This window comes from Delphinus delphis, chromosome 11, assembly GCF_949987515.2.
Source record: "Delphinus delphis chromosome 11, mDelDel1.2, whole genome shotgun sequence".
NCBI classification, from domain to species: Eukaryota; Metazoa; Chordata; class Mammalia; order Artiodactyla; family Delphinidae; genus Delphinus; species Delphinus delphis.
In genome coordinates this window covers 41,978,664-42,100,559 of record NC_082693.1, presented here as the reverse complement: position 1 = coordinate 42,100,559, position 121,896 = coordinate 41,978,664, and the positions used below count along the sequence as shown (strand labels likewise).

The 121,896-nt window shown below is 50.1% G+C and overlaps 5 protein-coding genes and 1 pseudogene across 19 annotated transcripts; 1 reads left to right on the top strand and 5 right to left on the bottom strand.

Moving 5' to 3' along the window:
• Positions 1-641: 641 nt before the first annotated feature.
• On the bottom strand, positions 642-11,585 carry SOAT2 (sterol O-acyltransferase 2). Of its 2 annotated transcripts, none has more exons than XM_060024842.1 (15): positions 11,373-11,585; positions 10,877-10,932; positions 10,230-10,366; positions 9,819-9,878; positions 9,363-9,470; positions 6,670-6,946; positions 6,198-6,267; positions 5,540-5,624; positions 4,990-5,035; positions 4,649-4,778; positions 4,118-4,215; positions 2,689-2,787; positions 2,031-2,166; positions 1,338-1,483; positions 642-1,129 (listed from the first exon to the last, which is right to left on the bottom strand). In XM_060024842.1, exons 1-15 carry the CDS (start codon positions 11,491-11,493, stop codon positions 1,079-1,081), a joined length of 1,620 nt encoding a protein of 539 aa, XP_059880825.1. In that variant the 5' UTR covers positions 11,494-11,585; the 3' UTR covers positions 642-1,078. The 2 variants fall into 2 exon arrangements, with proteins under 2 accessions (XP_059880825.1, XP_059880826.1); XM_060024843.1 differs by having other exon boundaries at positions 643-1,129; positions 11,385-11,585.
• Positions 11,586-12,767: 1,182 nt separating this feature from the next.
• Positions 12,768-16,589, bottom strand: IGFBP6 (insulin like growth factor binding protein 6). The gene is made up of 4 exons (XM_060026240.1): positions 16,192-16,589; positions 13,944-14,083; positions 13,668-13,787; positions 12,768-13,081 (listed from the first exon to the last, which is right to left on the bottom strand). Exons 1-4 carry the CDS (start codon positions 16,517-16,519, stop codon positions 12,959-12,961), a joined length of 711 nt encoding a protein of 236 aa, XP_059882223.1. The 5' UTR covers positions 16,520-16,589; the 3' UTR covers positions 12,768-12,958.
• Positions 16,590-24,116: 7,527 nt separating this feature from the next.
• On the top strand, positions 24,117-39,166 carry SPRYD3 (SPRY domain containing 3). The gene is made up of 11 exons (XM_060024841.1): positions 24,117-24,211; positions 25,697-25,843; positions 26,853-26,928; positions 27,390-27,514; positions 27,818-27,953; positions 28,845-29,030; positions 35,720-35,869; positions 36,300-36,357; positions 36,973-37,092; positions 37,178-37,350; positions 37,669-39,166. The coding sequence occupies exons 1-11, from the start codon at positions 24,189-24,191 to the stop codon at positions 37,801-37,803; spliced, it is 1,329 nt and encodes a 442-aa protein (XP_059880824.1). The 5' UTR covers positions 24,117-24,188; the 3' UTR covers positions 37,804-39,166.
• A 91-nt stretch (positions 39,167-39,257) lies between these two features.
• On the bottom strand, positions 39,258-55,677 carry TNS2 (tensin 2). Of its 11 annotated transcripts, none has more exons than XM_060024830.1 (31): positions 53,657-53,693; positions 52,659-52,832; positions 51,460-51,540; positions 50,891-50,999; positions 50,353-50,390; positions 49,422-49,460; positions 49,096-49,134; positions 48,893-48,942; positions 48,473-48,662; positions 48,145-48,195; positions 47,730-47,852; positions 47,578-47,642; positions 46,668-46,751; positions 45,999-46,111; positions 45,844-45,904; positions 45,505-45,580; positions 45,119-45,248; positions 44,961-45,026; positions 44,766-44,879; positions 43,343-44,554; positions 43,051-43,201; positions 42,339-42,928; positions 42,134-42,223; positions 41,694-41,819; positions 41,396-41,488; positions 41,192-41,269; positions 40,946-41,023; positions 40,368-40,536; positions 40,209-40,277; positions 40,073-40,102; positions 39,258-39,897 (listed from the first exon to the last, which is right to left on the bottom strand). In XM_060024830.1, exons 1-31 carry the CDS (start codon positions 53,660-53,662, stop codon positions 39,759-39,761), a joined length of 4,434 nt encoding a protein of 1,477 aa, XP_059880813.1. In that variant the 5' UTR covers positions 53,663-53,693; the 3' UTR covers positions 39,258-39,758. The 11 variants fall into 11 exon arrangements, 10 of the variants coding, with proteins under 10 accessions (XP_059880813.1, XP_059880814.1, XP_059880815.1 ...); XM_060024831.1 differs by having other exon boundaries at positions 48,473-48,644; positions 53,657-53,692; XM_060024838.1 differs by having other exon boundaries at positions 39,788-39,897; positions 40,362-40,408; positions 53,657-53,696.
• A 6,175-nt stretch (positions 55,678-61,852) lies between these two features.
• On the bottom strand, positions 61,853-86,917 carry EIF4B (eukaryotic translation initiation factor 4B). 4 transcript variants are annotated; one of them, XM_060024826.1, is made up of 15 exons: positions 86,846-86,917; positions 78,608-78,745; positions 77,148-77,356; positions 75,015-75,131; positions 73,118-73,172; positions 72,300-72,434; positions 69,602-69,739; positions 69,326-69,499; positions 66,105-66,333; positions 64,819-64,925; positions 63,785-63,998; positions 63,197-63,252; positions 62,515-62,623; positions 62,174-62,243; positions 61,853-62,040 (listed from the first exon to the last, which is right to left on the bottom strand). In XM_060024826.1, exons 1-15 carry the CDS (start codon positions 86,856-86,858, stop codon positions 61,960-61,962), a joined length of 1,845 nt encoding a protein of 614 aa, XP_059880809.1. In that variant the 5' UTR covers positions 86,859-86,917; the 3' UTR covers positions 61,853-61,959. The 4 variants fall into 4 exon arrangements, with proteins under 4 accessions (XP_059880809.1, XP_059880810.1, XP_059880811.1 ...); XM_060024827.1 differs by having other exon boundaries at positions 62,515-62,620; XM_060024828.1 differs by having other exon boundaries at positions 64,834-64,925.
• Positions 86,918-96,450: 9,533 nt separating this feature from the next.
• On the bottom strand, positions 96,451-97,217 carry LOC132434551 (proteasome subunit alpha type-3 pseudogene; annotated as a pseudogene).
• Between the last annotated feature and the right edge of the window lie 24,679 nt (positions 97,218-121,896).

Sequence of the window (121,896 nt, the reverse complement as noted above, 5' to 3'; positions counted from 1 at the left end):
CTAAATGTCCATTTTATAGCTGTGGAAGCTGAGGCTCACGAAGTTAAAAGATTTGGCTAAGGTCTGTACAGGAGGTTCCTCTCCTGTGTCCTCTGAAGGAAAGGAGGCCCAGCCATATGCCCTCTCGGGATGTGCCGGAGGTTGCCAGGAGCAGAGGATTCAAGGGTTGGGGAAATGTGATCTGAAGGAGTAGAGGTGGAAGAGGGGATGAGGCTGAGTTTTGGGGAGATGGGGTGGCATAGAATAGGTAAGGGAGAATGTCACCTAAGAGCCTCAGCCCCTCCCATCACAAAGTCTTGCCTCTGCAGACTTGGCCTGTCTTCAGTCATGCCTGTCAAAAGTGGGTCTTCACATAGAGAACAGACTTGTGGTTGCCAAGGGGGAGTGGGGGTGGGGGAGGGATGGACTGGGAGTTTGGGGTTAGTAGATGCAAACTATTACGTATAGAATGGATAAACAACAAGGTGCTACTGTATAGCACAGGGAACTATATTCACTGTCCTGGGATAAACCATAATGGAAAAGAATATAAATAAGAATGCATATATATGTATAATGAAATCACTTTGCTGTACAGCAGAAATTAACACAACACTGTAAATCAACTATACTTCAATTAAGAATTTTTTTTAAGTGGGTCTTCAACAAATGATGAATGAATGAATAAACGAATGAATAAAAAGCGATACAAAGAGTTTATTATTGTATTGTAAAGAGCACAAAGAAAGAAACAAACACCTCTCAGACCTTGACGGCCCGAGTTGCTTTAAGTCACCCCACCTTCACCGAATCTGTAAGACCCTTCGTGTCTCCCCCAGTCTGAACAGCCATGGAGTGAGAGGGGGCCTTTTGCCCAACCCACGGGGCTGGGGGCTCAAGAGCTACCACCATTCTGAGTCTGTGCTCACCTGTCCACAGGTCCACAGATCTCAGTCCTTGGAGTTCTCTGGTGGGGTCAGGCATGGCAGGCCCCCTTGACTCAGAGCTAGGTCTGGGAATTCAGAGAGGAGCCCGGGTCCCAGGCTTTGCAGGCAGAGAACTTGGCGGTGTCATCTGGGCAGTGAGTGTGCCCTGACTTCTATGTATGGCAGGACCAAGATCGAGGTGTCACCAGCCCCCAGAAGGTTGTCTGTGCCAGAGAAAGGTGAGTTGTGAATAAGGTCCCTCCCAGTGCCCACCCTGTGCATCTAAAACATGGGAGCCCATCCTTCACCCCCAAACCGGGCCCTGGCCCCTGACCGTGGCTGTGGAACTGGGCAACAAGAGGGGGCTGGCTCTTGGGAAGTGGAGGCAGGTCCTCCTGGGTGGGGAGCTGAGCGAGGGTCATGGTCCCTTACCTGGGGCAGGGGGCAGTGGCGCCGTGCATACCACTCCTGGCAGTACAGGCTGACCTGGATGCCCTGGCCCAGAAACAGCATGGTCCACATGAGCACGTTCCACGCTGGGCCCGTGTGCCGGTCATGCATCATGAAGTTCAGTGGCCCTGACGCAGGAGGAAATGTTGTCACCTCAGCTCCAGATACCTGTATCTAATCTTCCTGGCTGCCTTCCTATCTCAGGGCACGGGGAAGAGTTGGAACAGGAAGGCACCATTGAGGAAGATCTTGAACCCAGCTCCAAAAGCTCACGGAGGTCTCAAGTGGCTCATGTAAAACGAGGATTCCTCAGTCTACACTTCAGTATCCTGGATCTCTTACTAAACCTCCCAACCTCCCACCAGTTTTCTCCCCTTTGTCTCCCTGTACGTGTGCCCTGCTCAGATGCTCCTCTCCAGCCAGAGGTCTTTTCCCACATCCCCCAGGATATCCCTTCGCTGCCTCCCTCCCTGCTCCCAAGTCCGTCCGTCCTGCCCCCCCTCCACCAACTCTCACACACAACTCTGATGCCTTCCCCCAGAAGGCACACACATTTCCCCCTTCTGTCTTGGGTACGTGGCCTCTCCCATCAGTCTGGAATCTCCAGGAGCGGGACTCCAGGTCCCTTCCCTCTGGCTGTCTCCCTCTCCAGGGGCATAAAGAGGCCAAGCTCACCTCCAATGAAAAGGAAGAGCAACAGCATGACAGGGTAGAAGAATCCCAGGACGAAGCAGAAGATGTACTCGTGGACCACTGCAGAGACCAGGAACACGCCCAGCATGGCTGCCCCTCGGGCCCGGCCACCAAGGAGCTGGCAGGAGCCGGGGGTAGGAGGGTGGAGTGAGTCTCCCTAAGCCCCCTCCACAAAGAGCCCCCTCCTTAAGGAAGCCAGAGGTCGTGTAGTACAGTGGAAAGAATATGGGATTTGCGATCAGAAGGGCTGACATGTCCTATTTAAGAGCATTTTATTAGTCCATCAGGCCTTAGATGCAACTTTCAAAAGGGGCTATAATAACACTTCTCAGGGTTACAGGGCAGATTATGTAGTATGTGAAAATTCTTGGTAACTGAAAATTGCTATATGCATGTTCCTTAGAAGGCTAAGGAGGGGAGAAATGCCCTGTGGAGGAGGTGTAGTTGAGGACAAGGAAGGAAGGAAGTTAGATCATAAGAAGGAATTTCTGCCCATTGGGTTGGGTAGAATGGGGGCAGGTGAAAGTCAAAGGGGCCCTTAGGTCTGGAAAAGATGAATGGTGCAGAGAAAGGGAAGGAGAGGATATCCCAGAGAGGTTCCATTAACTTTGGGAGCTGACGGGGTGTGCAGAGCCCATACCCACAGCCCATCCTGATATACATAGCTGTACAGCCAGTCATGGACCACCACGTTCCAAGTGCGGTAGTAGTTGGAGAAGGAGGTCGAGTTCCACCAGTCCTGGGGGGGTGTTCAGGGGGGGAGAGGAGGTGAGCATCAGGGCCCTGTCTCTGCCCAGGCCCCAGCTTCTCTCCCCTGCTTCCTGCCCCCTGTCCCAGTGTTCTCCACAAGGGCTGGCTCCCAGCAGGAGAGAGACAGCAAGCAACCTCCCAACTCCCTCTTCAGCATCTGGGGTCCTTGCCCTGCCTCCTACTCTCCCTTTCAGGAGAAGAAGATTCCAAATTAGCATCCCCATAAGAGCAGTTAGCCCTGGCTGGTCAGGGGGTAGAGGGGTGACAATGCAACCGTAACCAGAGGAGCACATTTCTCACTGTGGAAGATTGACAGCACAGCTGATGTTGAAATTGTGCCCCACAGGGTTAAGAGAAACTGGTGACTAATGGAAATTCTTGAGCTCGTCTTACAGAACAGCAGGTAAGGGAACAGCTTGTTAAAAAACCCTTCTGCTGTAACCTGCCTTCACTGACTAAGCCTTAAATTTTTTTTTTTTGACCCCTTAACTGCCCCGTATAGATAACACCTCTGATGTATGGGTCACTATAGTAACAGGGGGCATAAGTTTTCCAGGAACTTGGAGTTGGCTCTTGTCTAGTTCAAGCGGGCTAAGACTGGTTGGGACCACTGACCCTAAAACTGGGCTTGCACAGGTGTCGGATGAATGACCTTTTGACATCAGAGGGCCAAAAACTCCACCCTCAGATCATGCTAATTGCCTCCATTTTTTTTTCTTCTTTTTTTTTTTTCTTTTGCGGTACACGGGCCTCTCACTGCTGTGGCCTCTCCCGTTGCAGAGCACAGGCTCCGGACGCGCAGGCTCAGCGGCCATGGCTCACAGACCCAGCCGCTCCATGGCATGTGAGATCTTCCCGGACCGGGGCACGAACCCGTGTCCCCTACATCGGCAGGCGGACCCCCAACCACTGCGCCACCAGGGAAGCCCTGCCTCCATTTTTTAACATGCATCCCATGAAGAAGCATGTAACTCAGATACACCTGTGCAGAACACCGATTACCTCACCTTTTCCCTACCTCCAATCACTTTTCCCCACACCTAAGATCATCTTGCTTCTTTATCCCATAAATATCTCAAGCCCCTGGCCTTTGGGGAGGCGAATCTGAGGTTGTTCTCCCTTCTCCTCACTTGGCTGCCTTGTGAATAAACCCTCTGTCCGCTGTAAATCTTGGCGTCTCAGTGTTTGGCTTACTGCGAATTGGTCAAATGAACCTGGTTCGGTAACTAGGTGACAGCCAACATAGCCACCATCCTCCCCACATCCTTCCCTAGCCCTCCCTGCATCCAGCTCCCAAGTAGCCCAGGTCCAGGCCCCACCCGATAGAACATTCTGTCTCCAAATCGTAGCATCTCTGCGAAGGCGTTGAGCCAGCAGTGAAGGAATGCAAAGAAGATGAGCAGCAGCATGAAAATGCCTGGTAAGTAGAGACAAGGGGCTGCAAGTCAGCCTGGCCCCCCAATCCCCCACGAAGCTCCAGGGGTTCCCCCAGGAAGCCCTCGCCCAGCAACCAGGGCCCCAACTCCCACCAATCATTTGTTAATCATTCACTAATTCATGCACTCATTCATTCATTCCATTTGCTCATGAAGCCCATGCCAGATGTTGGGGATACAGAGATGAATGTCCAAACCTCTGCCTGTTGGGAGTTCATAGAGTGGTTGAAAGGTAGGGAGTAGGTGGCAATCTGAAGTGAGACCCTGACGATGAGCAACCACAGGAGGGGGCAGATAAGGGAGAGTCAGAGGGAAGAGGTGTTGAAACTAAGAGTGAGCGAGCGGAGGGAGGGGCTCCCTGCTAAGTCTTCCCCAGGGTGCAGCCTTCTGCAGCCCTGCCTCTGGTGGGCATACCTGGCAAGGTGGCGTGCATGATGGAGAGCACCAGGGCACGGGTGCTGAAGGGCTCCCTGCTCATGTTGGCAAAGACAGGAACACAGAGGCGGCCCAGGATGAAACAGGCGTAGAGCACGCAGCCCAGGGCCTGGGGAGGGGGTGAAGGACGCATAACTTTGAAAGGAATCACTGGTCGCTGCCCCTCCTTCTGAAATCAGACTGTGGCCCAGCAACTGCATTCTCTTTCCTTAGCGCCACCCTCTGACCTCTTCCCCAGGCCTCCCTTACTTCACTCCCAGAAATGTCCCCTCAGCCACCATGAGTCACAGGTAGTCCACCCTTTGACCCCGTCTTCTGACCTGGGCAAAGTTCTTGGCCACATAATTCCACCTGACGTTGGGTGTCCTGCAGCAGCAATGGGGATAATATGTTTCTCATCCTTTTATCTTGTTCCTGCCTGGGCCGGGGCCCAGCACCTGGGCCCTCTCTCCGCAGCCCCCTCAATTGCTCAGGCCTGGGAGGATTACCTGGAGAGGTGGGGGTCTAGAACACTTTGGACCTTCTATAACAGAGACGACAAGTGGATTTTTAGCTTGAGTGTCTACTAAGGTGACCAACCATCTGGAGTTTGCCCCAGACTGAGAGGTTTCCCAGGATGTAAGAATTTCAGTGCTAAAACTGGGGCAGTCCTGGGCGAACCAGGACAGTTAGTCACCCTTGTGTCACCATGAGCTGGGGCAAGGAGAAGGAGTAATATACCTGCTCCTTACTTCCCATTTTTATTATGGGGTGCTGCCTGAGAAAGTGGCCAGTGTCTGGGATGAGGCGAAAGACCTCAGGGAGAGGAGAGTAGAAGGGCTAGATCCCTGACGGGCCTGGGCATTTGGGGGAGGGGGTGCAGGGTCTTACCTGGGGTAAGTCTCCCTGTAGATGAGTGTGGGGCAGAAGAGGAAATAGAGGTAGCTGGAGAAACTGGGGGCCCGGATCCCCTCACCTGGGGAGGAGTAAGAGGGGTCCGTCAGTGAAGAGGGAAGGGAGAGAGGACACAGCTGGGTGGGATGCTGGGGAAGGGCAGTGGGACTGGTGAATAGAGCTGGACAGGACAGAGGTGAGGGCGGTGAGGAGCTGGATATTGGATCTGGAGGTGGAGTGGGGGAGGTGAAACTGGGCAGGAGCTGAACCTGCTCTTTAACGCCCTCCTTTTGCTTCCATTCCAGGCACCCCCATTTTCTGGCACAGGACCTGCTGTGGCCAGAGCTTCATGTGGCACCCACAAGTTGCACCACCCACTTCTCTCTCCTTCTGTTCTGACTACCTAATGGAAGGCGCTCACACCCTGGGTCTTAATAAGAATGAGCCGGGAGTCGTGGGCAGCAGGGGAGGGGTATCAGAGGTGGGACCTAAGAGAATGACTAAGGCCCACAGAGCCCACCTGGGGGCCGGAGCTGTGAACCGCGGGCCAGATGGCCTTAGGAGGTTGGAGCTTTTATGAGGATCCTGCAACTGCTGGCTTCATGCAACCAGCCAAGAGGACTGAGTTCACAGCAGCGCCTGCTGAAGGCCTCACCTCCTCTGGCCCGAAGTGTCCCAGGCACAGTCTCTCTCAGGAAGGAGTAGCTTTTCATCAGGAGCCTGACCTGAGATGGAATGGGAAAGAGGTTAAGGTGCTGTGGGACTTTGAGCAGATCACTTAACCTCTCTGTGTCTCTTTTACGGGAGAGGGGCAGGCAGATTGTAAACTTTGTACGGTCAAAGCCCATACTTTATCTTTTTGTTGGACTGTCTTATAGCCTAACACAGACGGCTGCTGGGATGAATCGAGGGTAAAGGGGTACCGGAAAGGGCAGAGACTCCAGCTGGCCAACCCAATCGATTATATTTGCATAGCAGTGTCCGTTCGTTCGTTTACATTTCCTGGTTGGCTCAGATCCCTCGCAAAGGACTCCGCCCCTGGTAACTAGCTCCACCCCCACCAATACAGTATCCAATGCCCTCCTTCCCAGGGGCCCCGCCCACCACTGGTCCCGCCCATCACCTACCTGCTCAAAGACTAGGACACAGCTGGAGGCTGGCGGGAGCTGATACTCCACTGCTACATGGATTGGAAGGATGCTGAGCACTGCTGTGTGGCTGGCCAGCAGCATGCAGCCCAGGCCCAACCCCAGCGTCCAGGCCGCTCTGGACTGGGGCCTCGCCCACAGCCGCAGAGCCTGGTAGGGCAGCAGCAGAGTGGACAGGAACATGGGGACCCACGTTACCAGCGCCAAGGGCAGCTGTCCGAAGCTGAAGATCAGTAGGTCAAACTCCAGCATCAGCCTGGGAGTGGGGAAGGAGAGACAAAGTAGACAGGTGTGAGGCCCATCCTGTCCGCTTCCTCTGCAGTCAGAGCTCTTGGAAGATAAACTGAGGCATCTTGCCAAGGTTGTGAGCTCCCCATCTCTGAAATTGTTCAAGATGGCACCTCTGTCGCCCAGGACTTCTAGCAACAGGGCATTGCCCGAGGAGACTCAATCATGGGATGGCTTTGCTTCCAAATAACCTATAGAGCCCTCTGTGGCATTGCAGAAGGATCCCATGCCACCGGTGTTAGGGTATGAGGTGCCTAGAGTTTAACTTTGATTTTTGTTAGTTTTGTACTTTTGGAGTGTCTGGAGCTGTAGACTTGAATTAATAGAAAGCAGGTTGTTGAGTGTTTTGTTTGCTTAGTAAGAGTATACGGCGTGGGGACTTCCCTGGTGGCACAGTGCTTAAGAATCTGCCTGCTAGTGCAGAGGACATGGGTTCGATCCCTGGTCTGGGAGGATCCCACATGCCGCGTGCGCCCGTGCGCCACAACGACTGAGCCTGCGCTCTAGAGCCTGCGAGCCACAACAAGAGAAGCCACCGCAATGAGAAGCACACGTATCGCAACGAAGAGTAGTCTCCCCTTGCCTCAACGAGAGAAAGCCCGTGCACAGCAACGAAGACCCAATGCAGCCAAAAATAAGTAAATAAAATAAATAAATTTATTTTTTTTTTTAAAAAAAAGGGGCTTCCCTGGTGGCGCAGTGGTTGAGAGTCCGCCTGCCGATGCAGGGGACACGGGTTCGTGCCCCAGTCTGGGAAGATCCCACATGCCGCGGAGCGGCTGGGCCCGTGAGCCATGGCCGCTGAGCCTGCGCGTCCGGAGCCTGTGCTCCGCAACGGGAGAGGCCACAACAGTGAGAGGCCCGCGTACCGCAAAAAAAAAAAAAAAAAAAGAATATACGGTTTGGGACTTCCCTGGTGGTCCAGTGGTTACGAATCCACCTACCAATGCAGGGGATGTGGGTTTGATCCCTGGTCAGGGAACTAAGATCCCACGTGCTGCAGGGCAACTAGAGAGCCCGTGTGCCACAACTAAGATCAAATGCAGCCTAATTAATTAAAATTTTTTAAATTAATTAATTATAATAATTATTATAATTTATTATAAATTTATTAATAATTTATTATTAGCTAAATAAATAGCTAATTTATTATTAGCTAAATAAATTAATTAATTTAAAAAAAGAGTATACTGTTTGGGGAATTCCCTGGTGGTCCATTGGTTAGGACTCGGTGCTTTCACTGCCGTGGCCCGGGTTCAATCCCTAGGGTCGGGGAACTAAGATCTGCAAGCCTCGCTGTGCAGCCAAAAAAGAGTGTATGGTTTGTAATGGTGAAAAATTAGAAAATTAGAAGCGACCCAAACGTCCATTAGTAAAGAACTAAATGAACAAAAGCTGGCACTTCCAGACTCTGCAGTCATTAAAATCAATGGACCAACATGGAAAGATCTCTAATATGGGTCATTAGGGAGTGAAAAGGAAACAATAGGTACAGTAAGTATCTTATTAATGTAAACCTCCATAAAATACATTCCCTTGGTTCTTATATACATCTGGAAGTGGATGCATCGAAATGCTCTGGAGGGAAGCTCTCAAAACCATTAAAAATGTTACCCCTGGGGAGCGGTCTGGGATGGAGGGGGGTGATGGAGAAGGAGCCATCTTACATATATTTGAAACCTTTCCTGAGATTTGATCCTTAATTATAAGGATGAACAACAAGTTTGCCAAAAGGAAGTGCTTTTGCTGAACCTGCAGCTGCTTGGTCCTCTTCCCTTTACTGCTTCCTAAGCCATATGTAGGGTGAGGTGGGGTCATGCAAGTCCAGACCCCCAGGGGTCTACAGCTCCCTGAGGCTCATCCCCAGAGTGGGGAGGTGCTTTTTGGGGGAAGCAACCCACCAAGGCACTTGTGTGCACAAGATCTTGTCCTCCCCACAAGATTGGGAATGCCTCACAGAGAGGGCTGGGGTCGGCCCCTCATCTCTCTGCCCCCCAGGGCTTGTACTTAGGAGGGGCTCACTGGAGGTTACTTGAGCCAAACACCACTGCCTTGGAAAGGACTGTGTGAGAGCGGTGGGGCGGGAACCATGCTTGTGTGTGTACATACGTGCATGTCTGCCTCAGGACAAGGGTCCAATTGAGAAGAATTTGAGTGGGGGAGTAGTGTTCCCAGAGGGCTAACTCTGGAAAAACAGGCCAAAGGCTATCCAAGGCTGTGCTAAGAGGACTTTTTGGGTGGGAAGGTGGTTGGAAAGCAATGCTGATGTGTGTCTAATAATCCAATGGGCCTGTGCTCTCTCAGGCCGGTGGCAAGTGGAACACTGGGAACCCGGGTGGTCTGATCTTATCTGTGGGCCTATCCCGAGTGGGAGGGGTGCCTACCTGCCCTCATCAATGAAGTCGATGGCCAGGGTGCTGATGATGAAGACACACAGGCCGGCGACAAACATGTGGTAGATGGTGCGGAAATGCTGCACCTCCATCAGCTCGCTGGAAGGACAGGGGCCCGAATGTCAGTGGGAGAGTCCTCAAGGTCATGCAGACTAGCTCAGGCACCGTACACAAGTGGGGATGGGACTTAGCGATTGGGAACTTGCAGCTATGGGCTGCAATATGGCTAGGACTTCTGTCCAAAGCTCTTTCCAGCCCAGACAATTCTCATCCTGGTGGCCTTTCTTCCACAATCACACCCAAGGCAAATAGAGAAACAGAACCTTAGAAAACATCTCCAAGTCCTCCCCCAAACCACCTAGAGCCTGAGGGTGACAAATGAGGTGCCCTGGTTCCCCAGACAAAGCTCTTTCTTTTCTTCTCATCCCGTCCTCACCCCCGACTTACTCAAGCAGGGACTTGCGGTTGATGAAAACTTTCCGTTTCCCCAGGGATGGCTCCCGGGTCCTGAATTGAGACAGTTGTTCTGGGCCAGGACCCAAAGGAAGAAGGCAGTAGGCAGAGGGTAGGGCCTTGCGGGACGTCAATATTTGGGAGCCGAGGGCAGTAGTAGGGGAAGGTCAGGGTTAGGGCCAGCGGGCAGGACCGGGTGGAAGGTCAGGGAGGGCCAGGGCAGACCAAAGCCCAGCAGTGGAGGTCAGGAAGGCAGAGGCAATAAGGGGAGAAGAGGGAAGACTGAAGTTGGAGTTACATCAGTGCTGGCAAAGGGCACATGGGATAGCATCTGTGGCTCATAATCCTTACGACGGAGGGGGCTGTGCAGCCCCTCCCCAGCCCCCTGGCTGCTCAGACTCTTACTTGCACAAGGAACCTGGAGGGATGGAGGGCACTGGTCTGTCTTGTGGCGGGTAGGCTTGAATAGCCTCGCACATGGCCTGATCCAGCAGCTCCGTCAGCTGACCTTGTGCTTGCTCCAGCAACTGCGTCTTCACAGCCTACAGGACAAAGCAGGGCAGGGCCCGCGGTCCCTCCATCCAGTCAGCCATCCTCCCACTCACCAAGCATTGACTGAGCCTCCCTCCATGCCAGGCACATTGCTAAGTGCTAGGGATGGAAAGATGAACAAGCATGGCTCCTGCCCAGACATTTCCACCCCCAGTTTAACTCCTTCTGGTTTCCCAGGGCAGCAGTGAGGATCCAGGAAAGATACTTTCAGACTCTGGGTCTGAACCTCAACCACCTTGTCATCTCTGATCCTACTCTCTTCTCCCTGACCCCAGCCTTCCCTCTCCTGACCTCTAGCCCCACTAACAGAAGACTGTTCACTGGCTGACCTTTGGCACCTGTCCCGATGACCTGTGTTTCAAACCCCTCCATCTTAACTCGTAGCTCTGACCTGAGGGGTTTGAACCCGAGAACAAACCTGTCTTTATCATTAAGCCAGTCCTCCCCCCTCCATCCCTCTACTCCAGGACCTGTCCGTTTTGACCTGTGACCTCCCTCACCTGCATATGTCGGGTCCATTGTAGCAAATCTGGGCCGCTATGTGTCTCATTGTTTCCTAGGATAAGGGGTCAAAGGGGAGGAGTGAGGGTTCTGCTGCCTAGTGCAGACCCAGAGGCATCCTCTGACCAGGAAGTGCTTTCTGTGTGCTCAGCAGCCTCCCCACCCCCAACTAGTCAATATCTAGTATCATGGTGGCGGGGGGAGCAATCAGAAGGGGAAGTTATTTTAGCAGGGAGTGAGGAGGTCACTGGCAAGCGGGGAGCCTGATGACATTCCTGGAAACAGGGTACCCAGGGAACGGGAAGCTACTCTAATCACCATCGGGGGTAAAAGAGTCAGAAAGATAAGGCAAGGTACTGAATAGCTCTTTTCTCCTCCCTTCCCCAGCTGGCTAGTTAGGGAGCAGAGGCTGGGATCTGCCTTCACTGGCCTCCCAGGACAGCAGGAAGGATTGAAGGTAGACAGCAGGAACCCCCTCTCGACAGTGCACCCCACCTGCAACCCCACCTGGGCATTCTGCATTCCCAAAGTGGGGCTTCCCTTCTCTGGAGGGCCGGTCTTCCTTCTCTCCTCCTAGCCCTTCTCTCCTCCGCAGTTGGGCCGCCCTTGGCTCCATGATGTGTGTCTTGACTGGGCAGCGGCAGCTGGTAAGTGTTCCCTTCCTTCCTTCAGGCTTGCCTGGCAGAGCTCTTATCTCACTTAGCTCCTCTGACAGCTCCAAAGACTAAAGTCCTTTCAGGAGGAGGGGTTATAGGTTATCCGATCCATGATCCCCTTCCGGAAGGCAGTACCATCTCAGCTAGAGGCTCTGCTCTACCGGCTGTCACAGGGATGGACACAAGCCCTGAACAAATAGCCCAACCACCACCCAGATGCCCAGCTCCCTCCCACAGGAATGGGAGCTCTGCACCCATACATGTCATGGGGAGGGGGACTTTGCCCCTCTGAGGCTTATCACCTGGTATGGCTGCTTCCCAATCCCTTTCTCAGTAGGCTGAAGGTTGGGAAGGAGTCAGAAACATCTTCAGGTATGAGGCACTCAGCTCCCATAGACCATGATAAGGTACGTGAAAGAACCTTGTCAACAAAGATTTCTGTGCATGTGATTAGTATTCTGTGAGGTTGGTACCTGTGACGACTGCGGTACTGTCGCCCCTCCAGGGAAGGCTAGGGGCTGGGGGCCCTGAACACCACCTCTTCCCTACAACTGCTTGGGTTAGCAGGTAGGCAGAAAGGAGGCAAAACAATCACTTAATCAGCACCTGAGGAATGCCAGGCATTGTCACATATGGAAGAACCAGATTTAAATCCTCCCTCAGTCATTTACTGGCTGTGGAATTTCAGGCAGATGACCCTAATAGTTTAAGCTACAGTTTCCTCCTCTGAAAAACAGGGCTAAAAGCCCCTACCTCATAAGGTTATCGTAAGCATAAAATGAGGTAAGCATAAAATGAGGCAGTCCATAAAATGGTCCAGGGCGTAGCCCATGGCAAGAGTCCAATAAATAATAATTTCCTGAAGAAGTAACAGAAGGGTAAGTGCCTTGATAGTTCCTCTTTGTTGGGTTCCTGGTGGGGATTAACTATTAATCTTTCCTCTCCCTTTGTGTCCAAAGATCAGTGTTAGAAACAAGGTCACAACCTCAGACCAAGGCCGCGGCCTCAGTGTCTCCCTGCCCCCACCTGCTGCCTTCCACTCCCTGGTGGGCAGTTGGGTGAGGTTTGAGGCCATGAAACATCTACCAGTGGCTGTCTCTGTCATTCCCAGTGTGGCAGGAAGGACAGATGGTAGTCCACAGGAGAAGAGAGCTGCTATAAGAGGCTGGACGGGGTAGAGAGAAGGGCCAGGGACTCCACAATGTGAGAGGTGAACACAGAGACATAGGCCAGAGACCCCCAACACAGCTTTATTAACACCCCCAGCCAACACCAACAATCTTTCCATGTGTGAGGTTGACAATGGGGCAGGGCCTGCAGGTGGAGTGTGGGGCTCTGGGCCCCTGAGTTACTCAGCACTCAACAAATAACCCAAGATGATAGCCCCACGCTCCTGCCAGTGGCCATGCAGCCTCCCACCCAGCCTTAGCCACTGCTCCCGGTGGGGCATGGGGAGCTTCCATCGCCGTCTGGGGACCCAGGCAGGGGCTGGCCCATGCGATCCACACACCAGCAGGGACCTCGGCGCTGCCCCTGGGAGGAGCGGCACTGGGGAGAGAGGCACAAGAATCAGAGGTGTGGCCCAGGAGAGATGGGAGGGGCCCCGTGGGTTGGGGGACAGGCTGTCAACTCCTGAGTCTGAGTCTGTGGAAACATCTGAGTGTTCTCGGGACAGCGAAGCCCGCTGGGTTCCCTTGCATGGCTTCTCTTCTCCACCCACCAAACTGTGCCTGTTCTTCTAGGCCAGAACAGTGGTTCTCAAAGTGTGGTTTCCAAACCAACAGCATCAGCATCACTAGAGGCCGCATTGGAAATGCAAATTTTCAGGCTCTGTGGGCGGGGCTCAGCCACCTGTGTTCACACCTGGGTGATTCTGATTGCTCCTCACGCTTGTGAACCTCTGAGTTAGGCATTGCTTAGATAGTCTAACCTCTGAGTTAGGCATTGTTTAGATAGTCTAACTCCTCTCCCATAGCTGTGGTTGGTTATTCTCTATGTTTGTGTGGGCCCTAAAGTTGGGAGAGCCCTAAGGGCAGGGCAAGTGTCTTATTTATGCAACTGTGTAAGCCCCCCTACCCAATTGCTAGTAGGACCCTTGTACTGATAGACCAAGGGAGGAGAGGAATGGCCTCACCTGCCGCTTCCGGTAGAAGCCCCGATGGTCACAATTAGGCACGTAGAGGGTGTGAGCCCCGCGGTAGATCTCGGTCTGGAGTTGCTGCAGCACTGAGTCCAGATGTCTGCGGCAGGGGCCCTGGAGGAAGGGATAGCTCTGCTGCAGAGCCTGCTGGCCCCACCAGCCAGGCTCCCAGGATTGGGATGGAAGACTCGGCCAAGCCCAAGGGAGCAGTCTCAGATGGGAATCTCCAGGACTCTCCACCCCTCCCGTTCCCTGCAGCCCCAAACGCACCATCTCAGTGTCTTGGACGCCCCCAGGATTGGGCCGGGCGGGAGTGGTAGAGGTCCCCGCATTCCTCTGTTGGTCTCTGCGGTTCATGTCCTGCTGGCGAGTTGTCCCTCCTTGGGGCTTACTCTCCTTAGGATTCTCCCCTACAGCCACAATGGGGAATGGGGAAGAAGAGGCTGGAAATCAACCAGATGTCAAAGGCCAGAGCCGAGCGTAAACGAGCGGGGCTTTCAGAGTAGTGAGGGGGTTTACAGTTTGGCTCCACTGTTACCTTCTCCTGGCCTCAGTTTCTTTCTCTGACAGATGGTAATATTACCTTTCATGATAATATCCCCAGACTAGTATTTTTTTAAATTATTTATTTATTTATTTTGGCTGCACCAGGTCTTAGTTTCTTCATGCGGGATCTTTAGTTGCATCATGTGGGCTTCTTAGTTGTGGCATGCGGACTCTCAGTTGTGGCATGAATGCGGGATCTAGTTCCCAGACCAGGGATCGAAGCCAGGCCCCCCGCGTTGGGAGCATGGAGTCTTACCCACTGGACCACCAGGGAAGTCCCCTGCAGACTAAGGCTTTAAGGCTTATAAAGGAGAAGCACTTTGGAAAGCAAAAATCAATACGTTCATTGATCGAGGAGCCTGGGGCTTTGGGTGAAAAGACCGGGCTGTTCCACCAGAGGCCAGCAGGGGGTGCACCAAGCCAGGGAGATGGGGCAGAAGAGCAATGGCCGTGAGAGGGGGTCAGCAGGGACCCAAGTGGAATGTGTGTCCCCGCTGTGACCCTGCTGTGACTCAGCCCACCCCTCCCAGGGCTGAGACATGGTTACTTTGGGGGCACTGCAGTGGGGGCCTCTCCCTTCTGGTCCCCTGAGACTCAGCCCAGCTCAACCCCAGTGGTCCCAGGAGCATGTGTGATTCAGCCCTTAACCAGGAGGTAGAAGGCGGGCAGGCTGCAAAGGTGCAGGAATGAGCGGCTTCCAACCTGCAGGCAGCTCCTGGCTCTGGAGAAAGTTTCACACGTTGTACTGGGGGGTTTGGGGAAGGCTCAGGATGGGAAGGGAAAGTCAGGGTGTCAGGGCAAAGAAAAGACAGGGAGGGGAGCGGGCACTGTTTGGAATTTGCCCCAGCTGTAAAATGAGATATGATGAGCCCTGAAGTTGCTCCCATCTGCCTGCTACTCAAAAGCCAAGAACCATTTCCTCTGCAATCCTGAGTCCGATCCCTCTTCCTCCACACTCCTCAGACCTTGCCCCTCATTCCCCCTATTCAGCATCCTACCGCGACCATGCTGCCAGCTGCCTCCTCTGACCCAATCAGACCACCTCTTTCCAGGAAGATCCCTAGCAGCCTGGACTCAGGCATTTAGGACTGAAAGAAACTCCAAGTTGATTTCCCATCCTTCCCTGTGGAAAAAACTGGGAGCTCAGATGCCCCTGGGGTGGGGGCCGTTTGTATTTCCTCCTCTTCCCATCTCCCTGCTGCCCCCCATCTTTCAGGTTCTGACTCACTTCTGTCCCACCCACCCAATGACTCAGCCTTCTATTCTCCTCTCTGGATTAGGGTGGGGTGGGGTGGGGTGGCTGGAGGGTTCTGAGAAGCTTTAAATCATAACCCTGATTTGGCAGACTCCTTCTTTTCCCACCTCTATCCCCCCCCCCCCCCCCCCGCTCCGGGTGGGGCGTGGGGAGGGCCAGCGCCAACCATCGGACCCTAGTCTAGTGTGAAACTGCTCTGGATCTGAGCCATCTTCTATTCTCCACCCCATGTTCGGGTGCTTTGGACACCCTGATATTAAGAGGAGATATTTCTCAGTGTGTGTAGGATTTGGGAGTCTGGAGTTCTCTTCCCTCTTTCTCCAAGTGGAAGCTGGTAACAATGCCTGGGTCCTTTCTCCAGCTTGGGGGTCTAGAGCTGAAGGAGCTGGGCCTCTGTGGCATACAGCACGTCCCTAAACCCTTCCATTCCTCCCTTTCCCCTCAAGGGAAACCCCTTTTTGACGGGGCTAAAAAGGGTTGCGGGCTCAGACATCTCCCTGCTTCATCCCTAGGGCCCCCAGCCGTACCTCAGACTCCTAGAAGCTCCCCGCACTGGCCCCTTCAGCCCCTAAAATGTACCTCCCACCAGGGTTGGGGAGGAGGAAGCGTCAATCTCAGGACCCTCATAGCAGGGCTGCCCGTGCGCATCCCTCCCGGACCCTGCCGGCAGAGTTGCGGGCCTCACGTGGGCGGGGCAGGGGCGGGGCGCGGACTCACCCGAGGGCGCGCGCGCCCGGCCGCAGCGGCCCCGGCCCAGCAGCAGCGCCCGCAAAGGCGCCTCGTCTTTCTCCGGCGGCTGGCACTGCAGTCCTGGGGCGCAGTTTGGAGTGTAGACCCCACACTGCTGCCCCTCCCTCCTGAGACAGCCCCCAGCTTCCGCACAGCCCTCCGCCGGCGGCCCCCCATCCTCCTCCTCCACGCAGCCCCCTGGACAACCCGCCTGCACCCCCTGCCCGCAGCCTGGGCACCTTGCCAAGGCGCCTCCTGGGCGGGCAGCGAGCAGCAGAGTTAGCAGCAGTGGCGGCAACAGCCTGTGGGGGGTCATGGTCAAGATTTTTGCCCCGTCCACTCCTCCCAGAGCAGTCGTAGCGCAGCTGCTGCCCGTCGCCGCCCCTCTGCCTTAAGTAGCCGCCGGCAGGGGCCGGGCCCTTTAAGAGCCAGGTGAAGGGGGGGTGCGGTGGAGAAGGCAGGGGCATTCCCTAAACTGGGTGGGACTGGAGAGCCCCCCCCCCCCCTCCACCTGGGTCCTCCCCACTCTTCTCTACCTCCTCCCTTCCCGGTTTCTGTTTACTTCCCAAATTACTCTGATTTTTCTTGCTTTGTTCCCGGGAATCTCGCCCGGATTTTGGGAGCTGGACAGCTGGCTGGAGGCCCTGGAGGGTGGGAAGGGGTGGAAGCAGGAGGGGTAGAAGCGGCAGTAGGGGTGAAGGGGAAACCTGAAATCCAGTTCGGGTACATGTGTGGCGGATGAAGGAGACGGAGGGACTCCGATGGGGAGTGAGAAGATGGCGGACTTAAGTGGACGCAGAAGGGATGGTGTGGGGGTCATGAGAGGAATGCGGGCGAAAAGAGAGAAAAGGCGGAGACGACGGAGAGTGGGGTCTTGGGAGAACTGACCGCTGATGGAAGAGAGTAAACCAGGGGCGAGGAGAGGAAGAGCAAAGCTGAGGCAGGAGCAAGAGAAGGTCTCCCTGAGATATGACAGGGGAAGGCGGGTACTGGGGGCCAGACTTGGGTAAGATGATAGAAGGGGTTGGGGGAAGCAAGGGGTGAGGTGGGGGGAGGCGGAAGCACACCTTGAATGAACTGTCAGAAATCCTAGCATTGTGTTGGGGCCATGGGAGTCTGGAGGGATTGCAGGGGGCGGAGCGTGCCCGCAGAACTAGCTGAACACCTGGGAGGTAGGGACGGGGGACTGGCCAGCTGAAATTATAGTGGCGGGGCGGGGGGGGGGGGGGGGGGAGAGGTGGGGGGGAGAGGCGGGGGGGGAGGATTAGAGGAACCCATACTCTGGGTGCTCTTAGGGACAGTGGCCAGAGAGCAGATCCCCAACCCACGCTGTCCTTCATCCAGGTCAGCCCACCCCTCCATTCCTCTCCTTTCCCAGAATCTGTCCTCCACTCCACACCCACCCAGTACCACCCTTTGGGTTTTCTGGATTATTCAGGCTGTGCTCTACCCAGGGGGATTGAATGGTGACTGGTCTGAGTGTTTCAGTCTGCCTGCTCCCCGAGCTTTCACACGCTGGTCTGTCTACCCCACCTCCCCACCCCTGGCCGCCCTTCTCCAGGCAGTGCCCCGCCCATCTGAGACTCCTAGCTGAGCCTTCCTTCCTAGAGGGAGGAAGAAGGACCGTTTCCTTCTGCAACCCACACCCACCCAGCTCTGGGTTACGCAACACCGGCCATCTCATTCTTTCCTAAAACAACGGCTCTGGGCAGTGACTAAGTTTAAATTCTGGTCCTCCAAGCAAGAATGTAAGCAAGGCCTTCCTGAACTTTTAGGTAAATACAAAATAAAAAGAACTTTACTCCCAGCCCGCCCCCTAGGGCTACCCTGGGACCCTAGAACCAGCATTTGGGGAGCAGCGTCTTCCAGTAGCCCTGAGACTGTGACGCAGATTGGGCAGGCGGGGGTGGGGGGGTGGGGGGGTGGCTGCTGGGGCAGTGGGAGGAGCAGCTCTCCTCTCTCTGGAGGCTCTGGGACCTCCTCCTCCAAGCTCTGACCCCAGGGTAGCGAGCTCCATCCTGTCCCTCCGTCCTTATCACGATTTATTTTGCCCTGCACATGGTTCTAGCTAGGGCTTTTCTCCTCAGCTCCATCTTGCTGCTTCTGAATAAGATGGAAAGGTCTGTGGAAAGTTGAGATGGGGAAGAGTTGGCCATACTCCCTGCAGGATCCCAGTGTGGCTTTTTAAAGAAGTTTGTATTCTTTGGTAGGTTATATTGCAGAGAAGCCCAATACTCTGCTAGCCTCTCACATCTACCGCTGCCTTCCCGAATTCCCCCTTCCCCCTCCCACATCACCACCGCCACCCTTACAGATTTCCCCTGTTTACTGCTACCCCCTGCCCAGCTTGGTCCCTCCATGCAGTCTAAGTACAGCCACGGCACAGCCCAGTCCCACCCGCCACCCCAGCACTGCTCTTGCCTCGACCCCACGCCTCCAGTATGGATGTCCAGAGCGGCGAGCTGTGCTGTCAGTGCTGGGGTCTAACCAGGCTCTTTCTCGCAGACTGAGACTCTTGAACTCTGCTTTCCCTCCCTTTGGGATGCCCTTCACCTCAGCACCCAGAGCAGAGGTAGGAAGCGCATGGTGCGTGCTCAGGATGGAGTGTGGGCCAAGGTGCACACACTCTGGGACTCTGTCTGGCCTCTGTGGAGAGAAGAGTTTGAGGAAAGCTTCTGTCAGGGCTGTGAAAAGGCTAAACAGCTGGGGCTGTTACTTAGGCTTTTTATTTTTATTTATTTTTTATTTATTTATTTTTGTTGTTGTTTTTTTGCAGTACGCGGGCCTCTCACTGCTGTGGCCTCTCCTGTTGCGGAGCACAGGCTCCGGACGCACAGGCTCAGCGGCCATGGCTCACGGGCCCAGCCGCTCCGCGGCATGTGGGATCTCCCCGGTTCGGATCTTCACGAACCCGCGTCCTCTGCATCAGCAGACGGACTCTCAACCACTGCGCCACCAGGGAAGCCCTTTAGGCTTTTTATAAATAAACTTTGACAGGACTTCCTTCTCCTCTTGCAGGTTACACTCTGTCGTGCTGCTCCCTTATGCTCGGCATCTCTCACACCTAGCCCATCCCTCCAAATCCACAGCACCCCCAGGTGCTGACTTCCTTTTGACAACCAGGGGTAAAGGAGGGGGCCTGCCTGGATCCTTTTGAGCTTTGAGTCTGAGGAAAGACAAGTAGTGGCACAGTCCACAGACAGAAAGCACCAGAGAGGAGGCTTAATGACCACATCATGACATGGCCTAAGTCTGGTGTGGGTCTCATGGGAACTGTTGCGATAACCTCCGCTGGTCTCCAGCCTCTGGTTTCTGCCATCTGTCCCACACACAGCCTCCCAGTTGGTCTTGCTCCTGTGACTCTCTCCTCCTCAAAGACCTTTGGCGGTACTCCATGCCCCCCTCCCCGCAAGGACCCATGCTCTCATATGCCAATCATGACCCTGTGGACGGTTGGCCCGGGAAGCACACTGTGGTTCAGCCATCTGGTGGGATCACCTTCCCCGAAACCTCCTGGCAGTTTCTCATCTCTGAGTCTGAACTGAGATTAGGGGAAGGGAAGGTGTGGTGCCCAGAGGTAATTTCTTCCCCTGAACTCCAAATTTTTAGCTCATAAGGATGAAATTCTCCCCACCATTCCTCTCACCACAACCAAATTCTCCCACCTCATCCCCACCTGCTCAGCCAGCTGTCTGCCTTTCTTTTAATTCATCCACATTGTTGTGTTGCTATCTTAAATTTTTGCTTATCTTTTCTTGTGTCTTATTTTTTCAGTTAGCTTATGAGTGTTGGAGTTTTTTTTAATTAATTAATTAATTAATTCATGGCTGCGTTGGGTCTTCGTTGCTGTGCACGGGCTTTCTCTCTAGTTGCGGCGAGCGGGGGCTACTCTTTGTTGCGATGTAAGGGCTTCTCATTGTGGTGGCTTCTCTTGTTGCAGAGCACCGGCCCTAGGCGCATGGGCTCTAGAGCTCAGGCTCAGTAGTTGTGGCGCACGGGCTTAGCTGTTCCACGGCATGTGGAATCTTCCCGGACCAGGGATCGAACCCATGTCCCTTGCACTGGCAGGCGGCTTCTTAACCACTGCGCCACCAGGGAAGTCTCAGATTCTGAGTGTTTTGAGAACAGGAGCCCCACATCTTCTTCACCTCTGGACACCCCAGCTCTCAGTTCATATAAGGAGTTCGGAATTGATACAGGTAAAAGTTGTTGTTTTGGGTGGGAGCAAAGGCAGTCCTGGGGGAGGGCCTTGAGAGGTGAAGCGGGCGCACTGTAACTCTTCTGGAGGCTCCTCTACTTCTGAGCTAGCCCAGGCCACCCACCCCAGGGGGTCTTGTGGCTCTCCAACTCCTTTAACCCCTCCTCTCTCTTTTCCTATTTCTCCCCCTTGTTCTCCAAGTAAAGGCCAAAGAGACTGAGAGGCCGGAGTGTGGTCAGAGTTCAATAAGAAAGGGAAACCTGGCCCCAGGATAAACCAAAGAGGGTTTCCCGGAGAATAGGGCTTTATTTTTTTTAATTTATTTTTATTTATTTATTTATATTTTTGGCTGCGTTGGGTCTTTGTTGCTTAGTGCGGGCTTTCTCTAGTTGCGGCGCGCAGGGGCTACTCTTCGTTGTGGTGCAAGGGCTTCTCACTGCGGTGGCTTCTCTTGTTGCGGAGCATGGGCTCTAGGCATGCGGGCTTCACTAGTTGTGGCGCATGGGCTCAGTAGTTGTGGCACACGGGCTTAGTTGCTCTGCAGCATGTGGGACCTTCCAGGACCAGGGCACGTGGGATCTTCCCAGACCAGGGATGGAACCCGTGTCCCCGCATTGACAGGTAGATTCTTAACCACTGGGCCACCAGGGAAGTCCTGAGAATAGGGCTTTAAAGTAGTTTAGGGGACTTCCCTGGCAGTCCTGTGGTTAGGACCTGGTGCTATCGTCGCTGAGGGCCCCGGGTTCAATCCCTGGTCGGGGAACTAGGATCCCACATGCCTCATGGCAAGGCCAAAAAAAAAAAAAAGAGTTTAGGAGAAGAGGGAGGAGGGCATCTCAGATAGGAAAGCACCTCTTTGTGTAACAGAGATGAGGGGAAAGAGGCATGCGTGTGAATGTGTGTGCATGATTTGTTCTGTCTAGATTCCCAGTGTCCCAATGATATCAGAGAAAGGAGAACTGGGAAGGGAGCAGAGCAGTTTTCTAGACTGGGCTGGAGTCAGCCAGATGGTTGGGAATTGGGAATCATTAGTGGAGAAGAAATAATAACTGGGAGTCTGAGTTTTGCTTTTTTTGGTAATTACATGAATAAAAATATATTCAGTAGATTGATAGAGCATTTATTTATGTGGATGTAACTACATTATATGGACATAAATAGGGAGGAATTGTGCTCCCAAGGAGCTTAGAATTAATATCTGTCCATCCAACACACACTTAATAAACACCTAAAAAACCAATCGGGATGGGAGGGTATTCCAGGATAGAATGCAGACTGTAACAGGTGAATCTAAATGTATTATATATGTATGACAAAAACACACTGAGGGGATGAGAAAAAAAAAACGTGCTGACTTAAGTAATTTGGAAAACAGTGTTATGACTGGAAACTGTAAGGCTAAAGATAAATGTAATGGCATACTCTACACTCTACATAAACACTGTACTCTAGTTGATAAATTTGTTTCTCATGGGTTAAAATTTTTGCAACTGCTTAATATGTACTGGGGTTGAGCAAATAAGTAATGGATATTGGGTTTCTCACTGTCAGAGAGAAGTAGGGAGGAAGGCTAGAATGAACCCTGTGGTACTGGATTAGAGTAAGAGACTTCAGTGCAATCCTCATGGATTGGAAGACTCCATATTGTTAAAACATCAGTTCTCCCAAAATTGATCAACAGATTCAACGTAATCCCAATTAAAATCCCAGAAGCCTTTTTTGTAGAAATTGTCAAGCTGATTGTCTCATATAGAAAAGCAAAGGATCTGGAATAACTCAAACCAACTTTTAAAAAGTACAAAATTGAAGGACTTATACTACCTGATTTCAAGGCTCATTATAAAGGTATAGTAATCAAAACATAAAGATAGAAAAACAGATCAGTGGAACAGAGTAGAGAGCCTAGAAATAGACCCACAAAAATACAGTAAATTAATTTTTTTCCTTTTCTTTAAACACTTTTTTTTTCTTTTTTACTTGTTCAATAGATGTTTGACAAAGGTGCAAAGGAATTCAGTAGAGAAAGGATATTCTTTTTAACAAATGCTGCTGGAGAAACTGGACGTCCATATGCAAAAAAAAAAAGAAAAAAATTAACTCAAAATTAATCACAGATCTGGATAAAGCTGGTAATGCATAACCTCAATCTAATAATGAGTAAATATCAGCTAAAATGAAACTGAGGGATATTAAACAAGATAATTGGCATCTACTCTTCAGGAAAGACTGAATAACTGTCCCAGATTAAGGAGCCTAAGGAAACATGACAAGTAAATGTCAGTCACAGATCTGGGGTTCTAATCCAGATTTCCTAATGTCTGGTCTACACCTATTTCTGACACCTTATCTCCATTATGCCAAGTGGCCACTGTTTATAGTATGGGAGAGGATGGCTTCCATTTCATTCAACATTTGTACAGCACCTATTTATGATAAGAATAGGATAGCTCTCAGGGGTCTGAAGGAGCTCACAGTCCAGCAGAGACAGATCTACAAACAGAAGTTACTTTAATAATAAAAGTAAGACTGTAATAAGTGCTACAAATGAGGTGCAAACGACATGGTATAAGAATACAGAGGAGGACTTCCCTGGTGGCGCAGTGGTTAAGAATCCGCCTGTCAATGCTAGGGGACACGGGTTCGAGCCCTGGTCCAGGAAGATCCCACGTGCCGCGGAGCAACTAAGCCCGTGAGCCACAACTACTGAGCCTGCGCTCTAGAGCCTGCAAGCCACAACTACTGAGCCCACGTGCCACAACTACCGAAACCTGCATGCCTAGAGCCCGTGCTCCGCAACAAAGAAAAGCCACCGCAGTGAGAAGCCAGCGCACCGCAACAAAAGAGTAGCCCCCGCTCGCCACAACTAGAGAAAGCCCACGCACAGCAACAAAGACCCAATGCGGCCAAAACTAAACAAATAAATTTGTTAAAAAAAAAAAAAGAATACAGAGGAGGGAAAACCTTCCTATCTGGAATAGAGAAATTCGGTGATGGGAGGAACCGGGGAAGTCCTCCCCAGAACGGCAATAATCACCCTTTAGTAGGTGCTCAATAAATGTCAGTATCTTTCTTCCCTTCACATTATGGCCCCAGCCTAACTTTCCTTAAGTTACACCAACCCCTCTGTTCCTGAACAGCGTGCCGTTTCATGCCACTGCTTTTTGCATCCGAAGTTCTCTCCTCCAGGAAGGGAATGCCCTGCCTAGAATGAAGGAAAGGTAACATGAAATGGAGCTCGGGAGAATACAAAGTATATGTTAACAGGCGCACGAACTGTGGAGGCCAGCCTCAGGCTCTGCATCTACAAAAAGGATTTAATAAGACTCATTTCATAAGGTTGTTGAACGGATTAAAAGGACATTCCTTCAAAGCTCTTAGCCTCACGACTAACACTGAACGAGCGCTGAGGCAACAGTCGCAGTATTCGTGGGTGCGCAGCGACCTTCCCCGCCCACCCCGCCCGGAGGGAGCCGCCCCTTGACCGGCCAGTCAGCGCCCAGGGCGCCCAGTGTGGCGTCCACGCTGCCACGTCGCCGCCTCCCACCCTCTCCACACCCGTATTTAGTAGCCCCTTACCCGGCACTAGGTACCGGGTTCACCGGGCCGCGCCCGACCCGGCCTGCGTCCTTCGATTGGCTTCTGCAGGTGCCTGTTGTCCTCAGCCGCTGCAGATTGGCCGGGGTGGGTGGAAAGGGGCGGGTCTCGGGGACCGTTGGAAGGGCGGGGACCCGGATGTGTGTGGTGGCGGCGGCCGAAGAGCTAGTGAGCGGAGCTCAGAGGCCTATGGATGAGGAGGACGCGGCGGCCCCGGTAGGCGGGGATCGGGGGCGGGGTCCCCGAGGCCTCGGGTCGGTCTCCACGGAGCCTGAGGCGGGAGGCTGGGGTCCTGGGAGGAGGCTTCGGAGTCAGGGGCGGGGTCTTGCGCTCTGGTCACTGGTCTTCCTCCCTGGGGACCCTCCTTGGCCCAGTGCAGGGCCTGGGGAGGCTGGGCGTAGTCACACTGACGGGCTAGGGCCCCTTTCCCCCGGGTCTCGTCTGAGTGATCGGGCTGTGCCCGGGGTGGAGGCGGGGCCCGGTGCGGCCGCGTATCGGCGGCGCCAAGGCTGTGGGGTTCTAGGCAAGCAGATGCCCCTAGGTTGGGCGCCAACATCGACCTGGGGTCGAGCCCCCTGGCCGAGTGCCAAGGAGGCCAATTCTAGGGCTGCCCCACAGCTGCCTACCCTTTTGGTCACGCGGTGGCTTGTAGCTACTGCAGGAGCGTGTAATATGCGCATTGGGATTGAATTCAGCCTAGCCGAGGCTTCCTAAGCCCCTGCTGTGTGCAAGGCACAGTCAGGCCTGGGTGGAACCCTTGTCCAAGGGTTTGGGGGATGGGAAGAGAAAGTACCTCCCCTTTTTGTCGCTTTGGGAAAAATTCGTCCATTCATTCATTCATTCATTCATATGTTAGCACTGTTAGTGGTTTAAATACCTGGGTCATCCTACTCCACTCCATCTTCACTGCTACCATCTTTGGGGATGCCATCTCTCATTGGAACAGCTGCAGCAGCCTCCTAATTAATTGTTTGCCACTTCTGTTCTTGCCTCTTATGGGATCAGTTTAGTCTCCAACCAACCGCCTGAATGAGCTTTACGATCTGATAAACCTTAAAATCATATAATTTTCTTGCATAAAACCCTCCAGAGCTTTCCCATCACACTTGAAATAAAATTCACACTCCTTAACATGGTCTGTAGGGCGTTGATCTGGCCCCTACCTTCCTTCCATCCTCTTCTGGTACATTCTCCCTCCCTCCCATTCCCTACACACTAGCCACCTGGCCTTTCTATTTTCCTACCATGCCAACTGCCTTGCCCCTCGGGACCTGTGTCCTGGCTGTCCCTTCTGCCTGGGATGCTCTTTCTTGGGCTTGTTACGTGCCTGTCACCTTTTCATCTCATAGAGTTCACCCCATTATTCTTTATCAGAGCACTCTGCTTTTTCCTCCACTGTCTAACGTTGTCGTGTCTGTTTATTGCTGTCATGCCTCCCCCAATAGAATGGAAGTGCTATGAGAACAGACATCCCATCCATCTTGTTCACAGCTGTATCCCTAGCACCTAGGACAGTAGGAGCACATAGTGGGAGCTCAGTAAATGTTTGCTGAATGAAAGGATGAGGGTGGGGACTGTTGAGGTCAATCTGAGCAACTGGCTTCAAGTCCAGTGTCCTCTCCGCATTCTGGGTGGAACAGGCTGAGGTACTTTGCTCAGCGCCTTGCTTCTTCCTCCTCAATCTCCTTTTCCCCCTGGCAGGTTTGTTCTCATGAACAAGATGGATGACCTCAACCTGCACTACCGGTTTCTGAATTGGCGCCGGCGGATCCGGGAGATTCGAGAGGTCCGGGCTTTCCGATATCAGGAGAGATTCAAGCACATTCTTGTAGATGGAGACACTCTGAGGTGAGTTTCGGGGAGTGCGTCCACATTTTCCTTTCTGTGCCAGATCTTAGAGACGAAAAGGGGCTTTTGCAAAGGCAGAGGACTGTCTGCATTGCACAGCGAGGGGTATGCTGTAAACCCTGGCGGCCTTTCCGAATGGAGTAGCATATGCTTCTTCACCCCGCACCCCCCTCTGCCTGTGTCTGTGGGTACCTCTGTCCTGGTCTGCGTTGGAAGCAGTCATGTCAGAGATGGAGGCTGCTGGGGTCTCCGGAATTGCCCAGCTGCCTTGTTGAAAGGACTCCAGTGAGTCGGTGCGATGCCGGGCTCTCCTGCCTGCATCTCTGTAGTTGGGATCGGTGAAGAATGGCCATTTCAAAGGCAGTGGATTTCCTGTTTTGTGAAGGACAGTCCTGTAGTGCATCCTGCTTACTGCCTTCCAACCCTTTGGTTTGTGTGTTTGTGTTTGTTGTCGCTCTATTTTCTGCCTTGAACCCTTCCCTTGACTCCATCCGAGTCTAATTCTCTCACAAAGTTGTCACTGGAAGCGGGGGAGGAAGTAGTGCTATCTAGCCTGGAGACAAGAAAGCTGAGGAGTGGGGACTGAGTAACTGTCTTCCAATCTGCAAAGGGCTTTGGTCCCGAGGATAGAGACCAGCCGTTCTCCAGCTCCACCGAGGACAGAGCCAGAGGAAAAGGGCCGAAGCTGCAGCATGAGGGACTGAGGTTAGACAGGGTTGTGAGACCCCTAATAGGCAACTGAGGGAGGCTCCGCCTTCTCTTCCCCACCGGCAGTGAAGAAGCCAGGCTTGCATTGGTCTGGTGTGGGCTGGGCCCTGGCTGGAGGTGGCGGGTGGGGTGGGTGACCTCAAGTATCTTGTTATGGTGTTTGTGCAGATGTCCTGAAGTATGGCCTGATGGATTCTCTTCTGTGCTGGCCCTCACAGGGTGGGGGTTGGGGATGCTGAGGCCCTCCCCCCAACCCCTGGACTAGGCTGCTAATGGAACTTCCCCTTCATTCCTCCTTCAGTTACCATGGAAACTCTGGTGAAGTTGGCTGCTACGTGGCTTCTCGACCCCTGACAAAGGACAGCAATTATTTTGAGGTGATCAAGGCAGGGGGTGGGCAGAGCAGGGGGTGAGATGTTTAAGCTCCAAGGCGCTCTTTTACTGGGTTCTTGACTGGTCCTTTACATTTTCCATCAGGATTATCCTGTTGGCTGGGAAAAGGGCCCAGGATAGCATGGTGCCTAATCTGAGAGACACCCTAAAGTCCTTTCACCCTGTCCCTTCTGCTCTCCTGCGCTTCACCTAGGTAGACTTTGACCCATGTCCTTTCCCACCCTCTAACCCAGGCCCAGCATCTACTCCATCTCCCATCTTTTTCCATAGCTTGGAAATTGTTTTCTAAGTAATTGTGGTAACGTGGGCCCCCACTTTCCCCAGTTCTCCCTCTGAGTGCCCTGACTTTTTCTCTGATTCCCCTGTCTTTTGCTCTTTGAGCCTCAGCCCCCTTTGATGTCTAACTCCCCTCCTTGCTAACTGTGCCCTGCTCTCCTCCCTCCAGGTGTCTATTGTGGACAGCGGGGTCCGGGGTACCATTGCTGTGGGACTGGTCCCTCAGTACTACAGCTTGGATCACCAGCCTGGCTGGTTGCCTGACTCTGTAGCCTACCATGCTGATGATGGCAAGTGAGTTGCCTTTTGTGGAACCCGACCCCTTTCCTACGGATTTGGGAATCTTGGATATAATGGACTACCTCAGGGTGGCTTTGGCTATTCCTTCACTGGTCTTGGGGTATTTTCATAGACCTTTCTGATAGGGACAGGAAGGTGGCCTGTTGGCTACCCTTGGAGGTTTGCAGACTTAAAGGGGAGGGTGGAGCTCCCCCGAGAACATAGGTCGATGCCGTTGCGGAGTGATGGAAGCAGGAGCACTGGGGAGAGGTTGGGAAGCCGGGTTCGGGTCCTGTGTCTGTGCTGCTCTGTCCACAGGCTGTACAATGGCCGGGCCAAGGGCCGCCAGTTTGGGTCAAAGTGCAACTCCGGGGACCGGATTGGCTGTGGCATTGAGCCAGTGTCCTTTGATGTGCAGACTGCCCAGATCTTCTTCACCAAAAATGGGAAGCGGGTAAGTGGGACATCCTGAGTGGGATTTAAACGGCTTGAAGCTGTCCAGGGATTTGTGTGAGTAATAAGAAAGAGTCTGCTAGTTGGGGCTTGCTCAGGGCCCCACGGGCTTTTTTCCCATCTTCTTCAGTTCAGCCTCAGATTCTCCTGGGGTCTCCTGCATGTAGGAGAAGATGCTCCCCACACCCAGGGGAAGCTGGGACATTCCCCAGGTGATGGACGCAGAGGGGCAGGTTTGTGCAGCGGAGGAGGGGCAGAAACTGTGGGGGACAGAACTGGTGATATGGGGGAAGGTTTTGAGCAGAAAAAAAGATGGGGAGGTTATGACCTGGCTGCATAAGCTGGAGGTCCTCTTGGGATTTTTGACTTGAATGCTTTTGGGGATATGTCCTTTCTGTGTTTCGTGTTCCTTATTTCACTTCTCCTTTCCTTCCCTCTTCAGAGAGAGACTAGTGATGGTGAAGGGATGGGATAAGAGCAAATAGGAGAGACCCCAGCTCTCTTTCTTCTTCTCCCCAGCCCCATCTCCCACCTTGAGAAATTGCCTTCTCAGGCCTCCGCCGGCCAGCCTAGTGGTCTTCCTTCCTTAAGCACCTATGCTCAGCACTTTCCTGCTCCAGTCCACACTCACACGTACCTAAAGTGTTTGCGGGGGGCGGGGGGGGGGTGACAAGAGACTTGTGTTTGCCTTTTAGCTCCGTGGGTACCTTGCTCAGCTAGGAGTACTCAGCAGCTTTTTATGCTTCTCTGTACCTCTGTTTTGCTACCTGTCAGCGTGTGTGATGATGACTGGTTGCATCATCTCAGAAGTCCCCTTGTGAGAATTAGATGAGCTGTGGAAAGGTGAGCCAGGCGGCAGCTCCCTCCCTTCCTTCCCCTCCCTCCGCTGCAGGTGGGCTCCACCATCATGCCCATGTCCCCCGATGGGCTGTTCCCAGCAGTGGGCATGCACTCCCTGGGTGAGGAGGTGCGGTTGCACCTGAACGCTGAGCTGGGCCGCGAGGACGACAGTGTCATGATGGTGGACAGTTACGAGGACGAGTGGGGCCGGCTGCACGACGTCAGAGTCTGCGGAACTGTAAGTAAGGGGAAGGGTAGGGCTGGGCAGAGTCCCGGGGTCCACAGAAGCATGTCAGGATTGCTTAGAATAGGGAGTGAAGACATGGTCTTTTTAAAAATTACTTTATTTATTTATTTATTTTTGCCTGTATTGGGTCTTCGTTGTGGCGTGCGGGCTTTCTCTAGTTGCGGCGAGCGGGGGCTACTCTTCATTGCGGTGCACAGGCTTCTTATTGCGGTGGCCTCTCTTGTTGCGGAGCACGGGCTCTAGGTGCGAGGGCTTCAGTAGTTGCGGCACACGGGCTCAGTAGTTGTGGCTCGTGAGCTCTAGAGTGTAGGCTCAGTAGTTGCAGCGCACGGGCTTAGTTGCTCCGTGGCATGTGGTATCTTCCCGGGCCAGGGCTCGAACCCATGTCCCCTGCATTGGCAGGCGGATTCTCAACCACTGCGCCACCAGGGAAGTCCCAAGACAGGGTCTTTTGTAGCGTTTTGGAAAGTGGGAATTTTGTCAGGAGAGCCTGGCGTCCTGACATGATTCTTGAGTCCAGATCTGTGTTCTCCTTAGCGGTGGTCCTCTTTCCTGCCTTCCCTTTGTTTGAGAGCTCAGCCTAGTTGCTTAACCCTAGGAACGAGCAGTAGCCAGTAGCTCTCCTTTGCCTTCTTTGGTTCCTTCAGGCCCCCCACCCCCCACCCCATGCACGCTGCTGCCCTGCACGCCTGCCTTTGAGAGGCTGGGCTGACTTGGAGGCCGGATGCCTGGAACACCCTTTTGGCTTGATCCCAGCCCAGCTAGCACAGTTTTCCATTCTCTGCATTGTGGAGCAGGTGTGGTCACAAATCCCACTCATGCTGGGGAAGGTTCTTTGAGTTCTTTTTCGAGTAAGCATCAATGACAGTCTCTTCTGCCTTCCTACATTTTATAGAGGATGAGAAGAGAGGCAGATAATGATTCAGTGAGAGTCCTTGATCCTCCAAAGCTGGCCTTTTTATACACCTCACCATACCTGCTTTAGTCCCCTGCCTAGATTTTAAACTTTCTTGGGAAGTGTATGGACCTTGAGAGAGGGAAATTCTTCATATCTACCCTCTGTGCCTCTTGCTGGTTTGGGAGTGAATGGATGCTGACTTAGGGGTCTGGCCCTGACCTCTAGTGGGCTGCTCGGGCCTTCCACTTCGAATTGTCCCTCTGCGGCCCTCTCGCTCCTTCCCTCCTTCCCCGCTCAACCTTTTCCTCCACCCTCTGGCATTCTCACCCCAACCCAGGCTGTTTTCAACTCAGCCTTTGATAGCAAAACAGAAGCGGCGGGGTGGGGGTGGGGGGAGTGGGTGGATTATGAGTAAGGCTCTCCACTCTGGAGTTCAAGGTGAGTCAAACACAAGGAAAATGGCAGAAAGTGTGGCCTCCTGCAGCTTCGGGCACTCTGCACCCCCTTCTGGCACTAGGGTCCAGGGGGCCTCAGATGCCCACTCCCTGACCTTCATGCCTCCTTTCCTTTCCCCTTCCACCATCATTTTGGCATCTGCAGAGTTGAGCTTGGGGCTGAGCCAGGGCGAGGCTCCAGCTCTCATCCTTGACCTCTCCTCAAGAGTTGTTTCCTGGCACCCTTTCCCTGCCTGGACTTGTCCCCACTCTGCTCCCTGCTCCTCCCAGGCAGTCTTTTCTAACTGATGCGGAATCCTGTAGACATTTATAAATAGCCTTCCTTCCTCCCTGCCCTTCCCCCAGTGCCCTCAGGCCACACATTTAAGGATTTTTTTCTTTCTTGACTTAAGCTGTTCAGTGTAGCTCTTCTGTCAAACCCGCACCCCAGCTGGGGACAGCTGCCAGGGTAGGCACACTGCTCCCTGCGCACTTGCTTCTCTGGGCCAGCCGTGGGCATGAGCCTCCTGAGGGACGCAGGCTTCTCTTCTAGTCTTGCCAACTACCTCATCTTTCAAATGAGGGTGACTTACCCAGTTTCTGCCAGCCCCTCGGCCCCCCATCCACTCTTGCCTCCTGACCTTCTTGCCTCATCCTTTTTGTCCCTCTGACCATCCACTGTATTTCCGATCCAGCAGTCAGAGTGGTGTCAGCCTGGAGGAGCCTGGGAGAGGTCATTAGGCTGTGCCTGTGCCTCCTATTTCTAAAGATGTCCAGCACAGCTGCTTCTCCTCTCTGCCCTTCCTGTTTTTACGTCCCCCTCTGTGGGGAGCCCTTCCCTGAGACCTCAGACCTCTGCTGTTGTTGCAGCCTGTCTCCTGCCCCAGGTGATGTTCCCAGGAGGACACCCCATAGAACCATAAAGGTCTGGAGGAGGCTTTGATGCCATCCTGTCCAGGTTTCTCAGTGCAGAGACTGTGGGCATCTGAGGTGAGACAGTTCCTTGATGTGCAAGCCATTTAGCATCCCTGGTTCCCAGACCCAGGATGCTGGTAGCTCCGACCCCACCCCCACCCCCTGCGCCCCAGTTGTCGTGACTGCCCGACATTCCCATATATCCTCTTGTACTTCTGAGAAAGCAGTCCCAGAGAAAAGTGAAGAGACTTGATCAAATGTCAAACAGCGAATTAGCAGCAGAACTAAGCCCAGATATTCATTCCTTGACCCCTACCCCAGCTTCTTCCACTGTCTGATATATGCTGCTGCCTTCTGCCCGGGCCCACTCTTCTGTAGCCAATCTCTCCTACTCGCTTCTCATAAGGTGAATCCAGAGTTCCTGGGCTTAAACTCCCATGTCCCTGGGGATTTCTCCCATCTAGTGGCTTAGCCAGGGGCCTCCCAGGTGAGTTTACTTGGCTAGCTTGGAATTCTTTTACTCCTATAGCCCTTTCTCCCAGTTTTGTAGTCTCAATTATCCTCTTTTCTCCCTTCTCACTGGTTCTTCCCATACAGAAGAGTGAATTCAACTCCTGACCCTTTTTTTCCCTCCAGCAATTCATTATGAAAAGTTTCAAACATACAGGAAAGTTGAAAAAATAGCACAGTGAACACCCACTGTATCCCCACTATCTAGATTCGAGAGTTGTTAATATTTAGTTGTGTTTGTTTGATCTGAGGATCTGTATATAGACAGACCGGCTCTTTCCAGAGGGAAGTCGTTCCCTGCTTCCTGTGGCCTCACTTTCCCCTCCTAAAGAGCGCCCCCTTCCCTGAGCTCGGGGATGCTGAAGAATTGCTGTTGCATTTGCTCAGGCATGGGGTGCTACCCCTCATTCCTGTCCCCAGGCCTTGCACAGTGAGGTAATGTGTCAAGGGGGGGGCAGTAGGTAGGGCTGGGGGATTAGACTCGTTCTGTCTTTGTTTCTCATTTCTGTTCATAGCTCCTCTAACAACTCCTTAGTGACGGGGCAACAGCCTTGGTACACAAAGTGGGGTGAATGAGGCCCCACCCTCTCAGGGGTCCTCCCCGGGCCCAACCCAGGAGGAGACCGTGTTGGGGCCTGAGCTGGCCGGTGGGGAGCATGTTCTTGGTTCGTGTTTCAGTTGCTTCTAGGCCCTCCGGGCACTGAGTCCTCCCTTGCTGCTGTCAAGAGGGATTAGGGTCTCTGCTAGCAAGAGGAGGAGGGCGGGTCGCAGCAGGAGAGGAGGCTGAGAAGGGCTACTGGTATGAGGGAGGGGGCGGGGTGCAGGAGGCTCTCTGCACTCTGGTCTGCAGCTCCGCTCTGTGGAGTTGACCTGTTTGGCCTCTCAAGGCTTCCGTTGTGTGTGGAGGGAGGTGGGGTGGGGAGGGGGTCTTGGGAGCCTTAAGGAAAGAGTTCCCCACCCCCACCAAAGATGTAAAGGAGCATGCCTGTTGATTGGGGGTATTGTTTGAGGAGAAATACTGGGAGGAAGACAGTTGGCCCCTTGGGATGGAGTCATCTGAGGAGTGTCCTGGGAGCCCAAGGGAGCATTCTAGTTGGGGGTAAGGGCTGAGGTGAGAGAACCTTTCCTTCTCTGTGACTGGCAGTTCCAGTCTGTTGTAGACTGTTAATGTTTAGGGAGCATGGGAACTTTGGGATATTCCAGTATCACTCCCATTTCCTGAGTCAGGGAAAGGCTGACGTGTGCATTTATCACCTACCGGGGGTCAGGCTCCAGGCTAAGCCCTTGACACTCACTTCACTTCATCGTACCCATATTTGGAGATGCGGGTAGTGGTACCCCTATTTTACTGATGAAGTATCTGAGGCTTAAAGAAGTGAGAGTCACTTGCTTGAGTTTAGTGACTAGTAAGTAATAGGAGCTAGGATTTGAACCCAGGTCTGTTTGATTCTCTTTCAAACTAAGAAGTATCTTGGGAATTTCCTGGTGGTCCAGTGGTTAGATCTCCATGCTTCCACTGCAGGGGGCACGGGTTCGATCCCCAGTCGGGAACTCAGATCCCGCAAGCCCTGTGGCATGGCCAAAAAAATGTAGAAACTAAGAGGCACCTGAGGCACAGATTGAGGGACCAGCATCAAGATTCTAGCAACTCAGACTCTAGGTGCTAAACCTCTCATCTTCTCTAGGTTTCTACCAGCCCTAGTCTAAGGAGGGGAGGAGTGCACTCAAGCAAGGATCTATCAGGGAGGCCAGACTCTCCCCTACCTGCTCCTCTGAGTGCTCTGAGAAGGCTCCCAGGGCTTGGGAGGACTTTGCCCAGGGGCAGGAGAGTGGATGCAGAGGAACAGATGAATCCAGGGGCTTACACCCTAAGGGGTGGGTGGTTCCTCTCTTGAAGAGGTGGCTTGTGCATGGCCCTAGTCTTCCAGGCATTCAGCAGCCTGTCTGAGCTGCTCTGCGGGCTGGGGAGTGGGCTTTAGAGTCCCACGTTAGTGTGTTTCATCCTCCTGGCCTTTTAGCTTAAGGAACCATCCCCACCCTATCCACAGACAAACCGGCAGCCTGCCCTCCTCTGGGCTGAGGCAGAGGGAATGGTTGGGCGGGTTTTTCCCAAGGATCAGGATCTGGGTCTGCTGTCTCTTGGCTCTGGAAGTGGAGAACACTGTGTTTCCTATGCAGAGGCCAGTTGGATGGAGTGGGTCAAGGGCAGCTGTGGGATCCCCCACCCAGTTCTGCAATGCAGGGTGGAGAGGTTGGGCTGGGGGCTGCTCGGATTGGGTGGAGTCTATGTTAGTTAATGTGCATCATACCACATCCCTCCGGGCCCTGTGGGGAGAGATGCAGAGGAGGAACCCAGGCCACGCCGAGAACATACAGAGGACCAGAAATAGAATGTAAACAGTGTGGGCCTTCATAATACCCAGTAAATCAGAAGACCACCTGCAGGGGACCCCTTTCTGATGGAAGAAAGCAGTGTGAGACAATGGAGACTTGGGCTAGGAGAATGAATATCACAGAGCCAGTGTAGCCCGAAACATGTATGGTCCTGGCTGCAGGAAGGAGAGAAGAAAGTTTAGGTGGCCTCCTGTACACCTCTGGCCTTTCTCCTGGTGCCCCCTGTCCCCCGCCTCCAGTTCTCTGGGGAGGAGGGGAGAATGGGCTTGAGGTGACAGGGCTTCGGGGATCCAGGGCTGAGAAGGGGGCCGAGTCCCTCTCTTGCCTCCCTGAAGGGGTTGCTGAGGATGCAGCGCCTGCCTCTGCTGAAGACACATGGAGGCTTCGGCACTGGTGCAGGCGAGTGTGATGCCTTTCCTGTTCAGGCAGGAGTTCTTTGTGGGGTGAGAGGCCAGTGTCCCGAGGCTTGCCAGGGATAAGTGGAGGAGATCCTCAGGGAGTGAATTTTCTTCAGGGCCGGAGGGGTGGGAGGGTAGAAGAAAGTCTTGAGGGGCAGTTTGGTTAATTAAAAAGGGATTAAGGAATCCCAGGTGATGCTGAGGGTGGGGGAAAGAGGGGATGGGGTTGAGTCACAGCCCTACTATCACCATGACAACTGATAAATAAATCCTCCCAGATCGGGGGTTGCCGCCCCATCATGCCCAGGCAGGATCACTGTGGGGCCGAAGAGCCCCAAGAGCCCATCAGTCAACTCCCCTCCACACCCCTGCTCCAGCTTGAAAGAGCCGTGAGGGGCTGGGGGCAGGAACGCCTGCCTTTCTAGCTTCTCTCTGCCTGCTCCCCTCCCTCGCATTAAATGAAGGAGAAGAGCTGGTTGTCCTCGGTTCCCTGGCTCCCCTCGACCCCGCTACAAACAGCTCTGTTCAAAGCCAAGTAAAACAAAGACCTTGAGAAATTATATCAGTCCCATCCCAGGCAGAACTGGCTTCTGGGCTCGTCTCCCCTCCCCCAGACGTCTGGAGTTGGCCCCTAACCTCTGCATCCTCCCTATCCGCCCGAGGCACCCTGAGAAAGCCATCAGGCTTCCTCTCAGCCTAGCCTTTGCTTCTCCTCTTCTCTGTGTTCAGAGCCCCCGGGTGGCCCTTTCCTGGAAGGGTGATTGAGGGAAGTGATGGCAGAGTGTACAGACCCCTGTGTGGTCCTGGCACTCGGCCATCTGGATCGCTGTGCTGCTCTCGCCGGGTCCCCACAGCAAGGAGAGGGTTTTTGGCTCGGTAGGCAGGTGGGCGCAGCCTTTAGCAGGGGCTCAGCCCTCTTGCTTGTGCTGCCACCTCCACGCCCCTGCCCCCATCCCTGTTCTCCCATGCCTGCCTGGAACCCTGAGGCCCACTTTGTGCCTCCAGGATCCCTTCCCTTTCGGCCAGGGCTTTCTGTGAGACCCAGGAAAACTGGTCCCCAGATGGCCCTGGAACCAGGTTTCCAGGGGTGGGGTGCTAGCCTGCCCCCCACCCCTGGTTCTTCCCCCATAGCTACTGGAGTACCTGGGCAAGGGCAAGAGCATCGTGGACGTGGGGCTGGCCCAGGCCCGGCACCCGCTGAGCACCCGTAGCCACTACTTCGAAGTGGAGATCGTGGACCCTGGAGAGAAATGCTACATCGCCTTGGGGCTGGCCCGGAAGGTGGGCGCCAGTGCTGGCTTTTGGCCTGTGGAGCTGCTCAGCTCTGGGGCTGTTGGGCCGGGGCCCGGAGCTCTTGGGGAGATCAAGGGGCTGGGCTGCAGAGGGAGGTCTAACCCGAGACAGAACAGGCCGTATGTGCCTGCTGTGTGAGGGCACAGACCCCAAGTCACCTCGGAGCTGAGAGAGGGTCGTGAGCGCACCACACGCACCAAGGCCTGGATGTGGGGTGGGGGGCAGCCTGCAGCCCTGGCTGGGAAAGCCAAGCACCTTCCCACCTTCCCCTGCGACCTCCAGTGCCTGAAGGGGTGAGGTTGCCGGGGTGGGAGCAGCCATCTGGGTCGTAGCTTGTTTCAGAAGTGGTTCGTAAGCCACTCTCGCATCCTCTTTCCTGTGCGAGGTACCACAGCTTTCTTTTCTTGTCTTGGTGTAGGATTATCCCAAGAACAGGCACCCTGGCTGGAGCAGAGGGTCTGTGGCTTACCATGCAGGTGCGTGAGGGGCTGCCCTGGGGAAGCTGGGGGTGGGGTGGGGTATAGGGGCACAGGGACATCCATTTCCCTGACCCCACACTAGGGGCCTCGCCTTCAGCATCTGGCCCGAGAGACTTTCCCCTGCCGCTCTCTGCTCTTCCCCTCCCAAGCTGCTAGCGCTTTGTCTTCATCTGTGTTTTTCCTCCCAGCCCAAAAAGCCAGGGGAGCAGAACAGGGGTGGGGGATCTGGGCCCAAACTGGACATTCCAGGCCTCTGAGTTGGCTCCCTCTGCACTCTTCCTGCAGATTCTGCATTTTCTTTTTTTTTTGATCGGCTTGATTTCCTTTAGGGCTTCCTTTAGAAAGGAGGGGCTGTGAGTTCCTGGTCCCGCCTCTCCCTCCCCTCCCGAGGGCCCCCGCTCTCTGACCAGCTCCCAAGGGAGTTTCTCCCTTAGCCCCTTGAGGGGACAGATGTGTGTCTCTCTTTAATCTGGTGCCCTCATTCTCTCTCCTCCCTTCCTCAGGGCCAGCGAGGGAGGGAGGGACACTTCAGCTTTAAGCAGGGGCCGCTCTAGGGGCTGTAGGGTGTCGGCCCCTCCCTCAGGTGTGTGTCCTCTCCCCTCCCTCCGACAGATGACGGGAAGATCTTCCATGGCAGTGGTGTGGGGGACCCCTTTGGGCCACGCTGTTACAAAGGGGACATCATGGGCTGTGGAATCATGTTCCCCCGGGACTACATCTTGGACAGTGAGGGTGAGTGGGGTGACCATGGCCAACCAGGCTGGTCGGGCAGAAGGTGGGGGCAGTACTACAGGAGCTCAGGTTTCCTGGCCCCCAGGTGACAGTGATGACAGCTGTGACACAGTGATCCTGTCCCCGACCGCCCGAGCTGTCCGGAATGTCCGGAACGTCATGTACCTGCACCAGGAAGGGGAAGAAGAAGAGGAGGAAGAGGAAGAGGAAGATGATGGGGAAGAGATAGAACAGGAGCACGAGGGCAAGAAGGTGGTGGTGAGTGGGGTGTGTCTGGGGTTGGACTAGGGGTCTTGGGCCTCCGTGAGGTCTGGTGTTAGTACAAAAAGCAGAGCCCAGGGAGGGGAGAGGGGAAGCCCTGGCTGCTGTGGGCGTGGGGCTGCTGAGTGGGGAGACTGGCTGGGAGGCCGGTTTCCGGCCTCGGGACGCCCTCTCGTGGTCACCTCCTGCATCGTCCTCTGTCTCTCGCCAACGGTGGTGCGAGCTGGGAGTGACGCGGCTCAGGCCTGCGTAGCTCCAGCATCCTCAGAGGAGAGGCTAGAGCCTGCCTATCCCACTTTTCTCTTCCACCCCCAGGTTTTCTTCACTCGGAATGGCAAGATCATTGGGAAGAAGGATGCTGTCGTACCTTCTGGGGGCTTCTTCCCCACAATTGGGATGCTGAGCTGTGGGGAGAAAGTCAAAGTGGATCTGCACCCCTTGAGTGGCTAGGCCTTCTCCCCTGGACCTGCCCCTTCTCCCTCTCCTCGCCCTTTGCAGAGCCAGGTACCCCGTTCCTGACGCCCCGAGGATTTGCTTACCCAGCAGGCCCCAGGGGGTGTGTTGTCCCTCTGCCCTACCGGATCAGGCCCCTGCCAGGCTCCTCTGTGCCCATGTTTCTGACCTGGTGCTGCCCCTGTTGTTAGTCCCTGGGCGAGAGTTCCTGGCTGGACAGGAACCAGCCCAAAGGATGGTGTTGCTTCATGGGTGGGGCCCACTGGCTTTGGCCGTGGGCTCCCGCGTGCCCCTCCCACCCTGGCCCGTGTGAGGGGAGAGGAGTGAGCGCCCGTCTCAGCTGCTGTTGGGCATGAGGCTTGGCAAGGGTGGAGCAGGACACCCCGTCCTCTGTTTACCGCAGGGCTCCTCTTCTCATCCTCTTTCCTGTTTCCTGTCCTCGTCGTGTGAAGCACTTGCCGCTGTCATCCCCCCGGGCTGGGCTGGGGGGGCGCTCTCTTGGGCTCTCTGTCTCCTTCCACTGACTGGTGTCCCGAGAAGACTACTCGAGGGTCTCCGTTCTTTCCCCTGCGAGCCAGCTTCCTCCCTCACTGCCTGCTCAGGCACCACAGTCCCCCCGAGAATGCGAGTCTCTGGCTTCCCCCAGCTGTACACACGTAGATGGTGTCCATGACGTGTTTGATGGGGTGAGAGAGGGGCTATCAAATCGGGGGACTGGGGCCTTTGCTCCTGTCTCCCCCTTGCCCTCCTTGGCTCACCTCTGGCACCCGTCTCTCGTTCCTGGGGAGGCAGGCGGAGACTCCAGAGCCTGTCTCTCCCACGTGGTGGGGGCGGGACCCCAGAGCCCTAGCGAGAGCCCGAGGGCACGGGGCCCACGCTCCCCTGCCCTGCCTTGCCCCCGCCCCTGCTTGCTGCCTGTGCCAGTTGCCTGTTTCGCTTCAGTGTTTGATTCTAGCGCTTAACGTGTCCTCCGCACCAAGCCCTCCGGTCTCCTAGCTGCTTGACCCCTGTCCCCTCCTCAGTGACTTCTGGGAGGGAGAGGCCTTGGTTTGGGCAGAGTGGGCAGGGCTTGGAGAAAAGGGGTGAGGTGTTGTGCTGCTGGGGCCTCCCCTTCGGCCCTCCCTTCAGGCCCTGCACTATGATGTATGAAATGTATGTACAGACCAGAGATGTTTATACAGCCAATAAAGATGGAGTTTCCATATTTATCAGTACGGCCGGGACAGGGGAATCCTTTCCAGTACAGGGGACCAGGGACAGGGCTGGAGGAGGGGGCGGCCCAGGGCACTTGCTCACCAGGCACGTGTGGACCAGTATGGGGCCAGGGAGGGGGATCGTGTGTGTCCCATGGGCCTGGCTTGGGCCTGGGATGCCCCAAGAAGCACAGGTGTGCCCCTGGGAGACCTGAGGCTTTGACCTTCCTGGAAACAAGGCATGACTCCAACTCCGACTAAACGTTATAGAAACTCTTTATTATTAGACAAAAATAGACTCTTTTTTAGCCCCCTTTTCATGTGATCCCACTCTGATCTCTCTGCTCAGAGGGGAGGCAGAGGAGGGAGTGCCTTGCTCCCCACACTCTCCCCTCTCCCTGCCATGCTGGGACCTGCAGCTGGGTGGAGCTAGCAGGGCCTGTCTCCGCCAGCGCTGATGTTCTCGCGCAGGCAGGGCCATCCCCATCTCCTCCAGGCTCCACTGCTGATGCCTTCTCACCCTTCACACACCCATCTCTGCCATCTGCTCACATGCAAGGTCATCTCATGGGCCCGTCCACTTTGCTTAGCAGGCTGGGGGCGGGGAAGGAGAGCAGTGTCCCAGGCCGGTGTCCGCTCCCCGTTCCTAGGGGAGGGGCTGGATCCCGGGTCTCCTGGGTCCAGGCCAGGGGAAGTGAGGGCTGTGGGGTGCTGAGAGGGGCGCAGTGTCGATGTGGGCTCGGAGCTTGTGGCCTTCCTTCATTTTCTCTGGCCCAGTAGAACTTTGGTGATGAAGGTGACAATGGCGCCTGCAGGCTGATCTGGGTCAAGCTCTGCAAAGAGGTGACACACATTCTCCCAGGGGCTTCCCGGCTTCTTGGCCACGAAACCAAAGATCCTGGGGGTACAAAGGCAGGATGGGGAGGGCTTAGCATCCCTTCCACAGGGACTGCCACGCCAGGGTTGGGGAGGAAGGAGGTGCCTCGATGCCACGCCAGTGCCACGCCAGTGCCACGCCAGTGCCATGCCATGCCATGCCAGGGAGGGGCGACTGCACTCCCAGGGAGGCTTACTTGGAGGTGGTCCCGTCCGGGTTGGTCCATCTGCAGAAGGAGAAGAACTGTGAAGGGATGCACCCGGGGAATAGCTACCAACGGAAGAGCTGAGCTGGGGACTGTGGGGCGAAAGGGCTGGGAGGGAGAGGGTCACCTCCGGTCCTGAGGGTCAGTGCTGGCGAAGGTGATGCTGTTCACTGGATAATGGCGGCGAAAGAAGAGCCTGTGAGGAGGAGGGTGGGGAAAGTCACCCGGAAATCGGGGCCCCAGGGCCTGCACCCCCCCCCCGGGGGGGCTTGGCACGCACACTCACTTCCTCTGGTTGTCCGTCAGCGTGATGCCCTGGGCTGAGACCTTGAAGTGGACAATGGCTGGCGTGGGGCGGGGGCTGCAGCTCAGAGCTGCGGAGCTGGCCCGCGCCACCGCTTGGGGGCCTGTCAGCGACTCCGTCTCCACTGAGGTCAGGTAGAGCACACTGCAGGCTGGGGGGGCGGGGGGTTGGAGGGAGCAGCGGCTCTGCCTGCCCCCAGGTCTATCTCCCCTCGATCCCCCCACCCCACCGGCTCTCGCACTTTCCCCAGCCAGTGCGCTCGGGATGCATGTCACACAGGCAACCTGTTAAAAAGGCCGATTCTGTGCCTCCCCCAGATCCACAGTCAGAGGTGCTGGAAAGAGGCCTGAGAACCTGCGTCCTAACAAGCCCCCTCCCCACAGAGCCTAGAGCAAGGACTCCCTCTCCCACTGTGCCTACAGATGCAGGGCTCCCCCGCCCTCAGGGGTTAGACGCATCCGCCAGGGCCCACCCACCCACCTCAAGGCCTTTCAGTGCCCCATGTATCAGCAACGGCCCCCTTGGTGCCCAGGGGGAGGAAAGGAGGGAGAGGCCCGTACCGGCGCCCTGGCGCAGGAGGTCTGCCGCTGTGCTCATGTTGGCGGGCGCTGGGGCCTCTGGGGCCTCCTCCAGAGGATCTGCGGGAAACGGGGGCCAGTGGGGAGTGGCAGTGCTGGGAGATGGAGAGCAACCCCTGCCGTCCCCGAGGGAAGGCAGGCAGGCAGGCGGGAAGCCAGGGCCTAGGGATTCTGCCTTTGCCTGCAGTGGGTGGGGAGAGGTGGGAGGACAGGTGACCGGACACCCACCTTTGCTGGGAATATGCAGGCAGCAGGGCAGGGACAGCGGGGAGATGGAGTGCTGGGAGACCAGGGCCGACAGGCTGCCTGCAGGGGAGAGGCGAGTGGGGTCTCGAGGCACCCGGAGATACCCGCGGTCTACCTCCTCCCTCCTGACGCCTCTTGGCCTCCCTGGACCAGCCCAGTGCAGCCTTCCCAGCCCCTGCTTCTCACCAAAGTAGGGCTCGCTGGGGCACCCCTTGATCTTCACCCCTTTGGGCCCAGTCTCAATGAGAAAATGGCGGACCAGCTGTTCCAAGGGGTCCCCTGAGCGGAGGGGAGGGGAGGGGAGAGGAAGGCTTCGTCAGATTCCAGGTTCTGCTTCTCGCCTGCTGGAATTCTTTCCCGAGCAGGAGAGGACACTTGCTCCCTCTCCCCACTAAGAAGCGACATGGCCCACCCTGCCTTGTCTGGCCTCTGGTACCTCCCCACACCCCACTCCCCGTTTCCCTCACGGTTGACCATTCTGTACCTTTCCAGGGCTGGGCGCTAGGTGGGGGCGTAGCCACCTTGAGAGCCAGCCCATAGGCTCCTTGGAATGAATGACTGTCCCTGATCAAGAAGGCCCCAGGGTCCTTGTCCTTCAGCAGGGCAATGGCTGCAGGAGGTTGGGAGAAGTCTTCTCAGCGGCCGACTGAGCCCCAAGGAGCCCCTCCGCTCTGCTGCCCAAGTTCCCCAGGCCTCTGGCCCTAACAGCTGCGGCGACAGCACCCGGGACGCCGCTGGGGAGTCAGCGCACAGAGCGCTGACAGTGTTAGACCTCCTTGAGCCCGAAGCCCAGAATCACCAGCTAGAGAAAGGCTCGGCCCAGAGGAGGCCCGCTGAGACGGGGAAGAGGCACCGACTGGAGGGATGGGCTCCAAAGCCGAGCCAGAGCCCTGGACGGGGGGTGGGCGCAGGCTGGCTTCTCACCTTGGTCACGGGACAGGTGTGGCTTATACCAGAACTTGGACGTGTCCTGGACAAACTTGACGTTGCTCTGGCTCTCTTGCATAGGGGGCTCTAGGACAGGGACGGACTGAGCTTGGCCTCAGGGCTCCCCAGTCCCCATGCCATGCCCCTCCCTGGGAAAAAGGGTTCTCCCGAGGTGGCCCCAGCCACCTGAAGGCCTTTATACCTGGGGGTTGGGGGGCATTATCCGGGAGCAGAGGTGCAAAGGTGACATGGTGACTCGTGCCTCTGGCTGGTGGCGATGCCTGCTCTGGGCCCCAGGGTCCCGGCTGTTGCCCAGGCCCCAGCAGGTGGCGCTTCTCGGGAAGTGGGGGCTGGGTAGGGCCACTGATGTCATAAGATGCAGCCAGAGGGAAGGCAGGTACAGGTGAGCTCCGTGGCAGCTCTGGGCTAGCCACAAGCCAGGGCATCTGAGTAGGCACAGGGGTGAGGGGGGACCCGTCTGGGCTGTCCGGGGAGTCTCGAAGTCCCTGCCAGGGGGCGTGGCGGAGGCCGGGCAGGGTGGTGGGTACAGGGCCCCTTGGACTGGTGCTGTCCGAACGGCCCCCTGGGCTCCTCTCCTGAGGCCAGTCGTTGGGTGAGCTGGGCGGGGAGGCTGGGGAGAAGGGACCAGGGGCCGGAGGCTCAGGCCCACTTCTTGCTGGCAGCTCTGGAGCTCTTTCAGCCCCTCCCTGGGAAGCAGGTGGCAAGGCCTCTCCGGGACTCAGTCTCTGAGTGGGCGCCAAGGTGGGGGACCTAGTGTCCTGCCGTCGGGCGCTGCGGGGTGGGAGGGCAGGTGGTTAGTAGAGCCGCAGAACCCCGTGAGAGCTGCCCCCACCCCAGGCTTCAGGGTCTGCCCGGACCAAGAGGTGCCTGAGCTGCCCAGCCCCTCTGGGTACCTCTCCTTGCCCTGGACTGGGCTGCTGGTGTGCAGGGGCGTGGAGGGACCGGACAGCTCAGAAGAGGCACTGCACTGGGCATCTCGGGGAGACCGAGGCAGGGTGCTGTGCCCGCTGGGGCTCTCCCTCCAGGACACCGGCTCCGGCGACTCTGCAGGGAAGGTGAGAGGAGGGGCTGTGAGCCAGGAAGAGCCCCTTCTGTCTGGCTTAGCTCTTTCTCACTCTGTGCCTTCCCCCACCATCTTCCAGAGCCCTCCTCTGCCCTGGGCACTCCCCATCCCAGTGCCCTCACCTGCAGATGCCAAGGGTCCTGCTGGGGCCAGGTGCCCCGGCGGCGGATACCTGTCCCCTCCCTCCTCTGCAGGGATCTCGTAGCTGAGGTTCCTGGATTGGGGGTAGGGTGGGCTGCCGGGGGAAATGGAGCCAGCCCGGGGGGAGTGGGCACCAGAGCTGGGATACCTTCTGCCCTCGCCTGGAGACCCGCAGCTGTGAGGCGCCCGGCCATACGCTGGGCAGTAACTGGGAACCGCTCCTCCATAGCCGTATGTCACCAGGGCAGGGTACCCTGGATGCCCATACCTGCCTTCGGGGCACATGGCGTAGGAGCAGCCCTCATGCCCTTCCTCGCCTGCCTTGGGCGGCTTCAGGCAGCTGTAGCCGGGCACTGGGGCATGGTGGTGCCCACAGGAAGGCACCAGCAGGGGCAGCGGGTGCCCAGGCCGCACCGGGTGCAGGAGGGCCTTGCCAGCCTCATCCGCCCACCCCTCTCCAGCCTCCCTCTCCAGGCGCAGCCCATAGAGGGCTGCCGTGGGCAGCGCTAGCTTCTCCTCACAGGCGGGGCATGAGCACAGGGCAGGCAGCCCAGGGTCCTCCAGGATCACCACCTCCCGGTAGCCTGGGGCGCGGTAGCCAAAGTCCCCGTTGGCCGGTTTCCCCAGCTCAGGCGGGTAGGGGTACGGCCCCTCGGACAGCGATCGGCAGAGGCGCCTCTTCTCCACGGAGGCCTCAGCATAGCCCTGTGGGGGCCCCTCGTAGGCCCCGTAGGCCAGCCGCCTCCTCTCCAGGGTCCCCTCTGGCCGGTAGTAGCCCCCATTGGGGACCCCGCAGGGTTCCCGGTAGCCCTGGCGGCAGGAGCAGTGGCGGCTGAGGCCAGGCCTGTGTCCCGAATACATTCCAAGGCGGGGGCCTCCGCCCGCCGGGGGCTGCTCTTCATCATCGAGGATGGCCGTCTCACGCCCAGCTCCCCGGCCCCCGGCGGCCACGCCACAGCCCCCCAGGAGGCGCTCCAGCTCCCGCCGCTCAGCAGCTGTCGGGGGTGGCCGGCCAGGGGACTCGGCGGCGGGCTCGGCGGTCAGCGTGGACGAATGGCCAGAATCGCTGCTGACAGAGAGCAGCGGGGGCGGGGGCGGCTCCGGAGAGGGCGCCGGCGGGGTCTGGCGGGGGGCCCGCTGCACCTGGGCGTAAGGACTGCCATCCAGGGGCCCCCGGGTATGGGTGACGGAGTCTGGGTGGGGAGAGGTCCGGGAGGGAGGGCAAGCAGGCAAAAGGGGGTGAGAGAGAGAGAGAGAGAGAGAGAGAGAGAGAGAGAGTGTGTTAACAGGGGACAGCGCAGGAGACTCCAGCTCAGGGGGTGTCTCCTGGGAGGGGTGTCTGCCTGGGGAGGGAAGAGTGTGCCCCCCAAAACTCCACCTCCTGCCGCCCCGCGCCCCACACACCATCCACACTGTCCTCGTGGTGCAGGTTGAAGTTCTCGTAAGAGTCCCAGCGCACGGCAGGCTCTGCCGTGTTGTAGTCAACAGAGACCGAGGGCTCGTTCCGTGGGGTGCTGCCTACGGAAGGGCACCCGGGGGTGAGGCGCAGGGAGGGACGACTCCCCTCCGCCCCCAGCCGGGGCCAGGCCTGGCTCTCACCTTTGATCTTCTCTGGGCTGGAGGAGAAGACGAACTCCACCGAGGCTTGGAAGGGGAACCTCTCGTCTGCGGGGAGTGGGCAGTGAGGAACCAGGCGCACGCCCGCCCGCCCGCCCTCACCTGGGCTCCAGCCCCCAAGCCACTTGTCTCCAACTCACCGGCCCAGGCCTCGTCCAGCTGGTCCTTGGGGAAGGTGAGCCGTGGTCCATGGATGGTACACGTGTGGAACTGGACTCGGAACACGAGGGTCCGGTCAGTCCCCCGGCTACCCCTGTGATAGCACGTCACCTGGGTGAGGGGAGGGAGACCGGCGTTCAGGCCCTCGTGTCCACTCACGTCTCCTCAGTGCTTCCACCCTGGGGACTATCTGGCCACGGCTCTGCCTTGCCTGAACCCCAGGGTGACCTCCCCATCAGGAGGATGCCCTCTTTGCCCTCCCATCGGCCTCGAATTGATGGCTCACCAGAGACTGTGCAGCTGGCGGCTCATACCACCGCCCCTCACCCCACCCCCAGGACTCTCCCTGTCGCTAAGGCCCCCTCACCATGACATCGCCTTTGAGGAGGAGAGCCGGCTCCAGGCTGATGCAAAGCTGCTGGGGACCAGGGCCTGCAACATGACTGGGGAAGAGAGAGGGCAGAGGTGAATCAGGGGCACTCGGGTACACGGGTGGCTGTGAAGAGCCAGGAGGCAGTTGGGAGACTGGAGACTGAACACTGCCTTAGTGAGAGCCCCGTAAGCATCAGCCTCCCCACCTATAAAACGGATTCTGTGATGCTATTAGTTTGTGGGTGCAGTGGCTGGAGGCCCAGCTATCTGGGGAGGCTGGAGAAACAGGGACCCAGGGAGCAGGGAAGCAGGGGCCCGGGAACAGAGCCCTCACTAGATTCCAGACGTGTAGACAAGCTGCATGGACTGGTAGATCTTGAGGAAGGGCTGGAAACCTGGAGGGGCAGGAAGGAGAAGGCACGTGAGGGGTGCTGAGTGGAGGGGGTGGGCGACAGCCCGCTCCCCGGAGTACATTCCAAGCAGACTCACCCGTGCCAGGTTCAAAGGCTGGCAGCATGGGCACGAGCACATAGTGCAGGAAGAGAGGGCTGCTGTTCATTCTGATGGAGCCGGACAGCAGACCACTGAAGTAGCTGATATACCTGGTGGGGGGATGTCAAGGAGGACGTAAGCCCCTTCCTCTGGAGATCCCCTGGTGTCATCTCAACCACGAACGCTGCCCCAGCCACCTTCTCCTCGGCGCTTCCCTCCCATCTTCCAGCTCAACAGAGATTTATTCCTTGCATCTAACCTCCATCCTTCTTGCTGTCTCTGAGGTTTTGTTCTTGCTGTTCCCTCTGTCTAGAATGCTCTTCCCCCAGATCTCTGCCTCACGTTATATAGTGGTGGGCCCTGACTGTCCTGTGAGTCTCCGTTCACCACGAGACTCAGCTTTATTTTTGTATAGATAGCACCTGTCATCATCCAAAACGACCTTGTCTCCTTATTCACAGGTTTATTGCCGTCTACCCCACTAGCATGTAAATAAGCCCCGTGAGAGCAGGGACCCTGTGCTTGTTCTGCGTTCTCAGCATTTGGCACAATCCCAAGCACACAGGAGGCGCTCCATGTAGGTGTGCGGCATGAATGCGAGAACCTCGGCCTTCGTAGCCACGGAGGGAACTGCTCCTCTGGCCCGTCCCCACCTAGGCTGCTCACCGGCGCTGGGAGGGCTGCAGCTCCGAGGCCACCTTGTCCTCACAGAACTTCCGCATGGTAAGGGTAGCCAGCGCCTGGTCCGCCCTGGGGAGAGTGGGACCAGTGTGGGGTCTTAGGGGCTGGTCTCCAACCTGGTCTCCCATCCCTAAGCCCCAGGGGAGGGAAGAGAGGTGCGATTTCCCCCAAGTCTAGAGGAGGCCCAGAGTGGTGGTGAAGAGAACTAGAAACCCCAGTCACTTTACTAGTTGTTGGACCTCGGGCAATTGTTCCCTGAGTTTTAGTTTCTTCCTCTGTAAAATGGGACAATATGACCATGTTATGGGTTGAATCGTGTCCCCGCAAAAGATATGTACCTCAGAATGTGACCTTATTTGGAAATAGGGTCGTTGCAGATGTAATTAGTTATGATGTTATACTGGAGTAGGATGAGCCCTTAATCCAATATGATTGGTGTCCTTAGAAGAAGAGAAGAAGAGACACAGACACACAGACACACAGGAAGAAGACCATGTGACAACAAAGGCAGAGATCGGAGTGGTGCATCTGCAAGCCAGGGAACACCAAGGACTGTTGGCAGCACCAGGAGCTAGGAAGAGGCCAGGAAGGTCTCTACCCAGAGTCTCAGTGGGAGTGTGGCCCTGCTGACACCTCAGATTTTAGACTTATAGCCCCCAGAACTGAGACAACAGGTTTCTGTTGTTTTAAGCCACTTAGTTTGTGGCACTGTGTTACAGCAGCCCTAGGAAAACTGTGGTGAAGTACAAGTGAGAAGAAGGAGGTGGAAAGGTCAAGTTTATAGTAAATGGCTCTTCTGAACACTGAGGTGGGCTTCAGAGGAGATGGGCTCGTCAAGGGCCAGCTGGAGGAAGGGTCACTGGGGAAGGGGGCGCTCGGGGCTGGGGAGCCTTACCCTGCAGAGATCTTGCTGTAGTGCATGTAGGCAGAGACGATGACCCCGAGCTTGCCCTTGCTCCCCTAAGGACAAAGAGACAGGGATGCAGGGCTTGCTGGGGCTCCTGGCTGAGGGCACCCCAGCCCTGCGAACTCGCGCTCCCAGCTCACCTTGCAGTACAGTACGACCACATGCTGCGGGTCAGCACTGAGCCACGTCTCCATGGCTTTGCAGATGGAGCACAGCTTGTCCAGCGGGGGCGCGTGCAGCTCAGGCCAGCCAAAGTCCTGGACCTGAGGGGTGCAGGAGTGGGACTGGGGCTGGTGGCCACCAAAGAAGAGGTGGGTGGGGGTGGAAGAGGGACAGGCTGTAGGGGCCTGGAGACAAGGTCAGGGGCCTGTTGGCTGTGTCCATGGCAGCTTCAACATTTCCTTCACCTGGACAATGGGTTGATACCTGATGCACCATGCTTTGGGGTGTCCCAAGTGGCGTGTCATATGGGAAAGTGCTTCAGAGTGAAGTAGATAGCAATTGCTACTATTAATACCGAGGAGGCAGGGGGTGATGGCTTTAATCCCTTCCTACCTTGGGGTTTAGGCGGGTCAGGTCATGTCTTTTCTCTGAAAGGTTGAAGAGCTGCAAGTAAAGTGGGGTCATTAGGCGAAGTGACCCCAGGCAGCGAGGCGCGATGATGCTTGGAGGTGGTATCACCCGCTGTGACCCTAAGGAAGGGTCTTTCTCCAAAATGAGGGGGTCGCTAAGGCCCAACCTAGCTCGTACAGCCCAGTCGGCGGTCCAGGTTTGCGCCCGGGCCCCGCCCACTCGGGGCTCCGCCTCCGCGGCGTGACGTCAGGGAGGGGCCTGGACCTCCCAGCCCTCTCGTTGGCTGACTGAGGCAGGTCCCGCCCCTCACCAGGTACTTGTCGCGGTGCTTGGATTGCAGCACGTGAGCCAGCTCGCGCAGGTGTCCCCGGTGTCGCTGTTCGTCGGGCCGCGCGGGGAAGGCGGCGGCCAGGATCCGCTCCGTCACGTAGGTGAGGTCCAAGTCCCAGCGGCGCTCCATGAGAGGATCCAGACTGAAGCTCCTGGGGAGGAGGCGAAGCCTGTGTTAGGAACAGGGCGGAGAGTGGGGGTGGGGCGGGCACCGGAGGCTGGTGTGGAGGAAGGGTGTTTGGCTGACTACAGGTGAGGTCTCCTGGGTCCTGAGAGTGGGTGGGACCAGCTGGGGGGCGGCGCTGGCCTGGAGAGCTTTGTTGGGGGGCCCTGCCCTGGGCTGAGGTGTGAGGCCAGCGGAAGGGGCTCCTATGGGACCACACCCCGCGCCCTCACTTACCTGGGCAGAGTGCTGCGTTGCTTTGAGTAGTTCAGAGACTTGGTGGATCCCTGGTGGATGAGATGAGACTTTGCACACGTCTTTTGTGCCCCTCACTCTAGGCTCCCCACTCCAGAGTTCCATGAACTTTTGCCTCAGAAGAAACCTAGGTCCTTAGTCCCAGAGCTACCTGCTTCCGCCCCCCTCCTCCAGCATCACCTTACCAGGTGCTCTATGCGCCTCACAGGGGCCGTGTTTCTCCGCTAGAGGGAGATGGGGGAGGAAAAGGGAGTGGTTAGGGAAGGGGCGAGGACCAGCCGGCGTCCCTGTGAGGAATGTACTGGGGGGGGGCGGAGTCCTAGCCCCCAGCAGGCCCAAGAGGACGATAGCAGAGGGCTCAAATTTTTTCCCACTGCCTCAGGATTGACCACTATCCACATTAGTCCATTCAAGGTAACCTCCTGGGGGCCCTCTCTGTGGCCACCAGACCTCTGGACACCGCCGCAGCCAGGTTCCTTGCCTCGGTCACCCCATCCCAGAGCATACTTACCAGCTCCGTGGGAGGCAAGGCCTGACAGGACGAAGTCACCTGGAAGGAGACGGGAGTGAGGAGCTGAGCTGCTGGTGAAGTGGGCTTTCCCAGGCTTAAGGATGGGGCCACCCCTCAGCTTCAGCGAGAAGTTGGAGGGGCTGTCAGCAGATGGGCGCAGGCTGCAACTGAGGTTCTTCTATTTAAGGGAGCCTCCCCTCTGGCCTCTCGGTCCCCCACCCCTGGGCCCCCCACTTGTTACTCTTGGCTTCCAGTCCCCTGCCCACACAGACCCCCATTCATCCAGCTGCAGGGCAGGAGTTATATATAGAGCCATGCAGGCAGGCCATGGCTAGGGATGGACACTGGCCTCTTTCACTGGGAGACCCCGCCCCTGGGCACACAGCTCCCCAAAGCCAGCTCCAAGGCCCTAGGACCCCTCACACTGCAGGAGGAGGACCAGGGCACCTCCCCAGAGATGCAGCTGTCTCAGGTTCCCAGTGGACAGTGGGTGCTATCTACACCTTGCACCTTCTGCCCAGCCTTTCCAGGGCCCAGGACAAGACCCACTCAGGCATCCTGAGGACCCTTCCCCAGAAGGAAGGCACAGCCCATCCGGCTGCCAGTCTCCGAAATCCTGCTCTGACACCCACCCACCCCACCCTTCCTCCTCCTCGCTCTCCTCCTCTTCCCCACCCCCCATCCACTCGCCAGCTGCAGCCTGGGCACCGCACCAAGACAAACGCTGCGCTGTCGCTGTCTGCGCTGCCTGGGCCAGCCCTCCAGGGGGTGGAGTAGGATGGTTCTTAAAGGGCCCAGTACAGTACCCTCTCCCACCCAGCAGGGGTTCCCCAATGATGAGAAGGGTGGAGGGTTGATGCCAGTGTGGTCGGAGAAGCCTGTTTCAGAGGAGGAAGGGACCCCAGTCCCCCTCCCCACAGCAGGTACCCACCTTTGCTTCACATTTTCTGTGTGTCGCAACCTTGCAGACTAGAGGGGATGGAGGGGAGGAGAGGGGTTAGCAGGGGCCCACTGGGGCAGTGGAAGGGGTGGCCCTCTCCCATCTCCCCAGGCCCTGGAACTAGACCTTGGGACTTCCAGGACTCCGGCTGTACTGAGCTGGCTGGAGTGGGGGAGCAGGGGCAGAGTTCAAGGGAAGCGCATGGCAGTGGTGCCCTACTGCCCAGGCCAGGGAGGGAGGGAGCCAGGGGTAACGTTCTAGGGTGGGTGCGGGTGAAGAGGAAGCAAGGGAGGAAAGCCTCCAGTCTCAGGTGACGTGGGAAGGTGATTTAGAGTACTGGGTCTCCTGGGGTGCTGGGGGAGCAAGGGCTGTTTGGAGGGGACGCAGTTCCTCTTGGCTCCCACGTGGCCCAGCCCAGGGGCAGCACGCGCAGTACGGGTTCTGTTCTGCGGTCTGCCTGCTGGGGTTGTGCAACCCAGTGGTGCTGGGTGATGCTCGCAGAGTCACAGCATAGGGCAGGGCGCCTCACCTCGGCATGAGACGCCTGTCCCATCGATGGTCACCTTACACACTGCACAGACCGGTGGTTTCTTCCGGAAAACCTTCTCCCGGAAGCTATGTGGCTCAGCTTTCCTAGGCTAGGTGGAGGGACAGACAGACAGAGGTGTCAGTTCCCACGGGCCCATCTCCAGGACCAGGCCGGGGCCCGAGCACTGCACAGTTTCTCTCTTCCATCCCAATAAAGCCCCCAAACTCGTAGAATGCACTTGGCCACAGCTGTTTCCGGGCAGTTGTAGGGCTTGTCCTAGACAGTGCATAGAACCTGGCCCCTTGCGTCACCCTAGCTGGGTCAGCTCCTCCCCAAGGGATCACTTAGGCCCCTCACGTGGCCCTGGTGTGTGATACCCTTGCGGTCACTGCCACCCAAGCCCTAGAGCTTCCGTCCTGGTGTGGGGGGATGGTGCTCCTTGACTCTGCTATGAAGACAACCTGTTTCTCCTCCCATCTTGCCCTCCCCAGCTGGAGGCTTCGGTAGAGTGAGCAGGGAGGGGCTCAGACATGAATGTACGGTGTCAGTCACACAGCACCCAGACTGACCCGGCAGGAGGGCCTCAGCCAGGCCTGCTCCCCTGGTCCCGATGTCCCAGTCCTCCAGGCGGCTGACACGCCCTCCTCCCCCTAGTGTCAGAACAACATGTTTACTCATTGTGCACCCAGGCGGCAGGCAGCAGTTGTGTAAGGAGGGGGCGGTAACGCTCAGAGGGAGAGGCAGATGGAGGCATGACTTGGAAATATTTCGCTGCCTTACTGCTCCGGGATATAGTAAGTGCCCGGGATGTAGTAAGTGCCCCGTCACTTGAGGAGGTTCAAGTGGGATTCCAGCGTTGGAGGGGGAGAGGGTGGAGCAGATGCTCCTGGGCCCCTCCCCACCCAGAGTGCAGTGAGCGGGGAGGCTGGGATGCCCCCTATGGCCCAGGCCTACCTTGTCCCATCCCTCCCATCTTCTGGGGACCATTTGCTTCCTTGCCTCTTCTCTCTTCTACCTATTTTTCTCCTTCTCTGGCGTTCAAGTTCCTGCCTCCCTCCCCCATTGTATTGTCTCATGTTGCCCTGAGATGCTTCTTTGGGGGTGAGGCTGAGAAAATGGGAAAGGCAGTGAAGGGGCCTCCAGGCCCCTCAGCCTGGGGATGCAGGCAGCACCTCTGGTCTCTTGGCTGTCCCTGAAGCTTCTGGATTAAACCCAACTTGAACTCTTCTGGGCTGGACCAACTCTGCCAGACCCACTAGGAAACCTGGGTGCATTTGGGCATTAATGGCGCACACAGGTGATAGCGGTGGAAAGCCAGTCAACTCCCCCGCTTGTCTAAAGCACTCCTGAGACCTGGCCGCCTCCCTCCCTCCCTTCCTTCCTTCTCCACCCCCATCCCATCTCCCTCAAACTTCTCAGCTTAGGGACGTCCTCTCTGGGGTTCCAGAATAGTACCCAGGAAGGTCCTACGATGATGTATACCTTCCTGGGTGCAGGGCTGGCCTGGGCTAGGGCAGGGAATGTGTCAGGGGAGCTGAAAGGGACACCAGGTTTTGCTCTAACCCTAACGTCTGCTGCTCACGCCACAGCCAGACTGGCCACTCCAGAGCGATAGCGTAACGAGGCGATGCGAGGGGATGCGGGATAAGGGGAGAAGGCTGAGGAAGCCGAAACTAGGAAGGGGGTCTGGCCTGAGTCCTGGCCCCCTCCCCCACTGCCCACACCTCCGCCCCTGCCCCTCCTCTGTCCAGCCAATGGGCCCTCCTACCCTGTTGGTGGCCCGGCTGCTGTCCCTCCTCCCCAGGGCTCTGAGCAGCCTCTCCACTGGGCCGCTGGACTTCATGGTGTCCGGCTGCCTGGGGTGCCGGCCGTGGGGCCCGAACAATGCTGGGGCCTGGCCCGGGGCTTCCTGGAAGCGGCCTGGCGGAGGCAGCCACTTCCCCTGGGTGGAGAGTAGGCTGTCTGGCTGGTGTGAGGAGAAGCCCAGCCCTGGAAGTGGAGGGGAGTGCAGGCGGGAAGGGGGCAGGTCGCTGCTCCAGGAAGTGGGGGCGGGTGGGGGGGGGTAGGAAGTGGGGGAGGCCAGGAGATCAGATTCCCAGGATCTACCCTGCTGGGAGTGTCAGCCCAGGATCTTTTGCCCCCAGCCCACCCTGCTCTGGAGCTGCCCCATGCCCAGGGATCTGCCCTATCCAGGGATCTGTGGGATCCTGAGATCCAGCCCCCAGTGGGGCGGGGCAGGGGCGGGGTGGGAATTTAGGTCTCAGGGCAGGGCTCAAGGGCCAGCGGGGAACACCGCGTCCCAGCCAGGCCAGCCTCCCGGCCTGAACTCTCAGGCTCTCTGGGGACTCTGGTGGGGGGAGTGGGAGCTGGGAATTGCCACCCCAGCCAGCTCAGGACTGAAGTGCATCCTGAGGGTTAGGGAGAATGGGACTGAGGGCCAGCTTCCTGCCTCAGTTTTACCAGTTGTGAAGAAATAGGAAAAGGAGAACGTGCACTGGCCCCCTGCCCCCACCATCTACACTGGAAGGTCAAATTCCAGCCAGAGTCCGCTCTGCGCACAGGAGCGAGCCATTCTCCTGCCCCAGCCCGAGGCATTTGGGGCCCTTCTCCTGAGAGCTCCCCAGCTGCTCTGCTCCTGACACAGTACCCTACTCACCTATTCTCTGGCTTGTTTCTCTCAGGTCTCTAGCTCTTTTGAGCCTTGCCACCCCAAGCTCTAGGTCTGGGCCCCCCCCGCCCCCCCCCCCTCCCGAGCCTGAACGCTACCTTCATGGCTCTCCCAGCTCCGCTCTCCTTCCTCAGCAGCTGTCCCAGGGCCCGAGAACCGGACAGGAGGCCCCCCTCCCAACACATACTCCACGCCCCTCTGCGGGCCTCCTGCCTCCCTCCTGGGAATGCGGCCAGCTTCCTGTCCCGGAAGTTAAGGGAAGGAGGTGGATTGGGGCCTTGGAAAGGATGGGGGGGGAGTAATCTTCCGAAAGTATAAGGGGTTAATAGCCTGGGGGTCCTCAGCCCCAAGCCTTGGACAGCAGCTCCCCAGAGCAGTCCAGTGGAACAGTCCAGTGGCTTGAAAGAATGTGCAAACGTGCGTGTCCCGCCCCCATTTGCAGCGTATTACTGAATGTCCCAGGGCTCTGGAAGCTCCCCCAGCTCTGGCTTCTCCCACCAGGTCCTCCTTAACCTTCCCTCTCCCTCCCTCGAGCCCATCTGGGTTGGTCTAACCCTGCCGCTGCTGCCGGGATGAGCCCAATCAGGACACTTCCTTGGGCTGCCTGGACTGGGTTTACCCTGAGGCTTCTCCCTTGAAGCTCTAATTCTCCTTCCAGGTCAGGAAGTCTGCCCCCAGGGTACCTTAGCCAGAGGGAGGCCTAGCCTGTAACTGGAGAGGGGCACTGGCTCTGCAACACACTCCCACCCCACCAGCCCTGGCTGGGTCCCAGGACATTCCAGGCCCCTGGCCAGTGTGGGCAACCAGGCCTGGCCTGGTGCAGTCCCCAGCCCTGCTGGGATCAGGAGAGGTGCTGTGGTAGTGGTGGGATGGCCCTTCTCCCCTCCTATTACCGTTACCCTGGCCAGGACCCCTCCAGCAGGCTTCTCTCTACTCCTGCTGCCTCCCGAGGCTGAAAGTCCCCTCACCTGGCAACAGGTCCCCAGACCTTCTCTGACCCTCACTCCTGTCCTCGTGGGTGGCTCACTAGCCCCCATGTTGGGTGGCCAGGGAAGCATGGCTTTGAGTCCCTCCCCACCCTGTGGAGCACCTCTGAAGTGAGATGGGATGGGAGAGCGCTGAGCCTTCAGGCAGTGCTGAGAGGAAAAGCAGCTCGCTGGGGCAGGCCTGGGAAGGCCAGGCCAGACCCCTGGGACCCTCACCCTCCTCCCGCCTGGAACTTTCCAGAGCCCGTCAGTCTGTCCCCCAGCCTGGCCTCCTCTTACTTCCCAAGCCCTGGGTTTGTTTGGAGAACCCCCTCCACCCAACACTCCCCCTTCCTGGAAATAGCTGTGGTTGGATGAGCGGCTGGGAGCCCAGCCGCGAGGAGGGGTGAGGCCCAGGGAAGGAGACAAGGAGGGAAGGCAGAGTGTGCGAGTGTGCCCAGGGTGACCTGGAGAATTGACGGTGGAAGCCGAATCTGCCTCGGTTTCCCCAGATGTGAAGTAAAATAGCAAAACCCTGACTCGCACTCTCCCCGGCCAGTTCCCGCCCAGGTCCCGGGCCTGCAGGGGCGGCGCGAGCGCGTGCGTGGCGGGACGGAGCGGCGGCGTGTGCGCCCGGGACGGGCGAAGGCGAGACGGCCGGGCCGGGGAGTGACCGCGGGCCGGCCCCGCCCCCTGGTCACCTTTCCGGCCTCCGGGCCCCGCCCGCTGCCGTCCCCGGCCCCGCGGCTCCCGACCCCCGGCCCAGCGCGCCCGCCCCGCTCCCCGCGCCCCCTCGCCCCACCCGGTGGCCCCGCGCCCCCTGGCGACCGCCCCCGGCACTGCCCGCCGGGCCGTGACGCACAGGCCGCCGCCCTCCTGCCCGGCGCAGCGCGGCCACTCACCTGCGGGGGGCGCCCGGCGGGGCGGGGGCGCGGCGGGGCGGGGCAGCAGCAGGGGGAGCCCCCGGGCCAGCCCATCTCGTCCGGGCCCGCGCCGAGCGGACGCGGAGGAGACGGGGCGGGCGCGCTGCGCTCGCCCCTGCCGCTCCCTGCGCCGCCCTCTCCTCCCTCCCGCGGGCTCCTCTCCCTCCCTCTCTCCCTCCTTCCCGGGCTCCAATCCCCACGTGCCGCCCGCTCCCCGCCCCTCGTCCTTCTCCTTCTTCCTTTTCTCCTCCCCACCTTCTCTGGCGAACCCACGCGCCCAGGAGCTGGGAAGGAGGCATGCGGGGACTGGCAGAGACCCTTGGAGATCGGAAGAGACAGAAATGCGGGGAGAGATTTTGGGAGAGGTGGACGCGGAGAACACAGGCACAGGAAAATCTCAAAGAGTCCGGAAGAGACTGACCCAGAGGGACACAGGCAGAAAAACTTACGAGCCAAACAGACGCAGAAGAAAAGGTGGACACAGGTCCAGAAGGCACTAGAAACAAGGGTGCAGAGGACTGCCTCGGCCTCTCTCAGTTCGGCCCCTCCACGGGAATGCGTTTGGGAGTGGGCCTGACCCCGAAATCAGGGGCCACCTGCGGCCTAGCCTAGTGGGGCTAGCGCCACCTACCCACCGGGGCTTCAAACGAAGGCATCTGGTATCACTTATGTCCCAAGTCGCTGGACGCACTCCTCTGGTCCTCTGCCACGGGAGACTTCTCGAATGCCACCTAGTCTGCCCCAAAGGACTCACAGCTGAGGACCTTCAGGTCAAGTCCAACCTCCCAACCCCACGCCTAAGCTGCTCCAGTCGGCCCAAACATCGCCCTGCTTTGGACCTGGACTGTCATTCCTGTTCCCTAGGATAATTCTATTAAAGTCTTCCTCTCATTTAACTCAAGTTCCAGGCTTTCCAGTGGACATGGAAATTTATTCTGTGGTCTAATCTCATTCACTTCTTTTGCAGTGTCTGGATCTGGTACTGGATAGGAACTTCCTGGAGCTGAGTTAATGGGCTGTGGGGCTGGTTTGAGTTGTGCCACCCTGGAGGGGAAGGTAGAGGGAAAGGATGTCTTTCTAGAAGCTCAATCAATCTATTCCCATTCCCAGGTTCCCCAGTGTTCTTTAGCAGTGAGCACTTCCTGACACTTTCTCCCTCACCCTCCCCACTGGATTTTCCATGATGAAAACTGGTGGGGGAGGGGGGCAGGCGGATTCTGAGGAGCCGGTGCCCAGACCTCAATGCCCAATACCTGCTCAAGGCAGCCAGTATCGCCCGCGCTAAGGCCTTCTATCCCTCCCTGTCTCCTCTCTCAGCTGGGTCTTTTCTGTGCTCATCTAGCCTTTGGCAAAGGCTGAGAAGTCTGGTTCTGATTACGAGAGAGTGGGGCACCTGATGCTAATCTGGCGGCAGGGAAGAGGCTGGGAAGCTGCGGATGGTGACAATGCAGGTCCCCCAGAGACTGGCATTTGGGAGGGGTAGGTGTGGCTGGGACCGGGGAGCCTTGATCTTACTGCTCTTGACTGAGTTGGTGTCCAATAGGCAGAGATTAGAGCGGCAGGAGTCACTGGGATCTGGAGGAAGGGCTGGGGGCCAACGGAGCGGGGGAGGGAAGAGGTAGGGAGGCACTGGGAGAAGGTGAGAGGCCAGAGTCTGGAGAAGGCCAGAGGAGAGAGGAGAACCACGGGGATCAGAGGCTACTGGCGAAGGGGCAGGGCTGAAGGTCGTTCTGTGTATTTTGGTAAGATTTGATTATGTAATCGAGATAGCCAAGATAGGAAAATTCACTCCGTTCTTTGGAGCCTAAGTCTACCTCTTTTAAAATCTTGCTCTTTCCAGAGTTCATTAGGGTCTTTGGCTGGGCCCTGGGATGCACGCCAAAGGGTAGGTTTTAGAGGTACCAAAGGAGAGACTGGGACCCAGAGAAAACGTACTTGACTGGATCCCAGAATGATGGGAGGGCCAGAGCCTCACACTCATGCTGGTATTGCTGCCCCTAAGAGGAAATTTTTTTTTTCAAACCCGGCCCCTCAGCAGTGAAAGCCCCGACTCCTAACCACTGGACCGCCAGGGAATTCTCGCTAAGAGGCACTTCTGAGGTTCCAAGGAATTGGGGGAGGGTCGTAAGATGGGTAGCGGAACTTCCAGCCCAGACTTGATTCCTGCTCTCAATGTGGGGACGGCGGAAGGGGGCTGAAGGGGGGAAGCTGATGAGGAAGGTTGAGAGTGAGAAAATATAGAAGGTGGCTTGGAGGGGGTGAAATTATAATGGGTGGCACGTGGCACATAGGGCCAGCCAGGCATCCTGACTACCAGCTCAGAGCAGAGGGGACTTTAGAAAGGAAGGGGAAAGGGAGGAGAAAAGCAGGATCATGTTAGTGAAGGTGAAACAAGTTGAGCAACACCCTCTGACCCTTCATGCAGGGTTTCTTACCTTAACTATGCAGGGGGCAGCCCATCCTGGCACGGAAGGCTGAACCCCCTCTTCCCTGGTCTGGGGTGATCCCATGCCTGTGACTGAGTGTGCTCAGATCCTGGGGGTGGGGGACTATAGGAGAGCATTGAGGGAGTAGGCTGGTCTGGCTGGAAGAGGTCAGGGGAACTTCAGGGGAGGGTTTGGGCTCTGGGAACCAGGAAGAGTGGGGGAAGGGGAAGAGCTGTCTCCAGAGGCAAGATCTCCTAGCTGAGGACAGAGGATATATTGTCCAGCTGGGAGGTTGCTGCAGCTGGGCGGGGAGCTGCACAGCTCGCCTCTTCCAAACTCTTTCTTTCTGCTGAGGCTGGGGGGTGAGGGAAGGCACGTCTTCCCTCCACACTTGTGGCCCTGGGGGCTACAAATTGTTGCTGAGAAACAAGGTTTTATTTGAGAAATAATGCTTCCCAGGAGCAGATGTGTATGTAGCTCTCCCACTTCCTGAGAAACCAGATGCTGTGAGCTCACTTAGCGCTCGAGGTGACGCCCTCAGCACTAACTGGGACCCTGCCTTGGGATCCAGAGCCTAGTGTTTGACTCTGTTTAGAAGAAACTAGGCCGTGTGGATTGGAATACACGAGGGGCCCGACCAGACTGAAGTTGATGCCAAACCTGCAGCCTCTGATGGCTCAAGATTTACGTAGGTTGACAGGGCTGACCCATCCTGGGACCCGTTTCCCCGGCTGGGCTTCTGAAAGAGTCCACACATTCTTATGACTGAGGATGGGGGCCATACCGGTGCCTACCTTTCCCTTGAACTTGAGTACCCTGTTGGGCCATAGTACAGGGAGTTTTCCCCCCTGCCTTTTCTGTGCACAACCAACATGAACCTCTTTCCGGTCAGCCTTTCCTAGCTTCACCCTTTTTTCCATCATCATTTACCAAGACCTCAGTATTACACAGTGAGGGGAGTGGCTTGAAATGAAGGCTTTGGAGGATGTGACTGAGGCTGCTGCCTGCGGTGGAGCTGCAGTATGCAAGCGCTGCCTTGTAGGCTGTAGGTACAGGTAGCCTGGGCCGGAGCTTTTCCTCCCTACCCACAGGGATCACAGCACACCAAGCCACTTATTGCTCGACTTCAGAAGTCAACGCACCAGCAATAAACTACAAGAGCAGCTGCTGCTGCAGTTGGCCCAGGAAAGCCACCTGTGTCACTGTGCTTCCATCTCCTTACACCTCCCGCCCCACACTTCCTCTTGGCTCCAAGTCCCCAAAACTGTCGACTGAGGTTTCCGTGGCTTTCTCTGCTCCCACCCCCTTGTGACCTTAAGGATTCTCTGCCACTGTTCTAACCTCTTTCCTGCCTTGCAACAATGAACAGTCTGTCCCTAGCTGTTTGGAAAATTCCCGCTGCCTGTGCATTAAAAGTGGCCTCAGTTGTAACCCACACCACGCTGTCAACCGTAACTCCACTCTGCCTGTGTGGTATAGCCTAGGACAGCAGACATATCACCTCTCCAGACTGAACGGTGGAGGTTTATGGAGACACCCCCTCAAGGACATGAGGACTTATCCCTAGAGTTCCCGCTTAATCTTATGACGAAAATAAACGGTACAGGAAATGGAACACAGATACTCTCAAGTATTAAAGGTAAACACCAGGTAAAAACAGAGGGGAGGGCTTCCCTGGTGGCGCAGTGGTTGAGAGTCCGCCTGCCGATGCAGGGGACACGGGTTCGTGCCCTGGTCCGGGAAGATCCCACATGCCGCGGAGCAGCTGAGCCCATGAGCCATGGCCGGTAAGCTTGCGCGTCCAGAGCCTGTGCTCCGCAAATTCCCAGTTCTGGGGCCTCAATCAACAGATTCCTCTTGTACTCCCACCCTCCACCTGCATAAAATGGTATCCAATACTGAGAGGGAAGTTCAGAAAGGGGTGTGTGTGTGTGTCTGTAGAGCAGAGTATCAATAGGGAGTGGAATAGTGTGTGTGTGTGTGTGTGTGTGTGTGTGTGTGTGTGTAGAGCAGACTATCAATAGGGAATGGAATAAAAAACACAGCATGAGGCATGCACGCCAAGACACTTAAGCATTAAAGTGAACTTTAAAGATCAGATTTATTTGGAGAAAACAAAAAACCCCACAACCTAAAGGATGGGATTTTACATCTCAAGACATCTCCCAGGTATTAAGTCTACAGATTACAAATCATTTTCATAGAAGATATTTTTGTACAAATTTTACATGTATTGAGGAGCGGGTCATAAATCCCTGTTTGTTTTAACAGGGTGGCAGGGTAGAGGAATGGGGGAAAAAACAGCTTTTTTGGACACATCTATTTGGAAGCAGACATGAAGAGGGCAAACCCTACTTTTTCATCATCTATAGCAAATGGTTAAAAAAAAATACCCTCTCAACCTTGGGTATCTCTAAAAGCCACTTCCTAGCTACTACCCACTCCAAGCCAATTATTTAAAGTTACTTCACTTGGTATGTCTTTTATGTCCACTGGGTAAATGATTCATTATGCTCACTGCTGCAGCACTCATAAACCAGCACCCCTGCACGGCTGTAAAGGGTCTAACCTAGGACTGATGCGAGAAGAGACCAAGGTGTCTTTCCTCTGCAGGTACCAATATTGCCTGTAAGGACACCATCTGTTGAGCTGACAGTACCAAGGTGCACATAAAAGCAGGCAAGTAAAGCTACTGTGTTGCAAGAGAAGCCAGGACCTTGTGAAATTGTTCTTCTCCATTATCATTTATTCTCTCAAGGGGATGCTAAAAAAACAGAACCAAAAAAAAAACACACATTGGTCTAGGCCACATTATAAATCCAAACATTGGTGTGGGATTTCACTTGGAGAAGGAAACTTTTGTTTTTTAAAAAGCCCCTCAAACCCCAATCAAGGTTGTAAGAAAGGCTCCCAATTTAACCACCCTCGCTCACCACCTAAGACTGGTAATTCTTTTCTGAGGTGTAAAAGGGGTCAAAGCAGCAGGAGCACGAATGGCTGGAGGGAAGGAGTGTCAAAACATGAAGGAGGCAAGATTTGCTTGAGAAAAAGCAGTGATGATTCCTCATTGGACAGCTCCCAGGGGCTCTAGAGAATGCTTAGGAGGTCAAGTATGTGACTTAAGCAGAAGCTGCCTGTAGGAAGGTTAACAGGAAAGATGAACATAAGATGATGACAAGAGTCTAAATTTTTAAAGCTCCAAGATTTCAACAGAATGTGGATATATTTGAACTTTCAGAAGGGACAGGGTTTAAGAAAGGGTGAAACCAGGACACATAAAAGACCTGGGAATTCCCACAACCCCTAAGTGCTTCCTGCTCCAGGAGGTAAACGATTATGTGTTTACTGGAGGTCATACCATTTTCCCTGTTACTGGTGCAAAATAATTCATCAAATCCCCAAGCTTCTTTTCAAATCACGATTTCCCCATTTACTTTGGTCACCAAACAGTCCTATTCTTCAGTGGCCTGTAGACTCACTCCCACCTACCCCCCTGGGGGGCACAAATGAAGGAACTCCCCCTTAGGCTGGCCCCAGTAACTCAGAATTAAATAAGAGGTGGGGCTGGCAGCCTCCTGGAGACTAAAACAACATCAGAGACTAAACCTACCTTGCCAAGAATGGAGAGTTTATTCAGATACTGTTTGCTAATTCATGTATGCCACAACGGGATAAGAATTAAAGGTAGAAACCTCACACTCTTCCTTATACCTGCCTACTGCCCAACTAGATTCCAGACACTGCATCACTATCACTGCCATCTTGCTAAACGGAGGCCCCTAGGCACTAATCACACAGGCAACTGCACGTGTCATAAAAATGCACCACAACTTTAAACTTACAGCATTAAAAGCTGTACGCCTCTCTCTGGCTACATTGGTGAGTCTCCAGTTAGTTCAATATTTTAAAGGCTGCAGCAGCATGCAAAAGAATTTCATTTTGTTTCTTTTTTTTTTAAAAAAAAAAAGTTAAGAAAGGTATCCAGGAGATGGTGAGTTTTATTTTATCTTGTCTGGATAGAGGTTTGATTTGCTGTCGAATGTTCCCGGGTGGTGAGAGACTAGGAGAAAGCACAGAATGCAGAGGTCTATTCGGTGTAATCTTCTCCCTCATTTTCATCTTCACCATCAACGGCAAGAGCAGCATACTTGCTTGCAGAACTGAACTTCTGTAATAGACACGATCGATAAGAACAAGCAGCAATGCCTATTTCCAACCACTCTGTTTGCAGCCCCAAATGTACAGGATTTCAATGGCAAAAGTAAGCTACAAGAAGTTGAGGGCAAGTCTTTGACACTCACAGAGGCTGGATCTTCAGCTTTCTTTGGCTCAGGTGCAGATCTGGAGTCTTGATCCTTTTTGCCATCTTTCCTGCAGAGACATGAACAACTTTAGGAGAGGACTCTCCCGATACTCACAAGCAGTTCTGACGTACTGAATAGGCACCTCCAATCAACAGTTCTGGCTATCTAGACACTTTGTAATCTAGATTCTCAGAATTGTAACTGACTATATTGGTTGACTTCAATGGGTTCACAGTGGGAGATCTGGCAAGGCTTGGAGAACCAAGAACTTTCTCATACAAAGACACAGGTATCTAGCATCATATCAAAGATTACAAATGAGGAGGGAACACACATACCTATCTGACTCCTTCCAGAGGTCTTTGTTCCCTCCATCTCCTGGACCACGGCTGGAATTTCCACTTTGGCCTTTTGGGGCACTCACCCCATCTACTTTATTTTCATCTGCTTGAGTGGAGACACAAAAATAAATGGAAGTCAGTAAAATAGACACTCTTCCTCTCCCAGGTTTCCCTTAAGCTGAAGAGAAGTGTGCCCATATGTACTGAGGGAAATGAAAACTACCCCCAATCCAGATTTCCTTCCTAAGCCCTTCTTCCCTTCTATTATCAGACACAGACACACACACACACCGCAAACAAGATCCACTAAAAAATTCCACCGTGGGGTTATGCCATCATAAAAAGCAAAGTGGAAATAAGGACTATGATGCTGTGTAGTGACCTTGGCCTTGCAGATGGCAACATTTCTAATCTGGACTGAGCATGTCAATTTCCTTCCGATTCTTTTTTTTTCCCTTTCAAAGAAATGTTCTACCGGGAAAGGGCAGGGCTCTATGTTTTCTCCAAAGAGGCCGCTCCTGCCCTCTACTGGAAAGAAAAGGCAGACAATCAAAGAACCTTTAACACAAAAAAATGGGTGCAAAATACAATGATATTCAGTATTTTGTGACTCCTCTATGGGGACTTTTTTATCTAGGCCTCTATCTGGGCGAATAACCTATTCCCCTCTTGGCCTTACCTTTCCTTACTGGTCCTTCCTCAGATGGTTGAGCTGGAACTACTTTCCCTCCACCACTAGAAGGAAAACATGTAATCACATCCATCAGCTATCTTAGGGAAGGAACAGATGAGAAACTTCTACTTCAAGTGAAGTTTTACAGAGAACCAAAAATACATACTTAATGCTGTGAAACATTAAAATACGGGAAAGCAACAATGAAAGCAATTATGTGAACTTGACCAAATGTCATGTCCTTTAGAATTATTATAGTCATGCTAGGTTAATCTTATCCCTCTACTTTACAAATGAGAATCCTAAAACTTAGGGAAGTGATGTGACCCCCAAGGCTGTACTGCCAGAATGTGGCATTGGCGGGTTCCGATTTATAGTGAGTGCAGATTGAGTCACCAAAGTGATGTTAACCAGCTATCAAAACTCCAGAAAACTGAACCACCGGCACACCACAGAATTTGAACTATGACAGCAAAGATGGCAGAACTTATCAGATGCCATAAGGCCAGTACCCCACAGGGCACCTTCCACCATGATAGCACAGCACTGAAGAGTCTATAGCCAACCAACTGCTATGTTTCCAAGCTGACTCACCTTGTAGGGGACTGCTGCTCTGTGTCTGAGCTCTGAGATCGAGCAGGAGGGTTACAACTTCGCTTCACCCAAGCATTCTCCTTTGGTGGAGGGGCTGGCATTACCTTTAGAGGCTGTTCAGGTTTGGGAGGCTTAGAAGTTGGAGACTGACAGTCTTCCTCTTTATTGGGTGTTTCATTTTCTAGAGACTTCTCACTCTCTCTCCTTCGTGCATCTGTGAAGTCAGAATGGGAAGGTCAAAGCATCAGGAGAAAAGGGCTTATTGGACAACAATCTATTAAGACCTCAAGAGTGGCAAACGGTCCACATCCGAGTTTACTGCTTTTCATCGTTATTCTTTTTTTTTTTTTTTTTTTTTGCGGTACGCGGGCCTCTCACTGTTGTGGCCTCTCCCGTTGCGGAGCACAGGCTCTGGATGCGCAGGCTCAGCGGCCATGGCTCACGGGCCTAGCTGCTCCGCGGCATGTGGGATCTTCCCGGACCGGGGCACAAACCCGTGTCTCCTGCATCGGCAGGCGGACTCTCAACCACTGCGCCACCAGGGAAGCCCCTCCATCATTATTCTTAAATACAGACCTGCTGAATTTGATTCCCAATAGATACAATTATCCCCAAACTGGTTTCCAAATGTCCTCTGGCAAAAATGTTTTACTGATGCAAGAGAAATAGGAAAAATAATGACACTCCAAGGATAGCTATCTGACCTCTCCTAGGAATGAGAATTCTTTATTTTAGGATTATCATCTTTCTGTATTCTCCATGTTAGAACGTTGGTACTTGAAGAAGGATACACATATGTGTGTGAAGGGGACCTACAATGAAATTGTAAACTCGAGGGACCACTGATCAACTTCCACATAGAGGCTCAATGCACAAGTGCACATACACCCATAACGGAAGTCTCTTCTGGTGCACATTTCTCAGACTTTTCAAAGCAGATGTGAAAGTCAGATCAATCTATGCTAATACTCCAAAATCTCTGCATAATTTGGTTATGGATAGGTTATGGAAAAGGGCAATAATAAGATACCCACCCTGGTCTGACTTACTTCTGCCAGATGTGGATGAGGTCCCCGTTTGTGATGACTCACTTCCTGTCCTCGATCGTTCCTGAGTTTCTTCACTTCGCCAGCTTGGGTGTCTGTATAAAAGAGATTTGACAAAATACATCATGTCCAGCTCAGTGAAGGCCACCTTGGACCCATGCCGACCCCTCAGGAACTATCGCTTATTAATATTTTATCGTGCTGGCTTTATTTACGTGTGGGTGCATGCACCTGTCTCTTTTGCGCAAACCGTTTGAAAGCAGCAGACATTAGCATTCTTTGGTTCTAAATACAGGTATCCCCTGCTTTTCCAAAGTTTCCTTTACGCCACTTCACTTTTACAGAAAGATCCATATATGCTGCTGGTAACCGAAAGAAATCCAAAGAGGATTTCTGCTTTTACATAACCTACATAATCTACGACTCTGCCCTCCCTTAGTGGTAACACAATTCCGCAAATTGCTCAAAACCAGGCCTAGCTTTTCAGCGTATTATAGGAGGTGTCTACCCTATTGGATGTCATGCCATCTTTTTAATAATAAACACTCCTTTACACTATCCTGAAATAACAGATAATATAACCAACATACACACAAATAAAAATAACTGGAAAATAATTTACAGCCTACACTTAGTATCAGTGAAAACATTTTGTCTACTCCATCCCTAATAACTTGAAAAGAGGTAAATCCATTCACCTCACTATGGTGGAGTTTTACTCTACACAATAAAGCAGGGTTTGGCAAATTTTTTCTTAAAGGGCCAGATAAACTTTATTTATAAAAACAGGTACAGGCCACAATTTGCAGACTCTTGTATTAAAGTACCACCAGGGCCCAGGAGGCCTTTCGAAAATCATGAGGGATAAACAACAACTCTTCATCGGGTAAAGAAACTTTCCCACACGCTGCAGACCACCTAGCAGCCCCACCCCACACACACTAATGCTAGTAAGTGACAACCAGTAACACCCACAGGAATTTTCCAAGTGCCCCGTGGGGATGTAAGCCCCCCATTAAGAATCACTGGATTGGGGACTCCCCTGGTGGTCCAGTGGCTAAGACTCTGCACTCCCAATGCAGGGGGCCCAGGTTCCATCCCTGGTCAGGGAATTCGATCCCATATGCCACGAATAAGAATTTGTGTGCTGCAACTAAGACCCGGCACAGTCAAATAAATAAAATAAATAAATGTTAAAATAAAGACTCAGGATTAAAAAAAAAAAGAATCACTGGATTCATGGATGTGAAATCCGTAATACAAGACAACCTCACCTCTCCCGAGGCCGTCGTTCTAGTTTTGGCTCATCCAGCTGACGCTGCAGTTTCTCCTGTTCCTTCTGTAGCCGCTCTTCTACTTCTCGTTCTCTAGCAGCTGTGTCAACAGGCTTTGCCCCTCCAAAGATAGAGGCTGCTCGACTGGACTGGGATGTGCTAGCAGAGGAATCATCTTCCTTAGGAGTACTCCGAGGCTTTAGGTTCAGTTTGGGTCTTTGGGGGGGACCTAAGTTAAATGAAAGTCTAAGTAATAGTTTTTGAAAATCATCAGAAGCCGATGGCTGAAAGCCAGATTTCCAGACATACCTCTTAACGAAATGCTTTTTGGGATTCAGATTAGTGAGTGGCCTAGCCAATCCAGCAAAGGTAAAAAGGGAGATCATTTAAAAATGGGTGGCCCAAAGAGCCAAGTCCAATTAATCTTTCCACTACCACATCCATGATGCAGTACCAGACTGAGGGAAAGACTAAAAATAGTAAAAATTTCAACGGTAAATTAAGCATTTATCATGATTACTATTATCTGGGGGAAATTTTTTGACTATAAGATATTGGATGAAAAGTATCTTGTTAAAAAATGTGGTCTGGAAGATGGATTGCTTCAGTAGGTTAAGACAAACTTGTAACAGTATGATGCGGAGGCTCTAGTTCTTATATTCTTATCTCTGGGTAGAATATAAATTTGATGGTGATTCATAGGGCAAAGCATGCAACACCGAACATTAGAATATAAACTGTAAGGGAGTCTGACTTCTTCCTGGATCCAAGTTGTCAGAATATTTCAAGATAAACCTGAGTGCTTCAAGGATATTGTATTTCTCAAAATCAGTGTTTATTCTAAGTATTTCAGACACAAAATACATAAAAGATATAAAGAAAGCCTGTGTACATCAACCACCTGACACCACAAAAACCACTGAAGCCTCCCGATAACATGCTTAGTGCTGCGCTGTCTTCTCATAACTAGTATGCTGAATTTGGTATCTATCGTTCTTATGCGTCTTTGGTCTTTTACTACATATCTATGCAACTGCAAACAAAGAGGGTATTGTTTAACAAGATTTAAATTTTCTACAAGGGTTTTAAGTTGGTAGTTTATATAACTTCCGAGATACATTTTTCATCTGTATAACCCTGCGAAGAGCCCATTACCTATGTGAATAAGGTACAACTGGGGTCAGAAAGAGGCACTCATTGTAGTCACACAGCTAACACCTGGTGGACCGAAGAATGAAATCCACGTTATTGAAGCAACTCCACTGCTCCTCCCACTATGGTACACAATATCTCCTTCTTCCTTTGGTAATTTCGTTTACCTACTCAACAAATAACTAGAACACCTATATTTCAGATACCATGCTAACGTCCGGAATATGATGGTTGGGCAATTTTTGTGGAAGGGATGGAGACAACACTGAAGAGGTACAGCAGTGAAGGCCCTTGTACGTCAGAGGTACAAAGGGATATCTTTCAGGCCATGAAGAGACAAGATACAGTTTTAGAAGGAGGAGAATAACCTAATTAGATATCGTTTCAGAAAGACTACTTGGGCCAACGTGAAAATGGAGTGAGGCAGGGAAATGTTAGTAACGTGGGCATAGCAATGAAGTCTGAACAGAGGTAGTGGCAGTGACCCTGAGGACAAGGGGGGCAGATCTTAGAAGGAGTTGGGGGTTTGATCATCGGGGGGAAGGGGGGCTGGAAATCAGGTGTACAGCCATTGGGGGAGGCAAGAAATGGCATGAGAGGCAAAGGTCAGTAGTCAATGAAGACTACATCTGAGCCTCGACTTTTCTCACAAGTAAAGGGAAGACGATAACTGTACATCTACCACATAGAATACTTAAATAATACCTGTATGAGCACTCAGCTCATTGTTGGTGCAGCATAAACGCTCAATAAATGTTAGCTATTATTTCCAGGTTTCTTGCATGGAAATAGAGGAAACAGATATCATCAATGCTTTTAAGAATAAATTTTAGGGACTTCCCTGGTGGCACAGTGGTTAAGAATCCACCTGCCAATGAAGAGGACACGGGTTTGAGCCCTGGTCCAGGAAGATCCCACATGCCACAGAGCAACTAAGCCCGTGTGCCACAACTACTGAGCCTGTGCACCGCAACTACTGAAGCCTGTGCTCCTAGAGCCCGTGCTCCGCAACAAGAGAAGCCACAATGAGACGCCCGCGCACCGCAATGAAGAATAGCCCCCGCTTGCCACAACTGGAGAAATCCCGTGTGCAGCAACCAAGACCCAACACAGCCAAAAATAAATTAAAAAAAAAAAAAAAGCCACTGCAATGAGACACCCACGCACCGCAAGGAAGAGTAACCCCCGCTCGACGCAACTAGAGAAAGCCCGTGCACAGCAACGAACACCCGTTGCAACCAATACATACATACATACATACATACATACATAAAATGACATCACTCAAGTCAGAACAACAAATGGTGGCCATTTATAATAATTTTTGAGAGGTCAGAGTTGTAACACACTGTATGTTTTATATAAATGATACAATATCAGGGGCATAATTTTAGAATAGGTACACTGACATCTCACCATTAATTAATGAGTATCAACTACTTGGTATCAATGGCATTGAAATAAGCAACACCTGGTTTTTAACCCACAGTGCCAACCAATTACTGGCTATGAGACCATGTTTGAGTCTCATTCCTTCACTTGAAAAATGGGGCTAAAACAGCCTATTTTAAGTGAGATCATACTATAAGAATGTCTGGCAAATGTTTTTTCCTTTGTTTATACAATATAAATTTTTTTTTTTTTTTTTTGGTACGCGGGCCTCTCACTGCTGTGGCCTCTCCCGTTGCAGAGCACAGGCTCTGGACGCACAGGCTCAACGGCCATGGCTCACGGGCCTAGCCGCTCCGTGGCATGTGGGATCCTCCCAGATCGGGGCACGAACCCGTGTCCCCTGCATCGGCAGGCAGACTCTCAACCACTGAGCCACCAGGGAAGCCCCAATTAAATTTTAACTGAAAAAATCTATATGCTAAAACAGGTTAGAACTAGACTTTATTTCCATTATGTCCATTTTTATCTGATGCTCTTTCCATTATGTTCCAATGCAACCTTTACTATGTGTAGGTTCTATCTGTGCCCACTTAAGGGATCTGAAACATAACTGAAAAATTCCCAACCAGTTCCTCTAGCGGTAATGCCCCATTAAGTAAGCAAAAGCAAATGATTACCTCTATCATCTCGCCTATAATCATCCCGAGAGTAATCGTCTCTGGAGCTCCATGACCGGTCATCTCGTCTTTCGTATCTGTCTTCATAGCGGTCCCCGCCTCCTCTGTAGTCATCATCCCTACGGTACCCACTACCAAATGCTCTTCTGCCACTGCCTATCCTGGAATCGTAGCCTGTAAACATATCCCAAATTGTGATCATCACACTGGAAGGGAGAAGGCAAGAAAGGAGTTCTTAAAAGAAAGCAATTTAACTTAATTGTGTTTTACAACGACCTCTATCATAGTCTCTGCTGCCTCGGTCATCATAGCGATCTCGGCCCCCGTATCGATCCATGTCCCGGCGTGGGCCATCACGGTAACTGTCCCGATACCCATCACGATATCGGTCTGAATCGTAACGATCTCGATACTCTAGAGAGCAAAGAGACAGGTATCGTCATTCCTTTTTCTTTGACACATACTGATAAGAACAAACATAGCCCATTAGGTCAGTTTGTTTTCATGATTTCATATTCACTGCTGTGTCTGTTTTTATTTAAAAAAAAAAATCGCATTATATCCAAGGTAGAAGAATTTGTATTGAATTAAAGTTTCCTTGGTATTTATTTTAAAAAGTTCTCCACTAATTCAATAAATGTTGCTGGGCTAACAATTTAGGAGGGAGTTAGGGGAGAGAAAAATCTCTATACAGTAGTACTGCCTTATGTGTGGTTTCACTTTTTGACATTTCAGTTACCTGTGGTCAACCAGTCCAAAAATTTTAAATGAAAAATTCCAGAAATACACAATTCGTTAAGTTTTAAATTGCGTGCTGTTCTGAGTAGCATGATGAAATCTCGTGCCGTCTCCCTCCAACCTGCCCGGGATGTGAATCATCCCTTTGTCCAGCATATCCACGCTGTACAGTATAGGACAGTAAGATATTTTGAGAGAGAGAGATCAGATTCATGTAACTTTTATTACAGTATACTGTTATGTATAGGAAAAAACATAGCATAAAACATAGGGTTCAGTAATATCTGAGGTTTCAGGCATCCAGGAGGGTTCTTGGAATGTATCCCCACAGATGAGGGGGTGCGGGGACTACTCTGTATCCCATAATGAACTTCCAGGATTAAAGATGTGAATACTAAAAATGTAAGCACAAAGCACCAGAAAAAAATATAGTTGGAATCTTTCATGCCTGATACCAAAGAACCAAAGACTACTTAAAAAGTTTAGCATGGAGGGAATTTCCTGGTGGTCCAGTGGTTAGGACTTCGTGCTTCCACTGCAGGGGGCCTGGGTTCCATCCCTGATAGGGGAAGTAAGATGCCGCAAGCCACGTGGCCCGGCAAACAAAAAGTTTAGCACAGAAAAACAATACACATACCACAAATCTGAGAGGCAAACAAAATAAGAAAAATATATGTAACATATGACAACTGGTTAATTACCTGTTACTGCTTAAGTAACAGAAACTAAAACGGGACATTGTTTTCTACTGCCCAAATGGAAAGGTTAAAATAAATGATACATCTTGTAGTGGCAAAGTTTAGCACAATAAGTCAATTCCTACTCTGCTGAGTTAAAAATAGTTCAAAGGCCTTGAAAGTTGTTTCGGAACTATATACTAAAAGATTTAAAAAACATGTATACCCTCTGGGCCAGCAATTTAACCTCTAGGAATTTAACCTGAGCAAGTAACTGGACACTTTATACAGATATACATATAAGAAGGTTCTTTGGATTGTTGTTTATAATATTAAAATCGTTGCATGCTATTTAGCTTCAGGTGACATGTCAGAAACCCAGATTTTTATATGGAAAAAAAAAACCCTCAATGTCTAAACATGAACCAATTAAAAAACAAAACAAAAAAAACTTAAAAGACATTTTGAGTTTAATTGTGAGTAGCCCTAAGAAGTATCTTAGTTTTATGACAGCTTCCTTTTAAAACAATGGTTTCATTTTGCAAAGGACATCACTTTGTCTACGTGAACATTCATCCGCAGGTAGTTTAAATTTTAAAAATTAAGGGACTTCCCTGGTGGTCCAGAGGTTAAGACTCCGCGCTTCCAGTGCAGGGGCAAGGGTTTGATCCCCGGACCAGGGCAGGGGGGATGCAGACGGACAGGGGGACGACACTAAGACTCCACAAGAGGCTTGGCGCGGCCAAACAAAACAGGTCTTGAATTTTATCCTTGTCATCACATGTATGTTATGCTATCAAATATTCTATTATATAGACAAACCACTACTTAGTCATTTCTTTTTTTTTTTTTTTTGCGTTACGCCGGCCTCTCACTGTTGTGGCCTCTCCCGTTGCGGAGAACAGGATCCGGAAGCGCAGGCTCAGCGGCCGTGGCTTATGGGCCCAGCCGCTCCGCGGTACGTGGGATCTTCCCGGACCAGGGTACAAACCCGTGTTCCCTGCATCGGCAGGCGGACTCTCAACCACTGCGCCACCAGGGAAGCCCACTTAGTCATTTCTTTACTCAACAGAAGGTCCTTTCCATTAAAAAAAGAAATGACAGTGTTGAGTCTTTCTTCATGTATTTCAATAAAGTTGTAGCATTTTCTCCACAAACGTTTTACAAAAGCTTTTATTGGATTTAGGTGGTGTGTGTAAAAGTTTATCCCAGCTCCTACCCCATGACATTCTCTACTCCCCTTCTCTAAATTACATTTTATTTGCATATTGTTTCTCTCGCTTGGTTTAAATAATGTCCAACAAAGACAGTATTTTTGTCTGTTTTGTTCACTGCTGTATCCTGAGCTTACAAAAGTATCTGGCACGTGGTAGACATTTAGTATTTTTGAAGGTAATGAATTTTCTGCTATTTTAAAAGGCATCTTAAATTTTTTTTCTGCATCTACTGCTACCCTCCTCTTTATCTGCTATGGTGATCATCTACATTAACACATTTGTCCTATTACAAAACAACCCCCCAGAATACACAAGAAACTAACTAGATAAAAATGAACTTACTGTCTCCAAAGCTATCATCACCTCTTCTAGGTGGGTAGTCATCAAAGCTGTCTGTAGCAGGACGGGCCCTCCAGTCTGTATCTGTTTTGTCAGAATCCCGATTTCTATCGCGGCCAAAAGAACGATCATCCCTGTCTACAGATATATAAAATGAAAAAACACAGGTTAGCTCACAAAAACTTTTGCCAGCTATTTCTCATATGCACAGAGGCCCCCTCCTGCCCCCACATACTGCACTTCTTGCTTACCCCACAGCGTCATCACGAAGTCGCCCCAGGCCCCGTAAGTGTACTCTCCAACTCAACCAAGTGACTCCCTTCCTCACATTTATTCCTACTGGTTTAATGCTTACCTGTCTCATCTTCTGGATAGGCATCTTAAAATTTTTTAAAGATAGGCCAGGAACCCCCTGAAATATACATGAATCAGGCTCCTCTTGTGTCCAGTGTGCTGCTAAGTACGTAATCTATTTAGTATATATTTAACGTTCATCTAGGTCAATCAGGGTTTCTCAGTCTCAACACTACCAACATTTTGGGCTGGACAATTCTTTGTTGGGGCGGCTGTCACACGCATTATAGTATAGTCCCTGGATGCTATTAGACGTTAGGAGCCCTCCCCACAGTTGTGACAACCCAAATGTCTCCCAAAATTGACAAATATGCCCTGTGAAGCAAAACCATCCTCAGTCAAGAACTACTGCTCAAGGTTAAGGTGGCCCCCACTATCTGCCTCTACTACAAGTTTCTGGGGAAGGGCACCTCTGCTTTGTCTTCCCAGGACCGTGACAAAACAAAACATTCAATCATCTTTCCTACCTTTATCCTGTGCTTGATCAGCAACGTCCACTCGAATTCTCCTGTTACCTAGAGACTGAGAGCATAGGACCATATTAACCAACCTTTTGCCCCATTATGCACAAATCCCATGAGTGACCTTGAACGTCTGGGCATAGCAGAAGCACTGGGGGAAGGAAGATAAAGGAAGAACACTGTAATCTAGCCAACACTACAATTTGTTGGCTAAAGAATCCTTTATAAAGACTTGAATATAAAATAACCCCTTAGAATTAACATTTAAGTTGGGCTTAAATGAATGTCAGGTCAATTGTCTTACTATTTTTATAAAGTCAAACCTCACAGAATAGATTTAACTTTTTAACTATCACAGGCAATTTGTCACATGTAATAAATTAAAAACATTTCTAGACAACTAGCTAAATAAAAGGTATTATTTGGGTCCAGGGCAATTATGCATTCAAACATTTGTAGAGTCTCTACTATGCACCAGCAAAGTTGCATAAAGCATGGTCTGTTTATCATCTCAAGTTCTTTCACTCAGTATTACCTTACGATAAATCAGTTCCTCCAGGATACCCTCTGATTTCCCTTTCCCACATCACTATTTATATACTTTGAACCCAATTATTTCTACTGATGATATTTTTCTCTTTTCATAGTAGAATCTACAGTTGAAGAAGGATAACAATGAAATTTAGTTAAGAACACCTGGAATTATATTAAATACCACTATGATGATATCTCTAAATACAAACTAACTCCCAAGTCTGGACCATGACAACACTATTTAACAGTCAATTCAGCAAACTTCAGATAATAACAATTGTATGGTATTCTTTTTCTTATTCAGACTGAGAGGTAAAAGTTAGTAATGTTACTAAAACCTAAAATGACCTGAGAAGAAAAACTTTCAAACAACTTTTGCTTTTCATATATTTAACTAAATACATGAATTTTATTCCTATTTGACATCTGCTTCAGATTATCATGGTGGTACTCAAGTTATGAGATAGGAAAAATATTTTAAGAGGAGTTGCTTTCAATCACGTCCAATGGCAGACATGGACCATAGAATTATGGCACAAATGGCATTGGAAATCACCTTCTCAACGAACAATGAGATGTTTCTGGAATTAAAAGAGAAAAAAACCAGCCTTTTTTTCTTTCGATATATAATCAGTTTGATTTCTAAAGTCACTCACTAGAGATAAAAAAGCAGTTCTTGGATTAGAAACTTCCATCACTAACAAGTAACTAAATGTTTCAATATCCTGCTCTGGCTAGCCTAGGAATCCCTACCTGGCACCAATCACTTAAATAACTGTATTTCAATTAGATTTAATCTCCATCCCCCCTCATGTATTAACAACAGCTAAATCTCCTCTCCCCACAGAACCTCTAGTGTCTGGATTAAAAAATATCTCTGGGCAATGTTACAAAGCAGGACTGAATGTTCACTGTCATTCTCCTGTAACAGATTCCCAGAAGAGCCCTCTTAAAAATAAAAAATTACTTCCCTGAAAATGAGGTAACGTCTTTAAATACTAAAATAACATGATTTTTCTATTTGCCTTGATCCGGTCATATTATTTTGAAAAAGCAAAGCCACAGAGCTGAGGCAAAGCTGTGCGTAAACTAACGTGAGATTTTATTAAGGACTTCGTGGTGGATTTCTTCACAATTTCCCACCTAAACACATTCCTGAATTACTAGGCCCTGCTGAACTTGCAGAAGGGAGGTGTGACGTGCTAGATGTTGAATGTTAACCGGTATATTGATAAATAATCCAGGCTTTTCTTTGTAGGTACTATGGGAACCTTCGAAACAGCTATTGACCTGGCCTAAAAACTATCAGTTTGATAAACACAAGAGCTGTTAGCTCCCAGCCCTCACCTCCCACCCTTAGTTTATTTACCTCTTCATTGAGGCTCAGGGCAGTGAACAAGGAATCCAGGTCCTCAAACTCAGCATAACCAAAACCTTTCAACCTCTCAGGATTGCTGGGTTCACGTGGTAAACGCACTGCACTGATCTAAGGAGGAAAGAAACAAAAAATATTTCCTAATTCAATGCTCTTGTTCATTTATCATCATCTTCTTTTTTTTTTTTTTACCATTGTGTATGCAGTGGATTTCTCGGAAGAATACCCAAGAACCTGGCTGTCTCCAGGAGGAAAACCGGTACAGAGGGATACAAGAGAGACTTCATCGTATACCCTGTTAAACCTTTTCAATTTGAACAATATGAATTTAACCTTTAAAAAACTAAGGAGTTCAGTGTATTCCTTGTACCCCTGACTTCTGCTTCATTCTACATTTCTAGTTTTTAGTTGTTTTTCAATTAAGAGGAACTGCCTGTGTTCCACAATTAGTTTATTTCCAATTTTTGTCTCTCAGAAATTTGACTCAGTTTTTGCCAAAAAATTTTCTGGGCAGTATATTTTTTGGCAAGCTGACTTACCTGAGAAACATTACTTACTGTCTTCATTATTAATAGCTTGGCTGAATCAAACACTGGATTGTAAACCCTCACCATACTTACCCCTTCTGCCGAATTCTGAGATGGTAAACCACTGAATTGTACTTTTCACTTTTTATGTCTGTTTTCTTACTCTTTTTACTTATTTCTTCATTTCTCCAATATTTTGCATATATTCAAGCTATCTTTTGCATCACTGATTTGATACTTTATTCTGGGCTCCTGAGATATAGATTTTGTCACAGTCGCTTTTAAATTCTAGTTTAACTCAACTTATGAGGAGAGCAGGAAAAGGAACAAAATAAAAAGGGAATAAAATAAAAGGAAGTAGCTACAGACCAATTCTAGAGCATAAAGGTGAAAAGCCTGAACAGGCCAGAGATTATTCAACACTCTACAGAAGAAAGAGGCTACTAGAGAGGAATCCAAAACAGGCCATGCTTCTAGATGTACTACATAATTAAACAGAGAGTAAAATTTGTAAGTTGTTAGCAAAAATAATCACACAAGAAAAGCCAGCTACAGAAGTTGATGGCCCATTGCAGAGAACAGGATCTAGTAAAGAAGTCAACCAACATAGCAAAAGCGAAGGAGGGTTGACATATATACACTAATATGTATAAAACATAACTAATAAGAACGTGCTATATTCATTAAAAAAAAGCGAACGAGGGAGGGACTTCCCTGGTGGTCCAGTGGTTAAGAATCCATCTTCCAATTTAGGGGACGTGGGTTTGATTCCTGGTTGGGAAACTAAGATCCCAGGTACCGCGGGGCAACTAAGCCTGCGAGCCGCAACTAGACAGCCCAAGCACTCTGGGGCCCACAACTAGAGAAGCCCACATGCCGCAATGAAGACCCAACGCAGCCAAAACAAAAAAGTGAAAGGGGAGCAGTTTCTTAGAAGAAACCTAGTTTTTAATGTCTTCTCTTCAGCAAAGACTCTGGAGAAAAACCGAATAGAATTGGAAATTATTACTCATTCTTCCATTTTTGAAATCCTAAGTATTTTTTCATCAAAGTTTAGAAAAAGGATTCTTAGCACCTCACACTCACTTTTTCGTCTTTCTGGAAACTTCTAGGTCAGTGTTTTCAAACATCCTGCCTTAAGCTTTTTAAGCAAGCCTGTGAATCCCATTATATGTGAACAGACTCTGTTAATAAAAACTACACATCTGCTCGGTTAAACGTATTCATATAAAAAATTAAAATGTAATTTTGATATAAGCCTGAATGTCAAGAACAGAACAGCTGAGTTCAGAGAAACTTCCTTCCACTTTCCAACGTTTAACTGGGTATGTCACCTTTAAATTTCATAGAGAAGGGATATATATTTTTGAGAGATTCTCTCTATATCAATAAGGTATTAAATTTGCTGATAAGACTGTCCAACTGGTTTTGGATGAGAACATTCTCAGCCAAAGGGCCTAAACAACATTAAATTACATACCTGTTTCTTCCAAGTATAGACATAACCTCAGATCCTTTCTCAACACAGAAATTCAGAGACATTCACTACCCATACAGTACCCTCCATATCTAGTTAATTGCCTAAAACCTTTACACTTACATTTAATCCTCTAAAGAATTCCTTAATGGAGTCTTCTGTCACATCATAGGGCAGGTTCCCTAGAAAAGCAGTGTAGGGTGGTGATTTGGGAAGACGGCTCCGGTCGATATTGGGTTCCCGAGCAGCCCGTGGAGCAGTGGGCAGGATGGAACGGTCAATTGGAGGTGCCCTATACACGTCATCATCATTACTATGCCAAGTGGTTGAAACTAGGATAGAAAAGTAGACATAAGAAATTAGAAGAAACTTCCCTTACTGCCACTGTAGAATAAGAGGACATATGCTAAGCGCCAAGTATTAAATAAGCTATATCAGGAAATAAACAGATAAAAAGGGTAGGGGGGTTCAGCAATAAGGACCCTTTACACACAAAATGCTTCTGAAATGTCAGAATCAGATAGCAATGCAAAGACTCAGTACTATTTACTGCCTCTTTGTTTCTAAGTATTTCAAGGCCTTTCAAGGCCCAGGCTTTTGTTAACAGAATCATAACTTATTCCTTATGCAGCAGAGAAATGAGAGAATATCAATCACTATTTATGGAATGTTACCGTGTGCCAGGTACTTCATATTCATTATATCCCAACTCACCTTTGTAATAATCATGTGAGTTTGTTTCCCATTTTACAGAAAAGGAAACTAAGATTTCAGGAAGGTTTTGTAACTTGCCCAAGGTCACACAGATGGTAGTGTAGTAGGATGGTAATCTTAGTGGAGCTAGGAGATACTGTCCCTACTGCACTGCCCATGAATTTGTACTTCAGGTATCAACACTTATGGAAAACATGATCTAGATGAAATTTCTTGTTAGAAAAACAGGTCACAAAAGTATTCTTCTGTTTGCAATTAAAGCTTTTAGAGAAAAATGATGGGTGATCAGACTTACGTCATACCCAACGATCTTATAGCTCCTACCTGTTCCTGGCTATTCCTTGAAGGCACAAATTCAAATGATACCCCAATGACTCTTCTGCATTTTCCCACCATAATTCCTATTCCTATTCCTTTTCCTCAGACCAGTTCTGTTTACCCAGGGACGCCCTGACTTCATACTAATAGCTCTTAGAACAAATTATTCCTTGACTCTTGAGTATAAAGACCGTATAGGTTAATACTACATATTACTTTATGAGGACATCACAGAATTTCAGACCTAAAATGAAATAATCTAGTCCTTACTTTACAAATGAAGAAAATAAGGCTTAAAAGGATAGTACGCTGAGAAAGCCATGTTACTACAATAGCCAGAATTAGCACTAAGCTCTCTTGAATCACCACTTTAGCCCCTATCACAAACTCTTAGAGCCTAAACCTAAGATTCTACAAAATACATAAACATAGGTTCTACAAAATTAGTTAAATTCCTTCCAAATTACACGTGAGAACAATTATTGTGGAACAGATTTTGTCTAGAAGGTAATGAAAATTCCAAACACGACGGAAAACAAAAGAAAAGTTACCATCTCCTTCTAGGTCATCTGTTTCATCAGCCCAGCTGACTGGTTTGGGGACATAGGTGCTTCCTCCACCAGTCCCTCCATCCTCAGCCAGGAAGTCTGTTAGGGAGATAGTCTTCCCCTTCTTATTCTTCTTTTTTGCTATTTTAAAAGGGCCAGAGAAAGATTATTCATCAATACTTGGGTATTTACAGAGTTGTACAATGCACTATTGTTAAATGTATTTATAAAGAAAGCAACAATAAATGCCCATCAAAGGTTCAGATTGTGGTACATTTCTGTGAAAGAATTCCATGCAGATATAAAGGAGAAAGCACAATGTACTGGCACAGAAAGTCCGAGATGTGAAAAATAAAAAGTTACAGAATACATATTATGTAAGTCCCCCTTTCTTTTAAAAAATTTATTTATTTATTTATTTATTTTTGGCTGCGTTGGGTCTTCGTTGCTGCGCGCAGGCTTTCTCTAGTTGCAGCGAGCAGGGGCTACTCTTTGTTGCAGTGCGCGGGCTTCTCATTGCAGTGGCTTCTCTTGTTGTGGAGCACAGGCCCTAGGTGTGCAGGCTTCAGTAGTTGTGGCATGAGGGTTCAGGAGTTGGGGCGCACAGGCTCTAGAGCACAGGCTCAGTAGTTGTGGTGCATGGACTTAGTTGCTCTGTGGCGTGTGGGATGTTCCTGGACCAGGGCTCGAACCCGTGTCCCCTGCATTGGCAGGTGGATTCTTAACCACCGCACCACCAGGGAAGCCCCTATGTAAGTCCCTGTTGTTTAAATATACATTATGCATACGGATGCAAAGGGGTCTAGAAGGGTTTTCAAACTTACTCTGGGAGTAAAACTGAGGTGGGGGCAGCAACCTTTTATTTCCTACTATATTCACTTGTGTAGCATTTGAGATTTTTGTAGGTTACTACATTTATTGCTCCTGGGACACAAAGAAATAAAACAAAATCCCTATACCTAATAATATATTCTGTATGACACTTTGGAGAATTGTTTGATACTCGTAAAATAACCACATGAGGAAGGAATCATTACTATCAATTTACAGAGAAGGAAACCAAGTCTCACAGAGGTTAAATGACCATCCTAAAGTTACAGTGATATTAGATGGCAGAGCTAGAATTAAACCTAAGGTTTTGGATACCAAGTCTAGGGCTCTTCCCATGGGAGCCCCAGCTCCTAAGAAGCTTGTTATTAGTTCTATGGCAGGTTATCACAACCAGGGCAAATGTACTCACTGTCATTTGAAAGTGTTCAAATTGTAAGACTCATATACACAGCTTGATTTCTCTGCCCTCTAGGAAAAAAAAAATCTCCTTCCCTACCTTAATACCACATATGAAGATGAGATATTATACTAAAGGGAAAACATAGGAAATCCCTAAGAACCAACAATTTAAATGTTTCCCATGGTTATGAAATCTTTAGGAATCTCTAAACGGCTCCACTTAGTGGCCTGACCTTGGCTCTTTAACTCTCCAGCCCTCAGAACTTCTGAGATGGCACCCACCAGCAGCTAACGCAGAAGAGTTGAAAGGACTAACTGAAGTTCTAAAACTGGCCCCCGAGAACAGCTGCGACATAATTAAGACAAAAAACAAGCAGCTCTGCTGTTAACAAAGATCATTTTCATGGCTTTTATAATGATGAGTTCCTCCTCCATGTTCCAATTCTCAACAAATTTTCCATCCAAGAGGATGAAGAATCTGTAACTCGATGCACATTTGCTTAACTGAATGAAGATTGTTCTCTCACCTGGTACCTGCCTTTCCTTTAAAATATACCATTTTCAGGAACTAAAGACCTGCTTGCTACGAATGTTATGAACATTCTGGACACAATATGAATTAAATTCATATATAAAACAAAGGGAAAAGGTATACCTCAATCAAACTCTTATTATTCTTATGTTGGACTTGACCTCATTTTGCACACTGAGATTATGGTCTCAATGTGCAAACCAGACAAACTTGGCTGTAATTATACAGAGAAAAGATGGTCTTGAACGTGAAGTTTCCATGTCTCTCTCAAGTGACTTAACACTAACGCTGCTCCAAAACTGTAATTTATGATCACCAGGTTATATTTTGGATCTATTATATGCTTTGAAAGAAAGCAGCTATGCAAAGTTTAAGTCCTATAGCACTGATATTGCTCCTAGCTCATATGCAAAGGCCTAGGGGAAATTTTAATTTGAATAAGACATAAAGCATACCTCTGTGGTAGAATGCTTATAATGTATAGGCTTATTTTAGTTGTCCAATTTAAAAATAAGTGTCTGGGACTAGTATGATGCTAGCTAGAGATCTTTAGCTTCATGGGGCTTAACGTAGTATCATGATCTGTCTGGTCACTGAGAAAATAAAAATAGAATTGGTGGTCAGTCATACAATGCGGTCAAGTCCAACATAAGAATAGTAAGAGTTTGACTGAGGGATCCCTTTTCCCTTTGTTTTATATATGAATCTAATACCAAAACAGCACAGTCTGGAATTAACCCGCCCTTTGGTCTGATTCTGGCTTACATCAATTTTCTAAATCAGAGTTTCTCAACTTTTACCCCTTGACTCTTGACAAACAAGTCTCACACTCTCCTTTAATGTTATTTGAAATTTCAAAATAATAAATATCATGACAAAGAAAAATATTAAAGCACTGTTTTAGAATGTCTTTTCAAATCATACATCTCGCTCTCCCCTGATTCTGTGACTGGCCCCTCCAAAAACTTCTGGCTGAGAATCACTGTGGGATGATGGACAGTCTTCAATTAAAGACAGGCTAAAATTCTTCCACAAGATCCCTAACTTCCGTTTCTTTAAATCTAGCAGCAGCATTGACTCAATCACAATATAAGCAGATTTAAAGGAACAAGCCTTTAAAAAGTAAAATGAATAAACCTAAATGTTTGTTCCACTGTATTTTATTTCAGTAACCGAGAAACAATGTTATCTAAATCCTCCTTGTGCTTTGCTCCTTCAATATCTAGGTCCATTCCATGTTTAGGATTTCAACAATGTTCTCTTCTTTATAAGTAAAGCATCATTTAATGCTCTAGGGGTATCAATCCCTTGATACAATGAATGAACTGGTCCAACTCTTAGTTTTCTTTAAATCTTATGTGAATTGGTTAAAGTTAAACCAACCACCTGGTAAACAAAACACATTCCAATTACTTAAGACCAAATCCACATGGACTAAGAGGAAAAAAAATAATATGTCCCAGAAATTTTCTTAAATCCTCTAACTGCCTGTCTCATTTCAATTGTAATTTATTCACTAAGTACTAGGTTCTTGTGAAGGTCTTTATATACTCATCTAGGTTAAAGAAAAGATCTTACAATTACAGTCTTCTTAATTAAAAAAACAAGCTTTGTTATGACATATAAAAATAAATACTACAACTGATCAGCTTAACTCTTTGTTTCTCAATTTCTGCATCACTGACATTTGAGGTTGGGTAATTCTGTGTTGGGGGGCGATGGGGTGTCCCGTCCATTGTATGATATTTAACAGCATCTCCAGTCTCGACTTAGATGTCAGTAGCAACCCCTCCACCCCACTGTGACAAAAATGTCTCCAGACATTGCCAAATGTCCTCTGGGATGGGTGAGACAAAACTGCCCATGATTGAGCACCACTGCTCTAAGTGGTAATTTCATATCAATAAATAAGTAGACAAACAAAAGGAAACGTTAGCCCTATATAAAGCACATCAGCAGAAAAGTGACCACATTCAACCAAGTCTTCAGGACTATCAGGCTGTAGCAAGTAAAAATGCTTCCTTTATTTTTCTCAGAATGTTGTCCTGTTAACTCCATTGTATTAGTAATAAAAGCACGAACTGACAGACACTGGAGTGATAAAATCTGTGGAAGTGCTGTTTTCCTTAAACAAAACAGAAGACACCTTAAAGTACTTTAATCAATAAAGCTTATTTGTTGTACAATGCAGCCCTACTTCTCCATCTTTCTTAAACTAGTATCTCTTATTTAGGAAGGAGAATTCACATAGCTCTTAACATTCAGATAAGTTGTCAAAAATTCAGTTTCTTAATTTTAGATCTTGCCAGACTAAGTCCCACTTACTTTACAGGGTTATCAAGTCTTCTGAATGTGTTAGCAACTACAGACTAGGAGGGCTTCCCTGGTGGCACAGTGGTTAAGAATCCGCCTGCCAATCAGTGCAGGGGACATGGGTTCGATCCCTGGTCCGGGAAGATCCCACATGCCGCGGGGCAGCTAAGCCCGTGCGCCACAACTACTGAGCCTGCACTTTAGAGCTCACGAGCCAAAACTACTGAAGCCTGCGCACCTAGAGCCTGTGCTCTGCAACAAGAGAAGCCACTGCATTGAGAAGCCCGTGCACCACAAAGAAGAGCAGACCCCGCTCACCGCAACTAGAGAAAGCCCACGTGCAGCAACGAAGACCCAATGCAGACAAAAACAAATAAATAAGTAAACTTATTAAAAAAAAAAAAGACTAAGTCAGAAAGTGTCATAAAAGCCCGTACAAAATCACAGCATTATTCATAATAGGCAAAAAACTGGAAACAATCCAAATGCCCACCAACTGATGAATAGATAAATAAATTGTAGATGTCCACACAACGGAATTGTCAATAAAAAGGAACGAGTATCCATACATCCTACAATATGGATGGATGAACCCTGAAACATGCTAAGAGAAAGAAGCTAGCAACAAAAGTCCACCCACTATATGATTCCATTTATATGAAACGTTCAGGATAAGTAAATACAAAAATCCAGTAAGATTAATGGCTGGTGAGGGGAGAAGAGAAATGACTGCTAATGGGAAAAGTGTTTCTTTCTGGGAAGTGAATCCTGCCAGTCTCCAGAATTAAAAGCTAGTTAACGATCAACAAATATTTCCTTAAAGAAACAATACTGTACAAATGCAATCTACTCAAGTACCAGAGTGCCTAGAACTGAACTAATCTGCTGATTAGAGCCCAGCACAAAAAGATATTTCATACAATGCAGTACAGTATCATGATGTTGAGAGGCTTCAACCTTTACTATGCTACTGTTTAGCAGAGTAGAGAATAAAGTCTAAGTCAGGACCAATAAGCTCCACCACCTTGACTCCTATGTTCAGTTGTTATGGGACCTCTCTTCTCTGTCCAACTTCTTCATCTTGACACAATCTGAGGAAAATGCCACACTGTCTTTTCCTTACCTCTCCACACTACTCAATTTGATCACTTACATAAAATATATAAAATAAGTGTCCAATACAACATCATGCAGATAGATCACTACACAAAGTACTTGCAGCTTTTCTTTAAGAGAGGAGCTATAAAAATTCAAGAATAACTTCTTGCTTTGGGCATTTTCCTACCATTAGGACCACAGCAATATCCATTACAAACCTAAGAAACTGACTTTGGTGTGTGCACTTATAAATGTACATACATATACTTAATTACAAACAAGCAGTTAAAAAACAAACAAACCCCAAATCCTTAAGTTAACTCTTTCCCCCATGATCAGGAAAACAAATTCTAGGATGTTTTGAGACAAATACAATGTAGTAGGGTATCCTATCTCAAGCTATACATGGCATGTGACATACCTCAAAGCTGTATAAAAATATATACATTTTTTAAAAAGTGACATTACTTAGAAATATGTTTTACCTTGGTACTTCTCTCTGTATTTGTACTTGAATTTTCATAAGGAGTTTTAACCTTGGCCTTCTGAATCTGGGTATCTTACTCCCAGAATAACAAACATGATACAGGAAGGGATATGAAAATAGGTAATACGTGAACAGCATATAATAGCAACCACTGAAACTATTTTTCACCATAAGGGTCAGAATTGTATGAAAACAACCATTGGACACTATCCTCACCCCATAAAAAATAATCAAGATGATACATATAATTCTGGAAAGTGTTATGCAAATGAAAGGCCTTGTGTGGGCATAGATACACTATTTACAATCTCAAAGCAGTCTAGTCTCAAAAACTGTTAACCCATATCAAATACATTTGATCCCCCATAGGTAAGGAGAGTAGATTCAATAGTCAGCTCTGGGACACCTCCTGTTCTTGAAGTTCAATAATGGGTCACACTGGATACTGGTATTACTGCAAAGAATTTTTGGGTCTCACTTATCAGTAAAAGAGGCCTATGAAGTTTTATCATGTATTTTCACTAAGAAAATGTAAGATCTGTTTTTTCAACAAGACACCAGGCACCCTCAAGAAGTATATTGAAAATACACTAACTTTACGGACTCATTAATAGTCATGTGGGAATACTGGTCACTCAACCAAGTCAATGCAATGGGAAAGGATTCAAAGTGGGGAAAGAAATTTGATAGTTTCTCAAGGGCAGACTGTCACATGCAACCTTGCACCTGGATACTAGCATAAGTGTAACTTACACATACTACACAAGCTAAAGATTCATGGAACCGAATGAAATGAGATGAGGGCTTCCAGGCAGGTAAAGTGGAAGAACAGGAGAAGACCTCACTAAGTACATCCAGTTTAATCAGTCTGGATTTCACTCAATTCTGTAAAATGAAGGACAGATTGTTAATGGTGTCTTCCACCTCTAAAAATTCCACACAAGTTTTGAGAAAGGGAATACAGGCTTTTCTCTAGATTATGACACTAAGCCATCAGGATGGCAAATTCAGGCCAAATAAGTAGTTCAGATGAAGCTCTTGGGCAGCATCCCAAACTTAGGATGACATGGAAGCCAACCTTGTTAGTTCCAAGTTGATAATAGAGAAGAGTGAGAAGTTTCAAAGATATCGACCTTACTCTGCCATCAGCACGCAGTGTGACCTGAACGAATCATTTCATCTTCCTCAGATGGGAGACACCAATATCTGCCTATGTTATCTCACAGAACATCAAATTACACAACATACAAAAAAGTGCTAGGTCCACGTCAAGCGCTACACTAATAAAAGGTATTATGTTCAAATGCACCTCAATTTCCTCAAAGACATACATCTCTATGTAACAGTGGAGAGAAATCCGTGGTGAGAAATGAGTGTCCGGAGATAACAGTTGTTCAATAAATGTTTTGTAGAATGCAGGGTCATGCCAGGGAAAAGAGACCATATCTGCCAAACTAAAATTACTGCTACGAAATGTTGGCACAGCTCACTAAGTCCATCAGAAATGCAAGTAGACTTGCATGTCAGTGATATTCCCTCTCCCAAAGTCAAAGAAATCAACTCCAACCACTAATATTCTAAAAGCACCCCCAAGCAGTTGTGCAAATATCTTCCAAAAAAAAAAAAGCCCAACTCGACCACTGGGGCTATCAAAACTCGACCAAAATCAAAATGGAAGTTGTCAAGGGATCAGATCTTGCTCACCATTATATCTCCAATACCTAGAATCGTGCCTGGCACGTATATAGCTCACACTCAGTAAAAATGTTGACTGTATAAAACAGCCTAGAAGAAATGTAGGTCTCCACCCTGTTTCTCTCCTCCAACACGTGGGCGCCCCACATCGGGTTCCCCATCCCCATCTAACTCCAGTAACTTCAACCTCCAAACCTAACACATTTACCCCTGTAAAAATATAAGGGCCGGGTCACACTCTAACAGGGGAAGGTCTGAAAGTGGAAGGACCTAAAAAGAAAGCAACACAGGTGCGTAAACCTTCCCATCTGGGCTCTCGCGCGTGCTTTTAAGGAGCGCCCGTCTCCACTACCCTCGTCTCTTCTACCGCGCACGCGCACCGCCGCCTTCCCCCGCCCCTCCACCGACTCGCGCTCGCGTTCTAACTGCCCCCCCTTTATTCCCTGCCCCCACTCCCGTCCGCAAAGGCCTCGCGCCTCTGAGACCTGGTCTAGTGTGCACCCGTCCGCGCGCCAACCGCCTCTTTCCCTCCACCACGCCTTCACGCGGACACAGTGCTTCACGTCTATGCGAAGGCCTCACGTCTCCCGCGGCTCTTTCTGCGCCTCCTCCTCACTCCAAGTCAAGCCAGAGTCCACCATTGCTCCGAAGTCCAACCTCGCGCATACGGGGTGAAAAGGGTGTGAGGGGGAGGGGAAGGTGTCCTTCCCCTCCCCCCAAACATCCCGAGGCGATAACCTCACATGGCCTAGCCGCCAGCCTGCCGCAGCCCCAAAATCCGAAGGGAAGCGGTGCCGCCCATCCCCCGACTCCAGAGAACCAATGGATCAGGGTCGGTGAGTCGCTTCGGACCCCGGTCCTTGGCCGCGCTCGGCCGCTCACTCACCTGAGGCCGCCATGTTGGGAGAGGGAGAGAGAACGCAAAAGACCCGGATGGGGCAGTCACGTGATTATAGCGAGCGCGTCGGGCTAGGAGACGCAAAACTGGGAGGGGGCGGGGAGGCGAGGAGGGACACAGGAGGCGGGGCGGCGCTGCTCTGGGTTCGTAAAGCAGCGCGAGGAGGTGGCGCGGCGTCCGACGGGAAGACCTGCGCGACATGTGGCCAAAGGGGTGGGGCCTGGGCTGTCGCGAAACCCCGCTTTACGTAGGGCTACGCGCGGACGAGGGGCAGGGTCTGAGCCCGGGGCGGGGTCTCCTGATCCGCAGACTTCCGGCCGGTGCGGAAGGGGCGGGGTCGCGATTGCAGGTTCCACCTCTCTGGCACCGAATGGCAGCGGGCTGGAACTCAGAATGGGCGTGCCACAATTGGTTTCCTGAAAGGGAAGATTTTGAGTTTCTTTGTAAATCGCTTTTTGTTAAAGCAAAACAAACCCAGTATTCTGCTTAAGGATGGTTTTAATTGGGCATGTTTAGAAGGAATAAGTAACAAATATTGAACGCTTACTTGCCACGGGCTTTTACCTCTTTTAAGCCTTCATTTTACTGACTAAATTAAGTCAAACTCAGGCCCTTAGGATTTCACAGCCGAGTGCCATCCATGCTTCCTCTAGCTAATGCTATATTTTTATCATAGATAGTAGTTAATTCAATGAAAAATTTCATTGAGCGCTTACCATGTGTCAGGCACTGTTGTTGGCGTTTTGGGTACAACGGAGAATAAAACTGCTCCAAAGGATGTTACAGTTCAGTGAGACAATAAGCAGTGAATAAATAAAATATTAGAAATGATAAGCACTCTGCAGGTAATTAAGGTGACTTAATAAAAGTGATTTTGTGCAACTTTAGATTGCATGGTCAGGGAAGTCCTCTGAGGAAGTGACATGTAAACTGAGATCTGAATTACAAAGAGCCAGACCCGTGAAGAGCTTTAGCAGAAGGTAGAGGGTGCACTACCAGATCAAATGCTCCAGGGCAGGAACATGTTGGCAGGTGGAGGAATTTAAAAGCTGGTAGCTGGAGTTTGGTGAGGGAGGGGGGAGAGTCGTACAAGATGAGGTTTGAGAAATAGGTAGGGGTTGGATCATGTGAGGCTCTGTGAACCAGGTTTAGGAGTTTGGATTTTATTCCAAGTGGATTGGGAAAGCACGGAAAGATTTTATGCAAGGGAATGTCATGACTTGAATAAAATTTGGAAAAGGATTATTTAGTATTTTGATGTGGGTGGTGGTTACATAAGTGTATATTTATGTACGTCAGGTTGTACACTTAAGGGTTGTGCACCTTACTGTATAGAAATCATACTTTAAGCAAGGACAACAAGATTACTCAGTTTAGTGAATGGAGAGTGGATTATACACATGCACTCATGGAAGAGAAAGACCAGTTAAAAGGTTCTTGCTGCCAGGACCTCATAATGACTTTTCATGGACTCTAGGTACTTTTGCCTTCATAGGCCCTTTTCTCCAAAAAACAGTATTAAAAATTATATTTTATGATTGTCCTGGTATAAAGACCAATATATTAATATTATACATTTTCTTTGACCTAAACATTTCTTTTTTTCTTTTTTTAAAAAATATTTATTTATTTATTTTTATTATTATATTTTTTTGGCTGCACCGGGTCTTAGTTGCAACATGCGGAATCTTCATTGCTGCGTGCGGTATCTTTTTTTTTTTTAATTTTTTTTAGTTGTGGCATGCGGGATCTAGTTCCCCGACCAGGGATCGAACCCAGGCCCCCTACATTGGGAGCATGTAGTCTTAACCACTGGACAACCAGGGAAGTTCCTATTTTTTTCTTATAATTTAAAAATAAACTAAAATGTTTTTGTGGGCCCCTTAAAGTATGGTGGGGCCCAGGCATTGTGCCTGCTGTGCCTACTGGATAAGTCAACCCTGGTGTAATCCTGATGAGAGAAGTTGGTGTTTTAGGCATGAATGAAGAGATGGAAAGGGATAGATGCAGATCTATTTTGGAAGTGGACTTCATGATTGATTAGATGTGAAGGGCACAGGAGAGGGAACTCTCCCAACTTTTTGGCATGAACACTTGGGTGATGCAATTTACTTAGTCTCTGTCTCAGAAAGTCAGGAGGGAATACGTAAAGAAGAGAGCCTGAATTCTAGTGTTGATTCTGCCCAAGTCTCTGGCTGGTCGTTAAAGCATGAATGCATGAACTGTTCAGCTGAGGAAAGCAAAAAAAAAAAAAAAGAGAGAGAATTGAACTGAGATCTGAGCTGCCATCTACCTCATGTGAGAGAGAGAGGTTGTAGTTTGGGTCCAACCAATTTAATTGCCTGCTAAAATGAAAACATGAACATTTTTGGAGGATGCCTTAGTTCCTTGTACCTGCTGTAGGAAATTTCCACAAATTTAGGGGCTTAGAAAAACACAAATTTATTCTTTTACGATTCTGGGTCAGAAGTCTGAAATGGGTTTCACTGAGCTAAAATAAAAGTGTTGACAGGACCGCGTTCCTTCTGGAGGCTCTATGGGAGATTCTGTTTCCTTGCCTTTTCCACCTTCTGTATAAATGCCCATGTTCCTTGACTCATGGTCCCCTTCCTACATTTTCAAAGCCAGAAACATTGGGTTGAATCCTTCTTGTATTGATCACTTTGACTCTGGCTTTTCTTTCTGCTACCCTCTTTCACTATTAAGGACCCCTGTGATACATTGGGCCCACCTGGATAATCCAGTATAATCTTCCTATTTTAAGGTCATCCAGTTTGCAACTGTAATTCCATCTGCAGCCTTAATTCTCTTTTGCTGTGTAATATAACATATTCACAGGTTCCAGAAGTTTGGATGTTGTCATCTTTGAGAGGGCCATTATTCTGCTTGCCACAGAGGGATATAACAGAATCTAGAGTCTTCAAAACGTAACATTCATGATGTATAGGATACAGTTAAAATTATTCAACATGTGAAGAACATGGAAAACGTGAGCCCTTCTGTTTTTGTTTTTGTTTTTGTTTTTGCGGTACGCGGGCCTCTCACTGTTGTGGCCTCCCCCGTTGCGGAGCACAGGCTCCGGACGCGCAGGCTCAGCGGCCATGGCTCACGGACCCAGCCGCTCCGCAGCCTGTGGGATCTTCCCGGACCGGGGCACAAACCCGTGTCCCCTGCATCGGCAGGCGGACTCTCAACCACTGCGCCACCAGGGAAGCCCATGTGACCCATTCTGGAGGGAAAAGACAACAGAGGGCAACCTTGATATGAGCCATATGTTGAAATGATCAGACAAGGACTTTAATGCAGCTATTATAACTGTGCTTGTTGAGTTAAAGTAAAATATACTTGTAATGAATGAAAAGGTAGGAAATTTCAGCAGAGAAATAGAAAATATGGAAAGAACCAAATGGAAATTTTCAAATTGAAAAATACAATATCTGAAATAAATTTCATGGATGAGATTAAGAGTGGAAGAGAGATGATAGGAAAGAGTCTCTATACTTGAAGGTAGATCAACAGAAATGATCAAATCTGAAGAGAGGGAAAAAAAATTGGAAAAAAGGTAGTGAACAGAGCCTCAGGGACCTGTGGACCATATCAAAAGATAGAACATGTTACTGAAGTCTCGAAAGGAGAGGAGAGAAAGAGATAGGATAGTAAATATTTGAAGAAATAATACCCCCAAACTGTAGATTTGGTTAACCACATTTGGTTAAGATTCGGGAAGCTCAGCAAACCCTGAAGAGTGTAAATATAAAGAAAACTGCATTGGCTTGTCATAGTCAAAATGCTGAAAACCAATGATAGCAAGAAAATCTTGAAAGCATTCAGAAAAAAAGTGACATCATATACAGGGGAACAATAATTTGAATGGCGATGGGCTTCCCATGAACTGTAGAGTCCTGAAAGCAGAGAAACAAGATTCTTAGAGTGCCAGAAGAAGAAAGCTGAGGGGAAATGACACCAGAGGAAATTCAGATCTTCAGGAATGAATGGAGAGTTTCAGAAATCGTAAATTGCTGCATAAATATAGAAGACTTTTTTCCCTTTTATTTTTTAAAAAATGCATCTGATTGTTAAAAGCAAATTTTAGAACATTGTGTTGTGGGATTTATGATGTATTTAGGTGTAATGTGTATATTACAACTATAGCGTAAAGGGTGATGGTCCTTCTGTCTGAAGAGATTCAATATTAACTCTAAGTAGGCTATGAAAGGTTAAGGATAGATATTCTAAGCCTTAGAATGGGAACTTTAAAAATAATGCAGAGGGCTTCCCTGGTGGCACAGTCGTTAGGAATCCACCTGCCAACACAGGGAACATGGGTTTGAGCCCTGGTCCGGGAAGATCCCACATGCCGTGGAGCAACTAAGCCCATGCACCACAACTACTGAGCCTGCGCTCTAGAGCCCGTGAGCCACAACTACTGAAGCCTGAGCTCCTAGAGCCTGTGCTCTGCAACAAGAGGAGCCACTGCAATGAGAAGCCCGTGCACCACAACAAAGAGTAGCCCCTGCTCGCCGCAAGTAGAGAAAGCCCGCGCACAGCAACGAAGACCCAACGCAGCCAAAAAAAAAACTGCAGAGAAATAATACACTACCAAATGTAAAATGTATAGCTAGTGGGAAGCAGCTGCATAGCACAAGGAGATCAGCTCGGTGCTTTGTGTCCACCTAGAGGGGTGGGATAGGGAGGGTGGGAGGGAGACACAAGAGGGAGGAGCTATGGGGATATATGTATATGTATAGCTGGTTCACTTTGTTATATAGCAGAAACTAACACACCATTGTAAAGCAATTATACTCCAATTAAAAAAAAAAGGAAAGAAAAGAATGGGTTAGTTGGAAACCTTTAGGGTTTCACAATTGATGGGATGCTTGTGTAAACTATGATAGTGTGCCTAAAGTCAATAAAACTTACTTAAGCAACTTAAACATAGACTAGGATTTGGAAATATAAACATCAAGGTTTTATTAGTGGTGGTATCTGGATACATTAAAATATCTGGAAGCATGTGATTTTCCTATGACTTTTTTTCACTTAATTGTATCTTAATTGTAAGTATTGCATTTGTAATAAGGAAAACTAGAATTAATCTAAAAATAAAATTTACTGTAAAAGGAAAATGAGTAGGTTTGGGGGCTCTCGGTGATTAAAAATGATAATTCATTATAAACCAATTATTTCACTTCTGCTGGTTTGCTATGTTTTAATTTTATGCTTAGCTGTGAAAAACAGTTTGTTCCAATTAATTCCTCTTGCTGGACATTTAATTTTACTTCCCAATTAAACCCATATTATTGGGAAAAAAATAATGCAAAGAAGTATAGCTAAAAATCCAATAAATTAATTAATGTGGGATTTAAAAAGTTATTTAATCCAAAAGAAGACAGAAAAGGAGGAACAAATGATAATAATTTTAAAAACCAGAGGGGAAAAATAAGATATATAAAGCAAGCACTTTAAAGGGACAGCACATAAATTATCTTCCTGAATAACGTTTCACATGGGGATTCGTAATTTCTAGAGCCTAGTAGTGCAGGTTCTTGTTGCAGCTCTGTTCCTACTCAGCTCTGCAGAACAAGGGTAAACAGAAAAACGCAATGCAAGGGGAAGTAAAGTGGATAGAATATAGAAGAATATTCTTGACTATGAGGAATTTGAAATATGCAATGGCTGGAGCACAAGAACATTTTGAATCCTCATCTCTGGAGAAAAAGCAGGCATCCCTCAGTGGTGTGCCCAGGAAAGTGGGAAAGGGATGGCTAGGTGTGGGTGTGGGTTCTCTCGATAACCAGCTACCTTGGGGAGGAGAGGAAAGGCAGAAAGACACCTGCCAGTGTAGGGTTCTGTTATGAGCTAGCCTCTGGTAACCTTCCACAAGGTTCTCTACCAGCCCTCCTCTCTTTTTGCCCCAAAGGCTATGGATGCAGATGCCTCCAGGAGTCAGGCAGCTAATGGGAACATTTAAGCAGCCTGGTAGGTAGGCATTGTGGCAAACTGCATACAGAGCACTTGCTCCCTGTGGCAGAGACATTTACTGCTCACCCCAAATCCATAAGCTCCCCATTTCTCAGCTCCCTACTGGGGGAAATGTGACTAGTTCTGGCAGATAGACAGTCAGTGGAAGGAGCTGTGTCCCATCAAGTAGGAAGCATGTTAAAAGCTCTGGAGCAGCTCGATCTGAACAGCTGCTGCTCCCTGCTGATCATGGAGACCGTAAGTTAAACTAGAGCCATAAGGTGTAAGCAGCCTGGATCCCTGAGTCATTGCCAGGAGGAAAGCTGCTCCGGAGAGTTGCCCGACTGACCCTGGACTTTGAGTGAACAAGAAACAAATCTTCATTCTAAGCTCCTTCTATTTCATAGCCTAGCCTACCCTATACACTTCCTTTAAAGGCAGCAGTCACAACTCAGCTCAGACTCTTATTATCAACTGGAATGTTAGCCCAGTGTCACCAGATCTTCCAGTTTCTGCTAGATAAACCAGAAATAAGGATTTTTTGCTGAAAATTCTTAACATTTAAAAGTAGACGTTAGGGAGCTTCGCTGGTGGTGTAGTGCTTAAAAATCCTCCTGCCAATGCAGGGGACACGGGTTTGAGCCCTGGTCTGGGAAGTCCCACATGCCGTGGAGCAACTAAGCCCGTGTGCCACAGCTACTGAGCCTGTGCTCTAGAGCCTGTGAGCCACAACTACTGAGCCCACGAGCCACAACTACTGAAGCCCATGTGCCTAGAGCCCATGCTCTGCAACAAGAGAAGCCATCGCAATGAGAAGTCCGCACACGGCTGTGAAGTGTAGCCCCCGCTCGCCACAACTAGAGAAAGCCTGTGCGCAGCAATGAAGACCCAACACAGCCAAAAAAAAAAAAAAAATGTAGACATTAGGGACTTCCCTGATGGCACAGTGGTTAAGACTCTGCATTCCCAATGCAGGGGGCCAGGGTTTGATCCCTGGTCAGGGAACTAGATCCCACATGCATGCCACAACTAAGAGTTCGCATGCCACAACTAAGGAGCCCGTGAGCCACAACTAAGGAGCCCGCAAGACACAACTAAGGAGCCTGCCGGCTGCAACTAAGACCCAGCACAACCAAATAAATAAATTAAGTAAATTTAAATAAAAAAGTAGATGTTAACTTGAAAAATAAAACCTTGTGTAGCCCAAATAAAACATTCCTGGGTGGGCTTCCCTGGTGGCGCAGTGGTTGAGAGTCCGCCTGCCAATGCAGGGGACGCAGGTTCGTGCCCCGGTCCGGGAGGGTCCCGCATGCCGCGGAGTGGCTAGGCCCGTGAGCCATGGCCGCTGAGCCTGTGTGTCCGGAGCCTGTGCTCCGCAACAGGAGAGGCCACAACAGTGAGAGGCCCGCATACCGCAAAACACACACACACACACACACACACACACACACACACACACACACACACACAAGAAAAACATTCCTGGGGGTCAGTTTAACCCTGGGGCCACTAGTTGCAACTCGAGCTCTGCATTTTCTTCCTTAGTGACTCATCAGTTCCCAAAGCTTCTGTTGTCACTCCTGTTCAGATGGGGCAGAGACCAGATCTTTGTATCACAGCTCCTGATGAGCTCAACAGATGCCTCCAACTCTGGGTTTCTCACCCTGGTCTAACTTGTGGAGGGCAGCTCTTGAGTGCTAAGCCATGAGTCCTACCTGGCTCCCTATAGCCAGCACAGATAAATGCAGCCTGTAAAAGACCTAATGGTTCTTTCTCATGGCCTTGACCCCAGTCACCTTTTCCTGACATATTTCATATTCAACCTGAATGTTTCTTCATGGTTTCTGACCTAGTGATTTACTTTCCCATTTATGCCCTTGACCATCTATGGTTGTGCCCTTTGTACCTGACTCTCCATCCTGCTCCTCCTTTCAACCGTTTTCCTCTCAGCTTTTGTTTTACTCTTTGGAGGTTTGGATTCTGCCTTCCACTTCCCTGCAGGTTTGCTCTGGACTAGTCCTGAATTTTCAATGAATCTCATATATCTCAAATTCAACATGTTCCATGTTGAACAAACACTTTTCTATCCCAACTTTCCTATCTCTGTTAAAGGTACTACTGTCTTCCATGTCACAGTCTCAAACTGTTGATGTCACATTAACCTACCCATCTAAAACCAATGCAGTTATTTATTGAGTATTCATACTGTGTGCCCTATTCTAGGCACTGAGGCTACGACGGTGAACTAAAAAAATCTTTGCCCTCATGGAGCTTGCACACTATTGGGAATGGGCAGAAAATAAACAAATATATATTAGGTCAGATGGTGATAAATGCCATGGAGAAAAGTAAAGCAAGGTAACAGAACTAGGGAGTGTCATGATGGGGGAAGGGTGCTATTTTATATTTGGTGGTCAAGGGGACTTGAGTAGAAGTGAAGGAATGAGACTTACATACTTCCGGGGAAGACTGTTGCAAAGGCAAAGACACTGTGTGGAGGCATGCCTGGCATGTTTGAAGTCCAACAAGGAGACCATTTTGGTGAGCAAGGCAGAGGGTAATAGGGGCGGGTTACCCACCTCTCCCATCTTTGTCTTCTGCTCTCTCTCCACCACTTCTGCCCTAGCTGTGACTGTCCTTTCCCCTCTGGACTGCTTCAGGAATTGTCTGACTCTACCCAGCACAAGCTGCCTGGATGAACCTTGGCTAAACCTGGGCTCTGTGTTGGTTAATTTTATGTGTCAACTTGACTGGGCTAAGGGATGACCAGATAGCTGGTAAAACATCATTTCTTGGTGTTTCTGTGGGGGTATCTCTGGAAGAGATTAGCATTTGAATTGGTAGGCTGAGTGGAGATAACCTCCACCAATGATGCTGGTGGGCATCATTCAATCCACTGAAGGCCTGAGTGGAATAAAAAGGCAGAGGAAGGATGAATTTGCTCTCTCTGCTTGTGTTGAGACATCCATCTTCTCCTGACCTCAGACATCTGTGCTTCTGGTTCTCAGGCCTTTGGACTCTGACTGAATTACACTACCAGCTTTCCTCGTTCTCCAGCTTGTACGGAGCAAATGGGACTTCTCAACCTCCATAATCATGTGAGCCAATTCCTATCATAAACCTCCTCCTATATTTATCCCTGTGTATCCTATTGGTTCCATTTCCTCTGGACAGCTCTGACTAATAGACATCCTGTTTCTTTCCAAGGCACTACTCCCTAGCACTGAAAGCATTTCATAATCTGCCTTCAGCTGGCTTCTCCAACTTTACGTCGCCCCCAACTTCTGCCTTGCCCAGAGCAGACGCTGGGCTTTCCCACTGTTACTCACAGTTCTCTTCGCTTAGAATAGCTTGCACCTTCTCAATCTCATAGGAGAAGCCTTACCCACTCCAAGACATCGTCCCAAGACTTCTTGGCCTGGTTTCCTATTTAGTTGTGTACTTGGTTGATTTTATCCTCCTAATTAGATTATAAACCCCAGGACGTATTTTACACATTTGTTTTTCCTCTCCTCCAAGGCCTTGTACCCTGTTCTTGTTTTTTACAAGACAAAGATTTAATGAAAGTTGGTCAGTGGGTATGTAATAGTCCAAAGGGCTAAATAGTTAAATAGAAGTAAATGAAGTAAATGTTACATGTTATCATCATCTGATTCGTCTTCTTCCTTCAAAGATTCCTTGGCCTATTTCTCTGCCTCTTTCCTTATATCTTTTGGAACAATTCCATGTCTTCCGTTAGTTATTTCACCAACCCAGCTGAGCTCTAGTTCAAAAGCTTTATCCTTAACTTCATCGCGTACTATGTAAATTATTTTTGCAACTTCTTTAACAACATCACGGCAGGTCATTTCTTTCATCTGAAGCTTTTCAATTTCTGTCTTCGCAGCTTGCCTGGCTTTGCCAATGGCACAGCCCCAATAACCACATGAAACACCCGATGAGTCAATCATGTAGAGCTGTGCACCATCATCACACTGTAAGACCCTAACCAGAAACTGCAGCGAAAGGGTCTGACAGCACTGTAGAGTGTATAGGCATGTACATACACGGCCACTCTGTCTGCAAGATGTTTTAGTGGAAGGTTATATCCAAAGTTAGATCTAAACTTGGAAGCCTCTTCTCTTGCAATGTCTGCTAAAGAACGAGCATCTGCCAACAGACCTGCTAGTGCCATTCAGACATGCCGATCCACATTAAAAAGTCGTTTGTTAGGACCTTCTTCATAAAGTTTAGGGAGGACTAATTTTTCTACCCCAAAGACAACGCCATCTTTACATCTGATTCCAATAGCTGTACTACTATTTTCCGTAGCTTTCATAGCATACTCAACTTGAAAAACTCTTCCGTCAGGAGAGAATGTAGAGGCTGACAGGTCATACCTGGTGCCGATTGAGCTCATCGTGCTAAAACCACTGGGACGCCTAGGGCTTCAGGGTCTAAAGCGATCCCCCTCACCCTGTTCTCTTTCTGCTTGAGGAGTGTGGGTGGGCTTTTTCTTGCCCAAATCCAACCTCTGACACCAAAGATGCCATAGTTCCACTTCCTGAGTTAGAGACTGTTAATCAAAGGAGGGGCAGGTGAGGGCTTTGGCTAGAGATTTGCCATGTAGTGTTTCAAACTCGAACCCAACTCTGGACTTAGGCAAGAGAGCAGTCGGGTTGCTCATCAGGACAGGCTTGTTTGACAGCAGCAGGCTCAAGTTCTTCTTTTCCTTCTCACTTACCAGTTCAAACTTTTTAATGCTGAAGTGAGTTTGAGAAACAGCTAAAGGCCTGACCCCTGCCCCTGAGGAGTTTAGAAATCTGTAGTTAATTGTGTGCTCTTGACAGGTATTGATAAGAATATAATTCAGCTGATTAATGTCTTTATGGTATGTCAGTGGAGAAATGAATAGTGAAATATTCTCTAACAGGCAAACCAAAGGGAAATGCAACAGCGGAAGGAGCTAGGGATGAACCTGTCACAGATCCTGGTCGAGTTATACTCTTTTCCACATTGACCTTGCCTTGCCTTCCCTGGGACCATCTCCTCCACCTTCTCTTTCCTTCTCCAAATCTTGCCCATCCTTCAAGAACCAGTTAGACCACTGCTCCTCCAGGAAGCCTTCCTAGATGACTCCAGACTCCATTAACCTGTTTTGAACACCAGGATTAATAACCTCTGCCACACAGTTTAGAACTTAATGATGTACTTAAACTCTTTGCTGCTGTTTTGTGTGATTTCCCAACTAAATGATAACTCTTTTGAATAATAATAATAGTAACAACATTAAACTAGCTAATATTTATTAAGCATTTATTATGAGCCTGGTACTTTGCTAATACTGGGTTGGCCAAAAAGTTCATTCGGGCTTTTCTGTAACATGAAAAACTCAACTGAACTTTTTGGCCAACCCAATATATCTATATAATTTATCTAATTTCATCTGCCCAACAACCCTATGGGGAAGTTCTATGATTATTACCATTTTACAGTCGAGGAAGCTGTGTTGTAGGATAATTTTCAAAAAGGGAAAATAATGACTCACACAAACATGAAGTGAACACATATCAAAGATTTTATGTATCTCACTAATTAAAGAGAAAAACCTGCAATTTGTTAAAACCAACTGAAAGGAGAATCTGAAGAGCAGACATTTATAGGCAATCAGGAATGCTGAAATGAAGTTGCTAATATGTTCAAAACTGGTTAATATTCTATGTGTACTAAAATTTGAAATCATCTTTTCTACTGGGCAGAAGCCAGTTTTATTTTATTTTTAAATTTATTTTATTATTATTGTTTTGAATGACTATTTAGCAGAGGGAGGAGATGGCCACTCTGGAAAGAACTGGTCTTCCGGCATGCGAGGCAGTAGAAGAGTCTGGCTATTAAAGGACCGGAGTAACAGAGCTTCTATCATTCAGCCTGGATGTCTATCAATGCTGAACAGGAGTAGCCATGGTGTTTTCTCTACAGCTGCCCCGGTTGGGCCTTACCCCTGGATGTTTAGCCACGGAGCGTGTCTCACGTGAGACCCAGAAGCTTCCACTTTCACTGTCTTGGGACCTGCCCTTACTGAGTAAGAAACCTCTTCTCCAGAAGGTCTTCTTCTGGAGAGTCACATGGAGGAGAACCGAGGCACCCTGGCTGACAGCCCCAGTTAACCGTCGTATATGTGAGTGAGGCCACCTTGGTCCATCCTGGTCCACGTGACTGCAGCCACATGAGCAACTCCAGGTGAGACCAGCAGAAGAACTGCCCAGCTGAGCCCAGCTAAAATCGTGACCTCATAAATTGTTGTTGTTTTAAGCCTCTAAGTCTTGGGGTGTTTTGTTATGTGGTGATGGCTAAACTGATGCAGAGGTGTCAGTGCAGTCATAGAATGTCAGCCGGGAGCAGGGGACAAGTGTTTATTCTTTGGGGATGGAGACTACTCCCTGTGATTGAATTTCCTGGCTCAGCCGTCCTGCGCCCAAGCTGACTGGGACCCCTGTGCTGCTCCTTGACAGAAGTATTGCTACCTGGGTATGTTGTTTGATCCCAAACCTTGTCCACGGAGAGGAGCCGCTTTGATGGGCTCATTGTCTGCACTGGGCTGGTGACTCATTAGAGCAGCGGGACTCCACCCTCTTCAAAAGAAGAGAAGCGACACTCTTCTAGGAACTTTACATCTAACAAGGACATGGTGTGTCCGTAATAAAGTACAAAGTTAAACCTGTCGTTAATATCTGCCTCCTCCCTTCCCTCATATGTGTCATGTGACACTTTTACTTTCCAAACATCTTTCTACTTAGCTTGAGTCCCAACGTAGCCCAGTGAGTGAGAAGGACAGGTGAGGAGATCAAGAGATTTGCCTAGCACCACACAGAGCTTAATCGTGGGCCAGATCCCAGGCTTCCTGCTGCAGTGTCCAGTGGCCCAGTGCTGGGACTGCCCAGAGCTGGTTGCATGTGTAGCCCTGTCTCTCTGAGGGCCCTCAATCCAGGCGGTACATCCAGGACATATGTATGAACTCGAGATGATGTCAGGGTGGCAGTGTGGTGTCAGGGAAGACCTCCATTCAGTTCTGTTAGCTCCTTCAGCTGTGTGATCTCAGGCAGTCACTCAACCTTGCTCAGTCTCAGCTTCCTCATTTGTAAAATAAGATTTAAATTATATCTACCTATACTTAAAAAAACCTGTATATAGTGGTTGCATCTGGAGTAAGGTATGGGGCTGGACATATGGGATAGTAGGAAGACCTACTTTTCTTTTTTGTTGTTATATTCACTGGTTTTATTTTTTTTTAATTTGTATTTATTTTTTGGCCACGCCTTGCAGCATGTGGGATCTTAGTTCCCCGACCAAGGATCAAACCTGTATCCCCTGCAGTGGAAGCGTGGAGTCTTAACCACTGGGCCGCCAGGGAAATTGTTTTATTTTTTAGATTCCACGTATAAGTGGTAACATACACTATTTGTGTTTCTCTGTCTGACTTACTTCACTTAGCATAATGCCCTCCAAGTCCATCCATGTTGCTGCAAATGGCAAAATTTCATTCTTTTTTATGGCTGAGTAGTATTCCATTGTTTACACCACGTTTTCTTTATCCATTCTTCTGTTTTAATTTTTTTTTTTTGGCTGTGCCACGTGGCTTGCAGGATCTTAGTTTCCCAACCAGGAATCGAACCCGGGCCCATGGCAGTGAAAGCGCTGGGTCCTAACTGCTGGACCGCCAGGGAGTTTCCAATCCATTCTTTTGTTGATGGACAGCTTGGCCATTGTAAATAATGCTGCTATGAACACTGGGTTGCATGTATCTTTCGAATTAGTGTTTTCGTTTTCTTCGGATATATACCCAGGAGGGGAATTGCTGGATCATGTGGTAAGACGTACTTTTCGTTGTATATCTTTTTTACCATTCAAATTTGTAATTGTGATGATTGAGCTTATGTGAACTTGACTGGGCTACGATGTGCCCAGATGAGTAGTAAAACATTATTTCTGGGTGAGTTGTTAGGGTGTCTTCGGAAGAGATTAGCATTTGAATCAGTAGACTGAGTGAAGGAGATCGTCCTCACCAATTTAGGTGAGCATCTTCCAATCTGCTGAGGGCCTGAATAGAACAAAAAGGTGTAAGGAAGGGTGAATTTGCTCTCTCTACTTGAGCTGAGACATCCATCTTCTGCCTTCAGACAATGGTGCTTCACTGGGCGCTTGCATTCAGACCAGGACTTATACCATTGGGCCCCAATTCTCAGCCTTTGGACTCAGACTGAATAACACTACTGGCTTTCCTGGGTCTCCAGCTTGCAGGCAGCAGATTGTGGGATTTCTTGGCCTCCATAACCGTGTGAGCCAATTTCTATTATAAGTCTTGTCTTGGAAATTCCCCGGTTGTCCAGTTGTTGGGACTCTGCACTTTCACTGCCGCCGGCCCAGGGTTCAATCCCTGGTCGGGGAAGTAAGATCCTGCATGCTGCGTGGTGTGGTCAAAAAAAAAAAATCAAAATAAATAAATCTTGTCTTATATATATCTCTATATATTCTATTGGTTCTGTTTCTCTGGAGAACTCTGATACAGTAATCGTAGGGCAAATGTTATTAATTCAGTAACAATGCTAATTAACCAAGAAATAAATTATTAGTTCATAATAATTCTAATTAGCTAATAATAAATACATCTAAAAAATGAAATTATGTCTTTTTCCAGTGGCGTACCTGGAAACTCCTTCCTCTACAGGACAAAATTATTTTTAGAAAGAATCATTCTTTTCTTGATTCACTTTTTAGCTTAAGAACAATTAGTAATTTTAAAATATTATTATTATTTTTGTGGTACGCGGGCCTCTCACTGCTGTGGCCTCTCCTGTTGCAAAGCACAGGCTCCGGATGCGCAGGCTCAGTGGCCATGGCTCACGGGCCCAGCCACTCTGTGGCATGTGGGATCTTCCCGGTCCGGGGCATGAACCCGTGTCCCCTGCATCGGCAGGCGGACTCTCAACCACTGCACCACCAGGGAAGCCCTAAAAATATTATTTTAAAAGATATTATTCAGATTCAGTGTAACATTTCATGTATGACCTGAAGTTTACACTTACCAAGCAAAAATATACCTTGCAGTTTGCAGTCATTATTTTTAATCTTAAACACAAGTAAAAGTTGGAAATGTCCACATAGAATGGCAGAGTTGGAGTTAGCCAATGGCTATTTCTTTATAATTACCGTGTCTGGTCGTTGTCTATTTCCCATCTACTATTTAAACCCTGGAAGGTGTATTATCACAAAGGCTGGCTGGGCAAGGGCTTGGACAATTCTGAACTGTTACAAACTTCTCGCCAAATGAACAGGTATCATTGTTGAAAACACTGGGTATCCACTGCATACAGAATACTATGTTCATTGAAAGATAAGTAATGAAAGTGTGTTCATTTGAGGCTTACACATTTATTATCAAAACTCAACAGTCGGGCTTCCCTGGTGGCACAGTGGTTGAGAGTCCGCCTGCCGATGCAGGGGACACGGGTTCGTGCCGCGGTCCAGGAAGATCCCACGTGCCGCGGAGCGGCTGGGCCCGTGAGCCATGGGCGCTGAGCCTGCGCGTCCGGAGCCTGTGCTCTGCAACGGGAGAGGCCACAACAGTGAGAGGCCCGCGTACAGCAAAAAAAAAAACAAACAAAAAATACCTCAACAGTCATCACAGCAATTGTTTAGCACTTAGACCAACAAAAGATTTCCTTATAGAATATTTTATCATTTACCCTGTTTATTTTTTGGCCACACCACTAGGCTTGCAGGTTCTTAGTTCCTGGACCAGGGATGGAACCCAGGGCCCCGGCAGTGAGAGTGCTGAGTCCTAACACTGGACCACCAGGGAATTCCCTCACGGACCTTGTTTAGAATTGTCTATGCATGGGAGTTCCCTGGCGGTCCAGTGGCTAAGAATCTGCGCTTCCACTGCAGGGGGCACGGGCTTGATCCCTGGTGGGGGAACTAAGATCCTGCATGCCTCACTGCGAGGCCAAAAAAAAAAAGAATTGTCTATGCATGAAGATAATAAAAACAGACTTTTAGTCAGTTTTATTGTTTTTAAATTCTCTGCTGACAACGATCCCCCTTGTTGCCTAACTCAGAGTGGACTACTCCCACAGCCCTGCTCTCCTTACAATGTCCTTGTTAAAGATCAAATGGGATAGTATCTTCCCGGGTCTCAAACTCAAATTCAAATGCTGCAGGGTTCAGAGGCACATATGTGAAGCGGTGTAAGTCACATAGCACTGTGCAGTCCAGGAAGACTGTGGAGGGTGTGTCCTGCCTAGAGGCGTTCACTGTCAGTTTTCCTTTCCGAGACATATCCTTCTGTGGCATAGGCTGACACCCTGTGACACCCATGAGTAACAAGCAATTCAGACTGAGGTCTGGGCTGATTTCAAAGCTCTTTCCACTATGCCATGGTAAAAATACCACCTTACTTTTAAACTAATTCATAGATGCGTACTGATTTATGTCCTAGGTAAGGACATAAGAAACAAGGGAGCCCTGGAGAAGTTGAGACCTGAAGCAGGTGGGATTTAGATGAGAAGTGAGTCTACTGGCCCCTGTGCTTACAGGAGGAGAGAAGGGGATGGACCGCAGTGACTGCAAGTGTGGCTCTGCATGAGGGAAAAAGGTGCGGGGCTCTTCTATCTGTGGGGTCCTCACAGTTTAACAGGGTAAGCATGCCACCCACAGGAGCATTTACAATGCAAAATTAGTTTTTAAATGACCAGAGAGATGTTTGTTGCAATTCAGTTTGTGATAGCAGAAAACGAAAAGCAATGTAAATATCCAAAACTAAGGGAATGGTTAAATAAATTATGCTGTATCCATTCATTGAAGGGATACTATTCAATCCTTAAAAATAATATTTATTTCACAAGGAAAGAAAATCCCATTATCTATATGATGTGTAAAGAGGAGATTACAAAACAGTGGGTACAATCCAATCTCACTTTTGAGAAACAAAAACAAAAGATCTTGAAGGCTACACATCAAGGTATTAACAATAGTTATAATTAACAATGGCTAGGTGGAGGTATTCTGGCGGTTTAACATTTTTCTTATTTCTGCTCATCTGTGTTTTCTAATTTTCTAGAGTGAACACATCTTGCTTAGGTAATAAGGAAAACCCACATTTATTTATTTATTTATTTAAAAACATTTATTTATTTGGCTGCGCCAGGTCTTAGTTGCCAGCACTCAGGATCTTTTTTGAGGCATGCGGTATCTCTTTATAGTTGTGGCATGTGGGATCTAGTTCCCTGACCAGGGATCAAACCCGGGCCCCCTCATTGGAAGCGTAGAGTCTTAGTCACTGGACCTCCAGGGAAGTCCCCACAATTATTTGTTAAAGTGTGGTGAGAGTCAAGTGGACAGGGTCAAAGATTGTGTTAATAGGACTGAGCTAATCCGGAAGAGAACCTCGTAGGAGGCTGATGACTTTCCACCCAGGGTGAAGGAGGGTGAGAGGTGTTTGTGGGGGGGGGGGGCGGGGAGGGGGGCAGATGGAAGGCAGGACCAGGAAACCTGGGATAGCTTAGGCACAAAGGAGATATCAGGGCCTCACACCTGCCATGCATATTGCCAGTTCCTTGACTGCTGGACTATGGTCATTTGCCACTCTGTCGTCACCTCTAGCATGGCCCTCCAGAATGAACTTCAAGCATAGATGAACTCTGGATGGGACTTTGTCCACTGAGGTCGTTTACACTCCAAGAGGCCATGATTCTATGAGCTCTGCCCAGTGGGAAGGTTGAAAAGAAATTGGAGGTGAATGCGGGTGGAGAAACCGACTATCAGCAGCTTTGGCCAGATGGTGGTGCTATAAGGCAGAGAATCAGAGCACAGCACGGTCGTCCCGGGTTAGGCGGGAACAGCCGTCTGCTCCTGGAAGGCCACCAGGGGGCAGAGGAAGGTTAAGAGGGTGCTGCTTCCGGAGGGCCTGCTGGAGTCCCCGGTGTACAATGCCATCAGCTGCCATTTGATAAAACGGATCATTGTAACAGTGAAGTGCCAGGGAAAAATCAGAATAATTCAAACAGGTGCAGATTTGAAACTAAATGCTCGGACTTCCCTGGTAGTGCAGTGGTTGAGAGTCCGCCTGCCATGCAGGGGACATGGGTTCGAGCCCTGGTCTGGGAAGATCCTACATGCCGCAGAGCAACTAAGCCCGGGCGCCACAACTACTGAGCCTGCGCTCTAGAGCCCGCGAGCCACAGCTACTGAAGCCCGCGTGCCTAGAGCCTGTGCTCCGCAACAAGAGAAGCCACTGCAATGAGAAGCGTGCGCACTGCAACAAAGAGTGGCCCCTGCTCCCTGCAACTAGGGAAAGCCCGCATGCAGCAATGAAGACCCAGCACAGTCAAAAATAAAAAATAAATAAGTTTATAAAAAAAGAAAGAAAAGAAAAGAAACTAAATGCTCAAAGGCAGTTCAAAGGACCCGTCTAAACATTGCCCTCAGCCCTCCCCTGCTCCCACATACACTACTCTCTGCTGTGAGCCTCACTCACCCACCATGCCTCTTCCTTCCCTCCCTGTGTCTTCCCTTCCTTCCCCATGTTCACTGAGTGCCTTCTGGGTGCCAGACCATTTAGCCAGAGCCTGGGGAGGAAGCCAGAGCCTGAGAGATCTTTTGAGCATGAGGTAGGAGGGAGCTAAGTGAGGGACAACGTGTGTGCGTAGGTGGGGGTGTGACTGGCAGACAGGACCACACTCCCAGGTCCTTGGGCTGGAAATGTGTGCCTGGTTAGAAGAACTGGGTGAAGCCCAGTGTCGCTGAAGGCTGGTGAACATGGAGGAGACTGGAAAAGATGGGGCTGGAAAGAGGGGACTGACCATGTAGTTTGCATGTTTCTGAGACCATTGAAGGATTCCAAGTAGGTGACGGATATGATGAGAGTTATTTTTAAATAAGACCACACTGGATGGTGTGTGGAGGATAGCTAAGGGGTCACAGGCAGCCATGAGAAGGCCTACTGTTAGGGAGATATTGTAGTACAGAGGAGAGATGGCTGCAGCCTGGACACCATGTGTAGATGAAGAGAAGGGGACAGGTTTGGATTTATTTTGGAAGTAGACTTAGTAATTCATTAGCTGCAGAGGGATGGGGTAAGAGAGAAGGAAAGGTTGAATATGATTCCCAGGTTTCAGGCGTGAGCAATTGGATGGGTGGAGTATCATTTACTAAGATGAGCAATAATTAAGAAGGAACCGGTGGCGGTTAAGATCAATAGTTCAGTTTTCAGTTTTAAACAGGTTAAATCTGAGATGCCTAAGAGACATCTAAAAGGAGGCATCAGGAACTTCCACGGTGGTCCGGGGGTTAAGACTCCATGCTTCCAGTGCAGGGGGCACGGGTTCGATCCCTGGTCAGAGAAGATCCCGCATGCCTCGCGGTATGGCCAAAAACAAAAACAAACAACAGCAACAACAAAAAATAACAAAAACAAAAGGAAGCATCAGGTAGAAAGTTCCATAGACTAATCAGGAGCTCGGAAGGAAGATCTGGGTTGGACATCTAAAATTGGGAGCCTTTGGTCTACAGAAGATGGAGTTAAAGCCATGGCAATGGGTGAGATCACTCAAGGAAATAGTACACGGAATAAAAGCAGAGGAATGTCAACGTTTATAGAGCAGATAAAGGGGGTGAGCTGAGGAAAGAGGCTGAGGAGCTACGTCTGGAGGAAAACCTGGAGTGAGGTGTCAAGGAGAAGAGGGAAGGAGAGTGTTGCAAGAAGGAGGGAGTGTTCATATTCAGCTGCTGAAAGCTAAGAGGTCAAGGAATAGAAGGAATGTCAAGTGTCAACTGATTTTAACAATGTGGTGTCTCTGGGAACCTAGGCTAGTGCAGCTGCCGTGGGGCAATAGGAGCCCTGGCCAGCCTGGAGTGGGCTGAGGAATGAACGGGGCAAGGGAGGGGAGAGCCTGTGGAAAGGAGCAGAGAGCTAGGGAAGGAGCTGCTGGGTCAGCGGTCCAGGGAGCTTGTCTTAAGGTGGACAACAGTATTTGAATGCCAATGGGAGGACCCAGCAGAGTGAGAAAGAAATCTGACGGAGGAGAGAGAGGAAGTTCAGCTGATGATGTGCGGGAAGGGATGGGGTCCAAGCCTTGGCTTATGCTATTCCTGCTGCCTGCAATGCGCTTCTGAGCCTCACCACCGCCTTGCCACCTTGTATGGGTCCTTCAAAGACCAGCTCAGATGTCACTGCTTCTGGGACATCTGGAAGACAAACGTGGTCTCCACCCACTCACAGCATGTTTATAGCTGGATTATAGGTTTTATCATACATCGTCAATGACAGAGACTAACTGTCTGTATCCCAGCATTGTGTCTGGCACCTATACAGGAGGCCCTAATAAATGACTTTGAATGGACGGCCAGATAAATGAATGGGTGAAGTGTGGCACCCCGTACCACGGTAGTGGGGAAGGGCGATGTTGGTGATGGAGTGGAGTCCTGACAGTTCACAGACCCTCTCATATTATCTCTCAAGGAATCTAGCTTAAAGGATCCGCCCAATGTAGATGAAGAAACAGAAATCCACACAGCAAGCCTGGAGGTCAGAGGTGAAGGGAGCAGGACTGGGGCAGGGGCCAGGGGAGGCGCCTGAATTCCTCTCTCCCAGCACTTAGCGGGGATCCTCAGGTATTTTCTAATTAAGATGAGAAGAAGCAGCAGGGGCCCTCTGGAATGTAAACGTCAGATAAGATCAGCACCCCCTCCCCTCCAGGAAGCTTCCATTTTCTTTCTTCTAGGATGAATAACACATTCTTTCCCAGGAACTAGTTTCTGCCCCCTTTAGTCCCTGCAATTTATCCTCTTCCCTGGGGGGAGTGAATCTTTGCGTCCCTAGTGCTTTCCATGCCCCCTGCTTCAGCTCTTGCCTCCATCTTTTGGGTCTCTTTTCATCCCTTACGGCTTCCTCATCTTATACAGGGCCTGTGCTTCTGAACCTGGAGGGGGACATCTCACTTTAATCATAATATGAACATCTCTTGGATTGGGGCTTGGGGGGTCAATGACCCCTGCTGTGGGCTTCTCTATCCTCTCTCTTCCAGGATGGTAGAACAGGTGTCATCATTGGATCAATACACCTTTCGTTCAAATAATCAATTCCAGCCAACATATGGGACCAGGCACACCAAGTACTAAAAGAACAATCTCGATGAGTGGTCCTAATGAGAGGGCGCCAGGATCTGGTGCCAGGGCTATGGGGAAGGCTTCAGGGAGGAGGTGTCATTAGTGCTGAGCCTTGAGGGAAGTGTGGGAAGTAGGAAACAGAAGAGTAGGGGGGATTATAGAGGCGTGGGCAGGAGGCAGCTGAGGAAACAATGTTAGGGAGCAAAGAGTTGGGAGAAGGAGGAGACTGGAGAGTTAAGTAGGGAGACAAATACGGGGTGATAGGAGAGATGGAATGCAAGAATAAGGAGGTGGGATTTTATACTTTCAACAATGAAGGTGTTTGTCGGGGGAGGGAGTGGTGATAGGGGACAGATGGGGATTTACAGATAATTCTGGAAGCAAAGTGTGGACTGTTGTCCAGCGTAGGGAGGTAAGGGTCCCATGGTCTCTTATCTCCCCCGCTTCTTACCCTTTGCTGTTGCCACTGTCGCAGCGGGCTCACGAATGTTTGGAGCAGAGATCCAGGATGCGTGGGACTGAGGGAGCCAGGAGACACACGTCCCCCCATCTCCCAATCCAGGGATTCTCCAGCCCTTGGGTCCACACTTGGCCAGTGGTTCTGTCCACAATGGAGCGTCCCTGCCTCTCGGGTGACACAGGACAGGGTGAACTCTTCTGGACCAGATGACCTGGCACCATTCAGGGAAGGGTTCAGTTCACTGGTGCCACCTGGCTTCTGCAGGCTCTGACCTCAGTGGTGGGGTGGTGGGTGGGAGTGGGGAATGGAGAAGCAAGCGGAGGGAAGAAATTCAAGAGCAAGGGGATGGTTTGGAGCAAGGTCACTGGGTCTGGGAGTACATCCCAGAGGCTCAGTCCAGTCACAGAGGCTCCCCAGATTGTCTCCTTTCTCTCTCGTGACCCCCAGACCCAGGCCTTACCAACCCCCAGAAGTCAAGACCTGGGAAGAGAATTGTTCACTGGAACGCAGATCCTGGGTCTAGGAGAATGTCTCCCCAAGACAGGGAATGGAGGGATTGTTTTGTGGGGGCATTGGCTGGGCTCTTGGACTGCCTTCCGGGGTGTCTCTGGGAATCTGAGCCTGGGCTGTTTGCAGCTGCTATTACAGGAAGGGAGAGAACTTTCAGCAAGCATGCTGGGATCCCAGACCCTTGGGTTTTCATTCCTCCCTCTCCTTGTCCCAGGGCAGGCCACTTGCCTTTCTTCATGCCATGGCCCCCTTCTCTGACTCCCTGCCCAATGCCCAGTCCCCAGGCTGCCTCACTGGGGTGAGGACGCACATCCTGCATCCTCATTGGGCATCCTGATGGTGGGAGAGCCCCTGACCAAGTCCTTCACTTTGCTCCCCTGGGAGTTACAAAGACCAGCTCTAACTTCTCTTCTCCTAAGTGACAGGCCTTCAGATACTTGACATCACAGAAAGTAGAAGGGAACTCAGAGGAGACTGAAGGCTAGATGTACATTTTGTCAGTGAGGCAAATGGCCCAGAGAGGAAAGAGCTACGTTAGAGTTGCATAATGAGTCAGCCTGACCCAACCCAGGTCTTCTGATACCACCCAGGGCGCCTTTCTTGCCTCCCAAGCTTCCTTTTCTCCAGGCCAAACTCTCCTCTCCCTTGAGATCTTACGTTGATCTCCTCAGTCCAATTTCACTCTTAGGTGGGCACATTCTATCTCTCCTTGAGTTCACCCTGTAACTTATACGTTGTCTTGCCCACAGGGGCTTAGCAGTACAGGGCTGTCAAGGAAGACTTCACCGGGTGAAGGAACAGTCGAGGTAGCCCATGCCCACTGAGTTCCTTCAGTGTGCTATGCGTTTCATTTACTTTCATCCCCACCCGGTGCTCCTCCAAGGTGGGTTCATTTAAATGATGAAGAAACCCATGTGAGGAAATGAGTGTGTTGCTCAAGGTCTGACCGCTGGAAAGGGTGAAGCCATGGCTGCTGGGCAGCTGGTATGCCCCTGGGCTGCTGCGTGATCGTTAAAGCATGGGAACATTGCACTTGTGTCCCATTTGGGAAATAGTTACTGCCTGAGCTGTCCGCGTCCCCCCCGCCCTGTCTTGTCTTCCTGGGATCCCTTCCGCAACCAGCTCTAAGGAGCAGGCCTTCAAGCTTGGAATCTGTTTGCTCTAAATTTAAGCCTGGGCTGATGCTGCAAGTCCACAACCCCTGAAACCCAATCCTGAGGTCCAGATGACCCTTGGGATTCAGAATCTTTCAGATTTTAGAAAGGAAATGTAGTGCATATAATGTATAAGGAAAACCCCAGTGAGGTTTGAGGTGGCCCCTGGAATCACGGAATCACATACTTTACTATTTATGCAGTGAGACGCAGAAACATTCCTCCTAGGTGGAATATATAAACCTTGATGTTTCTAGGTTAGGTTTTGCAGGTGAGTGAATTACAAAAAACTTCTGGGTCCAGTGGTTAAGATTCCACGCTTCCACTGCAGGGGGGCGCAGTTTCAATCCCTGGTCCCTGGCTGGGGAACTAAAAAAAAACTTCTGGTCTTCAGAGCTTTCTGGAGTTCGAAATTGTTAGATGAGGGTTTGTTATTGCCTTTTGAGGATCATTGTACATCACTTAGTGGGAGCTTGAACAAACAAGAGAACTTGCTGGGGAGGGCTGGGGAGGGGTGAGAGAGGCCTGGAAGTGGGTGGCACGTGAGACACAGCTCCAGGGAACCCCAGCAAGGCTTTGCTTTGACCAGGGCTGTCACAGTCCAGCCACCCTTAGCCCTGCCAACCCAAGGATCTGAGAGCTCTGCAGAGCAGAGCGTGGCTGGGCCTGGTGCCAGACAGGCTCAAAGCAGTGCTAAGGTGGGCAGCAGGCCTTTGAGACCCTGGATGGGCAGAGCCAGGTTCGACAGGCAGGATGTCACCTCCTTATTTAGGCCAGAGGTCTTGGGGCAGCTAGGGGGCTGGAATCCTAGATAGTAGCTGCAGGGAAAAGACCTCTTTGTCTGTGCTTTTGGCTCAGCTCAGCTCCACTGTATGCTGCTGCTTCTTCTGCCAGTCCGAAGTTATCTCTCTGGTGATGGACTGACTGCCTGAGACCTGGCATTTGCCCGCCCATGCTCTCTTGCCATTGCTACAGCCAAGAGCAGACTCAGATTCTCTGGGACACTATGAACATGTATTTATTGAATACCTACTATGTGCTAGGCAGTCAGTTGACCTTGGGGGCTGTGTTCTCATTATTCTCTCAGCTGGAACGCACACTTCTCCCCGTGCACAAGCCCTAGCATCCCTTGGATTCCACTTGTGCATGAATCATGATCACCGCCTTTCCTCTGAACTCCTGTAGTGTTTACTGCCCTGCCATTCCTTGGCTCTGAATTTAGCTCATGACCTTTCTTGAATCCTTGTCTCATACTTCGTTGCTTGAATTTTTATTTGAACACTTTCTTGTTTTGAATCAGTTAGGGCTAAGGTCTCCACCTGGGTTCAAGCTATCCCCAAAGTAGGAACCTGCCCCTCCTTCCCCTCCCTTGAACACGTGTGGAATGCAGGATTGACCCCAGGGGAGAACTGCAAAGCCCTTCAAAGGAGAGGTGGAAAATGGTGCCTGGGGCCTGTAAACATTTGCACTGAGCATTCCTAAATGACAGCAAGATTTATAGTTTTAGCACTTCCTATTACAAAGGCTGTTTAAGTGACTCAGGGAGGCTGTGTAATTTCTGTACCTGGAAATTTAAAAAAATGGTAGCAACTACCTTACATGAGCTTAGTATTCATTCCCCATGCTTTAATATTCACTCTAGGGCTTTTGTAACATACAGGATTTTCCTCTGGCTAGGATGGCTTAGGTTGGGGCCTGTTGGAAAGCCCTTGAGGTTTCCTGAGAGTCTGTGGCTGTGAAGTGGGGCCACAGACTGAGGAAGTTCAACTATTCTCCCACTGGGTTCTATTTCTTTGTACAAAGAGGAGCTACAAAGGGAGAAAGATGACTGTTAACAGCTTAAAAGATCCCCCTACTCTCCTTATTACTCCTTCCCTTGAGTGTTCTGCCTGTAGAGTCCCATCTTGGTAGGTTATTCACTCATTTATTTGTTCATTCATTCACTCATTCATTCAAAAGGTAGTGAGAGGGCAATACTGCATCATTTGGGTGTGTTATGGATGCAAAATCTGAGGGGGAAGCTGGCCTTGGGGCTTTTTCATCTCACAGCATTTTACTCCAATCACATATCCACACAAGTGCTTCTCTTGAGATATCTCGAAAATGGGAGAAGAATAAAATTGTTTATCCTCCACAACTGCCTGGAGAAGCTCAGAGATCAGCTGGACTTCCTTGGTGGTGCAGTGGTTAAGAATCCGCCTGCCAGTGCAGGGGACGTGGGTTCGAGTCCCGGTCCGGGAAGATCCCATATGCCGCGGAGCAACGAAGCCTGTGCGCCACAACTACTGAGCCTGCGTTCTAGAGCCCGCGAGCCACAACTACTGAAGCCCGCGCGTCTAGATCCCCTGCTCTGCAGCAAGAGAAGCCACTGCAATGAGAAGCCCACGTACTACAAGGAAGAGCAGACCCTGCTCGCCGCAACTAGAGAAAGAGTAGACCCTGCTCGCCGCAAGTAGAGAAAGCCCCGTGTGCAGCAATGAAGACCCAACACAGCCCAAAATAATAAATAAATTAATTTAAAAATATATATATATATTTATATGCTGGTTAGTCAACTCTTCTGCTCATACCCTTCCATTTGAAAAATACTGCTTTAGATGTTAGTGAGGGTAGGGCAAGGTGATGGGGATAGAGACGTTTAGACATCAGTCAGGGTAGGGCAGGGTGATGGGGATAGAGAAGAGTAAGGAAGGTTTCCTGGAAGAGACTGTAGTGGCTTTTGGAAGAAGAGGGAAAGGAGCGATATGTCTGGCCAAGGGAACTAACTTGGGGTGTAGGACATGGGCCACAAGGGACTGTAATTCATTCCCCAAACCTAGGAGGCTTCAAAGCCTCTCCCTGCTTCCCTCCCTTCCCCCTGGCCTCCCAAGCCCTTTCATCTGGCCTTGAGTATAAATCATTAGCTCTAGCTGGGGACACAAAGCAGGACTCTAACACAGGTATGTGTGGGAAAGGCCTGGAGGAAGTTCAACAGTGTAAATGAATGTCTTCAGATCCTGACAGGTTGGGTGGTGGAGAAAGGTCAGTTAATTTGGCAGGCACCCACTCAACCCTGCTGCTTGGGGTGGGGTGGGGGAGAGCTCTGTGTGCTTTAGGCCCAGGGCATTGCAATGCCTGAGAACCCCTAGAAGCTTACCCTAAATCCCTCCTGTTGCAGCACCAGCCACTTCATCACGTTCTGATCAGGGCCTTTGGGAGAAACAGCTTCCCAAGACCTGAGGATCACTAAAACCATTCATTCATTCATCCATTCATTCAAATTCCTTGAGTTGTTCTTTTGTAGAACAGTGCTTCCCCAGCTCGGCCCCAGGCAGGTGGGGCTGAGGCCAGCAGTGGAGCTAAATCTGTACACAGTGCTTGGGGCTCCCTCTACACAGGTTAAGAGAATAATAATCACTCACAGATAAAATCTCATGGAGGAGGGAGTTCTGTGTAACTTCAGCAGGCAGAGCTGTGTCTAGAAAGTTGGAAGGAGGTAGATTTCAGCCCAGTATAAGTAGAAATAATATTTTTGGAATCAGAGTGCGCAACAGGGGCACTATCTTAATGTCACTTACAGGCTATCTTTAAAAAATTTTTTTTAATTCAAGTGTAGTTGATTTACAATATTGTGTTAGTTTCAGGTATACAGCAAAGTGATTCAGTTATATATATATATATATATATATATATATATATATATATATATATAATTTTTTTTTCCAGATACTTATAGGCTATCTTAAAGTCTTCACACTGAAGCCAGATGTCCGGAGGGCTACAAAGAAGATTCCTACCCTGAGAGGCCAAATTTGAACATTCATTCATTCAAACATTTATTGGCCACCTATTATGTGCACTGTACTAGGTGGCTGGGGTCATTTCTGAGGACAAAGCAGATCAAAATCCCTAATCTCCTGGAGCTGACATGGCTGGGAGGTGGGAGGAGCGGGAAGTCAGGCACTGTGTGACCTGGCAGGCCTCCTATAATTCCAGGACTGTAGAATGTGTGGAACTCTGTGGAACCTCATGACTCACTTCCGCCTGTATCATTTCAAGTAATCCTCACAACAACCTTTCAAGTTGTTAGGGCAGGCCAGGCCAGTGTCTACCTAATAAACGTGTACTCAAAAAAGCAATATCTTTATTCCACTCAGGAAAAAAAGCAGGCCCGGAGGGTGGCTGACTCAAGGTCATGGAGGTAATCTGGTTGGGACAAGGATTCAGATTTTAGAACCTCCCAGCTTTTCACACTCTGGTCCGTGACCCAGACCAGGTGGGGCTCGAAAACCTCCCCCCTTACCCCCCTTTCCCAAGGAGAGCTGAGGCTTTCCCTAGGGTGGGGAGAGGGGAGAGGGACCTGGGCCGGGGTGAGGGGACTGACTGGGGGTGTGTGTGCGGGCGTCTGTGCACCACCCTTCTCACTCCTGGTGACAGTAGGCATAAGCAGATTGTGACAGGCCTTCCAGAGAGGGAAAGGGCAGGGACAATTATGGAACCTGAGAAGAGGACATGGGAATTCTGGTGCTCAACTACCTGTGATAATATCAAGCCTTACATAACGCTTACTATGGGCTGGGCAGGGTCCTACAAGCTTTACACCTGTTGATTCATTTATTCCCACCACAACCCCAAGAAGCACGCACTACCCTTAGCCCTATTTTAGGAACAAGGAAACTAAGGCATTGACATAAGGAAACCGCCCAGGGTCACCCAGCGAGTGAGTGGTTCTCCTGGGGTTTGTGGCTGGGCAGCCCAGCTGGAGGGCTAACCTGGGTCCGGAGCCGTCCTTGCTCCCGATCTCCGTCAGCGGGCACCTGGCCAACACGCTGCCCTGGCACCCGCTGGCCCTGCTCAAACCAGACCACATCCAAGGCCTCCTCCAAGGTCGCAGTCCTCGTGGGCGGGGCTGAGGGGCAAAGAGGAACTGGGAGAACAAAAAGAAGCTTTGTGTCTGGGGGGGGATTCCCCTTAAAGCCACAGGCCTGGTGGGAACGGATGGGGATGCCGGGAGAGATGGAGAGGTGGCGCCAGAGCCCGGGACCGCGGGGAGCGAGGGGCGTGCGGACGGGCGGCGAGGGGTGGGAAGCGGGACCCTAACTCTTAAAAATTCGCCCTAAAGGACTCTCTGGAGCTGGGAGAGCTGCTTCCCGGCTCTGCGCCGCCCGCCGTCTCGGGTCGTGTCCCGAGCAAACCGCGTGGGGAAGTCGCATTCCGGCCCGCGCCCTCCTTTCTCTCGCTCAGTCCCCACATCCTCGGGTCTGCCTCTCCCGCCCCCCTCGCGTCCCCCGTCCCCAGTGGAGTCAGCGGGGGGCGCCTGGGTGTCTGCAGCCCCGAGAGCTCAGGGCAGTGCCGCCTGTCCCGTGGCCCCGCCGAGGCTGGGTTCGCACCTGGGGCAGGGTCGCCGCGCTTCCTGCCGCCGCTTCCCCAGCACCCCCCCCACCCCCCCGCCCCGGGAGAGTCTCCTGGTTTCCAGGTTGTCCTGGGGCTCCTGGGAGCAAGTCCCAGGGCGAGTCCTGTGGCACCTGCAACCAACCCTCAGTCTCCTAATATAAGAAGGAGGAGAACTTTCCTATCGTAACACATAACACTCAAAGGGAAAAAAATCTCGTGTGTGTGTGTGTGTGTGTGTGTGTGTGTGTGTGTGTGTGTATTCGCGCGCGCGCGCTGAACGCGCGTAAATGTTTAGGATAAGGATTGAATATTAAAAAGCAACCTTAATTTTTTGGGGGGAGAAAATAAATGCGAAACATTTTACATACCCATTTTTTAAAAATTAAACTTTTTAGTTTGAGATAATTGTACACACGTGCAGTTGTCAGAAATAACACAGAGAAATCCCATGTACCCTTTACCCAGTTTCCCCCAAGGGTAGCATCTTACCAAACTATAGTACTATAGTACTATGTCACAGACAAGATTTTGACATTGATAAAGATACAGGACATTTCCATCACCACAAGGATCTCTAGTGTCGTCTTTGTATGGCCACGCACACTTCCCTCTGGCCCCATTTCCCCCTTAACCACCGCCCCCCCGCCCCCCATCCCATCCCCCGCAGTTACTAAGCTGTTCTCCATTTCTATAACTTTGCCATTTCAGGAGGGACTTGCCTGGCGGTCCAGTGGTTAAGACTCCGTGCTGCCAATGGAGGGGGCCCGGGTTCTAGCCCTGGTCAGGGAACTAGATTCTGCATGCCGCAACAAAGACTCAGCACAGCCAAATAAATAAATATTAAACAAACAAACAAAAAGGAATGGAATAGAAATGGAATCATACAATATGTGACCTTTTGGGATTGGCTTTTCTTAGCATAATTCCCTGGAGATTCATCTGGGCTATTTCATATGTAGCTGAGAAGTATTCTACCGCATGGATGTGGTACCCCAATTTAACCATTTACCTGTTGAAGGACATCAGTATTTCTTCTAGTTTTTAGCTATTTTAAGTTTATTTTTTAAATAAATTTATTTATTTTATTTATTTATTTTTGGATGTGTTAGGTCTTTGTTGCTGTGAGTGGGCTTTCTCTAGCAGCGAGCAGGGGCTACTCTTCGTTGCAGTGTGCAGTCTTCTCATTGCAGTAGTTTCTCCAGTTGTGGAGCACGGGCTCTAGGCACGCAGGCTTCAGTAGCTGTGGCACACGGGCTCAGTAATTGTGGCTCGCGGGCTCTAGAGTACAGGCTCAGTAGTTGTGGCGCACGGGCTTAGTTGCTCCGTGGTATGTGGGATCTTCCCGGACCAGAGCTCGAACCCGTGTCCCCTGCATTGGCAGGTGGATTCTCAACCACTGCGCCGCCAGGGAAGCCCTTAAGTTTATTCTTTGTTGTTGATTTTCCTGTACAGGTTCTTGTATGAAGATAAAGTTTTTATTTCTCTAGAATAAATGCCCAAGAGTGCAAATGCTGGGTTGTGTGTTTAGATTCTTTTAAAAATTAATTTATTTTATTTATTTATTTTTGGCTGCTGGGTCTTCATTGCTGCGTGCGGACTTTCTCTAGTTGTGGCGAGTGGAAGCTACTCTTTGTTGCGGTGCAGGCTTCTCATTGTGGTGGCTTGTCTTGTTGCAGAGCACGGACTCTAGGTGCGTGGGCTTCAGTAGTTGTGGCATGCAGGCTCAGTAGTTGTGGCTCACGGACTCTAGAGCACAGGCTCAGTAGTTGTGGCCCACAGGCTTAGATGCTCCATGGCATGTGGGATCTTCCCGGACCAGGGCTCGAACCCGTGTCCCCTGCATTGGCAGGCGGATTCTTAACCACTGCGCCACCAGGGAAGCCCCCGTGTGTTTAGATTTTTAAGGAACTGCCAAACTGTATTTCAAAGCGGCTGTGCCATTTTGCATTCCCACCAGCAATGTATGAGTGTTCCAGTTTCTCCACATCTGCTCCAGCTTTTGGTGTTGTCCATTTTTAAATTTTAGTCATTCTAATAGGTGTGTCGTGATCTCTTATTGTGATTTTAATTTGCATTTCCCTAATAGTGACATTGAACATCTTTTCATGTGCTTATTTGCCATCTGTATATCCTCTTCAGGGAACTGTTTCTTCTGGTCTTTAACCCGTTTTCTAAGTGGATTGTTTATTTTTCACTGTTGAGTTTGAGAACTCTTTATATGTTATAGACACTGGTACCTGTAGGATGTATGGTTCGCAAATATTTTCTCCTAGTCTGTTTTTTCATCCTCTGAACAGCTTATTTCACAGAGTAAACACTTTTAATTTTGATGAAGTCCAACTTAGCAATTTTTTCCTTTTATAGAGCATGCTGTTGACGTCAAGTCTATGAGCTCTATTTTCTCCTATGTTTTTTTCCTTATAGTTTTATGTCTTCCACTTAAGTTTGTGATCAATTTTGAGTTAATTTTTGTATAAGGTGTAAGACATGGGTCAAGACGGTTGTTGTTGTTTTTTGTTTGTAATTGTCCAGTTGCTCCAGTACTGCTTGTTGAAAAGGCTATTTTTTTCTCTATTGATTTATTTTAATGCTTTTGTCAAAAATTTGGGCCTATTTGTGTGGATCTATTTCTGGGTTCTCTATGGTGTTCCATTGATCTGTGTGTCTGTCCCTCCACCGATACCACACAATCTTGATTACTATAGTGATAATAATGTCTTCAAATCATGTAGACTGATTTTTCCCACTTTTATGTAATTGTTTTAGCTATTCTTGTTTCTTTGCCTTTCCATATAAATTTTAGCATAATCTTGTCTCTGTCTACAAAAAAAAAAAATCCCATTTCATTGTTGTTGTTGGCAATTTGTTTCTTCTTTCTTTTTTAATTTGTCTGTCTTGCTAGAAGTTTGTAATTTTATTCATGTTTTCAAAGAAATAGTTCTTTGTTTCACTGATTTTCTCCATTGCTTTTCTGTTTTCTGTGTCACTGTTTTCAAAATTTCTGCTCTCCTTATTATGTTCTTCTTTCTGCTTGCTAAGGGTTTATTTTGCTGTTCTTTTTCTAGGTTCTCGAAATGGAAGCTGAGCATAAATTTCTCTCTCAACATTGGTTCATCTGTATCCTACCACTTTTAATTTAATTTTTCATCTGTATCCTACCATTTGTAAATTTTCATTCACTTCAATGTGTTTTTAAGTTTCCTTTGAGACTTCTTTGACCCATGGATTACTTAGAAGTGTGTTGTTTAGTTTCCAAGTGTTTGGAGATTTTCCTGTTATCTTTCTGCTGTTGATTTCTCGTTTGATTCCATTGTGGTCAGAGAAAACATTCTCTATTATTTAAATTCTTTTCAATTTTTTGAGGTTTGTTTTGTGGCCCAGGATATGGCCTGTCTTGGTATATGTCCAGTGGGCACTTGAAAAAAATGTGTATTCTGCTGTTGTTGGTGGAGTGTTTTATAAATGACAATGAGGTCTTGGTTCATGCTGTTTTTGAGTTCCTCTGTAGCTTTGCTGATTTTCTGTCTAGTCGTTCTATTAATTAATAAGAGAGGGGTGTTGCAGTCTCCAACTATAATCATGGATTTGTCTGTTTCTCCTTTCAGTTCAATCAATTTTTTTGCTTCACAAATTTTACAGCTCTGTTGTTTGGTGCATGCACATTAGGATTGCTATATCTTCTCGGTGAATTGACTTTTCATCATTACGTAACGTCTCTTTCTATCTCTGGCAAGGTTTCTTTGCTCTGAAGTCTACTATATCTGATATTTATATTGCCACTTCTGCTTTCTCTCGATTGATATTTCATGATATATCTTCTTTTTTCATTCTTTTACTTTTATATCCTTGACTTGAAGCGAATTTCTTATAGGCGCATTTATAAGAGAAAAACAAAAGATGACTTTAATAGACCGCCTACTTATTTTAGAACTAGAATCCTATGACCAGGTAATTACTGCCGAAGATTCCTGTGGGTCAGACCATTCTGATTATTATGCTGGCCTGGTTGCCTTTTAAGGTAACCAAACCTACGTTGCCTCTGGTGGTCAACCGCTGCCCCTGGCTGTTCCATGCTGGGATCCATCATTGCTATCGAAATCAGGAAGCCCATTTCCATAGCAGCCCGTCCATCTTCATTCCTGAGTGCAGAGAAAAATCAGCACAGCCCTTTTTAAGCAGGCTGTGCTTCTCTTACCAGTATATTTCTCAATGCCTCGGTGAAGGACTTTTCCCCTAGGCCCTCTCGGGGGAATTGTTTAGGGATGAGTGAGTGGATTGTACATGATAAATCCGCTTCAACATTCCTCTCTCTTTAAGTCTTTGGATTCCTTTCTCTGCATTATGCAACAGGATTTCTTGCATTGCAGCTTCATTTGTGGTACACCGCTCCTGAATCCAGATTTTAACAAATTAACTAAGGAAAGAGATAAAATCATTCCTAACTACTGGAGTTAGCACACCGAGCTTGGAATCTCTGAACCCATATTAAAAACTTCAGCCCAGGGAATTCCCTGGTGGTCCAGTGGTTAGGACTCTGTGCTTTCACTGCCAAGGGCCTGGGTTCAATCCTGGTCAGGGAACTAAGATCCCACAAACTGCGAGGCGAGGCCCCCCCTGCAAAAAAAAAAAAAAAAAAAAAAAAAAATCAGCCCAATTCTAAAACTGTGTTCCTTCCTCTCTGGTTTAGCATCTTTAGAATCCCACCCCACCCATATTCCCCAAGTTTATGTTTAATAATATAGCAAAAATCTTTGTTAATCTTGTGAGTCTTTTCCTCTAGGGTCAGATTTTGTACTTGTCCCCCTAGTTACGTGTCTGAGGCACCCATTGCACATTGACCACCTCAGGTGAGCCTTTTACAGAGTCTCCAAGCAAGACAGGACCAGCCTCGTTAGACGGAGAAGGAAGGGCTGCCTCTGCCAGACAGTGAGATTGAGTGGGGCCTGGGCGTTCAGCATCCTCACACAGATCCCAAAGCCCCTTTGCCCATTCTTAGGATTCCTCCTTAATCTCTCGGCTTTTCCCTCAGTGGCATCAGCCCTGTGGCTACAGGAGTTAAGAGATTCATCTGGGAAGTCTTTCTTAGGAGCAGCCCGGTCCTCTTCAGACAAGAATTTAAAATTTAAATTTAAAAAGAATTTAAAAGGTCAAGCTTGCCATTTCCTTTTCTTAGGCTCAGAGCAGCCCAGACCACACCAGAGTCCTTGATCTCCTTTTTCCTTTCTGTGAGGAAAGGAGGGAAGGCCATGGTGCTGACCCTCGGTACAACTTGGGTCTGACTCTCAACACTGCTTGCCCAATGGAATCACCTAGGGGCTCTTTTAACATTTGCCTGGAGGCCTGCACCCCAACCTCAGAACAACTGAGTCAGGATCTCTGGAGATGGGACCTGGCCTTGGTATTGTTTATAAATCTCGCCAGGTGATTCAAATGTACATCCAGGGCTGAGAACCCCTGGGTTAAGTTGTAATCCACACAGGAAAGAGTTTGGGACTGGGAATCTGGAGATGTGTTTTCCTGCGTTAAGCTTCTCGCTCTGTAGCTTCGGACAAGTCACATGATCTCTGCGAACCTCTACGCCCACGTCTCTGGGCCAGAGCCAGTAACAACCACTGCCTTGCCTACCTCACAGGATTGTGATGAGGATCAAATGCATAAGGGCCCTGGGAACTGTGAGACATTGTCCGATGGGAGGGCTAGTCATACCCCACGCATCATCTCGGGTTACTTCGATCAACTTAGTTGCAGACACTGCTCAGCCTCTGCCAGGGACTTTCTGCTTCATCCTCGGGCAGGTACACATCCCATAATGTTGGCTGGGGTCAGTCTAGTCTCAGGCCTGTCTGCTCACCGTACCACATCAGTCTCTCCTGGCTAAGGGCCCGGGTAGATAGATTCCTCCTGGCTAAATTCCAGTGGTGGCCAGCCAGGGCAGCGCAACCCTTTGTAGGGGCTCATCAGACTTCCGGGGCACCTATGCGGTCAGAGGGAGCACATGCCATGTCATACTTACACATTTGGAAAATGGTATGGCAGATGGGGCAAGAATACTACCTCGACGGCTTTCCTAAAACAAACGTCAGAAAGTAAAGCTCTCCCATCTTGCCCCAAGGATTCATATCCTGTAGACTCCTGCAAAGACTGGGGTCAGGGGACAAAGTAGGGGTTGAAGAGAGATTGGGAAGGAAGAAGCGGGATAGGTGATTGTTATGTTTATTCAGGGAAGGTAGGTTTAAGAAGGAGGAGACGCGCCTCACTAGGGCGCCTTGCTTTCAGGTAGGAAGTTTTCCTCCAGGTAGTAGAACCCAGGCGCCCAGAGGCAGTGGGGTTCCCTGCCTGCAGAAGCTCCCAGGTGACCTCTCGTGGGGCTCAGGAAGAGCAGCCCTTGCTCTGCTCGCTTTGCAGCCTCTCTGACTCATCTTCTCTTGGGGCCTGACAGT

What these genes read in the sequence shown, in the direction of transcription:
- SOAT2 (XM_060024842.1), bottom strand. Translation starts at nt 11,493, where the DNA reads ATGGAGCCAAGGGCGGCCCAACTGCGGAGGAGAGAAGGGCTAGGAGGA. An exon ending in GTGTCCTAGTCTTTGAGCAG is followed by an intron (nt 6,268 to 6,669) that starts GTAGGTGATGGG and finishes ATTCCATCTCAG; the next exon opens with GTCAGGCTCCTGATGAAAAG. An exon ending in TGGCCAAGAACTTTGCCCAG is followed by an intron (nt 4,779 to 4,989) that starts GTCAGAAGACGG and finishes CCCCCTCCCCAG; the next exon opens with GCCCTGGGCTGCGTGCTCTA.
- IGFBP6 (XM_060026240.1), bottom strand. Translation starts at nt 16,519, where the DNA reads ATGACCCCCCACAGGCTGTTGCCGCCACTGCTGCTAACTCTGCTGCTC. An exon ending in CCGGGCGCGCGCGCCCTCGG is followed by an intron (nt 14,084 to 16,191) that starts GTGAGTCCGCGC and finishes TTGTGGCTGTAG; the next exon opens with GGGAGAATCCTAAGGAGAGT. An exon ending in GCGTCCAAGACACTGAGATG is followed by an intron (nt 13,788 to 13,943) that starts GTGCGTTTGGGG and finishes CCCTTCCTCCAG; the next exon opens with GGCCCCTGCCGCAGACATCT.
- SPRYD3 (XM_060024841.1), top strand. Translation starts at nt 24,189, where the DNA reads ATGAGGAGGACGCGGCGGCCCCG. An exon ending in GTAGATGGAGACACTCTGAG is followed by an intron (nt 25,844 to 26,852) that starts GTGAGTTTCGGG and finishes TTCCTCCTTCAG; the next exon opens with TTACCATGGAAACTCTGGTG. An exon ending in ACGTCAGAGTCTGCGGAACT is followed by an intron (nt 29,031 to 35,719) that starts GTAAGTAAGGGG and finishes CTTCCCCCATAG; the next exon opens with CTACTGGAGTACCTGGGCAA.
- TNS2 (XM_060024830.1), bottom strand. An exon ending in GGCTGAGGCCCTCCTGCCGG is followed by an intron (nt 51,000 to 51,459) that starts GTCAGTCTGGGT and finishes CCCTCCACCTAG; the next exon opens with CCTAGGAAAGCTGAGCCACA. An exon ending in CAACGCAGCACTCTGCCCAG is followed by an intron (nt 48,663 to 48,892) that starts GTAAGTGAGGGC and finishes TTCCTAACACAG; the next exon opens with GCTTCGCCTCCTCCCCAGGA.
- EIF4B (XM_060024826.1), bottom strand. An exon ending in TGATCAAGCACAGGATAAAG is followed by an intron (nt 72,435 to 73,117) that starts GTAGGAAAGATG and finishes ATATATCTGTAG; the next exon opens with ACAGGGATGATCGTTCTTTT. An exon ending in CAGCAGAGACTATGATAGAG is followed by an intron (nt 69,500 to 69,601) that starts GTCGTTGTAAAA and finishes ATATGTTTACAG; the next exon opens with GCTACGATTCCAGGATAGGC.